Here is a 144179-nt window from a genome sequence, read left to right on the forward strand (position 1 = left end):
GGGTCTCACCGAGTTGCAAAGGGCCTCACTAAATAACTGTGTCTGTCCTCGAACTGCGATCCTCCTGTCTCAGCCTCCAGAATGCTGGGATTACAAGTATGCGTCACTACGCCTGTCTAAAAATTATGATTGTAAAGTCTCCCAAGAAGACTTACTGAAAGTATAATAGAACTAATTTGGTTTGTACATTATCCTGAGAAAATCAGATGCTGGAGCAGAGATGGATGAGATTGTAGAGAAGAAACTGAAACAAAGTCAATCTTTCAATACCTTAGACTGAAAGACTGATGTGATTGAACAATAGGCCAAAAGAAAAGTAGGATTGTCCCTACACTTCCAGCCCATTCCTTCGAGCTCCTGACCACTGAGGAGACCGAGGCAGGCAGAGGGCCTGGGAACAGGAAGGGTTAAAAAAGGCCATATGTATCATCTTCTGTAAGGTGGGGAAGGTGAAAGACCAGTAGTCACCAGATCAGGGCCCTTAAATCCACAAGATAACAATTTAAACTTAAGGCTTGAGGCCGGGCGTGGTGGCGCACGCTTGTAATCCCAGCATTTGGGAGGCTGAGACCTGGAGGACCGCGGTTCGCGGACAGCCTCAGCTACTTAGTGAGGCCCTCTGCAACTCAGTGAGACCCTGTTTCAAACATAAAGAATAAAAAATAGGGCAGGGGGTGTAGCTCGGAGGTCAAATGTCCCTGGTTTCCATCCTCAGACCCGCAATAAATAAATAAATAAATAAATAAAGTTAAGGCTTGAGATTGGCCAAAAGACATTGGTCCTACACGACCCAATTCTGACCAATCATAGAAGAGCAGATGGGGAGCCTCAAAAAGGCTTAAAGCACCAGCCTGGCATGGTGGCCCACACTTGTAACTCCAGTCCTTGGAAGGCTGAGACAAGAGGATCACAGATTTATTATTTATTTATTTATTTATTTATTTATTTATTTTGGTGGTACTAGGGGTGGAACCCAGGGGCGTTTCTACCTCCAGGCTACACTCCCAGACCTATTTTATACTTTATTTGGAAACAGGGTATCACTAAGTCGCTGAGAGCCTCACTAAGTAGCTGAGGCTGGCTTTGAACCCGTGGGATCCTCCTGTCTCAGCCTCCCAAATGCTGGGATTACAAGAGTGTGCCACCACTTTCGGTTAGGATCACAGATTTTAAGCCAGCCTCAGCAACTTAGTAAAACCCTGTTTAAAAATAAAAAATAAGCCAGACGTGGTAGCACATACTTGTAATCCCAGCATTTGGGAGGCTGAGACAGGAAGATCTTGGTTCAGGGACAGCCTTAGTTACTTAGAGAGGCTCTCTGCAACTCAGTGAGATCCTGCTTCAAAAAAAAATAGGGCTGGGGGTGTCACTTGGAGGTAGAATGTCCCTGGGTTCCATCTCCAGTAATGCAAAATAAATAAATAATAAAAAATAACCAGGCGTGATGGTATGCACTTGTAATCCCAGTCCTTGGGAGGCTGAGACAGGAGGATTACAGATTCTAAGTCAGCCTCAGCAATTGAGTAAGACTCTCCGCAATTTAGCAAAACTCTTTAAAAATAAAATAGCCAGGAGTGGTGGTTCATGCTTGTAATCTCAGTGCTTGGAAGGCTGAGACAGGAGGATCGCAGGTTCATGGCCAGCCTCAGCTATTTAGTGAAGCCCTCTGTAATTTAGTGAGACTCTGTTTCAAATTTATTTATTTATTTGGTGGTACTGGAAGCTTTTCTACCTCTGGGCTACACTCCCAGACCTATTTTATACCTTATTTGGAAACAGGGTCTCACTAAATTGTAGAGACTCTCACTCAGTAACTGAGGCTGGCTGTGAACCTGTGCGATCCTCCTGTCTCAGCCTTCCAACCATTGGGATTATAAGCATGTGCCATCACACCCGGCTCTGTTTCAAATTAAAAAGGATAAAAATATAGGGCTGGGAGTGTAGCTTGGAGGTAGAATGCCCCTGTTTCAATCCCTAGTACCGAAAAAAAAAAAAGTGTCTTTGCGTATTTCTTTGTGTATCCCAACACAAAGAACTGGCAAATGTTTAGGAAGAAAAAAAACCTGGGAGCCTTGATACATGCCTGTAATCCCAGTACTTGAGAGGCTAAGACAGGAGGATTGCAGGTTTGAGGCCAGTCTCAGAAATTTAGCAACAATTTCATCAATTTAGGGAGACCTTGTTTCAAAATAAAAAACTAGCCAGGCTTTGTGGTGCATGCTTATAATCCCAGTACTTGAAAAGCTGAGACAGGAGGATCACAGGTTTGAAGCCAGCTTCAGCAATTTAGTGAGGCCCTCCGCAACTTAATGAGACCCTGTTTCAAAAGAAAGACTAAAATAGGACTGGGGGTAGGTAGCCCAGAGGTTGAATGCCCCTGGGTTCATACCCCAGTACCACAATATACACATACATATGTATGTACATGCACACAAGCAAAATAAAAAAAAGTAAAACGGGCTGGAGGTGTAGGTCAAAGGTAGAATGACTCTGATTTCAATCCCCAATAGCAAAAACAACAGATTCTCTGTCTCTCTCTCTCTCTCTCTCTCTCTCTCTCTCTCTCCTCTCTCTCGGTGGTACTGGAGGTGGAACCCAGAGGCTTTCTACCTCCGGGCTATACTCCCAGACCCATTTTATATTTTATTTGGAAACAGGGTCTCGCTAAGTTGCTGAGAGCCTCACTAAGTAGCTGAGGCTGGCTTCGAACCTGCGCGATCCTCCTGTCTCAGCCTCCCAAGCGCGGGAATCACAAGCGTGCGCCACCAAGCCCGGCAGATTCTCTTTTTTTTTTACAGGGCTCAGTTACGGGGCTTCTGCATGTGTAAAGCTAAACACAGTCATCACGTCCTCTAAGGTTGCCCCAGAGCCTGTCTGAGCGCGATGCAAGGGCAGTTTACAGGCTCCACAGTCCAGGGTCTCCTCCAGAGCAGAGCACGCGCGAATATCTGCAGGCAGAATTTCCCAAAATCTTCCTGGCTGCTTTGCACCAATTTCTTACAAATCCCACTTTTGGGATTAAAAGACATTATTTTTCAGAGCAGCTTTAGGGTCACAGCAGAATTGAATGGAAAGTACAGAAGGTTCCTGTCTTTCCTCTCCTATGCAGCCTCCTCCTACATCCGTGTGTGTGGTTCATTTGTTAAAAGCAGCACACTAGCAACACATTGTTCTCAGCCATTGTCAAAGATGATGGCATTAATGTGATGCAAAAGTGTTCTTTGTTGTTGTTGTTGTTTTGTACTAGGGATTGCACAAGAGGTATTCTACTTCTAAGCTACATCCCCAGCCTGATTTTATTTCTTGTTTGAAAACAGAATCACACTAAGTTGCTGAAAGCCTAAGTTGCCAACACTGGGTTTGAACCTGCGATCCTCCTACTTCAACCTCCCAAATATTGGAATTACAAGCAGGCACCACCATGCCTGGCAGAATTGTTTTTCTGTGTGTGTAGTATTGGGGATTGAACCCAGAGATACTCTACCTCTGAGCTACATCCCCAAGCTCCATTTTATCATCATCATCATCATCATCATTGCCATACTGGAGATGAAACCCAGGGGCATTCTACCTCCGAGCTACACCCCAGCCCTATTTTTTATTTGTGAAACAGGGTCTCACTGAGTTGCAAAGGACCTCACTAAGTAGCTGAGGCTGTCCACGAACCGCGATCCTCCTGTCTCATCTACCCAAATGCTGGGATTACAAGTGTGCTCCACCATGCCTGGCTATCCCTCTTTTATTTTAAAACAGGGTTTCATAAAGTTGCAGAGGTTGGCCTCTAACCTTCTTTCCTCCTGCCTCAGCCTCCCAAATACTGGGATTACAGGCATGTACCACTGCACCTGGCTTAGTATTGTTCTTTTAAGAACTAGTGTATGGCCGGGCATGGTGGTGCACGATTGTAATCCCCGCGCTTGGGAGGCGGAGACAGGAGGATCGCGCAGGTTGGAAGGCAGCCTTGCTGGCTTAAGAGACCCTGTTTCCAAATAAATATAAAAAATAGGTCTGGGAGTGTAGCCTGGAGGTAGAAGGGCTTCCAGGAAGCCCAGTGCCACCAAACAAACAAACAAACAAACAAAATAAAGAATAAAATTTGGGCGTGGTGGTGTACGCTTGTAATTCCCGTGCTTGGGAGGCTGAGACAGGAGGATCGCAAAGGTTCGAAGCCAGCCTCAGCTACTTAGTGAGGCTCTCAGCAACTTAGTGAGACCCTGTTTCCAAATAAAGTATAAAAAAGGTCTGGGAGTGTAGCCCGGAGGTAGAAAGCCTCTGGGTTCCACGCCCAGTACCAAAAAAAAAAAAAAAAAAAGAATAAAAATATGACTGAGGTTGTAGTAGAATGCCCCTGGGTTCTATTCCCAGTACTGAAAAAAAAGTTAAACATTACTAATAAGGCCCAATCATATCTGTATGAATGTATGTATGTATGTATGTATGTATGTATGTATGTATTTATTTATTTATTTATTTATTTTTGGTGGTACTGGGGTTCCTGGAAGCCCTTCTACCTCCGGACTACACTCCCAGACCTATTTTTATTTTTACATTTTTATTTGGAAACAGGGTCTCCTAAGCCAGTGCGCGCGGCTGGCTTCGAACCTGTGCGATCCTCCTGTCTCTGCCTCCCAAGCGCGGGGATTACAAGCGTGCACCAGCTCGCCTGGCTCCAATCATATCTTTAGAAAGTGAAAACACTGGCAGCATTTGCTGAATTGGAATTACTATCAAATTGGAAAAAATACACATTAACTTAAGCCAAGCCAATTTTACTTAAATCAGGACTGTTGAACAAAGATATTCTGCCAGCCATTCATGACCTGAATTCTAGTGTATACAATTAAGTTATAGTGCACATATAAAAGCCATGCAAGCTGGGCGTGGTGGCGCACGCTTGTAATCCCAAGCACTTGGGAGGCTGAGACCCGAGGATCGCAGTTGGCGGACAACCTCAGCTGCTTAGTGAGGCCCTTTGCAACTCAGTGAGACCCGGTTTCAAAATAAAAATTGTCTATAGAGTGTAGCTTGGAGGTAGAATGCCCCTGGGTTCCATCCCCAATACAAAAAAAAAAAAAAAAAAAAAAAAAAAAGACAGTGGCTATTATTGAGTAGTAGATTTTTTGAGGTAAGCTATTAAGTCTGCCCTCCTCCTTCTTCTTTTTCTTCTTTCTGGCACTAGGGATTGAACACAGGGGCATTCTGCTTCTGAGCTGTACCCTCAGCCCTATTACATATATATATATATATATATATATATATATATATATATATATATATTTAAACAGGGTCTCCCTAGGTTGCCGAGAGCCTTGCTGAGTTCCTGAGGCTAGTCCTAACCTACTATACTCCTGTCTCAGCCTCCCAAGTACTGGGATTACTGGCATGTGCCACCACACCTGGCTTCTCGCTTCTTAATGCCAAAGAAGATCATTTTTGTTCCGGGGATGTACTTTTGGGCCTCTCCAAATACCCCACCAGTGTAGCCTCCTCCCAGGCGATGCCTTGGTTCCTGTCGCTTTGGTGTCTGTGTCAGAGAATCCGGCAGCCCGCCCTGGCTCTGCCCAAGCCGACCATGGAGATTTGGCCGGTGTTGTGGTTCCCTCCCCTTCCCACAGTGTGGCACTGGACACACTTCTGAACAAAATAGTCTTGCCTTTCTCAACATCACCCGAATTTAATTTGCTCCCTCGTTGCTACTGCAACGAAGGTGGCTTCTCAGAAGCCGGACGTCCCCATCTGTTTTTGTTTTTTAAATTTTGAAACAGGGTTTTGCTAAGTTTCTAAGGGTCTCACTAAATTGCTGAGGTTGGCCTCACCCCTGCAATCCTCCTGCAATGGAAAATGCTTAAAAAGAAAAAACTGGGCGTCTCCTGTCTCAGTCTCAAGTATTGGAATTACAGGTGTATGCCACCATGCTCTGCCGGCAATAACTTTTTTTTTTTTTTTTTGTGGTGGTACTGGAAGCCCTTCTACCTCCGGGCTACACTCCCAGACCTATTTTTACATTTTTATTTGGAAACAGGGTCTCCTAAGCCAGCGCATGTGGCTGGCTTCGAACCTGCGCGATCCTCCTGTCTCTGCCTTCCAAGCGCGGGGATTACAAGCGTGCACCACCACGCCCAGCTGGCAAGAACTATTTTTAAGAACCTTTTTTATAAGGGAAAAGTTGAAATAGACACAGAAGAGAGAAAAATTCATGGCCATCCTTGTTTAATCTGTGTTCTCCCTTCTCCTCCAGTGTCATTTGCCCACACCACCCCATCTCTGATGATGATGATGATGATGATGATTTTTTTTTTTTTGCAGTACTGGGATGGAACCCAGGGGCATTCTACCTCTGAGCTACACCCCCAGCCCTATTTTTTATTTGGAAGGGTTTCACTGAGTTGCAAAGGGCCTCACTAAGTAGCTGAGGCTGGTCGCAAACCGTGATCCTCCTGTCTCAGCCTCCGGAATGCTGGGATTACAAGCGTGCGCCACCACGCCCGGCTCTGATTATTTTGAAGTGTATCCTAGACAGCATAGTTTTTTATGTATAAGTACTTCAGTGTATTTCTCTAAATAAAAAGAACTCGGCTTTGCCGGGCGTGGTGGCGCACGCTTGTAATCCCTGAGCTTGGGAGGCGGAGACAGGAGGATCGTGCAGGTTAGAAGCCAGCCGTGCTGGCTTAAGAGACCCTGTTTCCAAATTTAAAAAGAATAAAAAAAATAGGTCTGGGAGTGTAACCTGAGGCAGAAGTATTTCCAGGAGCCCCAGTACCGCACGCATACACACACACACACACACACACACACACACACACACACACACACGAACTTGCTTTTAAAGAAAATGTATGCAAAATTTCTAATAAAAAAATGGTTACCCAATAGAATCCATAATCCAATCCCTCCCCAAGTAGTCAACGATGGTTGTGGTGGTACATGCTTGTAATTCCAGAATTTGGGAGGCTGAGATAGGAGGCTCACAGGTTCATGGCCAGCCTCAGCAACATTGTGAGATCCTGTTTCAAAGTAAAATAATAAAATAGGACCGAGGGATGTAGCTCAAAGATACAATGGTCATTGGTTCCATTCCCAACCACCTACCCTCAGGCTTATTCTAATCAGTAAATACAAAAACAAGGCCTCCACATTGCATTAACTGATATGTCTCTAAAAACCCTAGCTGTAGTTCTCATTTCCTCTTTATTTTCCTTGCAAAGTAATAGTAAAGAAAACAGTTTGTTCTGTAGTTTTCTACATTTTTGTCTTGACAATTTTTATTTTGATTTTGAAACAGGGTGTCACTAAGTTGCTGAAAGTCTCCTCAGTTGCTGAGGCTGGCTTTGAATCTGGGATCCTCCTGTCTCGGCCTTCCAGGTACTGGGACTACAGGTGTGTAACACCATAATCGCTCTTTTCTCTTTCTTTCTCTCTTTCTCTCTCTCTCTCTCTCTCTCTCTCTCTCTCTCTCTCTCTCTCTCTTTCTTTCTTTTTCTCTCTTTCTTTCTTTTTCTCTCTCTCTTTCTTTCTTTCTTTCTCTCTCTCTTTCCCTTTCTTTCTTTCTTTCTTTCTTTCTTTCTTTCTTTCTTTCTTTCTTTCTTTCTTTCTTTCTTTCTCTCTCTCTCTCTTTCTTACCAGGAGTGGAACCCCATGCCCGGCTCCAGCCTCAGCTACTTAGTGAGGCCCTCTGCAACTTAGTGAGACCCTGTTTCAAAATAAAGAATAAAAAATCGGGCTGGGGGTGTAGCTCGGAGGTAGAATACCCCGGGTTTCAATTCCCAGCACTACAAAAAAAAAAAATTAAAAATAGGGCTGAGGGTGTAGCTCAGAGGTAGAATGCCCCTACGTTCAATCTCTGTACTGCAATAAATGCATAAATAAATATATAAATAAATACAATTCGGTGATATTTGACATATTTACCAGTTTTGAACCATCACAATTAAATGATTTTTAGCATATTCACAGAGTTGTACAACTATAACAGGTTCTTTTTTCAGTAGTGGTACTGGGATTGAACCCAGAGGTGTTCTACCTCTGAGCTATAGCCCAGCTCTACTTTATTTTGAAATATGACCTCAGAAAATTGCTGAGGCTGGCCTTGAACTTGTGATCCTCCTGTTTCAGTCTCCCAAGTACTGAGATTAGAGGTATGTGCCACCGTGTTCAGCTAAATCTTTATTTATTTATTTATTTTTTGGTGGTACTGGCAGCTAAATCTTTTTTTTAAAAAATTATCAATGTCCCTTCCAAATCTCCCTTTATCCTTTCCACTTATTTATTTATTTTAATTTTTTATTGGTGCATTGTATTTATACATCATATTGGGGTAAAAAAAATTTGTGTGGACATACATGTACACATCACCCATTTAGCCCCTACCCAGTTCCCACCCCATTCCCTCCCCATCCCTTATTCCCATGGTTGGCTTAGTGGTTGACTTCAATATGTTTAAGTATTTATTTATTTATTTATTTATTTATTTATTTATTTATTTATATTTGTGGTGCTGGGATTGAACCCAGGGGTATTCTACCTCTGAGCTATACCCCCAGCCTGATTTTTTATTCTTTTTCTTGAAACAGGGTCTCAGAGCACCTCGCTAAGTACCTGAGGCTGGCTGCCAACCCGGATCCTCCTGTATCAGCCTCCCAAGTACTAGGGTCACAAGCATGTGCCGCCACACCAGGCTTCCACTTATTTGTTGAAGAAAATTGCTTGTTTGTTCTGTAGAATTTCCAAAATCAATAAGTGCGTAGCATTTATTGTGTTTTTCTCTGTTTTTCCTATAAACTGGTAATTGAATAGCTATTTGATGAGATTCAGGGTTTTTTTTCATATTTATTTTTAATTGGTGCACTGTATTCATACATCATAGTGGGATACATACTTTTGTAGACATACATGTACACATTGCCCAGTCAGCCCCCACCCGATCCCCACCCCGTTCTCTCCCTATCCCCCCCTCCTATGCTTGGCTTAGTAGTTGACATCTAGTATTATAGCAATTTATCCAAAATTAAAAATGATAATCTCATATAACAGTTTCATTTGTCTGATACCAAGCTTTTGATGACTTAAAGATAACATTTCAATATTTCTTTTTGCTTTCTTTCTTACCAGAGAATCTATTTTTTTCCATTTTTTAGGTGAAACTATCATATATTTATATATTTATTTTTCAGAAAAAAAAATCTATCCTAATATGGAATATGGACTCTAGGTACCCACATCGATCTTGAAAAAGAACAAAGCTAGAAGATATATATTTTCTGATTTCAAACCATATAAAGCTACAATAATTGAAACAGTGTAGTACTATTCTAAAGGCAGATATATAAACCATTGGAGTTAAATAAAAGCCTAGAGCTAAATTCTTCCCTATATTGTCAAGTTATTTTTGACAAGGTTTCCACGAACATTTGGTGGTGGAAATAATAATCTTTTAACTAAATATTGTTGAAACATAATAATTACATGGAAAAGAATAAAATTGGACCCTTACCTAATCCCATATACAAGTATTAACTCAAAATAGATAAAAGACCTAAATATAAATCTTAAGACTATAAACTTTTAGGAGAAAATCTGGGTCATAAAACCTCACAACATTGAAATTGGCAGTGATTTCTTGGTTATGATTTCAATGGCACAGGCAACAGAAGAGTATACAAACTCCCTAAAAAATAAAAAACATATTGTATATCCAAAGACAATGTAACCAGAGTTAAGAGTTACTAATAGAATGGGATAAAATATTTCCAAATGCTATATCTGAAGGTATATTAATATTCCAACTAGAAAACCTAAAAATTAACAACAATAAAGGCAAACAATACCCTTTAGAGATAGGTAACAGACTAACATAAATAATGAATCTCCACAGATAACCAATCTTAGTTGTCTGTTGGATGGAAAATCTTGTTTCTCTAGTTCTGATGTGTGTTACCTATTTCTTCTTTGTAGTTAATCCTCTTTGAGTATTTTCTCTAGTGCTGGTTTTGAAGACATAAATGCCTTCAGTTTCTGTTTGTCATGGAAGCTTCTTATTTCTCCATCTAATTTGATAGAGAGTTTTGCTGGGTAGGAAATTTTTGGCTGGAAGTTGTTTTCTTTCAAAATTGGGAATATGTTACTCCAAGCCCTTCTGGCTCTCATAACTTGGTTTGGGAAGTCTGGAGTGATTCTAATTGGTTTGCCTCTGAATGTCACTTGGCACTTTGCTTTTGTTGCCTTTAAGATTCTCTGCTTGGCTTCCACATTGGTCATTTTGACAATTATGTGGCGTGGGGATCCTCTTCTCCGATCCTGTCTAAAGGGAGTTCTATACGTTTCCTGGACCTGCGTATCGACCTCTTGCTCTATGTCTGGAAAATTTTCTGCTATTACTTCCTTGAAGAGATTGTTGATCCCTTTAGTTTCACTTTCTTTTCCCTCCTCTATTCCAATTATTCTTAGGTTAGCTCTCTTAAAATGGGCCCATATTTCTTCAATATCAGATTCCTGCTGTCGGATATTTTTTCCTAGATTAGAAACTATGCGTTCATTTTTGGAATGATCATCTTCTAAGAGCGAGATTCTGTTCTCCATGTGTTCTAATCGGTTGTTTGTGCTTTGAATTGAGGCCTTTACTTCATTAATTGCATCCTTTATCTCTTTTTGGCTCTCTCTGAGTTCTTTTCGAAGCACCTCTATTATTTCTACAGTTATTTTCCTGATTTGATCTTCTAGAAATCTCTGATTTTCTGTTTTATCGGGTTCTGATGTTGTGGGGTTGTGAGCATTCATTGCTCCAGTATTATTCCTCTTTCCCATGATTTCGTAAGTTTGTGCCTTCTCTGGGTTTTTCCCTTGGGTCACTATGACTTCACTTAAGGTGCTCTGGATCTCGAGTCAGTAGTATCTCAGACCCCACTACTCCTTTACTGGGTTTTATCACAGAGTCTCCGACCCAGAGAGTCGACAGAGGCTGCTTTAGACTGTGGGGGGTGCCAGGTTGCACGTTCTCCTATGGTGTGATATCACTGCCACAGCCCCTCTCCCACTGGGTCAAGTCCCAGTGAGTACAGTACTGGGATTTCTCCGCTGTGGCCCGCAATTTGACTCACTGTTCTTGAGTACGCAGATGTAGCTGTAGTGAGTTCCGTGCTGCTGCTGCCGGTGGCAATATGGCGCCGCTGCTACGCCCTCGGCTGTTGGGCTGGCGTTTTTTTTTTTTGTTTTTTTTTTTCTTGGTTTTGATTTCCACTCTGAATCCCTGCAGCGTGTGCTGAGCTCAGACACTGGGAGCTTTAGATGTCCTCTGCGCCGAGAAATCCCGCCTGGCTGTTCCGCAGCGGCTCCCCTCGGCTTGCTGTGGCCGTCCCGTGAATTCGCCGTTGCCGCCGGCAGTATGGCGCTGCTGCCGCGTCTGCCGCGTCCTCGGGCGTGAGGATATCCTCTGTGGCTCTGTTCTCAGTCCGCTTTCTCTCTGGAGCCTGGTGATTTTTTTTTGTTTCTCTGGCGATGTTGTTTTCTGGCTTTGAAAGGCACTGATTTTGTGGTAATGGATATTTGTTGTTAGCGGGGCTCTTAAGCCGCACTTTTCTCGGTCACCATCTTCCCGGAAGTCTCGAGATTCAGGTTTAATTCTGCCTTTCTTTTGTTCCTTTTAGTACTGGTAATTGAATCAATGGACATTCTATCTCTGAACTATATCTTTTTTATTTTTTATTTTGAAACAGGGTCTCATTAAATTGCTGAAACTGGCCTCAGAATGAACATGTGTTGTGATCCTACTGTTTCAGCCTACTAGGATTACAGGCCAAGAGGTACCCTACCCGGCTCTTGTTTATTATTGGACTATTCCTAAATTTCTTAGTTACTATTTGGTTAATCACTGGTACTGTTTCTTTAGGAAAAATAATACATTGTTTATTTTGTTCATATTTTAGAGCCATACAGCTCCCCCCCCCCACCAGGTCTCAAATGTTTTCAGAAGCACGTCATTATAGTGCTTAATGGCTAAAATACCTCTTTTCTTGCAGAAACTGGACGTGTAAGAAAATAACGAGGCAGGACCAGGGGAGACTTGAAATTTGCATGCCAGGATCGAACGTGTTTGCTGTGGACTCCAGCAGCCCACCTCCGTTTTTTTTCTTTCCTCTCTGCCACTCATGAGGCTCTTCTATATGAAACATCATGGGTAAAAATCCACCCGATTTAAGAACCTTGAAAAGTTTTGTTTCCCTTGAGGAATTTACATGTTTTTTTTCTTTATCATTCAAAAGCACTAATGAGTAGGCAGTGCTTTCCCACTTAGAAATGAGCCCCCTGAATTCAAAGTCAATTTTTCTGTTTAATTTGGAACAATAAGGGAATTTCTAACCTGCACACCTACATCTTTCTCCGATATCGATCTTCCGTGCCTGTTTCTGTCATTAATTTTACACTTGCCTTTCACTGTATATATTCTAAGCCGATTAAAAATTTTCTCCTAGCAAAAAGGGGATTGAACAAAAACATTGACATAGCCGCCAGTCATTTATGAGAGTATCTTTTTATTTTTCTTGGCGCTCTGCACACTGTCGGGTGTTAATATTATTATTTTTAATCTTTACTGATGTACCAAGCCAGAAATGGTTTCTCATTGGGGTTTTATGTTTCTATGATTACTGGTAAGATTGAACATTTTCCTATATTTGCTAAATAGGTTTAACACTATTTGCTTGGGAAGTAGCTGATATGGGGAGTTTAGCCAATCCGAATGAAAGACAAATGATGAAACCCAGGAATCTCTCATTTTAACATTCAAGCTTTAACTCCGCCCCTGGGTTTTCTTCCCATCCGCCAGCGAGCCCTTTGTGTGTGCCAACGGTTAGGGGATGGGATCTTAGTCTGCAAAACTGGTAGAAAACTGTATCGCCCTCAAATATGTGTACACTGTGCATAGCCCGCTTCCGACTGCAGTGTTTATGGGAAAGAGTTCCTGAGTCCCAACCAGGTCTGGAGTACCGGGTGGCCGGGCGTCCTGCTGCAGGCGTGGTCTCTCTCACTCGGGCTTCGATTGGCCCGCCTGATCCGCAGGAGTCGCGGAGGCACCGGCTTGCTCAGTGCGGTTGATGCGCTCGATGAGTGGCTGCTTCTGCCTTTCTCTCCCCCCACCTTTTTTTTAGCCATAGCTATGGTTACCACGTCTCTCTCCGCCTCCCTCCACCTATCAAGGAGACGACTGCTCATTGGCTGTCTGTCACCAAGGCGGTTTGTTATTGGTCACTGGTGAGACCGGGCGCTCCCCCTTCCCCTGTCTCCCGGGTCTCTTGAGGAGCCCAGGAAAGAGGCTCCACTGGTGCCGCCGGGTCAGGGACTGCCGGGACCGGGCTGCGGCTGTCGTTAGCGGGTCATGTCGGCCGCCCAGGGCTGGGACCGGAACCGCCGGAGGGGAGGAGGCGCCGGCGGTGGCGGCGGAGGTAGCGGGGCCAGCGGGGGCAGTGGGGGCAGCGGGGGTCGGGGGACTGGCCAGCTGAACCGCTTCGTGCAACTCTCCGGGCGGCCGCACCTGCCAGGTGAGTCGTGGGGCAGGGTCCCGGCAGCGGGCGGGCGGGCGCGGGGCTGCCACTTGTCCTTTCTCCCCGGCTTTCTGTTCCTTGGGGGAGGAAAGGCCGGCCCCCTACATAGGAATCGGAGAGGAGAAAAGGTGTCTTCGAGGTCAGGGAGGCACACCGAAGAAAAGTGGTTTTGCTCTGTTGAAAAGCTCTGTGCGAAGAGTTGTGTTTTCCTTCCAAAAGAGAAGCTGCTGTCTCGTTGACATTCCCAAATGTTTCCCTGACTCGGTTCCCAGGCTCTTCCCCTTCCGCAGTTTGGTCTTGTGAAAGAAAGACATTGGCGCCTAGCTGTGGACAACTCTTTCAAAAAGAGTGCTAAATTAAGGAAAGAAGACGCAGAGCATCCCAAGGAATGATTTTGTTAAAAACAAAACCCAAAAGCATCCGAGTGTGTTAGAGTTAGACCTCCTGAAGCAGAAGAATGGAGTGTGTGTGTGCGTGTGTGCGTGCGTGTGCATGTATGTATATGTATGTGCGTGTTGGGTTTGTTCGCTAGGGAGTGTATGGGAAAGAGAATCAAGAGAATTAGGAAAAACTAGCTGAATTATTAATATTTTTAAATGTCTGGAGAGAATGGATAATGGTGTGTAGGTTTTAAGGGGAAGAAAACGAAAATCAAAAATGTATTTAGTGAAAAAATTATGCTGTTGTATCTGCTATAAAAACAACTGATTGAACATTGGAAAAATTTACCCAATGCAGTAATTTCTCCTTTTGGCCCACAGTGAGCTCAGATGTCTTAAAAAACAAAATCAAATCAAGTTGTTGCGTGTGCGTAGACATTTTATGGAGGCACATGTGTAAGTGAATATTTGGCGTAATAGAAGGAAGGTAGGGATTAAATAATTCACAGAATGACCAATATTATATTGGGCAAGCTTATTTTATTTTATTTTATTGCCATGAAAGAACTACCAGGAATGATGCGTAAATCATTCACCGTGTTTTTTGTGAATCATGTTGAAGTCGATTTATATCAGTGGTTTATTTGTTTTGCTGACGAGTTTTGAGAATATGATGGTTTTTCAATTGTGTTTGCTCCTGTGTCTTGTACTTCTATGTAGACAAAAATTATTTGATTAATTCCAAGATAACAAAGGGAATTTTGCACATTCAATGATACACTTGCTTATGTTTGTGATGAGGTTATTAGTGTGTGCTAGGAATGTACATTAAACCATTTATTTGTGCCATTAAAATGAAATTGAGGTATATGCAAATAGTAAAATATATAATATGCCAGGAGTAAGGTTTGAAATGCTGTTATCAGACTGGATATCCTAGAATTACGAGATGCGTGATCTTCAACGTGAAAAAAGAAAAGAGGAGAAATCTTTTCTCTTACCCCAAATTAATAACAAAAACTTAGATTTTTAAAGTATTAACAGCTTAGAAGAGAATCTCTTGGCAAGAACTGTTACCAGCTTGCTCTCTATTACTGCAATCTTTAATTCTTGGTCATGGATTAATTATTATACCATGGCCTTAACGTGGGCATCCCGGCTCCAAGAACCTTGTTGGTGCACTTCTCCACTGCCACCACATGAGGGCAGTGGAAGCCATGATTTCAGATAAGGGACTTAGGTGTGGAGCTATTTCTGCATTCCCTTAGCACCCAAGGCCAAGAACAGCCATTTGTCCAGAGGTAGAGAAAAAAACGTGTCTAAACTGTGAAAATTTGTAAAGTGAGGCCATCAGTCTCTTCTTGCTGCTTGCTTTATTTCTGGCTGACACTTCATTCCTCCTTCCCTATGTGGGTATCCTCTGTCTTTTCCTCTTTTTCAAAATTGGGAAATATCTGATATCTCAATATGTATTTTGAAATTCTTTCATATATGATTATTTTCCCAAGTACTGCATTTTAATTCTTCCCTCCTTATCTTCCTATTCTGTTTTTAAGATACTTAAAAAGGCTTTAAGGGATGGGGAGAAATAGAAACATCTAGGCCTGCTTTATGGCTGACCCTGGAGATACACAGTCTCTTTTCCTCCCCCTTTAGACATACTGTAGCAAACTCTCTGATCTCCGGTCCCATTTTCCATTTCTCATCTTTCTCTTTCAAGACTTCTAGCAGGGCTGGTGGCATATGCCTATAATTCTGGTATTTGGGAGGCTAAGACAGGAGGATTGCAGGTTGGAGGGAAACCTCAGAAACTTAGCAAGAGCCTGTTTCAAAATAAAAAATTGAAAGGGCAGGGGGTGTTTCTTGGAGGCAGGAAGTCCCTGGGTTCAATCCCAGTATATATTTTAAAAACCCTAAAACAGAAGATTTATACACATTGGAAGAATCTTTTCCTTTCTGCGTCTTTCCACTGCATCCAGCTCCCCATGGAGGGGGGAGGGACAACAACAACCTGGTCTTTCCAGAGCTTTCTCTTTCCCTTACAGAGATGACATCTTTATCCATCCAGTTATGCAAACCTGAAACTTGGTCATCCTTTAGATTTTCCTCTTGTGTGCACATCACCAAGTCCTATTTATTTACTTATTTATTTATGCTGGGGATTGAACCCAGGGGCATTCTACCTCTGAGCTCTACTTCCAAATTTTTTTTTATTTTTTTATTCAGATACAGGGTCTTGCTAGGTTGCTGAGAGTCTTATTACGGCGCTGAAGCTATCTTTGAACCTGCAATCCTCCTGTCTCAGCCTTCCAAGTCCTGGGATTACAGACATGCTCCACTGTGCCCAGCCCTCAAGTCCTATTTATTTTTCTTCAGCCTAAACCCCAGTCTGTGCTGCCGTCATCCCTCACTTAGGTCTTCTTAGCTGATTTCTGAGCAATTCCCTGCTTCTGTTCTTGCCTTCGAGTTCATATAGCACACTAGTGTTCTGCCAGCACGAATCTATCCCCATCCCTGCTCACAGTCCTTTCGTAGCTCTTCATTGCTCTTAGAACAGGCAGAAATCCTTAACCTGGCCTGAAAGGCACCAGAGGATCTGACTCCTCTTATTCTTCCATTCTGTTCTCTTAACTCTGCTCTTTTTCTACCTCTTCAGACACACTGCTCCTCCTGGCCACAGGCCCTCTATTTCTGTTATTCCACCACCCAGGAACCCTCTTACTTTTCTCTTTCCACTCTCTCTCTTTGACTTTTCTTCCATTGGATCCCAGCTCAGCTCTTTTTATTTATGTTTTTCAAGGGAAGCCTTCTCTGACCTTTCTGACTTGGGCTCTTCTTCCTTTTTACCCTTTAGCACCATGTGGTTCTCCTTGGGCACACTGAGTATCTGTGTGTGATTCCCTGACATGCATGATTTGTCTTTATACTCTTGATATCAGCTACATGTATACATACAGACTTCTATGCACCCACATGTATCACACATGTATACATACATGTTTTAAAATTTTAAATAAATTGGCATTGTGTATAAGACATTAGTGTCTAGTTAATTTGAGTAGTGTGGTTCAAACGCTTATAGCCCACTGACTCTGGACAAATGGATAAAATTAATTTCTTTAATATCTAAAGTAGTGGACTAGACTCAGAATCCATTGTGACAGCACACAAGTGATGTTTTGTGAAACTTTCAGCACCATCTTGCTTTTCTGTTCTTACCTAAAATATAATGGTGAGTATGTGTTTTCCCCACGAGCTAAGTAATTCATAATTTATAATCTCTACATGCACCTAGGAAAGAACGGGGAACAGTGCTTTTTATAAAATAGTTGCAGATATAGAGCTCAGGAGAAAAGGAATCATGGGGTAATGGAATCCAAGTTCCTGTTTGTATTTGATTAGTGAAGTGTAATAGATAAAGGCATAGAGGTGCATTCTTGTAATCCCGGTGCTTGAAAGGCTGAAAGAGGAGGATAACAGCTTTGCGGCCAGTCTCAGAAACTTAGTGAGATTCTGAGCAACTCAGTGAGACCCTGTTTCAAAATAAAAAATAAAACAGGGCTGTGGGTTTAGTTCAGAGGTAGAGTGCACCTGAATTCAATTCCCCGCATCACCCCTGCGCGCGCACACACATGGAATAACGTTATTTGGGAAAACGTTGTTGATAACAAAGGGACTGGAATACTCACGGCAAAATATAACAATTGGTAAAGCTGGATGAAAATAATACTAAGCCGTAAGTAATGTATAAAATTCAAATGGTACAAGAAAATACATGGTAAAAGGCAAGGTTTTCTTCTGCCTTTTACCCTATAGCTGATTGGGTCCCTTCTCTAGAAGCAAGCAATGATATTTTTTGTGTCTGTTTTTTTTTTTTTTTGGTGGTGGTACTGGGGTTCCTGGAAGCCCTTCTATCTCCGGACTACACTCCCAGACCTATTTTTACATTTTTTTTTTTTTTTTTGGAAACAGGGTCTCCTAAGCCAGCGCGCGTGCGGCTGGCTTTGAACCTGCGCGATCCTCCTGTCTCTGCCTCCCAAGCGCGGGGATTACAAGCCTGCGCCACCACGCCCGGCTTTTTTGTGTGTTTTTTCCATAATAATTGTGCGTGTAAGCTGGGCTTGGTGGCGCACGCTTGTAATCCCAGCATTTGGGAGGCCAAGACAGTAGGATCACAATTTGTAGTCCGCCTCAGCTACTTAGGCCTTTGCAACTCAGTGAGACCCTGTTTCAAAATCAAGAATAAAAAAAAAAAAAAAAAAAAAAATAGGGCTGGGGATGTAGCTCAGAGGTAGAATGCCCCTGGGTACCATCCCCAGTACAGGGGGGAAAAAAAATGTGTGTGTGTGTGTGTGTGTGTGTGTGTATGGAGAGGGAAAGGGAGCTGGGAGAATGATAGATATTGAGATTTCTTTGTTTGAATGGGCATTTAAAATGTTTACTGTTTTGTTAATACAAATAGTGATACAATGAATATAACACTAAGTCTGTTTTTATGATAAATTTCTAAAAGTACAATTGCTGGGTCAAAGGGCAGTGTACTATTTAGACTTTGATAAGATACTGTCAAATTGCTTTCTTAGAGGTCGAGCCAGTTTATGTCCCTGATGTGAATGCTCGTGGCTTCCTTGTTCTCTTGGAATTGGAATGGATTATTAAACTTTTTTTTTAAATGCCAGTTTAATAGAAATATTTTTTTAACTTTCTTTCAGCAAGTATAATGGCCTCGTTTGTTTCCTTTATTTATAGTATCTGTTTATATTGTTGTCCATTTTCTTCTTAATGGAAATTTTACTTGTTTATTGTGTATTTATTTATTTATTCATTTCAGATGAGGTCTAAATATGTTGCCTGGGCTGGTCATGAACTGCTCTTTCTGCCTCAGGCTCATGCATACGACTGTGCCCAGCAATTTGTTTTATTGTTGAGATGTTTCATGTGGTTTATAGGAACTCTTATGTTTTGAGGATCCTTTGTTTGTTAATGTGTGTGCGGTATGTATGTGTATGTGTTAGTGGTATTGGGGATTGAACTCAAGGATGTTCCACCACTGAGCTACACCACCAGCCTCTTAACATTTTTATTTTGAAACTGGATCTTGGTAAGTTGCTAAGGCTGGCCTCCAAACTGTGATTGTCCTGTCTCAGCGTCCCAAGTACTGGGATTATAGTACGAACTCAGCAGGAATTTAAAAATGTTTTGTAGTTAAAGTTTTGTGTCATAAGAAAGGCCTTCCCTACCTCAATATTATTTCTGAAAATTGAATATTCTCATGTTTTTTTGATACCTATAGAATTTTATTTTTAAGTTAGATGCACTTATCCATACAAATAGAAATTGAGAACTAGACGTGGTGGCGCATGCTTGTCATCCCAGTACTTGGGAGACTGAGACAGGAGGATCAGAGATTCAAAGCCAGTCTCAGCAACTTAGCAGGCTCTCAACAACCTAGCGAGACACTGTTTCCAAATAAAATTGGACTGAGAGTGTAGCTTGGAAGGTAGAATGTCTCTGGGTTCAATCCTCAGTACCACAAAAAAATTTTTTTTGAGTAATATATTAGAATAGGAATCCAACTTTATGTTTCTTCCAGGTAAATTACCCAGTTATCTTAATATCCTTTTTAAAGTAGTTTTTTTCTACTGATTTGAAATCTGGTCTATAGGTGTACTTTGTTCCTACGTAAAATTTGAAGCCATTATTGGATTTATTTCCCAGAATTTTTCTTATTTATCTTTTTTTTTTTTTTTTGGTGGTTCTGTCTATTAAACCCTGGGGCATTCTACCTCTCAGCTACTCCCCCGGCCCTATTTTATTTTATCTTATCTATTTATTTTGGTGGTACTGGGATTGAGCCCAGGGGCATTCTACCTTGAGCTGTATCCCCAGCGTTTTCTTTTGTTTTGGTTTGAAACAGGGTCTTGCTCGATCATTGCGCATCTGGCTGTATTGCTGAGGCGGTCTTCAAACCTGTGATCCTCCTCTCTCAGCCTTCCAAGTGCCAGGATTACAGGTGTGTGTCACCATGCTTGGTTTATTTTATTTTATTTTATTTTATTTTCGTGATACTGGGGATTAAACCCAGGAGCATTCTACCTCTGAGCTATACCCATGCCCTATTTTTATTTTGAAACATGGTCTTGCTAGGTTGATGAGAGTTTAACTACTTGGTGAGGCTGTTTTGTCTCCGCCTTCCAAGTACTGGGATTACAGGACTTCAGCTACTTAGTGATGCACTTTACAATTTAGTGAGACCCCATTTCAAAATAAAGAATAACAAATAGGGCTAAAGGTGTAGCTTGGGGGTAGAATGCCCCTGGGTTCAATCCCCAGTTCTGCCAAAAAAAAAAAAAATGTATATACATATACATATATATGTATATGTATGTATATATTTATTTTTTTTTTAGCTAGGGGCTGTAACTCAGTGGCAGACTGCTTGCCTATCATTTGCATGGCCTTGGGTTCAATCCCTACTACGCTAAAAAAAGAAATGGTTCCCAAGTACAGTGTTGCCCTCCTGTAATCCCAGTACTTGGGAAACTAAGGAGGATTCTTGGTTCAAGGCCAGCCACACCGATATACCAAGACCCTGTTTCAAAATAGAAAATAGAAACTGGGCATGGTGGCTCACACTTGTAATCCCAGTACTTGGGAGGCTGAGAGGAGAGGATGGGAGGTTAGAGACCAGCCTCAGCTACTCAGCTATTTAGTGAGGTCTTCTGTAACTTAGTGAGACTTTGTTTCAAAAAATAGGGCTGGGGGAGTAGTCAAGAAGTAGAATGCCCCTGGTTTCAATCTCCAGTACCAAAAAAAGTATTCTGCTAACAGGAGGTTCTTTAGCTAGGGGATGAACCCTCTTTCAAAATAAAAATAAATAGCCCGGCGTGGTGGCTTGTAATCCCCGTGCTTGGGAGGCGGAGACAGGAGGATCGGGCAAGTTCGAAGCCAGCTGCCTGCGCTGGTTTAGGACCCTGTTTCCAAATAAAAATGTAAAAATAGGTCTGGGAGTGTAGCCTGGAGGCAGAAGGGCTTCCAGGAACCCCAATACCACCAAAAATAAATAAATAAATAAATAAATATAAAAAAGGAGGTAGGTATGGTTGTGCATGCCTATAATCCCATACTTGGGAGGCTGAGTTAGGAGAATTGCAGGTTCAAGGACAGTTTCAGCAAGTAGCAAGACTTTTAGCAACCTAGTGAGACCCTGTTTCAAAGCAAATATTTTATTATTATTATTGTTATTGTTATTGTTATTATTATTTGCGGGTCTGGGGACAGAACCCAGGGGCATTCAACCTCCAAGCTATACCCTCTGCCCTATTTTTAAATTCTTTATATTTATTTATTTATTTATTTTTTGCGGGTCTGGGAATGAAACCTAGGGGCATTCGACCTCTGAGCTACAACCCCTGCCCTATTTTTTATTCTTTATTTTTGAAACAGGGTCTCACTAAGTTGCAGAGGGCCTCACTAAGTAGCTGAGGCTGTCTGGAAACCCCAATGCTCTGGTCTCAGCCTCCCGAATGCTGGGATTACAAGCATGCACCACCATGCCCGGCTTTAATACTTTATTTTGAAACAGGGTCTCACTGGAGGGCCTCACTAAGTAGCTGAGGCTGTCCGCGCACCGTGATCCTCCGGTCTCAGCCTCCCAAATTCTGGGATTACAAGCGTGCACCACCACGCCCGGCTTTGCCAATATCTTTTTGGTATTTTGGCAATGGTTATGTAATTTTCCCTTCAGTTTACATATTTACTTTAACTGGAAAATTTTTCTAATAGATTTACTGTTATTGAACTATCCTTGCATTCCTGAATCAACCAATTTGTCATGGTATATTGCTATAGGAAATGTGTTGCTGAAGCTGGGCGTGAGTGGAATATGCAGTATTGGGGACTGAATTTGGAGGCGTTCTATCTATGAGCTATAACTTCAGCCCTTTTTATTTTTTGTTTTGAAATTGAGTCTTGCTAGGTTGCTGAGAATCTCATTATTTGCTGAGGCTGTCCTCAAACCTGTGATCTCTGTGCAGACTCCCTAGGACTGGGATACAGGCATAGGCCACCATGCCTGACTGGATTATACCATTTTCATAAAAAATATTTCAAGGTTTTCTTTCTTTTTCTATGTAGTTTTTTCCCCACTCGAGTTAGATGACATTAAAGTTAAAAATTTCTGTGAATTCATTCAAGCCTTGTGTGTGTGTTGTTGTTGTCACTGTTGTTGTTTTGCAGATGAACAACTATTGGATAGTTATAACTACTTCTGTGATAATTTGGTTACTTACCATATATAACCTTTGTGGGAAATTGATAATTTATATTAATCTAGAATGTTATTCACTTTATACAGATTTTCAAAATTGTGTGAAGTTGACAAGATATCATATGATTTTTAATTTTTTTTTCTGTCTCTATTATTACTTATTATTTATTTATTTATTAGTGATACTAGGAAATCAGGGCCATTGTACCAGCCCTATATTTTAGTTTCTTTATTATTGAAACAGGGTCCCACCGAGTGACGAAGGGCTTCACTAAGTAGCTGAGGCTGTCAGTGAACCGTGATCCTCCAGTCTCAGCCTCTGAGTGCTGGGGATTGCAAGCGTGCCACCATGCCTGGCTACTTCTTATTTTGTACATGTGAGGCCTGGCTCTTTTTTCTTGTTTATAACCAGGTCTTGGAATTTTAAGATTTAGTTCTATTATTTTTCTCTTATTTATTAACTTTTTTCTCTTGTTTTAAATCATGGATTCAAGCCAGGCATAGTGGCGCATGCTTGTAATTCCCAGTACTTGGGATGCTGAGACAGGAGGATTACAAGCATGTGCCCAGCTCTTTGTTCAATTTTTAATTGGTTTATGTGTCTTTTGTGTTGTTGGGAGAGTTCTTTATATATTCTGAGTATAGCAGGGCTTGGTAGTGCATGTTTATAATCCCAGTACTTGGGAGGCTGAGACAGGAGGATTTTGGATCCCTGCCAACCTCAGCTACTTAGTGAGGCCCTCCGAAACTTAGTGAGACTCTTTTTCAAAATAAAGAATAAAAAATAGGTCTGGGGGTCTATCTTGGATGTAGAATGCCTCTGGGTTTGCCGGGCGTGGTGTCGCACGCTTGTGATCCCCGCACTTGGGAGGCTGAGACAGGAGGATCGCTCGGGTTCGAAGCCAGCCTCAGCTACTCAGTGAGGCTTCCAGCAACTTAGTGAGACCCTGTTTCCAAATAAAATATAAAAAAGATCTGGGAGTATAGCCCAGAGGTAGAAAGCCTCTGGGTTCCACCCCAAGTACCACCCAAAAAAAAAAAAAAAAAAAGGAATGCCTCTGGGTTCAATCCCTAGTACTGAAAAATAAAAAAATAAAAAATATATATTCTAGGTACAAGTTCCTTTTCATATATATGATTTGCAAATATTTCTCCTGTTCTAAGGTTGTCCTTTAAATTGAGTCCTTGAAGCACATGGTATTTTAATTTTGATAAAATCTAATGTACCTTTTTTCTTTTTTTTTTTTTGTTCGTGTTTTTGATGTTATATTGAAGAATTCTTTGCCAAATATAAGGTCATGAAGACTTCTCCCTATATCTTGAGAGTTTTATAGTTTTATGTTTATGTGTCTGGGATTCCAAGTGTGCGCCACCAGGCCAGGGTTTGAGTTAGCTTTTATATTTGGTGTGATGTGTAAGACTCACCTCAACTGCCTATTCAGTTATCCCAGGACCATTTGTTTAAAAGATCTTTCTCCTTTGAACACCTTTGTAAAAACATCAGTTGACTCTGCAGCCTGTGTTCAGTGCTGAGCTCTCGGTTCTGTTCCATTGATCTGTACATGTCTTCATATGCCACCACCACACTCCCTCAGTGATCTGTACATGTCTTCATATGCCACCATCACACTCCCTCAATGATCTGTACATGTCTTCATATGCCACCACCACACTCCCTCAATGATCTGTACGTGTCTTCATGTGCCACCACCACACTCCCTCAATGATCTGTACATGTCTTCATATGCCACCACCACACTCCCTCAGTGATCTGTACATGTCTTCATATGCCACCACCACACTCCCTCAATGATCTGTACGTGTCTTCATATGCCACCACCACACTCCCTCAATGATCTGTACGTGTCTTCATGTGCCACCACCACACTCCCTCATTGATCTGTACATGTCTTCATATGCCACCACCACACTCCCTCAATGATCTGTACATGTCTTCATATGCCACCACCACACTCCCTCAATGATCTGTATGTGTCTTCATGTGCCACCACCACACTCCCTCATTGATCTGTACATGTCTTCATATGCCACCACCACACTCCCTCAATGATCTGTACGTGTCTTCATATGCCACCACCACACTCCCTCAATGATCTGTACATGTCTTCATGTGCCACCACCACACTCCCTCAATGATCTGTACATGTCTTCATATGCTACCACCACACTCCCTCAATGATCTGTACGTGTCTTCATGTGCCACCACCACACTCCCTCAATGATCTGTACATGTCTTCATGTGCCACCACCACACTCCCTCAATGATCTGTACGTGTCTTCATATGCCACCACCACACTCCCTCAGTGATCTGTACATGTCTTCATGTGCCACCACCACACTCCCTCAGTGATCTGTACGTGTCTCCATGTGCCACCACCACACTCCCTCAATGATCTGTACATGTCTTCATGTGCCACCACCACACTCCCTCAATGATCTGTACGTGTCTTCATATGCCACCACCACACTCCCTCAGTGATCTGTACATGTCTTCATGTGCCACCACCACACTCCCTCAGTGATCTGTACATGTCACCACACTCCCTCAGTGATCTGTACATGTCTTCATATGCCACCACCACACTCCCTCAATGATCTGTACATGTCTTCATGTGCCACCACCACACTCCCTCAATGATCTGTACATGTCTTCATGTGCCACCACCACACTCCCTCAGTGATCTGTACGTGTCTTCATATGCCACCACCACACTCCCTCAGTGATCTGTACGTGTCACCACACTCCCTCAATGATCTGTACGTGTCACCACACTCCCTCATTGATCTGTACATGTCTTCATGTGCCACCACCACACTCCCTCAATGATCTGTACGTGTCTTCATATGCCACCACCACACTCCCTCAGTGATCTGTACATGTCTTCATGTGCCACCACCACACTCCCTCAGTGATCTGTACATGTCACCACACTCCCTCAGTGATCTGTACATGTCTTCATGTGCCACCACCACACTCCCTCAATGATCTGTACATGTCTTCATGTGCCACCACCACACTCCCTCAATGATCTGTACGTGTCTTCATGTGCCACCACCACACTCCCTCAATGATCTGTACGTGTCTTCATGTGCCACCACCACACTCCCTCAATGATCTGTACATGTCTTCATGTGCCACCACCACACTCCCTCAGTGATTTGTACATGTCTTCATGTGCCACCACCACACTCCCTCAATGATCTGTACGTGTCACCACACTCCCTCAGTGATCTGTACGTGTCACCACACTCCCTCAGTGATCTGTACATGTCTTCATGTGCCACCACCACACTCCCTCAGTGATCAGTACATGTCTTCATGTGCCACCACCACACTCCCTCAGTGATCTGTACATGTCTTCATGTGCCACCACCACACTCCCTCAGTGATCTGTACATGTCTTCATGTGCCACCACCACACTCCCTCAATGATCTGTACGTGTCACCACACTCCCTCAGTGATCTGTACATGTCTTCATGTGCCACCACCACACTCCCTCAATGATCTGTACGTGTCACCACACTCCCTCAGTGATCTGTACGTGTCACCACACTCCCTCAGTGATCTGTACATGTCTTCATGTGCCACCACCACACTCCCTCAATGATCTGTACGTGTCACCACACTCCCTCAGTGATCTGTACGTGTCACCACACTCCCTCAGTGATCTGTACGTGTCACCACACTCCCTCATTGATCTGTACATGTCTTCATGTGCCACCACCACACTCCCTCAATGATCTGTACGTGTCTTCATATGCCACCACCACACTCCCTCAGTGATCTGTACATGTCTTCATGTGCCACCACCACACTCCCTCAGTGATCTGTACATGTCACCACACTCCCTCAGTGATCTGTACATGTCTTCATGTGCCACCACCACACTCCCTCAATGATCTGTACATGTCTTCATGTGCCACCACCACACTCCCTCAATGATCTGTACGTGTCTTCATGTGCCACCACCACACTCCCTCAATGATCTGTACGTGTCTTCATGTGCCACCACCACACTCCCTCAATGATCTGTACATGTCTTCATGTGCCACCACCACACTCCCTCAGTGATTTGTACATGTCTTCATGTGCCACCACCACACTCCCTCAATGATCTGTACGTGTCACCACACTCCCTCAGTGATCTGTACGTGTCACCACACTCCCTCAGTGATCTGTACATGTCTTCATGTGCCACCACCACACTCCCTCAGTGATCAGTACATGTCTTCATGTGCCACCACCACACTCCCTCAGTGATCTGTACATGTCTTCATGTGCCACCACCACACTCCCTCAGTGATCTGTACATGTCTTCATGTGCCACCACCACACTCCCTCAATGATCTGTACGTGTCACCACACTCCCTCAGTGATTTGTACATGTCTTCATGTGCCACCACCACACTCCCTCAATGATCTGTACGTGTCACCACACTCCCTCAGTGATCTGTACGTGTCACCACACTCCCTCAGTGATCTGTACATGTCTTCATGTGCCACCACCACACTCCCTCAGTGATCAGTACATGTCTTCATGTGCCACCACCACACTCCCTCAGTGATCTGTACATGTCTTCATGTGCCACCACCACACTCCCTCAGTGATCTGTACATGTCTTCATGTGCCACCACCACACTCCCTCAATGATCTGTACGTGTCACCACACTCCCTCAGTGATCTGTACATGTCTTCATGTGCCACCACCACACTCCCTCAATGATCTGTACGTGTCACCACACTCCCTCAGTGATCTGTACGTGTCACCACACTCCCTCAGTGATCTGTACATGTCTTCATGTGCCACCACCACACTCCCTCAATGATCTGTACGTGTCTTCATATGCCACCACCACACTCCCTCAGTGATCTGTACATGTCTTCATGTGCCACCACCACACTCCCTCAGTGATCTGTACATGTCACCACACTCCCTCAGTGATCTGTACATGTCTTCATGTGCCACCACCACACTCCCTCAATGATCTGTACATGTCTTCATGTGCCACCACCACACTCCCTCAATGATCTGTACGTGTCTTCATGTGCCACCACCACACTCCCTCAATGATCTGTACGTGTCTTCATGTGCCACCACCACACTCCCTCAATGATCTGTACATGTCTTCATGTGCCACCACCACACTCCCTCAGTGATTTGTACATGTCTTCATGTGCCACCACCACACTCCCTCAATGATCTGTACGTGTCACCACACTCCCTCAGTGATCTGTACGTGTCACCACACTCCCTCAGTGATCTGTACATGTCTTCATGTGCCACCACCACACTCCCTCAGTGATCAGTACATGTCTTCATGTGCCACCACCACACTCCCTCAGTGATCTGTACATGTCTTCATGTGCCACCACCACACTCCCTCAGTGATCTGTACATGTCTTCATGTGCCACCACCACACTCCCTCAATGATCTGTACGTGTCACCACACTCCCTCAGTGATCTGTACATGTCTTCATGTGCCACCACCACACTCCCTCAATGATCTGTACGTGTCACCACACTCCCTCAGTGATCTGTACGTGTCACCACACTCCCTCAGTGATCTGTACATGTCTTCATGTGCCACCACCACACTCCCTCAATGATCTGTACGTGTCACCACACTCCCTCAGTGATCTGTACGTGTCACCACACTCCCTCAGTGATCTGTACGTGTCACCACACTCCCTCATTGATCTGTACATGTCTTCATGTGCCACCACCACACTCCCTCAATGATCTGTACGTGTCTTCATATGCCACCACCACACTCCCTCAGTGATCTGTACATGTCTTCATGTGCCACCACCACACTCCCTCAGTGATCTGTACATGTCACCACACTCCCTCAGTGATCTGTACATGTCTTCATGTGCCACCACCACACTCCCTCAATGATCTGTACATGTCTTCATGTGCCACCACCACACTCCCTCAATGATCTGTACGTGTCTTCATGTGCCACCACCACACTCCCTCAATGATCTGTACGTGTCTTCATGTGCCACCACCACACTCCCTCAATGATCTGTACATGTCTTCATGTGCCACCACCACACTCCCTCAGTGATTTGTACATGTCTTCATGTGCCACCACCACACTCCCTCAATGATCTGTACGTGTCACCACACTCCCTCAGTGATCTGTACGTGTCACCACACTCCCTCAGTGATCTGTACATGTCTTCATGTGCCACCACCACACTCCCTCAGTGATCAGTACATGTCTTCATGTGCCACCACCACACTCCCTCAGTGATCTGTACATGTCTTCATGTGCCACCACCACACTCCCTCAGTGATCTGTACATGTCTTCATGTGCCACCACCACACTCCCTCAATGATCTGTACGTGTCACCACACTCCCTCAGTGATTTGTACATGTCTTCATGTGCCACCACCACACTCCCTCAATGATCTGTACGTGTCACCACACTCCCTCAGTGATCTGTACGTGTCACCACACTCCCTCAGTGATCTGTACATGTCTTCATGTGCCACCACCACACTCCCTCAGTGATCAGTACATGTCTTCATGTGCCACCACCACACTCCCTCAGTGATCTGTACATGTCTTCATGTGCCACCACCACACTCCCTCAGTGATCTGTACATGTCTTCATGTGCCACCACCACACTCCCTCAATGATCTGTACGTGTCACCACACTCCCTCAGTGATCTGTACATGTCTTCATGTGCCACCACCACACTCCCTCAATGATCTGTACGTGTCACCACACTCCCTCAGTGATCTGTACGTGTCACCACACTCCCTCAGTGATCTGTACATGTCTTCATGTGCCACCACCACACTCCCTCAATGATCTGTACGTGTCACCACACTCCCTCAGTGATCTGTACGTGTCACCACACTCCCTCAGTGATCTGTACGTGTCACCACACTCCCTCATTGATCTGTACATGTCTTCATGTGCCACCACCACACTCCCTCAATGATCTGTACGTGTCTTCATATGCCACCACCACACTCCCTCAGTGATCTGTACATGTCTTCATGTGCCACCACCACACTCCCTCAGTGATCTGTACATGTCACCACACTCCCTCAGTGATCTGTACATGTCTTCATGTGCCACCACCACACTCCCTCAATGATCTGTACATGTCTTCATGTGCCACCACCACACTCCCTCAATGATCTGTACGTGTCTTCATGTGCCACCACCACACTCCCTCAATGATCTGTACGTGTCTTCATGTGCCACCACCACACTCCCTCAATGATCTGTACATGTCTTCATGTGCCACCACCACACTCCCTCAGTGATTTGTACATGTCTTCATGTGCCACCACCACACTCCCTCAATGATCTGTACGTGTCACCACACTCCCTCAGTGATCTGTACGTGTCACCACACTCCCTCAGTGATCTGTACATGTCTTCATGTGCCACCACCACACTCCCTCAGTGATCAGTACATGTCTTCATGTGCCACCACCACACTCCCTCAGTGATCTGTACATGTCTTCATGTGCCACCACCACACTCCCTCAGTGATCTGTACATGTCTTCATGTGCCACCACCACACTCCCTCAATGATCTGTACGTGTCACCACACTCCCTCAGTGATTTGTACATGTCTTCATGTGCCACCACCACACTCCCTCAATGATCTGTACGTGTCACCACACTCCCTCAGTGATCTGTACGTGTCACCACACTCCCTCAGTGATCTGTACATGTCTTCATGTGCCACCACCACACTCCCTCAGTGATCAGTACATGTCTTCATGTGCCACCACCACACTCCCTCAGTGATCTGTACATGTCTTCATGTGCCACCACCACACTCCCTCAGTGATCTGTACATGTCTTCATGTGCCACCACCACACTCCCTCAATGATCTGTACGTGTCACCACACTCCCTCAGTGATCTGTACATGTCTTCATGTGCCACCACCACACTCCCTCAATGATCTGTACGTGTCACCACACTCCCTCAGTGATCTGTACGTGTCACCACACTCCCTCAGTGATCTGTACGTGTCACCACACTCCCTCATTGATCTGTACATGTCTTCATGTGCCACCACCACACTCCCTCAATGATCTGTACGTGTCTTCATATGCCACCACCACACTCCCTCAGTGATCTGTACATGTCTTCATGTGCCACCACCACACTCCCTCAGTGATCTGTACATGTCACCACACTCCCTCAGTGATCTGTACATGTCTTCATGTGCCACCACCACACTCCCTCAATGATCTGTACATGTCTTCATGTGCCACCACCACACTCCCTCAATGATCTGTACGTGTCTTCATGTGCCACCACCACACTCCCTCAATGATCTGTACGTGTCTTCATGTGCCACCACCACACTCCCTCAATGATCTGTACATGTCTTCATGTGCCACCACCACACTCCCTCAGTGATTTGTACATGTCTTCATGTGCCACCACCACACTCCCTCAATGATCTGTACGTGTCACCACACTCCCTCAGTGATCTGTACGTGTCACCACACTCCCTCAGTGATCTGTACATGTCTTCATGTGCCACCACCACACTCCCTCAGTGATCAGTACATGTCTTCATGTGCCACCACCACACTCCCTCAGTGATCTGTACATGTCTTCATGTGCCACCACCACACTCCCTCAGTGATCTGTACATGTCTTCATGTGCCACCACCACACTCCCTCAATGATCTGTACGTGTCACCACACTCCCTCAGTGATCTGTACATGTCTTCATGTGCCACCACCACACTCCCTCAATGATCTGTACGTGTCACCACACTCCCTCAGTGATCTGTACGTGTCACCACACTCCCTCAGTGATCTGTACATGTCTTCATGTGCCACCACCACACTCCCTCAATGATCTGTACGTGTCACCACACTCCCTCAGTGATCTGTACGTGTCACCACACTCCCTCAGTGATCTGTACGTGTCTTCATGTGCCACCACCACACTCCCTCAATGATCTGTACGTGTCACCACACTCCCTCAGTGATCTGTACATGTCTTCATGTGCCACCACCACACTCCCTCAGTTATTGTTGCTTTGTAGTAAAATTTGGAATCAGAAATTGTGAGTTGCCTATCCTATTTATTTATTTATTTTTGTGGTACTGGGGGTGGAACCCAGGGGCTTTTCTACCTCTGGGCTATACTCCCAGACCTATTTATACTTTATTTGGAAACAGGGTCTCACTGAGTTGCTGAGAGCCTCACTCAGTAGCTGAGGCTGGCTTTGAACCTGTGCGATCCTCCTGTCTCAGCCTCCCAAGCGCAGGGATTGGATCATTTTGCTATTCTGGGTCCCTTGAAATTCCATATTGATTCCATGTAGATTTCAGTTTGTACACAGAAGTCAACTGGAATCTTGTCAGGGATTGTATTGCGTCTGTAGATCAGTCTGGAGAATGCTGCTGTTTTGACAATATTGTCTTCCAAACCATGAACATGAGATGTTTTCCCATGTACTTAGCCGTTCAGTTTCTTTCAGTGGTGTTTTGGGGTTTCAGGGTGCATTGTACCTTGTTTGCCTTCCTCATCTTCATAGTGTTCCTCACTGTGTCTCCAGGGGTGTCTTTTGTGTTACTTCCAATAAAGCGTTCATTTCTATATTGATTTTATTTTGCTCTTTCATTCCTTTTCTGTTCTCTGCCTGTTTCTATTTAATTTCTTTCTGTTGGCTATCTTCCCTGAATTAGAACATCTTTATGTTGTTTCTGTACTTGAGGTATAATTAATTTCAATAAAATTTATTGTCTCCTACTCCTGCCACTATGATAAAAGGAACACAAGCTTATTACTAAGTCTGGAAAACACAGGGAAAAAAATTTTTTTTATACTGAGGATAAACCCAGAGGCATTCTACCTCCGAGCTACCCCAGCCCTATTTTTTACTCTTTATTTTGAAACAGGGTCTCACTGAGTTGCAAAGGGCCTCACTAAGTAGCTGAGGCTGTCTGCGAACCACGATCCTCCTGTCTCAGCCTCCCAAATGCTGGGATTACAAGTATGCACCAGCACGCCCATTTTATTCTTTATTTTGAAACAGGGTCTCACTGAGTTGCAAAGAGCCCCACTAAGTAGCTGAGGCTGTCGGCAAACTGTGATCCTCTTGTCTTAGCCTCCGAATGCTGGGATTCCAAGCTTGTGCCACTATGCCCAGCTAATACAGAAAAATGTAAATCAAAGGGAAATTATCCATAATAATTCCACTTAAGATAATCATATCAGCATTTTTAGTTTACATTCCTCTTAGTTCTTTATCAACAAATTTTGTTTTACTTAATACTATATAAATAATTGCATATCACAGTAGGAGCTTGAGATTCTCTTAAAACTATTCAACATATAAATATTTTGCTTTCAAGGCTTCATGTTTTTATTTTTCCTTGTGAGTGACCTTTTATTTTTATTCATTCATTCTTTCATTTCCTATTTCTGTGGTACTTGGGATTTAACCCGGAGGCATTCCACCTCTGATCTGTACCCCAGTCCAATTTTATTCCTTATTTGGAAACAAGGTCTTGTTAGGATGATGAGTCTTACTCTTTGCTAAGACTGTCCTTGGACCCATGCTCCTCCTGTCTCAGCCCCAAGTACAGAGTGCAGGTGCACACCACCACTCCTGGCCCATGAGTCACCTTTTAGAGTCTTTCTTCTAGCTGATGTTCTTTTCTCTCCTTCATAGCCAAGCTTTCAGAAAGAGTGGACTTTGTGTATTTTAATTTCTTTTTTCCTTCTCTTCAATATATTGAATCTTACTTATACCTCTGTCTTTCTAGTCAAGTGTTCTTGCTAAATCCAGTATATACCTCTTAGTCTTCATCTTAACCAGGTTCTCTAGAATTTAATTTTTTTTTTTTTTTTTTTTTTTTTACTGGTCTAGGGATGGAACTCAGGGGCATTTGGCCCTCTGCCTGATTTTTATTCTTTATTTTGAAACAGGGTCTCACTAAGTTGCAAAGGGCCTCACTAAGTAGCTGAGGATTTCGCGAACCGCGATCCTCCAGTCTCGGCCTCCCGAATGCTGGGATTACAAGCGTGCGCCACCACGCCCGGCTTCTAGAATTTAATTTTAACTACTTTCTGTTCTAGACCCTGGGAAGACATCATAATTGGACCAAATCCCTACTCATAAAGAGCTTAACGATCCCTTTTCCTCTTTGACATCTCATTAGTTTTACTTACTCCTTCATAATGGTATCTGAGAGTGTATCTTTTTCATTTGTTTTCCCTTCTTACTCTTATATTTTCCCTGAGTGGCGTTGTTAATATCCGGATAATGCCCACATCTGTCTTCAACCCAGATTTCTCTCCTGGCCTGTTGGCCAGTGTCCACCAGACATTTCCACTAAGTGACTGATAAGTAACTTAAATCCAACATGTCCAGAAAAGTTTTGTCATGTTCCCTGTTAAACCTGTTCTTCCTCCTGTATTTGGGAGGCTGAGACAATTTAATGAGTCCAGCCAGAAACCTGGGAATCATATTTCTTTATTTTAGTTACCCCTCATCAATCAGCCAAAAAGGCTTGATTTTTTTTCCTGACCTCTTTGTGTCTTTCTGCTTTCTAACCTTACCGTGTCTGTATGCATGTATTGTCTCATTGGAGATTGAACCCAGGAACATTTTAGGTCTGAGCTATTTTATTTTTTATTTTTATTTTATTTTATTTTTTGGTGGTACTGGGGTGGAACCCAGAGGCTTTCTACCTTCGGCTATACTCCCAGACCCATTTTTAAAATATTTTTTTGGAAACAGGGTCTCACTAAGTTACTGAGAGCCTCACTAAGCAGCTGAGGCTGGCTTCGAACCTGCGCGATCCTCCTGTCTCAGCCTCCCAAGCGCGGGGATTACAAGCGTGCGCCACCATGCCCAGCTTATTTTTTATTTTGAAACAGGGTCTTGATAAGTTACTACAAACCTACAAACTGCTGGCCTGGAACCCACGATCCTCCTGTATCACCTTCTCAAGTATTGGGATTACAGGTGTATGCAAGGGAGCCTGGCTCCATTTACGTCTTTTTTTTTTTTTTTTCAGTACTGGGGATTGAATCTAGGGGACTTCTACCTCTGAGCTATACCCTCAGACTCATTTTATTCTTTATTTTGAGAATCTCACTAAGTTGCAGAGGGCTTCACTAAGGCTGACTGCAAATTTACAATCCTCTTGTCTCAGCCTCCCAAGTACTGGGATTACAAGTGTGTGTCACCACGCCCAGCTTCTATTTATATCTTCAAAATAACCCTTTTTTTTTTTTTTTTTTTTTTTTTTTTTAGTATTACTGGGAATTGAACCCAGGATCTCACATGTGCTAGACAAACTCTCTACCACTGAACTAGAACCCCTGCTATCTTTCTTTCTTTCTCTTTCGTCTCCTTTCCTTCCTTCCTTCCACCCTTCCTTCCTTTCTCCCTTTTTTGTGGTACTGGGGATGGGACCCAGGGGCATTCTACCTCCGAGCTACACCCCCAGTCCTATTTTTTATTCTTTTTTTATTTCTTGAAACAGGATCTCACTGAGTTATGAAGGGCCTTGCTAAGTAGCTGAGGCTGTCCACGAACTGCGAACTGCGATCCTCCTGTCTCAGCCTCCTGAATGCTGAGGTCACAAGCATGCGCCACCACACCCAGCTTTTTATTTCATTTTGAGACAGGGTCTTACTAAGTTGCCTAGGCTGGCTTTGGAATTTGGATTTTCCTTCTTGGCCTCTTAAGTAACTGGTATTAGAGATGTGTATGATGTCTGGTTTATGTCCTTCCTTTTATATTTAATCTATAAAGAAGTATTTACAATGACCTGTCTTATAGTCTTTTTGGTTGAAAGGAAGGAATTAAAAAAAAAAAGCATAAATCCCCTGCTTGGGAGGCGGAAACAGGAGGCTGGTTCGAAACCAACCGAGCTGGCTTAAGAGACCCTCTTTCCAAATAAAAATATAAAAAATAGGTCTGGGAATGTAGCCCGGAGGTAGAAGGGCTTTCAGGAACCCCAGTACCACACACGCACACAAAGCATAAATAATAAAAATACTTAAAATTCCTGTAGTACTACAATGAAACAGGATTCTACACACGTAATTTCTTTTTCCTAGGGTGCCATCCTCCTAATTGTCTTTAAAGACCCACCCCAATGTCTTTCATTTAGGGAGTAATCTTTGTCATTTCTCTTTTAATACAAATATACTTATTGAGTAGTTATTCTATATCTGGCTCTGCTTTAACATATCTCATAAGCATTAACTTATTTAATCTTCACTACCTGATGAGGTAAACATCTTTTTTACCCCCTTTTGGGAAGAGGAACTGGAGACTTAGAGCCTTAATAACTTGCTCAAAGTCTATATAGCTGATAGATGTTGGAGTTAGGATTCAGACATGGTCTACTAAACTTTAAAGCGCGTGCCATTCTGCCTTTTATTTAGGCTTTGTTTATATAAATGATCACAGTAAATATCCTGAGTTAAAATTATTTATTTTAGAGCTTATCTGCTTACTAGCTATAGGATTCTTAAAGGCAAAAATAATGTCCTATTTCCTGTCATTGTCTATAGAGACCAGAATACTGCCTGGCTCATGGTAGGCTTTCAGTGTTCACTGGATGAGTTAGTAATTGACAGTGTTTATAGTTATTATTGTAAGAAAGTAGGGTTTACGATATTTTACATTATATAAATCTAAATACATTTTATTTTTTAGTTAAGAATCTAGCCATACAGTTTTTTAATGAATTTTCCAAATACTCTTTCTTAAAGTACTATTTCAGAGGCTGAGAGTGTAGCTTAGTGGTAGAGCATATGCTTAGCATGTATGAGATCCTTGGTTCTATTTCCAGCACACACACAAAAAAAGAGAAAAAGTCTGACTTTATATTGACCATTAACAGAAATAGTGGTAGCATCCTTTCCTGCTTTTTCAGAAAATTTACATTACTACTTTTCTGTTTTTTGTTTTTTTGGTGGGTTTTTTCCCCCCTAGTATTGGGGATTGAACCCAGAGGCATTCTACCTCTGAGCTACACCCCCAACCCTATTTTTTATTCTCTATTTTGAAACAGGATCTCACTAAGTTGTGAAGGGCCTCACTAAGTAGCTGCAGCTGGCTGTGAACCTGCGCCCCTCTTGTCTCAGCCTCCTAAATATTGGGATTACAGGCATGCGCCATCATGCCTGGCTGCCCAGTTTGTTTTTTAAGGGTGATATACTTGTTTTGTCCATGTCTCTGCTTACCTACCTTATAGCCTTTATTTTCAGCATGTCTAAAAGTGAATTTGTGATTTTTCTTTATTGTAATGGGTTATGGTTCTCAGAGTCCATTGGTATCTTGCTTGCCTTTTTCAGTACTGTCGTCCATTTCCCTTACTATGTTTTCAACAGTGTCTGCATCTCCTTTGTATTACTGATAATTTTGGGTAGGGAAACGGGGTAATATGATTTACATTTTTAAAAACTCCCACTGGCTGCTGGATGGAGAACTGATTGTGGCAAATGGTGAAAATGAAGCAGGTCTCATTGAGAAGACTGTTGAGTGTTCTGAAAGGGCGGTGGCTCAGACTGGGGTGTAGTGGTGGTAGGAAGTGGTTGAATCAGAGATATATGTTTTGTTTTGTTTTGGTGGAAGTAGGGTAGAACCCAGGGGCTTTTCTACCTCCGGGCTATACTTCTAGACCTATTTTTATACTTTATTTGGAAACAGGTCTAAGTTTGAGAGCCTCACTAAGAAGCTGAGGCTGGCTTCGAACCTGTGCGATCCTCCTGTCTCAGCCTCCCAAGAACAGGGATCACAAGTGTGTGCCACCACGCCCGGCCAGAGATATATTTTGAAAGTAGTATTAACAGGATTCCCTGAGATGAGAATGAACGAGAGGAATCATGAAGACTTCCGAGATTTTGCTTGGGGCACTTGCATGGGTGAGGGTGTCATTGTATGAGATGGAACTGACAAAATGGAGCAGGATTGTGGGACTAAATCAAGACTTTTGCTTTGGTTTTGTTAAGCTTGAGATTCCTACCTGACCTTTAAGGAGAGGATAACAGGTGGGTAATTTTCATATAACTTGATCTCAGGGGAGATATGAAGACTTAAGATGTAAATCTTGAAATTTTCAGCATACAGGTAATTTTTAAAACCATTGAACTGAATAAAATCACCAAGAATGATTTTTTTTTTAAATTGGGCAGAAGGGCTGAGTGTGGTGGCATGGGCCATTAATCCCAATGCTTGGGAGGCTGAAACAGAAGGATTACGTAATTTTTATTTTTTATTTGGTACTGGGAATGGAACCCAGGGGCCTTCTTCTACCTCTGGGCTACACTCCCAGACCTATTTTTTTATTTTTTTTTTATTTTTTGGTGGTACTGGGGGTGGAACCCAGAGGCTTTCTACCTCTAGGCTATACTCCCAGACCTATTTTATATTTTTATTTGGAAACAGAGTCTCACTAAGTTGCTGAGAGCCTCACTAAGTAGCTGAGGCTGGCTTCTAACCTGCGTGATCCTTCTGTTTCAGTCTCCCAAGCGCGGGGATTACAAGCGTGCGCCACCACGCCCGGCTGCTCCCAGACCTATTTTATATTTTATTTGGAAACAGGGTCTCTTAAGCCAGTGCGGCTGGCTTCGAACCTGCGGGATCCTCCTGTCTTAGCCTCCCAAGCACGGGGTTTACAAGCGTGCGCCACCACACCCAGCAAGGATTGCATAATTTAGGCCAGCGTTAGCAATTTAGTGAAACCCTGTATCAAAAATTTTACTTTATTTATTATTTATTTTTGAGTGTGGTGCTGGGGACTGAACCCAGTGGCATTCTACCTTCAAACTATACCCCCAGTTTAATTTTTTTTTTTATTCTTTATTTTGAAACAGGGTCCCACTAAGTTGTGAAAGAGCCTCACTAAGTAGCTGAGGCTGGCTGTGAACCCGGATCCTCCTGTCTCAGCCTTCCAAGTCCCGGGATTACAAGCGTGTACCACCATACCCAGCTTACCAAAAATTACATTATTTATTTATTTATTTATTTATTTATTTATTTATTTATTTATGTGGTACTAGGGGTAGAACCCAGGGGCTTTTTCTACCTCCAGCCTATACCTCCCAGCCCTATTTTATCCTTTATTTGGGAACAGGGTCTAAGTTGCTGAGAGCCTCACTCAGTAGCTGGGGCTGGCTTAAAACCTGTGTGATCTTCCTGTCTTAACCTCCCAAGCGCTGCGTGCGCCAACATGCCCGGCTCCCAAAAATTGTATTTTAAAAGGGTTGGTATGTATCTCAGAGATAGAATGTCCTGAGTTTAAACCCCACTCCCCCACCAACACAATAATTAAGCAGAAGACTGTAACTCTTGAAATGAAGAAAGGAGGGAGAATAAAGCAATAGAAATGAGTAAGAAAGGAGGCAGGCCAGAACTTGTTGGTTTCCTAGATGCCGAGAGAAGAAAGTGTTCCAGAAGGGGGGAGAGGCCATTTTGTAAGGTGTGCATGAGAGCTAGAATAAGGTTCTGAAATGGTGGACTCCATTGCTGTTAGCATGATGTTAGAGGATATTACTGAGTAGAGTAGGCTGCTTTTGTGGACTGAATCAGACATAGAAACATTTGCAGCATGGGGAAATAAATTCAGAATTTCAGATCAACAACTAATATAACTTATAATTTAGGAATGTGCCCTATTTTTAATAGCTTATATATATTTTTATATTTCTTTTGGCTAGGGTCTTGTGTATGCTAAGACAAGAACTCTGCCACCGAGCTATACCTCCAGTCCTTTCTATTTTTTTATTTTGAAACAGGGTCTTGCTAAGTTGCCCAGGCTGGCCTTGAACTTGAGATGCTGCCGTCTCATAACCTAAGTACTAGGATTACAGGTATGTGCTGTCATGCCTGGCTGATTTTAGTGTTTTTGTTTTGTTTTGTTTTTATTTTTTGGGTACTGGGGATTGAACCCAAGGCTGTTCTACCTCTGAGCAACACCCCCAGATTTTTAAACTGTTAATTTTTTTATTTATTTAAATTTATTTATTTATTTGCAGTCTGGTGCTAGAACCCAGGGGCATTCTAACCTCCAAGCTATACCCCCAGCCCTATTTGTTATTCTTTGTTTTGAAACAGGGTCGCACTAAGTTGTGGAGGGCCTCACTAAGTACCTTACTGAGAATCTGCGATCCTCCTGTCTCAGTCTCCCAAATGCTGGGATTACAAGCGTGTGCCACCATGCCAGGCTTACTTTTTATTTTGAAATGGGGTCCCACTAAATTTTAGAGATCCTTGTTAAGTTGCCGAGGCTGGCCATAAGCCTTTGACCCTCCTGTCACAGCCTCCCAAGTACTAGGATAACTGGTGTCCGCCTCCACTCCTGATGGGACTTTGGTGGTTTTGAACCCTTCCTATCATTAGACTTTTACTTCATACTGGGCAGACTTATTGGACACATAAAGGTTTACTCTCTTAAGTATGTAATACAATGTGATTTCCTGTTATTGAACTCATCCTGCTTGCCCTTAGACACTTTTTCATTAATTTATAAACTGAAAAATACTGTATAAACATGGTAAAATCAGATAATATGTTTGTGTGGAGGGAGATCTCTGTTCCACCCAAGATCCCTTGTTCTCTAGTCTGTTTCCTCAGATAATTTGTTGGGGTTTCTATTTTGTCCCTCTCAAAATGCAATTTGCAAACATATACATATGGACATATAGTATTTTTATTTATTTATTTATTTATTTATTTATTTATTTATTTATTTATTTATTTATTTATTGTGGCACTGGAGGTGGAACCCAGCAGCTTTTCTACCTCCAGGCTATATTCCCAGACCTATTTTATACTTTATTTGGAAACAGGGTCTCACTAAGTTGCTGAGAGCCTCACTAAGCTGAGGCTAGCTTCGAACCTGCGCAATCCTCCTGTCTCAGCCTCCCAAGCGCTGGGATTACAAGCGTGTGCCACTACGCCTAACTAGAACTCTTATTTTAAAATAGTGTAAGGTAGTCTTTCCACATCTGCCTTTTTTTTTTTTTGTGGTTCTGGGGATGGAAAGCAGGGACATTCTACCTCTGAGGTACACCCCCTGCCCCCCATTTTTTATTCTTTATTTTGTTTTTATTTATTTATTTATTTTTGGTGGTACTGGGGTTCCTGGAAGCCCTTCTAGAACCTCCGGGCTACACTCCCACCACTACACTCCCAGACCTATTTTTTAACATTTTTATGTGGAAACAGGGTCTCCTAAGCCAGCGCGTGCGGCTGGCTTTGAACCTGCGCGATCCTCCTGTCTCCGCCTCCCAAGCGTGGGGATTACAAGCGTGCGCCACCACACCCGGCTATTCTTTATTTTGAAACAGGGTCTCACTGAGTTACAAAGGGCCTCACTAAATTGCTGAGGCTGTCTGCAAACTGTGATCATCCTTTCTCAGCCTCCCAAATGCTGAGATTACAAGCATGCGCCACCATGCCAGCTTCACATCTTTTTTTTTTTTTTTTTGGTGGTACTGGGGTTCCTGGAAGCCCTTCTATCTCTGGGCTACACTCCCAGACCTATTTTTACATTTTTATTTGGAAACAGGGTCTCCTAAGCCAGCGCGTGCGGCTGGCTTTGAACCTGCGCGATCCTCCTGTCTCTGCCTCCCAAGCGCGGGGATTACAAGCGTGCGCCACCATGCCCTGTGACATCTATTTTTATAAACGCAATGTATTTTGAAAATATGGTGTGGTGGTACAGTCCTGCAATCCCAGTATGTGGGAGACTGAGACAAGAGGATCACAGGTTCAAGAACAGGGGTATGGTTTAGAGGCATAATGCCCCTGCCTTTAATTCCCAATAACACACACACACACACACACACACACACACACACACACACACACAAGATTGTTTTGTCTTAGCACAGATTTATCATTCTTCATGGCTGAAAGTATTGTGTTATATGGATGTATTGTGATTTACATCCAATTAAAAGATATTTAGATTGTTTCTTGTTTCTTTTTTTATATTTTTGTGAGTGCATTGTAATTATACTAGTTTCTGTTATTTAAAAACATTGCTCCAATATATGGTGATAAATATTGCCAATTTGCTTTTACTACTTTTAGAGTTTTCTTCAAATTATAGAACTTTAATGTTTATGTTTATCCTGGTTTTTGTGTGTGTGTGTGGTACTGGGCATGGAACCCAGGGGCTTTCTACCTCTGGGCTATACTCCCAGACCCATTTTATATTTTATTTGGAAACAGGGTCTCATTAAGTTGCTGAAAGCCTCACTAAGTAGCTGAGGCTGGCTTCGAACCCGAGCGATCCTCCTGTCTCAGCCTCCCAAGCGTGGGGATTACAAGCATGTGCCACCACGCCCGGCTCTGTGTTTATCCTATTTTTACTCAGCTTTCCCATCCAGATTGTCTTTTAAGTCCTTATGTTTTATTCCTATAATAATTAGCGAGTTACTTTTACAAACATTCACAATTCAATGAGGGGTCGATACTGCCTCCTTGCTTATAGATAAGGAAGTTGAAGCAGAGCCTAAGATTTTGTCCAACAACGTGTAGATAGCAAAGGACAGAACCAGAACTTGAACCCAGGCAGTGTGCACCTAAAGTCCTTGCGCTTCCCCGCTCTGCTGCCTGCCCTTCCCAGTTCTGTTACTGCCCTAATTCAGGCCTTTATTGCCTTAAACAGAACTATACTAATTATGGCTTTGTTTTTGCCAATCTCAGCCTTCCTTTTCTAATCCATCCTATATATTGAAACAAGATTAGTCTACTTAAAATACAACTATGGTTTTGTTGCTTCCTAGATCAAGATTCCGCAGTGGCTTCTTGCTGCATTGAGAGTCTAGCTGGGCGGGCGTGGTGGTGCCTGCCTGCAATCCCAGTACTTGGGAACTGAGACAGGAGGATCACAGGGTTGAAGCCAGCCTCAGCTACTTAATAGGATGCTGTTTCCAAAGAAAAAAATAAAACAGGGCTGGGGATGTATCTCAGAGGTAGAGTGCCCCTGGGTTCACTCTCCAGAAGGGCGTGTTCACACGCGCAGCGTGTACACACACACACACACACACACACACACACACACACGTCCAGCCAGATCTCATGCTCTTTCCTTTTGTATTTGTTATGCTGCAGTAAATTTGTTTCAAGGTTTATCTAAGACACAACATTTAATTGTCTGTAAGACTAGATAGGGAAAGGATAATTATGATGACTAGCAAGAAAATGAGAAAATAAATAATCTTTGCACTTGAATGATGCTTTTTCATTGAGTTGTTTCCCTTTTTACCCACAGCAGCTCCTTGCCATATGGTTTCATCAAGGAACTGTCAACTCAATTAATTTGAATCAGATGTGCAATTGATCAAATGCTAACCACAAATATCTTGGTGTCACATAAAACAGACCTTAAAAATACACACAAACCTGATGTAGACATATGAAATTTCAGCCGGGTGTGGTGGCGCACGCTTGTAATCCCAGTATTTGGGAGGCTGAGACAGGAGGATCACAGTTTGAGGACAGTCTCAGCTACTTAGTGAGGCCCTTTGCAACTCAGTGAGACCCGGTTGCAAAATCAAGAATAAAAAATAGGGCTGGAGGTGTGGCTTGGAGGTTGAGTGTCCCTGGGTTCCATCCCCAGTACCTCACATACACAAAAAACCCCAAAACAAAACCAAAAAAAACCCCAAAAACCTATCAACTCATGAGCCTTTGTTCTTCAGGGGATTATATTATATGTAAAAATCTGTAAGTATATGTGCATTTTCTGAGAAGAGAGCCAATAAATGCCATTCCTACTGGGTGAGCACTTTTTTTTGTTTTTACTTATTTATTTTTTAATAAGCCCAAAGAAGCCACCTAGTCTAGTCTTAGCAACCTTTGTAAATAGGTAATTATAAGGATTTTGGAATATTTGTGCTTCTTTTGAGAATTGTAGAATTTTTAGAGCTCTAGAGACCATCTAGTTTACATATGGTTCATGAAGTATTTATGGTTAGTTCTTCCTATCCAAAGATAAAACTGGGCCAAAAGGGTGGATTTTTTATTTCAAAGTCTTGGCAGCCAATCATGAACATCAAGAATGTGATGACACTTTAAATCAGAGTGTTCCTAGGAATTTTATTAGATTCAGATTTAATACTTTAATCCAACAGGTTTATGAATCATACTACTTTTTGATTAACAAATGTAAATATATAAAAGTTTCTTCTCTGAGAATTGAGTCATTTGTAAAGATGAGTGGTTTCAATATCATACCCGCCTGTGCTCCTTTGCTTTCCCAAAGACAAAAACTCCTCAACTACTGAGCCTTCTTTTGGTTTTTTTCAGTAAAGGGATACTTGAATAACAAGAATTATAAACCAAAATGATAAGGAATATTTTAAGGTTTGAAGATGCCTCAGTGCACTACAGGCGCTTCATGTTTATAGGAAGGTGGAAGTGCTGTGTTGGCCTGCCTTTCCCTACACACACTGAGTAATGTTGGGGAGACAAAGACGTGAAGGAGAACGAGGTTGCAGATGGCAGGCAGGCCCAGGGTAAGCTGGGCCGCGAACAGCAGAAGATCAAGCAGCAGCGGTGTCATGGCGCACACCGGTAATCTCAGGGCTCGGGAGGCTCCACAGGAGGACCACAGGTCCAAGGACAGCTTCAGAAACTTAATGAGATCCTATTTTAAAATAAAAAAATAAACCGGGTATCGTGGTTCATCTGGTAATCCCAGTACTCAGGAGGCTGAGACAGGAGGAACTGGGTTTGTCGCCAGCCGCAGCTACTTAGTGAGGCCCACCTCAATTTAGTGAGACCCTGTTTCAAAATAAAGAATACAAAATCAGGCTGGGGGTGTAGCTTGGAGGTAGAATGTCCCTGGGTTCCATCCCCAGCACCATACTCAAATACACTAAATAAATAATTAATTAATTAATAGGGTGGAGGTTATAGTTCGGAGTCATAGAATACCCCTGGGTTCAATCCCTAGTAACACACACACACACACACACACACACACACACACACACACACCACCCCTGTTATTTTTGTAGTAAGCTTTGGAATCAGGAGATGTCTCTTTTTCAAGACTGTCTTAGTTTTCTGGGTTCTTTGCATTTCTGTATGAAGATAGGATTAGTTTGTCTATTTTCGGGGATGGGAGGAAAGTGGTTGGAATTTTGATAGAGATTGCGCTGCTCTCTTTAGTATCTTAACCCTTTTTTTTATACTTTGCGTTTTTTTTTTTTTTATTGGATCTTGGTTTGACGCCTTCCTATGAGTGTCACTTGATTTATTGTAGTGGGTCTCTACAGATTGTGGTAGAGATGAGTCAGGACACTGAGTGTGCAGTGAGGTGAAGGATACCAGATGCCAGTCTTTTTGAACATACTGTCCCTTACTCTGCCTGAGTGTTAATACCCTCACAGGGCTCTCTTCTGCCTCTTTGATCCAAGTGTTTATTAAAATTGTCTCTATCTGGGCTGTCCACCCTTATGTGTGTGACCACTGCTCCCACCTGGGAGCAGATCCGCCTACTCTGCGACACTTAAATGGGTAAATTGGGGTGGGGCTGATCTGTCCTGTGACTTCTGTGTTGCCCCCAACTAGTCATGCTGTGGATTCTGTAAATCGCTCCATTTCTTCCTGCTGTCTTCCATCTGGTCTTGGTTTTCCCTGAGGACTTCTGCTTGCCCTAGCCCTTTACTCCAGGTGTGTAGGTCTCGCTTTCCTCCTTCAGTCTGATTCTATCAGCCTTTTTTTTTTTTTTTTTTTTTTTTTTTTTGGTGGTACTGCGGTTCCTGGAAGCCCTTCTACCTCCAGGCTACACTCCCAGTCCTATTTTATATTTTATTTGGAAACAGGGTCTCTTAAGCCAGCGCGGCTGGCTTCGAACCTGCACGATCCTCCTGTCTCCGCCTCCCAAGCTTGGGGATTACAAGCACCACGCCCGGCCACTATCAGCCTTTTATCTTTCAGTGATCCCTCATGGTTTTAGTGCACTAAGGACATTTTTTGCTTTCTTTTGTCTATGATTTTTTTGGTGTGTGTATGTGGTACTGGGGGTGGAACCCAGGGGCTTTTCTACCTCCGGGCTATACTCCCAGACCTATTTTATACTTTATTTGGAAACAGGGTCTCACTAAGTTGCTGAGAGCCTCACTCAGTAGCCAAGACTGGCTTCAAACCTGTGTGATCCTCCTTTCTCAGCCTCCCAGGAGCTGCGATTATAAGCATGCGCCACCACGCCCGGCTGGTCTATGATTTTTTAAAACAATGGCTTATGTGTTACTTATGTGACTTTTGGAGAGACAAATTTGTTTGCATTGTGCTTAACTACCGTCTTGATTCAGTTATTGACTATGTATGTCATATTTATGGTGAAGTAAACTTTCTGAAAAGAAGAAAAAATGTAAAAGTTACCAAAATAATAAAGCACTGATGAGATATTTGAAGAAATTATGGTTTTCTTTCTTTTTTTTTTAAATGTTACTGGAGATGGAACCCACGGGCATTCTACCTTCTGAGCTACACCTCCAGCCCTATATTTTTATTCTTTATTTTGAAACCGGGTCTCACTGAGTTGCAAAGGGCCTCACTAAGTAGCTGAGGCTGTCCGTGAACTGGAATCCTCCTGTCTTAGCCTCCTAATTGCTGGGATTACAAGAGTGCCACCACGCCCGGCTTCCATTTTAAAGATTTAAGCATTCATTAATGAGAGCAAGATGCAGTGGCACACACTTGTAATCCCAGTAATTGAACCAGGAGGGTCACAGGTTCAAAACCAGCCTCAGCAACTGAGTGAACCCGTTTCAAAAAAAAAAAAAAAAAAAAGGCATAAGGGTATGGCTCACAGGTAGAATATCTTTGGGTTCAATCCCCAGTACTACAGACTTACTAAAATGATTGGCAATTTGAATATATAAGAATGAAAACTTTAACCTGGGAGTGGTTGTACATGCTTGTCATCCTACTTGGGAGGCTGAGACAACAGGCTCACTGCCAGCCTCAGTGAGTTAGTGAGGCCCTCCACAACTTAGTGAGATCCTGTTTCAAAATAAAAATCAAATAGGGTTGGGGTAGCTCAGAGGTAGAATGCCCCTGGGTTCAATCCCCAGTAAAACACACACACACACACACACACACACACACACACCCCACAAAACTTTAATAAATAAAATTCAGACCAAGAACATATTTATATGAAATTGAAAAGCACGTGTTTCTTTAAAAATAAAAATAGTAGCCGGGCATGGTGCTGCACGTTTGTAATCCCAGCATTCGGGAGGCTGAAATAGAAGGATGTCCGTTTGCAGACAGCCTCAGCTACTTAGTGAGGCCCTTTGCAACTTAGCAAGACCCTGTTTCAAAATAAAGAATAAAAAATAGGGCTGGACCGGGCGTGGTGGTGCACGCTTGTAATCCCCACTCTTGGGAGGCAGAGACAGGAGGATCGCGCAGGTTCAAAGCCAGCCACGCTGGCTTAAGAGACCCTGTTTCCAAATAAAAAGTATAAAATAGGTCTGGGAGTGTAGCCCGGAGGTAGAAGGGTTTCTAGGAACCCCAGTACCACACACACACAAAATAAAAAATAAAAAAAAATAGGGCTGGGGGTGTAGCTTGGAGGTAGGACAGCCCTGGGTTCCATCCCCAGCACCGCAAAAAATAAATAAATAAAAAATAAAAATAGCAAATGCACATTTGTTAACACTGCTGTTTTACTTGTTTCTTTTCTTTTTTTCCCCCTCTGCTCTTTGGGTGAAGGAAGAAACCATGGGTTCTAAAATCAGTTCTCACCTTGCCTGAATAACCTCCACAGAGTCAACATAGTTAGTCCATGCCTATGACAGTAATCATGGTTATAGAGGGAAACATGCAATGATGTTTGACAGAACCTCTGAAACTTTTTTCTTTGCAGAAGTGGAGACTGAACCCAGGGTCTTATGTGAATTAGTCAAGAGCGCTACCACTAAGCTATACCCCAGCCTCAAAAGGATCTTTGATTAATAGCTTTGGTTCAATAATTTTTAGCGTTAATCTAAAGTAGTTTTAGAGTCCATATGGCATATAAAGTAATATACTATAGAATATTAGGGTAACAGAGAAGGGGATGAGTACTCCAACCTCCATCATAACCACCGTTAACACTTTGGTATGTTTCTTTCCAGCATTTTTAAAATCATACTTTCAAAAAAAAATCACAGTATTATGTTATTGTTTTTCTTCCAGTCCAAAGTGATGCCTATTCAATGAGAGAGCTTGGAAAATAGACTAGCACAAAGGGGAAAACCAAAAATCACTCATAATAAGCACCCAAAGATAACCACAATTAAAATTGTATATATCTTTTCTGTATTTTTCACAAATATATACAAACTTTTTAAATTGAAATATCATACTCTAATACTATTTTGTAATTTGTTCATTTGTAATATGTTGTGGATATTTCATCATGTTAATAAATAGTCTTGCATGTATTTAAGTGGTACATAGACTATGAACATATTTAAGTATGTTTATTTAGCATATGTATCCATCTCCTTATCATTGGACATTGGAAGTGTTTCTAATTTTTTACCATTATAAATAATACCATAGTTAATATCTTTGTCCAAACATCTTTCCATGCATCTATGATTGTTTCTTTAGGACTAGATTCCTAGAAGTGGAATAGCTTGGTCAAAGGGTATGTACATTTTAATGCTTTTGATACATGAAAATGTCAGATTTTAAGCTAATCATTGGTATATTCTGTCTTGTATTGCTATCTAAATGTTCTATGTGTCTGTTCTGTTTCCTTAATTAGAATATAAGCATCTTGAGGGTAAGGGAAGTTTCTTACACATCTTGAGTACCCTTTGACATTGTGACTTCCCATGCTGGACTCAAGAGTCATCAGCACATATTGTACTGATTAAAAGCAGTGGTTCTCCAGACTTCTTGACATCATAAACTTGTAAATTAAACATAAACTTGTAAATTAGGCACGTACAACACATATTTATTGTAGGGTAGGCATAAGCTCACAAATTTTCTATTTTTCTAAAAAAGGATATTAAAAAGCAAAGCCAACTCCCATTTTCTATCAACATCATAAAAATAAAGAATATTTAATACTAAGAAGGTTCTAATCTGTGAAAAAAGGGTAGGCTTTTGAAGGAAACATTTTAGCTTTTTGAAAAGCCTACTAACTTGTGCATATTTTCCCATTTTGTGTTGGGCTGGGGATTTGCATCAGAGTGTAGCAGTTGACTATAAACCGACATTTGACAACCACTGATTAAAAGATTAACGCCTTTACAAGATGAATGCTTCTCCCCCCATCTACGAGTCTGTCTTCTCCAAAATATTAGTGCACGTGTGCAGGTAATGTCGTCTCATTACACAGAATTTGTGTATCTCCATGTGCAATTTCTACAGTAAACAAATTGGACTTCACTGATGAGCATCTGAATATATTTCCAGTTGTCTAGTATAATTCCTTTCTAGGGGATCTGAAGCAGGGCAAGTGTGATATGCTAGAAAGAAGGCAGGTTTTAGATTCACAATACCTAGGCTTGAGTCATGCGCTAGCATTCAGTCACTGGATTTTCCTTAGCTTTCTTATAAAATGATTATATCCTTTTCAGAATGGTTTTGTAGCCTCCTGTTGCCGCAGCCGCTTCACTATATGTAATTATTTGTTTACACATCTGCCTTCATCAGCAGTGTGAGCTCTGAAGTTAGGGGTCATATGCTTCTTGTGCAACCTAGATCCCAGTGTAGGCTCCTGGTGAAGCAGGTGCTCAATAAAATGACTGTTGAGTCAATCCAGGGCTGTTGTGTGAATTATAGGAGGTAATCTATGTGGAAGCTCTTTGTAAATTTTATATGCTACACAAAAACATTAATCATTTTTATTGTCAATAAGAGCCATCTTTGGGACTATTAAAACACTGAGCAGAGAGAAAAGCATCCGATTTAATATTTTCATAAGTATATTTTTTCTATTTTATAAGAGACCAAGTTTTTAATTTGGGTAAATATGGAGCTCATTTGCTTCCTGGGAAGGCAGATGAACTTCCTTCTCCTTCATGAAGTGCCAGGATGGTAAAAGTTTGTTTTACTTGGTTGCTATCATATAATAAGATCAGCTTATTTTATACTTCAAAGATGGTGCCCATTGCTTTATAATTAATAAGGGTAGGATGCCAACCCTTGAAGAGAACAGGAGCCTATGTTATGCTCAATTAGTTTGAGGTAAAGCTCCTTTTTGATATTCGCTGACTTTGAAAATATCGTTTCTAATTTGTTTGTAAAGCTCCTGGTGAATTTTTGCCACAAGATGGCATTGGTGATTATTGAGTGCACGTACCACTGAACCAGAATCTCCAATAAAGGTGCACACAGTGGTTTATATTATTTTAGGGTTAAGAGTTGAAAACCTTCATCACTGCTTAGATATGAATTTTGACCTCCAAAACAGTTAAATGCTGCTTTACATCGCTTTCTTTCTGTATTCAAGTATTGTTTTGTTTTCTGTTTTTCTGTCTTTATAACTACAATAACTATGTATTATTTGCCATGTGTTGTATGTGTCTGACTTATTGCTGATAATTGTGGTGACAGGTAAGAAGAAAATACGATGGGACCCAGTTAGGAGGCGCTTCATTCAGTCCTGTCCCATCATAAGGATCCCTAACAGGTTTTTGCGAGGTGGGTGATAACTAGCAAGAGCTCTGTGCTTCGTATGGTTTAAAGGGGACTCGCCATGACTTTCTAAACTCAAAACTCTGGGGTTTTATTGTCTTAGCTAAATTGGAGTAAGAAAAGTCTAGAACTCAGTTTTAAGCCTATGTTTCATACTGACCACTGTTGGAATTGTAATTATAAATTTGGAGGAGTTAGAATCTCTTAGTGTGTATTAGATGGTAGAAGTAAATCATCTCATTGATATCAGTGGTGTTCCACTGTAATTATATTAGAAAGAACCTTGAGTAGATAATTAGTAAAATAAGAATGGAAGAATAATTTTCTAGATATGATTCTAAAGAAAAATGAAAGATTCGTTTATGCAATAGTATAAAATTAAAAACCCCTATATCAAATATCATAAATAAAAAGATAAAAGAGGGAAATCCTTGTAACAAATGGTTGATATCATTAATATATAAAGAGCACTTATAAAGCAATAGGTTAAGAGTAAATGTCTAAGCCAGGCATGGTAGCGCATACTTGTAATCCCAGCATTCGGGAGGCTAAGACAGGAGGATCGCGGTTCGCGGACAGCCTCAGCTACTTAGTGAAGTCCTCTGCAACTTATTGAGACCCTGTTTCAAAATGAATAAAAATAAGGCTGGGGGCGTAGCTTTGGAGGTAAAATGCCTCTGGGTTCCATCCCCAGTACCACACACACACAAAAAAAGTAAATGTCCACTAGAAAAATAGGTAAAATGATATAATCTATTTTTTAAAAAGTGTCAATAAATATACACAAATATTTGTTTTCACTGTTACAAACATGACAACTAAAATGATTAGATATTTTCACCTACTTAGGTTGGCATAGACTAAAAATAAGAATACCTACTGGCCAGGGAATGGGAAAGTGAAACTCTAATTTTGAAAAAAGTGTAAAGTTTATGCAGCCTTTCTGGATCCAATTTGGCAAAATGTATCAAGAAACCTTAATAATGTCTATACCCTTTGACCTAGCAAATTCTTACTTTTTAGAAATGTCACATTCCTTCTACTTTTTTATTTTCCACTAAAACATATCCCATCATACTGATGAAAAAAGAAAATCTCACAAGAGGATTGAAAACTCTGGTTTGCACTATTTTTCTATATATAATAAATTTTCAAACAGATATGCTTAGTGTTGTAGTTTAGACTTTTTAAAATTATTCATAAACCAGTGTGTCTAATTTTAACCAAATAAATTAAAGTGAAAACCTAGGAAATAATCCTGTAGTTACTATAGGTGTTTCAGCATCTAGTACCTAACTCATTTTTAGTAGCAAAGATCCAGAGCATGAAAAAAATAAAACCAGACCTAAGTAAGATACTTAGTCCGGGTATGGTGGCACATGCCTGTAATCCCAGTACTTGGGAGGTTGAAACAGGAGGATCACAGGTTCGTGGCTAGCCTGAGCTACTTAGTGAGGCCCTCTGCAACTTAGTGAGACCCTGTTTCAAATAAAAGTAAGCCTGGCGTGGTGACACATGCTTGTAATTCCAGCATTTGGGAGGCTGAGACAGGAGAATCATAGTTTGTAGCCAGCCTCAGCTACTTAATGAGGCCCTTTGCAACCCACGGAGACCCTGTTTCAAAATAATAAAAAGTAGAGAAAGGGGTGTAGCTCAGAGGTCGAATGCCCCTGGGTTCCATCCCCAGTACCGCAAATAAATAAATAAATAAATATAAATATAAAATATAAATATAATAACTATAAATATATAAAAATAATATAAATATAAAAATATAAAAATATAAAAATTAGGGCTGGGAGTGTAGCTGGAGGTAGAATACCCCTGGGGTTAATCCCCAATACCACATAATACACATACAAAAAATAGGATAGTTAGGATAATAGGCCACATTTTAGCATGAATAATATTATTGATAGCTGGGCGTGGTGGTGCACACTTGTAATCCCAGCATTTGGGAGGCTGAGACCTGAGGATCACAGTTTGTGGACAGCCTCAGCTACTTAGTGAGGCCCTCTGCAACTTAGTGAGACCCTGTTTCAAAATAAAAAATAGGGCAGGAGGTATAGCTCGGAGTTTGAATGCCTCTGGGTTCCATCCCCAGACCCACAAAAATAAATAAATAATATTATTGATAAAAATTAAGAAGTAATATTAGTAGTAGGTGACAGAAAAACCATTGTGCACATGCGACAAGCAGACATGTCTAATTTTGTAATTTTTTTATAAATTGGAATGCTAATGTATTAATTTGCAATGAGAAATCTAAGTTGGGCTGAATGAAGCATACATTAAGCTTTATTATTTAATTATATTATTGATGTTTAATCATTTTATTATAATTAGTAATGCTTTCTAAATATAAGTGTAGTTAAATAGCTTAATTAGGGCATAGAATTCAGTATAATGACAATTATATATAACATCAAAAAGTGAAATAGCAAAATAACTGGTTATATCTGGATGATGGGATTTTCTTTTGTATAGTCTGTGTTTAAATTTTTTAACCATGGAAAAAAGATTGCACAGGTAAGTTCCACACCCTTGATTTTTGTAAGAACTCAGTGCACACAGTGGCTGAGCGCTGGTCCGAGTTGTGAGAGAGTGAGAGGGGTACGCTCAGCATCCGCAGCAGCGTCAGGGGGCCAAGAACCGCCTCGCAGCCAGGGCCGCGTCTTAGTTCTTGCCGTCTTTGACCTGTCGTTAGCATTTGACGCTGTTAACCACCTCCACCTTCTTAAGTCTTCCTCTTCCTTGGGTTGGTTACGTATGATCTTAGATGTTTTCTTCTACCGTTCCCTTCACTGGCTTCTTTCTTCCTGCCCACTGAAGGTGGTCCTGTCCTCCTCCATCATCTCCTTTGGTTGTCTCATCAGTTCTCTCAGGTTTAACTCTCTTCGTTTGCTCATTCGTCTGTTCTTCCATTCTTTTAGTATTAATAACTTCCTTTGTATCAGGTCCTGTGCTATAGCTTAATGATGTAGACCAAAGAGAATCACATAAACAGACAATTACAGAGTAATTGGAGCACAATTCTTTGTGGTAAGTGTCTTGATGAAGTAGTGTGGTGTGGGGCACCTAGCATGGGTTCCTGACTTGGCTCCAGGGGAAGAGGATGCGGGGAAGTGGCCTTCTGGACTTCTTCAAGGCTGAGGTAGTGTTAGCAAGGGGAGTTGGAACCTATCAAGGCATGGGTACACAATGGCTTAAGTAAAGGCCTTTAGGCAAAACCTGTGTGTTGCTTTCAGAGAGCTGTAGAAGTTAAGTGTGGTGAGGAAGAGGTAGTCAGAAGCTGGAGAGGGACTGGCTCGTGTGGGCACCAGTCTAGGGTTTTCAGGGCCAAGTATGGTGGCGCATTCCTGTAATCCTAGTACTTGGGAGGCTGGAAATGGGAGGATCACAAGTTCAAGGACAGCTTCAGCAACCTAGCAAACCCTGTTTCAAAACAGTGCTGGGAGTCGGCGTGGTGGCGCACACTTGTAATCCCAACACTTGGGAGGCTGAGACAGGAGGATCCGGGTTCTCAGCCAGCCTCAGCTACTTAGGCCCTTTGCAACTCAGTAAGACCCTGTTTCAAAATAAGGAATAAAAACGGGGCTGGGGGTGTAGCTTGGAGGTAGTATGCCCCTACCAGTACCACAAACAAACAAAACAAAACAGAAAAGGCTGGGGTGTTGCACAATCTTTAGGACACACACACACACACACACACACACACACACACACACACACACACCCAGAGAGAGAGAGAAAGTGTATTTAGGATCAGAAGACTAGTTATCAAGATTATTATAGTTATCAAGGTGAGAAATGATGGAACTTGAAAATAAGGTAGTTGTGATAGGAACGGAGAGTAGGAAATTGATTACTAACTGGAGAGATGGAGGAAGTCAAAGTGACTTCCAGCTTCCCGTGTGGCCCACAGAGCTCTTCACCAGGTGTTATGTAGATGGACAGGGGAATAGGTTTTAGGAAGTAGATGGTAAATTTGGTGTAATCTCTGTAAACAAAGAATAGCTTGTCCTTTAACATTTAGTCTAAAAGGACAACCCCTGGCAGCCTGCTTCTGCTTTGGTTCTTTAGCACTAGTCTAACAGTTATTGCTGGAGATCGTCCCTGGCAGGCCTGCCCCTCCTCTGAAGGCACCCTCCACTCACCTACCTGGACTAGCACTTACTACATGGAATTAGAGTAGCTCTTCTCACGGCTCTGTCTCCTGTTAGACTGCGCCCTGAAGGGCAGGAATGGTGGGCCGTGCCTCTCACTTCTTTATCTTGAGCTTGTAGCACACAGTGAGTGTGGTAGGAGTATGTGTTTGAGGTAAATTGAATTACTTAAAAGGCTGCTGTCAGGGAGGAGGACTCTAGAATTTTAGTATTTTCAGCTTCTCTCTGATGGTGGTGGCAGTGAGTTAATTACTGAGAACAGGAAATGCTATTGTTTGTTTCATTAGGGTTTTTTCTTTTTTAAAAAAGTTATACTTTTTTTTTTTTTTTTTTTTGCGGTACTGAAGATTGAACCCAGGGGCATATTACCTCCGAGCTACACCCACAGCCTGATTTTATTCTTTATTTTGAAACAGGGTCTCACTAAGCTGCAGAGGGCCTCACTAAGTAGCTGAGGCTGTCCACGACCCAGATCCTCCTGTCTCAGCCTCCCAAGTACTGGAATTACAAGTGTGTGCCACCACACCTGGCTTATTTATACTTTTGAAATAGCTATTTGTAAGCATTTTGGGAATTTGTTTTCTTTTCTTTTTTCTTTTGCGGGTCTGGGGATGGAACCCAGAGGCATTTGACCTCTGAGCTACACCCCCTGCCTTACTTTTTATTCTTTATTTTGAAATAGGGTCTCAGTAAGTTGCAAAGGCCCTCACTAAATACCTGAGGCTGTCTATGAACTGTGATCCTCAGGTCTCAGCCTCCCAAATGCTGGGAATACAGCATGTGCCACCATACCTGACTTAATTTGGGAATTTCATACAATACCTTTGTGGATGATTGAAGAGAGTTTTATAGGGCCTGATTTCTGCCACTAGATTCCTTCACTATTTCCTACATCTTCTAAAAAGATATTTCTGCCAATTAAAAATGAAAACAATTTCATCATTTCATGCTTACCATGATATGATGTCTGTCATGAAATGATGAACTGAAAGTACCATTTGCCTTCCTCCGCTTCTCAGATAACATTGAAAATGACAGAACAGACATAGGCCCAGGGAGGACTGAGTTAGATCACCTGCGTCTGGATCCAGGCTCTGCATCTGTCGACTGTGTGGCCTTGGGCAAGTTGCTTACTCTTTTTTTTGCCTCAGTTTTCTTATCTATAAAATTAGAGTGATGATGGTAGCACCTATCAAGAGAAACAATACATTCACATCACTCAGGAGTCTTTTTATACTTAGCAAATGTTGAATTCATGTTAGTTGCTATCAGTATTGTTATTGCTATAATACCAGGAATTTTTTTTTTTTTTTTTTTTTTTTTTTTTGCAGTAGTAGTAGGGATGGAACCCAGGGGCATTCTACCTCTGAGCTACACCTCAAGGTCTATTTTTTTTAATTCTTTATTTTGAAACAAGGCCTCACTAAGTAGCTGAGGCTGTCCATGAACCGAGATCCTCTTGTCTCAGCCTCCCAAATGCTGGGATTACAAGCGTGCACCACCACTCCTGGTTAATACCAGGAATTTTGAGGAGTTTCTGCGTAACCCAAAGCAATTGGAATTATATTAAGAAACCAGCACTCAATAAAATACATTTCAAAATAGGTGCTCCTGCTACATGATAGGAGTTAGAAGATTTCTTGGTAGGGCTCTTTGCTGAAACTCTGAGCTTCCAGTTAGCCAGTGTAAGAAGAGGGAGCAGATCTGGGGAGGGCAGAAAAGCAGGGCGAATAGTAAAGAGCTGCCTGTGCAGCAGGGCCCGTCTCTTCTGCCTTTGTGTAAAGAGCTGTGGCAGTGGCATTCGTTCCCAGCTCTTCAAGCGCAGTAGGCAGTTTGTCTTGAGGAGGGTGAGCAGGCACTGTGAACACGGACTGGAGATAGAGGGGCAGCACAGAGCCCTAGGTAACCAGCCTCCATCACAGAGTGAATGAGAAGGGGAAAGGGCACTCCATCAGAGATTGACATCCATCAAAAGACCAGACCATCAAAAGAAAGCAGTACTTCAGAAGGGAAGCCTGGCTGTCAGTGTACCACACACCTGCAGAGACCCACAGGCAGAACTCCATTGATGATTTGGACATAGATGAACACAGCTGTTGAGAAAATGCCTGTTTCTTGTAAGTAGTAACCAGTGTAGTTCTTCATCTATGAATAAGTGACAGGGCCCACCAGACATTAAAGGAAAACTAGGCTTGGAAGAGGGTGGTAAGATGAACAAATAACTGCCCTTGACAGAAGCAGAGGAAGTAGCAGAATGGAATGTTAGGAAGCTCTAATCACAAGGGGTATCTTCACAGAGTCAAGAGTGAATTGGACCCATAACTTAAAAACCAGAGCTCTGCATGGTGGCGCACACTCGTGATCCCAGTACTGGGGAGGCTGAGTTAGGAGGATTGCTGGTTCACAGCCAGCCTCAGCAATTTAGGGAGGTCCACCACAACTTAGTGATAACCTGTTTCAAACTAAAAAAAAAAAAAAAAAAAAAAAAAGAAAAAAGAAAAAGAACAGCTATTATAAATGAAAAGTAAAAGCTGGATGCAGTGGTGCATGCCTGTGGTCCCAGCTAATTGGGATACTGAGGCAGGAGCATTGCTTGAGCCTAGAAGTTTGAGGACAGCCTGGGCAACATAATGAGACCCCATCTCAAAAAAGAAAAGAAAAAGATTAATTAGTTCTATATTGAAGAATTGTTTAAATCAAAACTCATTTGGAAGTTAAATAATAGGTTAAAGTCATTACTTTCATGAAAATAATGAAGAAATATGCAGACCATGAAGTACAACCAACAGACAGAAGGAGAATTCATGCTTCGAGGATGGCTCTAACTGACCTCATGTCCATTCCAGAGGAACAACAGAAGGAATACTCAGACTGTGGAAGAAGATTAATATTTTTCTATTCTAAATAAAGATTGAGTTTTCAAGTATCAAGTGTATACCAAGGACCATGCAGGGAAAATGCAAAAATATGCCAACAAGTAGTATCTCCCCATATGCTAGTTTTGATTCCAGGGTAGAGAACGAGTTACAAGAAAGACCCAAGACCTGGCCAGGTGTGGCGGTGCACACCTGCTATCCCAGCACTTGGGAGGCAGAGACAGGAGGATCGCTGAGGACAGTCTCCACAACTTAGCAAGACACTGTTTCAAAATAAAATAGGTCTGGCTACAGCGCAGAGGTAGAGTGTCCCTGGGTTCAGTCTCAAGTGACCCCCAGCCCCCCAACAAAGCTTCAGTGTTCTGAGGGGAAATTATTTGAAAAGAGAGAAATCCCTCATTAATGTTTAAGTGTGTGTGTGTGTGTGGTGTCAAGGTAAATAAAAACTTTGAACTTTTATGGTATATTCCCATTTGGGGAAATTAGTTGAAGAGGTACTCCCAATAAAGTGAAAAGTCCAAAAAGGAGGAATTTTTTAAATAAGAAGCAGTAGTGGCTATACCCCTAGCCCTGTTTTTTATTCTTTACTTTAAACAGGGTCTCACTAAGTTGCGGAGAGCCTCACTGAGTTAGCTGTGACTGGCTGTGAACCTGCGATCCTCCTGTCTCAGCCTCCCAGTGCTGGGATTATAAGGTTGCACCACCACACCTGGCAAGTCTTTGGTCTCAGCCTCCCAAACACTAGAACCATAGTCCTGTACCACCATGCTTTGCTGCGAGATCCTTTTTCTTTTTTTCTTTTTATGGTTCTGAGAATTCAATCTAGAGACATTCTACCTCCCAGCTATACCCCCAACTCTATTTTATTCTTTTTTTTTTGTTGGGGGCAGTACTGAGGATGGAACCCAGGGGCATTCTACCTCTGAGCTACACCCCCAGCCCTATTTTTTATTCGAGACAGGGTTTCACTGACTTGCAGAGGGCCTCACTAAGTAGCTGAGGCTGGCCACGGACCTGTGATCCTCCTGTTTCAGCTTCCCAAGTACTGGGATTACAAATGTGCGCTACCACGCCCAGCCCAGAGAAGTATTTTAGACCTAAAACTCAGTTTTGTTTTTGTAAGGTTGAGGAGCCTGTGCTATATTCCTATATCATGAAGATTAACGCTCAGCATCCATGGCCTTCACCCTGACAAATCCCCGTGAGTTATCCAAAATGAAACGGCTCTCTAATATGTTAGCCATTTAGAGAAAATCCTAGAATATATTGCATTTCACATCATCTTAAAAGTAGCTTTAAAAATTCTTTATTGACTGCAGGTAATACAAATACAACAAATAACATTCATTATACTACACGTAACATTGTAGAGTTTCTCAAAGTTCCTGTTTGTTCATTTTGTTTTGTTTGCTTTAAATCTGTCTGGCTGTCTTTGTGTCTGTGTGTGTAGGGGAGGGGGTTGTTACTGTGATCAAGCCCAGGACTGGTCAACCCTGAGCTGTATCTCCAGTCCTTTTATTTATTTTGAGACAGGGTTTCAAGGAAACACCCAGGCTATCTTTGAACTTCTTTCTTTCTTCCTTCCTTCCTTCCTTCCTTCCTTTCTTTCTTTCTTTCTTTCTTTCTTTCTTTCTTTCTCTCTCTCTCTCTCTCTCTCTCTCTTTCTTTCTTTCTTTCTTTCTTTCTTTCTTTCTTTCTTTCTTTCTTTCGTACTGGGGATGGAACCCGGGGGCATTCTATCTCTGAGCTACACCCCCAGCCCTGTTTTATTCTTTATTTTGAAACAGGGTCTTACTAAGTTGCAGAGGGCCTCACTAAGTAGCTAAGGCTCGCCATGAACCTGTGATCTTCCTATCTCCCAAGTACTGAGATTACAAGCGTATGCCACCATGCCAGGCCTTGAACTTTTCTTTCCCTTTTTTTAATCTGTTGTTTTTTTGTTGTTGTTTTTGTTTTTGTTTTTGGCGGTACTGGGGCTGGAACCGAGAGGCCTTCTACTTCCAGGCTACACTGCAAGATATTTTTTTCTTTTCTTTTTAAATTTGGAAACAGGGTCTCACTAAGTTGCTGAGACTGGCTTTGAACCTGGGATCCTTGTGCCTCAGTCTCCCAGATACTGAGGTCAAAGGTATGTGCCACCACACCTGGCCTGCCCACGAACTCTCAAAACTCCTGTCTCAGCTACCCAAGTACTGAGATTACACTGTATGCACCATGCCTGTCTCATATTTGTGTCATTTCTTTACTTATTTTACATGTGTGGTACTGGAGATTGAACCCAGAGCCTCACTTAGTGAGACTGTTTAAAAAAAAAAAAAAGTCAGGCATGGTGGTGCACGCTTGTAATCACAGTACTTGGGAGGCCGAGACAGGAGCATCCCAGGTTCGCAGCAAGCACCGTCCCACTGAGCTGCATCCCCAGCCCTTTATAAAATTTTGTTTTGAGACAGTGTCTCCCAAAATTGCCCAATGGCCATGAATTTATAAACCTCTTGCCTCAGCCTCCTGCATAGGTGGGATTCTAGGCATGCACCACCACGTCTAGATTGCGTCTGTGTTTTAAGAAGGCCATTGCATAATCAACACTTGTCCCTGTCCCCTAGAATATCTCTCCCATCCTCTGTCTGTCTGTCTGTCTCGTGCTGGGGTTGACCACAGGGCCTCATGCATGCTCAACATACACTCTGCCACTGAACTCTCGCCATCGATCTCTTAAGCATAATAGTAGCACAGTCCACAGAGAGTTGGATACTTTGGCTCATCCTTGGTCATTGTTTACTTAAACCTGAAGTTAAAAGTCAACAAAACTCTTCCACCTGTTTCTGTAACCAGCTGTTCTAGGTGCTGTGATGATACAGGATAATTGTTACATAGGTAGGATTTTTGCCCTGGAGGAGCTTATGCTCTGTTTGGAGAGGGAAAACCACTGGTGAAATGAAATTAATTAATTCCCAACTTTGTTCAGTGTTTTTTGTGTACCCTAAATTTGGTTACAGAAAGGTGAATACAAATATATTTCTCTTGCTGAGCATGGTGGCACTTCTTGTAATCCCAGTATTTGGGAGGCTGAGAAAGGAGGTTCGCAGGTTCACAGTTAGCCTCAGCTACTTAGTGAGGCCCTCTGCAATTTAGTGAGACCCTGTTTCAAAATAAAGAATAAAAAATAGACCAGGTGTGGTGGCCCACACTTGTAATCCCAGTATTTGGGAGGCTGAGATAGGAGGATGGCAGTTCCTGGACAGTCTCAGATATTTAGTAAGGCCCTTTGCAACTCAGTGAGACTCTGTTTCAAAATAAAGAATAAAAAACAGGGCTGGGGGTGTGGTTGGTGGTAGAATGCCCCTGGGTTCCATGGTTCCATCCCTAATACCACACACGCACACACACACACACACACACACACACACACACACACACACAAAATAATAATAAAATAAAATAAATTAAGCTGGGAGTGTAGCTCAGAAGTAGAACGTCCCTGGTTTCAATCCTCAGTACCGCAAATACATTTCTCTTCCCTCAAATGTTCACAGCCTCCTGGAAGGATAGATATTTAAACCAGTGAACATTTTAACATAACAAATATAGTAGCTCTGTGAGATACGGTAATGCTGTCATCACATAGCAGTGAGGAAGCGGAGACTAAGTGAAGACCGCAGTGAGAAAGAACCTGCATTCAAACCTAAATATTATGGGAGTGCTGCTCTTTCTTCCACCACACATTCTTCTGTGTGTCCAGCGTCCTAGAAAGAGAAACTGAATTCTTTGTTTAAGGTAAATCACAGTTCATTAGTAAATTTGGCAGTGGATTATAGTTTGCTGGATGTTACATTCACATATTTACGTAATTCTGGTGCAGTCTTCTCTTGTTTGGACACGTACATATTGCATAGGATGTGCTGAGCATGAGTTCTGTGGAGGCTAGACTTGGGGCACTTCCACCACGAGGGTCTGAAGGGTAGGTGGGGCTAAGGGGAGGGAGGGACTCGGGCCTTCTGAGCAGGAAGAACGAACTCATGAGGTGGTAGTGAGAGAGAGCTAAGGTAGCCCAGCAGGGAAGGACTTGTGAGCAGGAAGACCCATCAGAGACCTGGACACTGACTAGACTGGAGTGACCCAGCTGATTCACTGTTGTTCTCTTGTTTTGTGTTTTAGTTGCTGTAGCTCTGAGCAAAATTTCTTTTCAGTTCTTGTTTAAAAGCATACCTGAGCCGGGCGTGGTGGCGCACGCTTGTAATCCCCCCAAGCTTGGGAGGCAGAGACAGGAGGATCGCGCAGGTTCGAAGCCAGCTGTGCTGGCTTAAGAGACCCTGTTTCCAAATAAAAAAGTATAAAGTAGGTGTCTGGGAGTGTAGCCTGGAGGTAGAACTGTTTCCAGGAACCCCAGTACCACAAAAAAAAAAAAAAAATAGAGACCCGAAAAGTCAGATTTTGATTAAAAAATAATATAAAGCCTATATTAGGTTGGCGGTAAATGTTTGCTGGTGTAACTGATGTTTATTAAGTGTCTAGCAGTGCCCTAATAGCGACATTACGCTAGTATCTACTACTAACATGTAAAAGTAGATCAGTAGTAGTGTCTTATTCCATCCTATTATATATTAAAGCATCTTTGGTTCTGTAGCTATATAAAGGTTTGTATAGGCTGGTATAACAATTGTAAGAATAACAGAAATAATATAAAGTTTCTTTTTTGTGTGGTACTGGGGATTAAACCCAGGGGCATTCTACTTTATTTTATATTTTGAAACAGGGTCTCAGTAAGTTGTGAAGGGCCTCGCTAAGTTGCTGAGGCTGTCCTTGAACTTGTGCTCCTCCTCCTATCTCAGCCTCCTAAGTACTAGGATTATAGGCATGTGCCACCACACCTGGCTTGAATTTTTTTTTTTTCTGGTCTAGGGATGGAACCCAGGGGCATTCTACCTCCAAGCTACACCCCCTGCCTTATTTTTTATTCTTTATTTTGAAACAGGGTCTCACTAAGTTGCAGAGGGCCTCACTAAATAGCTGAGGCTGTCTGTGAACCGCGATCCTCCAGTCTCAGCCTCCCGAATGGAATTACAAGCATGTGCCACCACACCCGGCTTTTTTTTTTTTTTTAACTCTAAAATAATCTTGAACTAATTTTTAATGAACTAGTTTATGTAATTTAAACTTCAGAACAGTTTCAAAGATAGCTGGGTGTGGTGGCAAACATATGCAATTCCCATTGGAAGGTTCAAGGCCAGCGTATGGTAAGTTAGCAAGACCTTGTTTCAAAATAAAAAATGAAAAGGGCTGGGAGTATAGCTCAGAGGTAGAACACCCCTGGGTTCTATACCCAGTGTCAAGGTTTCACACACACATACACACACAAAAAAAAAAAAAAAGAAAGAAAAAATATTAAAATCTTTCAAATATAAATTGTAGAATTATCTTTTCTTAGTAATGCTTTTAATGAATGAAAGATATTCTTTGAGACAAATATAAGGATATTCTTTGTTAAATATTTAGAATGGTATTTAAACTCTAGATTTTACTATGATCCCTTGAAAGTCAGTTTTCTTTTAAAGTGATAATTATATTGTAGAAAAAAATGATAGATTTTATGTGTTTTTATTTATACATGACTCATTTACATTTGTGATTATGTAGTTCTCTAATATTCAGTTTGCCTGTGTTTTTTCTCCTCTAAGGAAATAGGAATATTTGTCTGTTGCCTTTTGAATCACTAAACCTCTCTCCTCCTCCTTTTCTTGAAAATTCTAAGTTGTCAGCCATTTTCTTGAGTTTATCGTGCTATGCTGTCTCCCTTTAGAAAAATCTTTCTACAACAATCAAAATTTAAAGGTAGTCATATGAGATAAAAATGGAGTTCCTTAAGATCTTAATTAGTAAGTGGGGATGTGTAAAATAACTTAGGCAGATAAAACATGCATCCATCTGTGAGTCTGCCCTGATTCCCTTTTAGCTCAAATGGTTGTTACCTGGTTTTGTTTGTGCTTTCAAGCTGTTGAGCTGCTTGTGGAAACTGTCTTCTTCTCTCCTAGGCCACAGGCCTCCACCAGCACGCAGTGGACATCGCTGTGTGGCAGATAATACCAATCTCTATGTGTTTGGAGGTTATAACCCAGACTATGATGAGTCGGGAGGGCCAGATAATGAAGACTACCCCCTCTTCAGGGAGCTTTGGAGGTATCATTTTGCAACAGGAGTGTGGCACCAGATGGGCACCGATGGCTACATGCCCCGGGAATTGGCGTCGATGTCACGTGAGTGCAAGCTTTTCTGAACTTTTGACTGTGAAATACCTGCGAGGCCGGGTTCAATGTCACGTGTCCTTGTTAATGACTTACATGTGACTCAACCCTGTTAATAGATAGGCATTTTACTATGATAATCATCTAGCGTGGTAATTCAAAGCCACTTAAGCCCTGAGTTTCTATCCAGCTGTATACCATTTACATGCCAGATGAGCTTTAGTGTTCATTTATTTGTGTGTTTGTGTACTGAGGATGGAACGCAGGGGCCTTCTACCTCTGGCCTACATCCCCGGACCTGTTTTATTGGAAATGGTCTCACTAAGTTGCTAAGAGCCTCACTAAGTTGCTGAGGCTGACTTTGAACCTACAATTCTCCTATCTCAGCCTCCCAAGAGCTTTAATTTCCTTACCTGTAAATAGGATTCATAATATTCCAGAGGGCTTAATATAAAGTATCATATAGATGCCAGGAAAATATGGTCAGAGATCAACAACGGGGTTATGATGCTGTATGAAGTTCTGGACACACATTTTCTGTTTAGTCTTACATCCCTTGATACAGGGGCTGCAGTGGCTGCCTTTTGTACAACTGAAGGAACTGAGGCTTTAGAGAGGCCCGAGGTAGATGGCCAAGAGCGGGCCCTGGCGCCCAGCTGCCCGGGACTGAGTCCTACATTGGCAAGGTTCTTTCTAGAAACCCTCAGCAAGTTACTTAAACTGCGCTCCACCTCTGTTCATCATCAGTAGAAATGGAGAAGACCTGCTAGTTCCTTCCCCATAGGGCTGCTGCGCAGAAGAAGCCAGGGAGGTTAAAGAGTTTTCCTGAGATCACACCAGAATTTCAACAGACTTGTGCCGGCTCTGTTGGCTACCACACTGTTAAACACCTGACCAACACAAAACTGAAATAATACAGTGGCAGTAGTTTTGTTTTGTTTTGTTTTGGTGGTACTGGGGTTCCTGGAAGCCCTTCTACCTCCGGGCTACACTCCCAGACCTATTTTTACATTTTTATTTGGAAACAGGGTCTCCTTCGAACCTGCCCGATCCTCCTTTCTCCGCCTCCCAAGCGCGGGGATTACAAGCGTGCGCCACCACGCCCGGCTAAGTGGCAGTAATTTGAAAGAAAAAATATGCACGAGGACAAGAAGTGGGGGAGAGAGAAAGTGAGAGAATGTGTGTGTGTGTGTTGGTGTATGCACTCAGATGTATGTGTGTGTTGTGGCAAGAACAGAATAGATAAAGGGGAAAAGAACACCAAAGTTACCTAGTCTATATCTGTGTATTTTTTATCTGCTAGGGGATTACAAGGACAGAAACACAATTTAAAATGTAGAGCTCAGCCGGGCGTGGTGGCGCACGCTTGTAATCCTAGCATTTGGGAGGCTGAGACCTGAGGATCGCAGTTCGCGGTCAGCCTCAGCTACTTAGTGAGGCCCTCTGCAACTCAGTGGGACCTGGTTTCAAAATAAAAAAAAATAGGGCAGGGGGTGTAGCTTGGAGGTCGAATACCCCTGGGTTCCATCCCCAGACCCTCAAAAGATAAATAAATAAATAAAATGTCGAGGCCATTCCCCCTGGTAAACACAGAATGGTCCCTTACTCCCTTCATCCCAAGCCCCTGGGGCCTATGGAATTTCATTTTCTTACTTACTGCCCACGTGAACTGTCTTGAGCAGCATCGCTAACATGGGATTGAATGAATCCCACAGACACATACTGACTGGTGTCGTGTGTGAACTACCTGATGTAGCCTCTGCAGTGTGAATTTACATTTTTCTGCAGAACGTTATAGTAGTGAGATGCCCGTGGTTGGCTACAAGATCACTAAGGTAGGTGTTTATAGGTTCTCAGATGTTGTAGGTCTGTGCGGGAGCGCACTGCGGGCAGCTGAGCACTCATGGGCGTGTGCTGCTCCTTCCTAGTGGTGCTGCATGGAAACAACCTCTTAGTGTTTGGAGGCACAGGCATCCCGTTCGGCGAGAGCAACGGCAACGATGTCCACGTCTGTAACGTGAAGTACAAGAGATGGGCTCTGCTCAGCTGTCGGGGGAAGAAACCCAGCCGTATATACGGACAGGTACTAGTCTGTGGCCAGTCATGGGGGATGTATTTATTCATATTTTTATAATCTGGGGGTAATGTCAGAGTATTTATATTGCTGCCAGGTTCCCCCCACCCACCCAATACTGGGGATGGAATCTAGGCGCATTCTACCTCCGAGCTACACCCTCAGCCCTATTTTCTATTCTTTATTTTATTTTATTTTATTTTTTTGTGGGTGGAACCCAGGGGCTTTCTACCTCTGGGCTATACTCCCAGATCTATTTTATACTTTACTTGGAAACAGGTCCCACTGAGTAGCTGAGGCTGGCTTCGAACCTGTGTGATCCTCCTGTCTCAGCCTCCCAAACGCTGGGATTACAAGTGTGCCACCACGCCCAGCCTATTTTCTATTCTTTATTTTGAAACAGGGTCTTACTAAGCAGCTGAGAGCCTCACTAAGCAGCTGAGGCTGTCTGCGAACCGCGATCCTCCTGTCTCAGCCTCCCAAATGCTGGGATTTACAAGCGTGCGCCACCACGCCCAGCTTGCAGTGGTTTTTTTTTTTTTTAATGGAGAATGAATTCAGTTTGGTTAGTATTTAATTTTTTAGTTTTGATAAGAAATTATAATTTGTATATCCTACCAGTTCCCTCATTTCTTCCCATCCTTAGTTTCTCATTCAGTTTGGGGTCATGGCTTAGACCTGTTGGGAAGTTTCTTTAAATGTTAGAGCCTCACCCTTACCCCACCCTAATGAGAGACTCAGTATGGTCTATGTCCTGTCATTTTTAGAGTGATAGGGTTCTATGAAGAGGTTTCTCTCCTGAATAGAGTACATGATTCTTATACTTGGTAAAGAGGTTTTTACATGAATATGAGCTAAAGCATTGTATAGAGATTATGTGGAGATTACTTTGGGTTCCAGTGCTTTAAAAATGATAAGTTTTTTTAAGCCAGGCGTGGTGGCGCACGCTTGTAATCCCTGCACTTGGGAGGCTGAGACAGGAGGATCGCACAGGTTCGAAGCCGGCCTCAGCTACTTAATGAGGCTCTCAGCAACTTAGTGAGACCCTATTTCCAAATAAAATATAAAATAGGTCTGGGAGTATAGCTCGGAGGTAGGAAAGCCCCTGGGTTCCACCCCCAGTACCACCAAAAAAAAAAAAAAGATAATTTTTTTTAAACCCTTAGTTTGTAAAGTTATATCCAGAAAGATAGGGAACTACCCTCCATATATCAGAGATCCTTGAAGAATAATGGACTAAGCTTAAAAATAACTACGCTTTAGATTCTTTCCTGACCAGCTGGCACTGGTACTGATAAATAGCTTCTGAGCTTCAGCTTTTAGCCGGGTGCGTACTGGACCACCCTGTATCCCACCACAGGGATAGTACAGCTGAACTTGTATAAAAACTGTCGAGTACTTGGGGTTACCAGCTCTGGCCTTCCTATGTGTAAGAGTCTCATGGCTTATTTTTCTGTATGCTGCTGCTTGAAAGTCTTTTCTTCAGATTGCTTAGAAACAGAAGCAGCTTTGAGTGGAAACGCTCATGTGCATGACGCGTACATTGTTGGCTAGGACCACTAAGAATCAAAAGCCCCTTCCTTTCTGGGTAGAACTTGCTTTTTTTTTTTTTTTTTTGGTGGTATTGGGGAGCGAACCCAGAGGCATTCTACCTCTGAGCTATACCCCTAGCCTATTTTTTATTCTTTATTTTGAAACAGGGTGTCACTAAGTTGTGGGGTTCCCCACTAAGTAGCTGAGGCTGGCTGCAAACCGGGATCCTCCAGTCTTAGCCTCCCAAGTACTGGGATTATAAGAGTGCACCACCATGCCTAGCTGAGGGTCTGATATTTAAATTATTATTATTTTGGTACTAGGGATTGAACTCAGGAGAATTCTACCTCTGAGCTATACTTCAGGCTTTTTATTTTTTATTTTGAAACAGGGTCATGCTGAGTTGCTGAGGGTCTTGCTAAATTGCTGAATTTGGCTGCAGACTTGGAATCCTCCTGTCTCGGCCTCCCAAGTACTGGGGTTACAGGTGTGCATCACCATGCCAAATTTACTTTTATTTATTTATTTATTTATTTTTTGTTGGTACTGGGGTTCCTGGAAGCCCTTCTACCTCCGGGCTATACTCCCAGACCTATTTTTACATTTTTATTTGGAAACAGGGTCTCCTAAGCCAGCGCGCATGGCTGGCTTCGAACCTGCGCGATCCTCCTGTCTCTGCCTTCCAAGTGCAGGCATTACAAGCATGCGCCACCATGCCCGGCCAAATTTACGTTTTTAAATCAAGTGTTAAACAAGTAATTCTTGCTCACTTTTCCTTGTTACCCAGGCCATGGCCATCATCAATGGCTCCCTTTATGTCTTTGGAGGGACAACCGGCTATATTTATAGCACAGACCTACACAAGTTAGATCTTAATACCAGAGAGTGGACACAACTGAAACCCAACAACCTGTCCTGTGACCTGCCGGAAGAGAGGTGAGCTTCTAGCATTAAGATATAGTTATTTTTCTTGCTAAGACTGGATCTCTTTCAGAACCTTAGTAAAACGGAAAAAAAACCCTTTGTCTCTGGTTAAAATAGGTAATTGGTTGTTTGATCCAAATCAGTAATAACAAAATGTATTCTAGTGAGAAAATGGTATTTTCCCTGCAACTAAAGAAATTTTATCATGTTATTTCTTCTTATACTTTTTGGTCTTTTGTGTGTGGGGGGGGGGTATAGGGGATTGAACCCAGAGGTTCAATCTACCTCTAAGCTACACCCCTAGCCCTATTGTATTTGTTTTGAAACACAGTCTCACTAGGTTGATGAGAGTCTACTACTTGCTGAGACTGTCCTCGAACCTCTGATCCTTCTGTCTCAAGTCTCCCAAAGTCCTGGGGTAGGAGTACAGGCGCCTGCTACCACACCCAGCTTTTAGTCTTTGTATTAGCAATTGAGTAACACTCTGAGGAAGAAATCAACAGTAACAGTTGTAATTAACAGTCATACTGTGATCAGTGAATGTTGGTTGTAAGGAAGGAAAGATAGCTGAAAAGATGGATGGTGAATGGACGGGCGGGCGGGCGAGTGGAAAGGGGCCTGAGTGCTCCGTTAACCCTCCAGCGTCACACGGTTCTCTCTAGCTGTCTTCTACTAGCAGTCCTAGACCTTTCACTTCTCTTTTCCAATAGTAGTTGCCTCTTCTTAGAATTAGACTCACTGAAAAACTGAAATTATTTTCCCTCCAGTTTAAAGGCAAAGACAGTAAATACTTTTTTACTTTTACTTCCGTTGGTGCGTCATAATTATACATCATAATGAGGTTCAGAGCGCTGCAGTCAGCACACACACCCTCCACGCCCTCCGCTCCGCTTCCCCTACCTGTTAGTGAGCTTGGTGCCGGCAGCCCCGTGCACAGGCACCGCCTGGCTTCGCTGCCCCTCATCGCCGCGTTGCCGCTCCCTGCCTCTCTCCTACGCTCGTCCACTCTCCTGCGGCCTCTCTTCATTTGACCGGAGTCCCTTTAGTTTCCTGTTTTCTCTCTGCCTTCCGTATATGAGAGAAAACATACCCCTTGGCCTTCTGAGGCTGGCTGACCTCACTCAGCATAATGTTCTCTAGTTCCATCCATTCTCCTGCAAATGATAATTTTGTTCTTTATGGCTGGGATTCCATTGTGTGTTTACCGCACTTTCATTATCCATTCACTTGTTGATGGACACCTAGGTTAGTTCCATAATTTGGCTATTGTGACTTGTGCTGCCATAAACATGGATATGCATCTATCGTGTATTATGACTTTTAATTCTTTTGGAAAGGTACCAAGGAGTGATATAACTGGGTCATATGGTAGTTTCTTTTCTAGGCTTTTGAGGAACCTCCATACTGACTCCATAGTGGGTTATACTATCGTATAATCCCACCAGTATATGAGTGTATAATATTCTCTTTCCCCATATCCTTGGAGCGTTTACTATTGTCTGTATTCTTTATGATTGCCATTCTAACTGGAGTTAGCTAGAATCTCAGTACAGTTTTGATTTGCATTTCTCTGATTGCTGATGATATTGAACATTTTTTATATATTTATTGACCATTTGTATTTCTTCTCTTGAGAAGTGTCTGTTTAGTTGCCCATTTTTTAATTGGGTTGTTTTGTATTTAGTCTGTTTATACTAAATCAGTTTCTCTTTATTGCCTTTAAACAAAATGGCTACAGGTGCTAAAGAAACCCTATACTGTTTATCTTTATTATAGTGTATTAGTGGGCTTATTATTGTAGAACTACTGTGAGAAGACTTGGGAGACAGACTGTTACTGGAATGATTTTGGTGTAATTTCTTTCATCAGAATTAGCGCCTTCAGGGAGAGAAGGAAAGAGATTAAGTTTTCAAAGCATGTTCACACGGTCATCCTTCACGGACATATTATAAATTGTTTCAGCTTCTAGATAGACTGCCTGGATAAAAGTTCTGGTAGCTGTTTCATATTATATCATAGTTCTGTGTAGCATTGTTTTCTGCCAAGCATTTTGGTAAAAAATTTGAAAAATCACAGTCTAGGGTCTCTAATTAAATATAAGCCAATCACTTTTTAAGACTTGGTAACAATATTCCTCTTACACAAAATAATCACAGAATGTATAGAAAAATCTACAAAATACAAATAAGCAAAATGAAGAAAATAAATAAGATATAAACTCAGAGATAACCAGGGTTGGCATTTTAGATATTCTTATAGCTGTTTTCTGTGTATATTTATAAATAAGGTTTTTGTTTGTTTGTTGGTTGGTTGGTGGTGCTGGGGTTCCTGGAAACCCTTCTACCTCTGGGCTCCACTCACAGACACCTATTTTTTATATATATTTTTATTTGGAAACAGGGTCTCTTAAGCCAGCACGGCTGGCTTCGAACCTGCGCGATCCTCCTGTCTCCACCTCCCAAGTGCGGGGATTACAAGCGTGCTCCACCACGCCCGGCTATCTATAAGTTTTTAATGAGATTACAGCCTCTCTGCTTTTGTATAACTAATTTTTTCCATTAATGACATGAAGTCTTCAAAGTACTAACTTGTCTCAATGCCAGTATTCTTATTGATTATATACTAATACGTTGGTTTATTCTATAATTCATTTAACCAATTCACTATTATAAAATACTTATTTTCAATAATTGGTTATGTATAATTATGTAATACATTATGGCTAAATCTTAGGTAGATAATTTTTACTTAATTATAATATATTTTATTATGTATTTTCAGATACAGACATGAAATTGCTCATGATGGTCAAAGAATTTACATCTTGGGAGGTGGTACTTCCTGGACAGCTTATTCCTTAAACAAGGTACATTATTATTATTATTATTTTCAGTACTGAGAATGGAACTCAAGGGCATTCTACCTCCAAGGTACACCTCCACTCCTATTTTTTATTCTTTATTTTGAAATAAGGTCTCACTAATTAGTAGAGGGGGGCCTCACTAAGTAGCTGAGGCTAAGAACTGCAGTCTTCCTATCTCAGCCTCCCAAGTACTGGGATTACAAGCGTGAGCCACCACACTTGGCTAGGGTACATTATTGTTTTGTTTTGTTTTGTTTTGTTTTGTTTTGTTTTTCGGGTCTGGGGGTTGAACTCAGGGCATTCTACCTCTGAGCCACACCCCCAGCCCTAATTTTTATTCTTAATTTTGAAACAGGGTTTCATTAAGTTGCATAGGGCCTCACTAAGTAGCTGAGCTGGCTCTAAACCTGCGCCTCTAAACGTGTGCCACCATGCCCAGCTGGGCACCTTATTTAAAAAATGAAAAAAAGGGAGCAGGAGAAAGATAGAGGCGTGTATCTTACTAAGCCTAACAATTCTGGTAGTTTGGGTATTTTAATCTTGGACTAGCTTCCTCATCAACAACTGCTTTTCGGTAGATGCTCTTTATAATTTAAGAAAGCACTGTCTTTCCAGGTGACAGTTGTGTTTATCACACACTGAAAGCACATTATGAAATGGTCTCCTTGAAAGGAGGTGAAGGGCTGGAATGGAGCTAGTGATTAGAGTTGGAACCAGGATTCTCAGTATCACATCCCTCTCATCAATGCTGTGTATCTAAAAAACTAAGTAAATAAAAGAATAGGCGTGTTTTGGGCTACACATGGCTAACTTTAGAAAGCTGAGCTCTGGAGAGCTTTTACCCATCCATCCTGGGCATTCCCAAAGCGCCGTGGTTACACCGCCCAGGCCAGGCTAGATCAGGCTACTGACTCCTGGTCTGCTTTGGGACCTAATGGTCTTTTCAAGTTTTATCAAAATTTCATTCCCTTACTCATGCTTGCTTTTTTTTCCATTTTAAAAATGAAACATAATCACTGTAGAAAATGTTAAAGTTGCAGAATAGCGCACAGAAGAAAATGAACAATTGTATGTTCTTCTCATTCCAACGTTGTCATGTTTTCTGTGAATTTTAAAAATTGATGTCTTCCCTGTGCTTAATTTTCACCTGAACTACTGCCTCATTTAATGTTTGCCTTACATTAGAATTTCAAAAGATTAGAGAAGGGCTCGATGTAGCTCAGTGTCAAAGCACTTGACTGGCAAGTACACCGCCCTGGTTGGATCCCCAGTCCAAAAAAAGACTAGAGAAAAGCAAAGGAAACAAAGGGGTTTTCAAGCAAGAATATTTGTTTACCTGGTATGTTGTTAAAAGTTCAGTTTTCTGTATGAGAAATCTCTACCTCCTGCTCAATTTTTCTAAAACTGCTAAAAAAAAAATTAAAGTCCATTTTTTAAAATCAATTTCCAGGCTAACTAAAATTACAGATACAGCTAGGTGTGGTGCACACCTGTAATCCCAGTACTTGGGAGGCTTAGACTGGAGAATCAAAGGTTCAAGGTTCAAAGCCTGAGCAAGCAGTTAGACTCTTATCAACCTGTCGTGACCTTGTTTCAGAATAAAAATAAAATAGGGCTGGGGGTATAGCTTAGAGGTAGGATGCCTCTGGTTCATCCCCAGTATCCCCCCCCAAAATTTTAAAATAAAAATAAAATTAGCTATTTATCTGTGTATATGTTCTCCCCCCCCCCCAAGATTCATGCATACAACCTTGAAACGAATGCATGGGAGGAAATTTCAACAAAGCCTCACGAAAAAATAGGTAAGTTAAAAGTACTGATTCATTTGTCTTTAACAAATGTATTTTATACTTGTACGGGGAGGGGAAAAGTAATTGTTTTGAATTATATGGCAAGTAAAATATCTGCCGAATTGATGATAGAAATTACGTGTGTTCCTTAATCCAGTTGTTATTCTTTCTTAGCAATTGAGCCGAGAGAATTTTAGCAGGGATTACTGAATTCTGTGGCAGAAGTGAGAAAATAAAGGTGGGATGAGAAATAGGAGCTTAAGTCAAGATCTCCCTACCTCTTTATGGGTAGAGGACTTGGTTACCCCTGGCAACCCCAGGCCCTCACTACACTTGGCTCCCTGGCATCTCAGCGTGGACCCTAGAGATGACTGAAGATGGCTTTTGAAATGAGGAAGGATCGGAAGGACGAGTCATTGTCTGCTTAATGCAACAAAGGGATTGTTCCGAAATACTTAGAGTCCTTGATGTCACATAAGCGGGCATTTATCATCCTGTGAATAATTGAATTTCTGTGCCTATGTGTTTGGCAGGTTTTCCCGCAGCCCGAAGATGCCACAGTTGTGTTCAAATAAAAAATGGTAAGGATTTGGATTTAGTTCTCATAGTTGTATCTAAGGAGACTGACTTATTCCCTAACGATAGCCTCTCAAAAGAGGCTTGGAACTTTGGAGGAATCTGTTTCTTGCAGTTTAAAGTTAAAGGGAAAAAGTGAAAGAGTTGTACCTCTCTTAGCAATTTTCATAATATAAACTAGCACCTGGATTCTCTCAGTTTTCAGAGAAGTTAGAAACCATCAAAGCTCACATTGTGCACTCGGTCTTGTAGCACCTGACCTCAGCGTCGTCTGTGGCTGTGGTTCTTAGCACGTGTAGTGGTGCTTGCTTATACCACAGAGGCCGTGGTGGACATTGTATTCATGGTGTAGTGACTCCCTCAGAGTGTCACTGCATGAAATTTATTCTGTTTTCTGGTGTCAAATAGAACTGAGTTCATTCTTGTCCATATTACAACAAAGGCATCTACTTTATTTAAATGTGACTCTTCTTAGATAACCTTCATGTCTTTTAATTCACAGCTCGTTTTTAGTTTGATAGACCTCCTGAGGTTTTTTGGGGGAGGGTAAATGTGTACAAATGGCTTTGATGCCCCGAGTCATTTCAGAACACAGTTCAGATTTAGCTAGAATGATTCTGCCATCTCTACTACGGAGGAACTTTTCATTTTGCTTTTGCTTTTTCTGCTTCTTCCTGGTACTGGGGATTGAACTCAGGGGCATTCTACCTCTGAGCCACCCCCCAGCCCAATTTGGTTTTTTAAGTTGAAACAAGGTCTCACTAAGTTGCCAAGGCTGGTCTCAAACCTGCGATCCTCCTGTCTCAGTCTTCCAAGAGCTAGGATTACAAGAGTGTGCCACCGTGCCCCGCTGTGCTTCTGCGTTTTGGGTAGGATTTATAGGTGGTGGCATTGATCTGCTTTGCTCCTCTGAGAATAGAGCGGTACTTAAAAGTTTTCCTTGAATCCCAGATGACAGAGTTTCTGCTGTATTTTCTAGTGTAATTAAGTGTTGGCTTAAATTTTATCTAGACCTGAATCAAGGCAGTTCCTCCTTGAATTCTTTGAGGCCAAGCACTGCGCTAATGGAATTCAGCCTTACTTCTGGTCACTTAGTTTGAAGGATTGCATTGCCTTTGTTACAACTTGTCTCATTGCTCACATCAACTGATTTTACAAAATGAAAATAAAATCAAACTGGGCTTGGTGGCACATCACTGTAATCCGAGTACTTGGGAAGACTGAGAGAGGAGGTTCACTGGTTTGAGGCCAGCCTTAGCAACTTAGAGAGACTTTTAGCAACCTAGTGAGACCCTCTTTCTTTTTTTTCTTTCTCTTTTTTGTGGTGCTGGGGGTGGAACCAGGGGCATTCTACCTCGGAGCTACACCCCCAGCCCTATCTTCTAGTGTTTTTATTTTTGAAACAGGGTCTCACTGAGTTGCAAAGGGCCTCGCTAAGTAGCTGAGGCTGTCCACCAACCGCAATCCTCTGGTCTCCGCCTCCCAAATTACAAGTGTGCGCCACCACGCCCGGCTATAGTGAGACCCTTTCTCAAAACAAAAAATAATAAAGGTCTGAGTGTGTAGCTCAGAGATAGAATACTTCTGGGTTCAATCTCCACTACTACTACTACTACTACTACTACTACTACTACTACTATTACTACTACTATTATTAATTATTATTATTATTATTATTATTATTATTGTTGTTGTTGTTGTTGTTGTTGTTGTTGTTCCACTTTTCCTTTGGGGAAAATTATGTTCCCAACAAAGACTATACACATGGAGCTTTAGAATGTCTTCTTTTAACTGAAGAAAGACTGGAAGAACCTCTTTTGTCCCCCCCCCCCCAAACTGCATATTGCAGCAAGTGTTTCTCTGCAGGTTAAATGTCCACATGGAGGACATTTGTCTCTGTGGGCAAATAAATGTAATTCTATTTTTAGGACATTATTTAAAAGGAGAGTTTGCAAAGTGGTCACCAGTTAGATGTATTTGTTTTAGATTCTATGTGCATTAAGTTTTTTTGAATTAGTGGCACTTAAAATATGTCATTTTTTTTTAATTCAGATTTTCAGCTTCTTGAAAAAATAGAACATCTGGCCCTTTCTAAGCTGAACCCGCCATGATATCACTGATATGCTGGGGACTTCATCGCCGTCCCTTCTTTTAGAGAATGAGCATTCCTCTTTGTTTTGCCGGGACCACCTATTTATTTCCCCTAGACCTCTTTGCCTGGAACCTAGCAGTATTTGAATTTGAGAAACCTGCCCTGAAGCCTCCTGAGAGGCTTGCATCCTTAGCCCCGGTGGACCCTAGACCCTGACATAGTGCCCAGATCTGCTGAGCGATGAGTCGGCAGCGGGAGGCCGCACAGCGAGGCCTCTCCATGGGGCTGAACGTGCTGTGGCTTCGGCCCTTCTCCTTGTGTGATCCTGGCTCTTTTCTTGTAGATGTGTTTATCTGCGGGGGCTATAATGGAGAAGTGATCCTGGGAGATATCTGGAAGTTGAATCTGCAAACTTTCCAGTGGGTGAAACTCCCCGCCACCATGCCAGAGCCCGTTTATTTCCACTGTGCCGCTGTTACCCCGGTAAGTTTGTATTTTCATATCTTTCTTGCATACTTGTAGATGATAAGGAAATCTTTTTATTTACTAGCAAGAAAAAAAAATGCTGATCCGTATTGGCAAACTTTGGGTTTAAGAATGTGTTTTCAAAACTTGCTAGCTCTTCCTCTGAGACTAGAGGAGGAAAATACTATTATGCTCAAGTTTAAAAGAATATAACTGTAAAGGAAACACTAAATGTGGCCTTTGAGGCCCCGACAGTGATATCAAAGTTATTTCCTGAGAGGGCAGAATAGCTTTATCCTCTGATACCATATTATTAAAGATACCACTACAAAGACCTTCATATTCATTTTTATATTTCCAGCATTTGGTACTTTGGATACTTAGTGTAGTCTAAATTTAATGTTGGTTAACAGACAGTGCAGCTGTTTGTTGTTGAAGTAAAGAAGTTTTTCCCTTAGAAACAATTCTAATTATTTAAAACATTTAAACCGTATACATATGTTGGGATCAGTTGTAATCGTGTGTGTGTGTGTGTGTGTGTGTGTGTGTGTGTGTGTGTGTGTACGTGCATGTGTGTATGTTTTGCTGGGCTTGGACCTGGGGCCTCTTGCATGCTAGGCTGGCGCTCTAGCGCCGAGCTACATCCCCAACCCAAGAGACTCTGTTGCACCCAGCTTGGATTCGACCTGCTGAGCTATTGTTTTCTCTCTTGCTGAGCCTTCCACCTTGGGTCTATTTCTTTCCTGTTTGAATTTGTCCTCTGACCACCATTGTTCATAGGCCGGTTGCATGTACATTCACGGAGGAGTGGTGAACATCCACGAAAACAAGCGGACTGGGTCCCTCTTTAAGATCTGGCTGGTGGTGCCCAGCCTGCTGGAACTGGCCTGGGAGAAGCTGCTCGCGGCCTTCCCCAACCTCGCAAATCTCTCCCGAACCCAGCTTCTGCACCTCGGACTCACACAGGGACTCATCGAGCGCTTGAAATGAAGATTTCTGAACTGTTCATTGATACTGGAAATGTTAATTTAAAGAGACTCCTTTATTTATGGGCAGTGTAGAATGTGCTACAAAGTGAACTGGTTACCCTGCTCAAGGCCTTACTCAGAAAATACATCAGATGCCTTTCTGTAAACTGGCTTTTAAGTTTATGGACATCTCAGTTTTCCATGTGCTTTCTTCTTTGCTCCTCTCCCTCCTGCCCTAATCCGCACCCACAGACTTCCTCTTTTGTTCATGGAGTTGAGGAAGTCTGAAAGTGTCGTAATAATGTTATGAATCAAATTCAGAGAGAGGAGTTTTGAAAAAGGAATTCTGAACACACTGAAACATACTTACCATGTCAACCAGTGCTTCATAACCAAAATGTCATCAACAAAGACAAACATAAACTTTAAACATGAGAAACAGGAAACAACACGTAGTCTGAGGGACAGAATAAGACCAGCCTTGAGAATCTTGCAGGCCCTGCTTATGCCTGGCTGTTACCTTTGTGTTTTCAAGATGTGTCTGACCAAGGCGCGGGGCCTAGTGCAGCAGTGGCGGACACTTGGTGCCTGTGGATTCCTCACCCTAACCTCTGGCTTGGGAGGAGCTGGGCGGCTCCGCACCCCTGGGTCAGTGATGTCTCTTCTCGTCCTCGTGGAGCCAGCAGTGCTTAGAGTTGCTCTGTCCAGGGACGTGTGGTTGTGGTCATGCTCTTCGTTGTTGCTCTTAGAAATTATGGCACCAAAAATATTTCAAATTGAGAAACTCACAGTCATCAGAGTTCTTTCTGAGCAGTTTTGAAATTCTCTCGTGCTTATTAATAGTTTTAAATATCTCTTTGACTTCTTGGTGAACTGTAGACCCTAAACATGAGGTGTAAATGCCATGGATGGGAGCGCAGGGCAGAGAGTGTCCGCGTCTTCAGATTTGTTAACTTGGTTTCCACGTGGGTGACAGGCTTTAGCTGTCATATTGGGCCGTTTCCCTTTCAGATCTCTGGACCACGCACCTGCCATTTTCTTGGGCAGTTGGTCCTCGGTTTTCTGCTCATCTTGTTGCGTCTTTTTCTGTCTTCATCAGTGTGCCTGGTGCTGTAATTGTCTAGCAATTGGATAAAAGGTCTCGAGGGAAAAGCCACAGGTCATCCTTCCTGAAACCCAAATATCATTTAAAAACTAGACCAAGGAAGGAATGAAACTATCATTTGCCTTCTCTCTTTTCTTTGTGTTTGTGTGTGTGTTTGTGTGTAAAATTTTAGTTATGGTTTGCTTTGTTGATTCTAAGAATAAAATGCCCTAAGTTTTCGCTCGCTTTGCTATCAGGCTGCTCGAGGGGCAGCTCGCCTTGCTCACTGAGAGCCCCGACGTGCACAAGTGCACTCGAGGCGTAGGCGTGCTGGAGCGCACCGTGCTGACCCTCCACGGTCCCCCACCTTGGGAGATTTGGGACACATTTTTTTTCTTTTAAGTGCCTCATTTTCACCTAGCTTTTAAAGATACTTTTTTCTTTTACCCCAGAAAGGAATCTCTTTAGCTTATGTGTGGATTTAAACTCACCTTTAAGTTATGACTAAAAAGTTACTCTCTGGTGTTCAGTTCTGGGAAAGAGAAAACATGCCTCTAGACATGGACTCCTAACTTCTAGGCCTTATTATATCCCATCCCATCCATGTTGGGCTGAATTCATGGAGCCTCTATTCTGCAAAGTCTTGTAATAAGCACCTGTCTGTGAGTCTCCATTCTCTCTGGGGCTGGAGGAGTGTGAGAGGGAGGCAGGAAAAGGAGCAGCTCCTCTAGGGGTCCCCTGCCCCACCTCTTGCCATTCCCAGTCTGCGTGGCACTTAACCTTTACCACCCACTGCCCGGCTCGCTCTACAGAGGCGCTCTGTCAGGAGCAGGTCCGGCTGAGCTTTGCTGCATGGCTGCTGCGTTACAAACAAAACAAGTCATGCTGTCTAGGGTGGCAAAAGGGTTTTGTCATTGATTTATACAGGGACCAAAGACTGAAAGCTCAGCCGCCATGCTTAGACTTCATGGTCCTTGGAATACCAGCAGGGCTCTGCTCTGTTGCACCAGGAGGCCGGGGAGGGTCTGAGTCAACCCACGCTTGCTGGCATCCTTTTTAAGCCTTCTGATGGCAGTCTTCTTTGGGATAGATCTTAGAGGCCTGATGTCAAAAACCTTGTGTGACATTTTCATGAAATCGTACGTCCTTGGTCTAGAGTGTCTTCTTTTAGTGTAACACTAGTGAAAATGCTGTGGAATGACCAGCTCCGAGAGCTGTAGGGCCACTTCCGTGCACGTGTTCTGGGTGCCAAACGAGACGGGGTGTGTGGTGACTGCGGTGACGATGATGGGACTTTTATATGAGGGCCACCAGGCGTTTTAGTGTATTGATAACCAGCTTTCGGAGGTCCCAACACTCGCCTCATGTGGGAACGGGTGCGCCTGCTGCTCCACTGCCTCTCAGAGGTGCTCCCAGCCATCGTCTGCAGTCCTGGAGACTGAAGTGCAATATGTAGGAACATACGGATATATACAGATTATATAGAGGGTGTGATTATAAAGCAGCTATACTACTTTTTTGTATCTGTCTTGGTGAAGCCAGCTGGTTACTTTAGAGTAAAATTATGTCTAGGGTTCTCAATGTGATTAGCTGGCTCAAGCCAAGTCTTGGTAAAGCTGGATTTTCAAGTCCATATTTTCTTACTCCAGGTTATAGAGACTGACAGTTTGTTAGAGCTGAGATTTCCCCCCGTCACCTTTGTACTATCTCATGTTTGCATGTCTTACCTTGGGACAAGGAAGCCCACTGGCAAGGTGTTTGTTAAGTGAAAATTAAAGCCTAATATTTAGTACTGTCGGTTTTCCCACGTAGACACTAACGTGTCTGGGAATATAATACCTTATTAAATTATGAAAGTGATGTTTTCTTCATTTAATAGTATTTTTCCTTACCTTGGAAAAATTACAAAGTGATACAGAATAAGTAGAAATTTTGGCTGTTCTTCAGGGGCCAAATGAAACCCTTTCCACTGGCAGAATCTTTTTTTTTTCAGGGCCCCAATGACATGATGTAAAAATTTGCTCTATACCATTCATATTCATTATATAGCTAGATTTTAAAATATATTCATAAACATATTAACATCTCTAAGCAAAAGGTATGTTGACAGTGACCTTTGCTTACCCAGAGTAGCAAGAGTAAAGCACAGATAATTAAAATCCATTGATAATCAGTGTTCCAACTTTCCTCTCAAACAACTGATTCATTTATATTTCTCCCTTCCTGTCCCTTCCCCACAAGCGCCTCCTTTTCAGTGGAGGATTAGAAAAGGAGAAGGAAGAACCCCAGAGGGGCTGGCGGCAGCAGGCGCACCAGAGCCTGACTGGCGGAGCCGGGCCAGTCTGGCAGCGGCTGAGCTCTGGCAGGAGCAGCCACGGTGGTAATCCTGAGTGGACCCGTCACTCTGCTATGATCCCCTGCCCTGAGTTCCAGGCGGTCTCCTAAACACCACAGACCTCTGCACTGTGGGGAGGAGGAAGCGGTGGGTGCCGGGGGCATCCCAGCCTGTGCACACACTTCTCTGGCTCTGAAACCCTTGCTTTATTGTTGTCCTTTCTTCTTTGGAGATAACTTTTCCAGGTGGATAGCCTGGCATATAGGAAAGGTTAGACTATCCTCTCTGACTACACTGGTCTTTATATCCTGAAAATCCAGTTTGTTCTTATATGGTCTTAGTTGTTTAGAAAGTAGCACAGGTTACCAAACCGTTTACTTGCCAGCTTTCTGATGTAGCACAAAAGCCATTTCCTTTTTTTTCTTTTTCTTTTCTCATTCTTCTGGCATTGAGCTCCAGGGTGTATGAGGGTTTATAGTCTTGTGACCACGAGTTCCCCAAACTGGTCACTGTGAGTTTAAAGCGCTTTGGTTCCCCAAATACCTGGAACTCTAGGAGTGCTGGCGGGGTCTGAAGTAGGCTCGGTAGAGTTCTGGAACCTCCTTGTGTCACCACCAGATTATACCCAGCAGTGATACTTCCCTTCTACCCTTGTGCAGTTTGGTGGAAAGTGACCTCTTCCCTTGTTTGGTGTTATAAACAAAAGTTCTAAGTTGTGCTTCAAAAGTGATATCCTCTTTTTGGTGTAATTTTCATGTTTAAAAAAATGTTTTTCAATTTTGAGAAGTTTTTTAAAGGCCCTGTTTAGTTAGTATACAGGGTGAGTCAGAGAAGGTTTTCAGAGGAAAAGCCAATTTCACCAGGCAGTGGTAACTGCTATCTTACTGGTTACACATTTAGAATACAAAGGAGGCACCAGAAAACATACTGACTCTCCCTAAAGCCGCTTCCTGGGCACAGAGCCAACGCAGGGAGACCAGACACCTCCCTGGAGAGGCGCTGCCAGTGACAGGTCACCGGCAGAACCGGGCAAGAAGGAGCGCCTTGGTCCTCCCGCTCTGAGCCGGGCCGAGGAGCCACTGGGCTCCTCCCGCAGGTGTGCTTGGGCCGCGCAGTGCTTGCCTTACCTTGATGCTATTGCCACAGTCCTGTTAAATAGTGTGGATGTCCTTGTGCAGTCTGGTGTGCATGCCATATGATCAGGACAGCTTCTCCACCTCCCCTGGTTTCCTGCAATCAAGTGGGAACTATAGTGAATTTACCCTGAAATGTCCAATCTGTATTTATGTACCTTGTCAGTGTTTTGCTGTTGGTTTTCTAAAACAATCTGATCAATAAATCTTATCAAAATCTGTTTGGTTCAAGCCCACCTTGATTTCTTGATTTGTCTGATAGTTATTTTTATGTCTTTGCGCTCACCTGTTTGACATAAGCATCAGTCCCAACCACCTCCACCACGCCCTTTGCCTTCACCACAGGGTCAGCTCTTCTCTGCCATATCTGAGTCACCCACCTTCTAACCCCATACCCACCCTGCTGGGGAGCCTTCTGTCTACTTACCATCTGGAACTTGTGGGCATGAGATAGTTCCCTCAGGAGGAAGCTGCCCCCCCCCCCAGCCCGACATCAGCAAGGGATCAACTATGGGCAGGCCACACCCCCTTATCACCCCATCCCAGAGTCCCCAGACTAATGCGGGGCAAGTTTGTTTGGGTGCATATAAACTTTTGAAGCATGGAGGAGATACAGGGAAATCGAAGGGAAAATGGATCTATACATAGAGTCATAGGACTTTACCATCCCAGGGGCAGGGCACTATAGGAACGGAGCCCTGTGTAGGGTCCTTGGGGGAGGACCTGCCTCAGTCCTGCAGGTGCTATCTTCTCCAGAGCTTCTGCTCTGTGACATTTCACCTCTAACCCTTCTCCCAGTAGCGTGTCTTCCCACATCTGGTAAGTCCAGAGTAGGCAAGGACATTCTAAGTCTGGTGGGGGAGTGGGGGGGGATTGCATGTGTGTATGCATGCGTGCCCGTGTGTGTGTGTGTGTGTGTGTGTGTGTGTGTGTGTGTGTGTGTGTGTGAGAGAGAGAGGGAGGGTGGGTTGGATCCAGGGGCGTTGAATCTCTGAGCTATACCCCTAGACCTTTGGTATTTTTAGTTTTTTTGTGGAGGGGGTCTGGGGATGGAACCCAGGGCATTCGACCTCCGAGCTACACCCCCTGCCCTATTTTTTATTCTTTATTTTGAAACCGGGTCTCACTGAGTTGCAGAGGGCCTCACTAAGTAGCTGAGGCTGTCCGTGAACCGCCATCCTCCGGTCTCAGCCTCCCGAATGCTGGGATTTTAAGCGTGTGCCACCACGCCTGGCTGGTATTTTTAGTTTTGAAACAGGATTTTGCCAGGTGGCTGAGAGTTTCTCTATGTTGCTGAGGCTGTCCTCAACCTGTGATCCTCCTGTCTCAGCCATCCAAGTACTGGGACCACCGGTTGTGCCACCATGCGTGCCTAGTATAGGTGTACTATTTTAATAAGTTCAGACATTTGAGCATCCTTGTCCCCCAGCTGGGCTAACTGGCCAGTCCTGGCTGAGAGACCTCACTACCTCACTTGTTACTGTCATAATTGTCCAGCGGGGAACTGGCAGAATGAACAGAGCCAGAATGAACATTACCCACCCTCCTTAGAACTCAGCGTCAAGATGACAGGCTGCCCACACAAGTCTCTCTCTTCCCCTTGACACTCTCCTGTGGCTTGGGTGAGCAGCAGTACGTAAAGTGCTTTGAAGGACGCCTGGTGCAGTAAGGACTGCCTTGGCATCAAGTGTGGCCGTGCTCTGTAGCTGATGGGCTAAGAAGTAAAAGTGAATCACTAGGAAGAGCACAAAGTTAACCAATAAAGAAACCAAACATAAGATGGGGGGGAGGTGGTGCTGTGAGCTCATTCTTCCACGCCATATCAGAAAGGTAATGTGCAGACTATGTCAGGGAAGCATGCTTGTTAGACTTGTAAAGCTAGGTATCAAAACACCCAGCTGAAAGAGCTTAATGCTGTGGCAATAAGGCTGGTATAGAGCTGGGTGCAGTGGTGCATGCCTGTAATCCCATTCCTTGGGAGGCTGAGACAGGAGGATTGCTGGTTTGAGGCCAGCCTCAACAATTTAGACCCTGTCTCAAAATAAAAAACAGGCCAGGCATAGTGGTACACGCCTATAGTCCCAGTACTCGGGAAGCTGAGACAGGAGGATCACAGGTTCCAGAACAGCCTCAGCAAAGTAGTGAAACTAGTAACCTAGTGGGATCCTGTTTCAAAACAAAACATTAAAAAGGTCTGGGGATAAGCTGGGTGTGGTGACGCACGCAAGCTTGTAATCCCAGCATTCAGGAGGCAAAGACAGGAGGATCACAGTTCGAGGACAGCCTCCGCCACTTAGTGAGGCCTTTCGCAACTCAGTGAGACCCGGTTTCAAAAATAAAAACACTGAAATATAGGGCTGGGGTATACCTCGGAGGTACAGTGCCCCTGGGTTCCATCTCCAGTACTACAAAAGATAAAAAATCTGGGGATGTAGGTCAGAAGCAGAATGCCCCTGGGTTCAATCCCAAGTACCACAAAAAAGAAAGAAAGAAAGAAAGAAAGAAAGAAAGAAAGAAAGAAAGAGAAAGAAAGAAAGAGAAGGAGGGAGAAGAAGAGAGAGAGAGAGAGAGATAGATAGATAGATAGATAGATAGATAGATAGATAGATAGATACTGGGCTATAGCTTGGAGGTAGATTGTCCCAGGGTTCCCCAGTAACAAAAAGAAAAGGCCGGTAGTAGTGCAGTGGTAGAACAGCGCCTAAGTGTATGCAACGATGCAAGGCCCTGGGTCCGATCTCCAGCAAGAACAAACACAACTCTCCAGAATACTGTGGAAAGAGATGAGCTCTTCAGAAGACTGTGGGTGTGGTTCTCTTCTGATTAAGTCAGACTGCTTGGGGTTGGTGAGTCAGCGGACATGGCTAGAGTCTCGGCAGATCTCCTCATTGATCCAGACGCAGCCTGGCTGGCATTCGGGAATCTAACTTAAAAGCCAATCCTAGAAGAGAGTGGGAGAAAAAATGCAGGGGCTTCAAAAGTCACACACACACACACACACACACACACACACACACACACACACTGTCAAGTTTTAAGTTTTATCCTAAGGTCCAAAACCTGTTCCTCACCATCCTGTCCATTCTTAAATCAACCAGGAACATGACTCTAGGGCAGAAGTTTTTGCTTTGACACATTTATGGCAGGGCGAGAGGAGGTCCAGGGCTCCCGAGTGGCGGCCAAAGAGACCCAGCAGATGTGCTTCTCCGGCCTGGCTTTGGTCCCTCCAAGGCAAAAGTGAGCCCCACTCTGGGCTACTCCAGCAGCCGCTCAACAGGAGGGCCTCAGGGGCCCGGCAGGGAGGAAGGGCAGGATGCACCTCTAACATGAGGGGACAGGGAGGGCCAGAGAGAGCTGGATGCTCTGGCCACTTATGTTTGGAGGCCCCACACCAGCCGAATTGCACACGGCATCTGTTTGAGCCAGGGATCCCTCACTCCGTCACCTAGGAGAAGACTGTCCCACCCACAACCCGCTTGGGGAGCTGAGGCCGCTCTCACCAGCGCGGCCAAGGGCATCCCGAATCGAACCCACCCTTCGTGCTTACTGCACAACCCCCAAGAAATCCAGGCCAGGCCCGGCAGGCATCCGCTCACCCCCAGATACCCACCAGCAGAGCGTGGTTCAAGGTGTCCACATCGGCCCCCTGCTCACCCTGCCATGGCAGCCCGCCATTTTCACCGTGCATTTTCTCCTCAGGAAATCTGTACTGCAATGTCAGCCTGGAGGTCTTAGGCCCCTTTCACAGACTGGCAGGCCAGGGCCAGCAGCGGCAAAGGCCCCGTGGTAGCCTCTCCTCCGCCCTGGCGGATCGGGCGGGGCTTGGGCCGGGCAGCCTCGGCGCTGGGGCAGAGCCGCGGACCTAAAGCTGTAGCCAGGCCCCAAAGCTGTAGCCAGGCCCCGGGTGCTGGGCTAGGGTGTCGCCCAGAAGCCCAGAAGCCGGCCCCGCGCCCCCTGGCGGCAGCGGGCCGGCCGGCGCCCCCCAGGAGGCGAGTTCGTTGAGCATCCCTGCCGAGCATCCCTGCCCAGCATCCCTGCCGAGCATCCTTGCCCAGCATCCCTGCGGAGCATTCCTGCGGAGCATCCCAGCGCCTGGCCGGGCCGCCCTGCCTGCAGGAAGCTTCCATCACCTCACACTAGCGAGGGGCAGAAGGGTGGGCCCAAGCCTCAGGCCGCAGCCAGTGTGCGGGGAGCTAGTCTGTGTCCAGGGACAACGCTCAGTTTCTGGGGCCTTCTGTAAGGGGAGGAAGCCAGGAGGCCTGAGCCCGGGGAAGCCCAGGAGAGAGGACCGGGAAGCCTGGCGCGGGGAGCTGCAAGGTCTTAGGGGCAGGCCCTTCTGCGGGGAGACACGCCGCCTAGGGCCAGGGAACCCGGGCGCCCCCATCACGGTCTGACTTCAGCTCCCGTCGCCGCCACCCGGAGAGGGGTCCCCTGAGTAGTGACACCCGCAGCACACTGGGGAGCCCCGCAACCTCAACCTGGCAGCTCCCCCACCAGCTGTCCCCGCGCCCACCCTGCAGGGAGGGAGCTGGGGCGGAGGCGCGGGCCACCGCAGTCTCCGATGCGGCACTGCCCAGCGCTGCGCTGCGGGAGGGGCGCTCGGAACCGGAATGATCCGGTTGAGGCGGGCTGGCTCTCCCTCCCGTTCTCCAGTTCTCCCTCCCCCCCCACCTCTCCTTCAGCGACAGGCTGGTTTCTGCCGCAGTCCCTGACCAAGGTAAACAGGAGGGAGGAGGGACCGCTCTGTTTCCATGGCAACCCAGAGGGCGGTCGGTGTGGCTCTCGGCTGAGTGTGACTCCTGGGGAAGGAAAAACTGGAAAAGCAGCCGGGAGGAAGGGCCGTGGCCGTGCACGCCGTGGGGAGCGTTCTAGAGCTCTGCGAGGGGCCTGGTGGGGCGGGGAGAGGTGTCGGGCACCCTTGGGGGAGTAGCAGATGAGCCGGGGCATGGGGACACAGAGGCACCTCGGCTGGAGTTGCCCCCAAAATGCAGTCATCAAGTCAGGAAGCAGCAAACAGGTGTCAGAGCTACCAGGTCCCACCACCACCAGTCCACACCTGGCCAGCCATTTCCAGAAAGCCCTGCCATGGGACCGCTCAACCAAGGGGCACCCCAGAGGTGCAGGCCCAAAGACAAGATGTTGTCTGAAAGCAACTAGGATGAGCCAGGAGACCTAGGACGGTCACCATGTCACTCCAGTGGCTGACCAAAGGCCCACCAGACACCGCGCCTACCAGGCTTCTCTTAATATGAGCCCTCAGATGCTTGTGGCTGGTTGAGAGACAGAACGGAGGGGAAAGACAAGAAAGCAAACAGACCTGGTTTTCCCTTGCAAAACACCCAGAAATGCCATGTCTTCTCGGCTCTTTCCATGGCCAGCAAATTCCAAATTGCCCTAACCCTCTTTTTCTTTCATTCCATATATATATATATATATATATATATATATATATATATATATATATACTGGGGATTAAACTCAGGGGCTTTCTACCTCCAAGCTACACCCCCAGGGCTGGCTATTTATTTATTTATTTATTTATTTATTTATTTATTTATTTTAGTGTGTGTGGTACTGGGGGTGGGATCTAGGGGTTTTTCTGCCTTTGGGCTATACTCACAGACCTTTTTTTTAGTACTTTATTTGGAAACAGGATCTCACTAAGTTGCTGAGAGCCTGAGTAGCTGAGGCTGGCTTTGAACCTGTGCGATCCTCCTGTCTCAGCCTCCCAAGCGCGGGGATTACAAGCGTGCGCCACCACGCCCGGCCTTCTTTATTTATTTTGAAGCAGGGTCTCGCTAACTTGCTGAGTCTGGCCTCCAGCCTGCAATCGTCCTGTCCCAGCCTCCCAAGTACTGGGATTACAGGCAGGTGGCACCACGCCCAGCAGAACTTGCCTGACTTTATGGCTCCCTCGGTTCCTTTGCTCAGTCGGCTGCAGCCACCGCAGCCTCCCCGGTCCTCCTTCCACAGGCGGGCATGCTCCATCTGCGGGCCTTGGCACTGCTGCCTGGCTCTGCCTGGAGTGCTCTCCCTCCCCTGCCCAGATGGCTCCATCTCTCACCTTCAGCTCTTTATTCAAATGCCACTTCAGTGAGGCAGAGTCAGGGCTGGGGGCCTAGGGGGTGCCCCGTGCAGCAGCAGGCCCTCTCCAGTGCCTCCCCCCGAGGCTGGTCTGCCCTGCGCACGTGCTGTCTGCATCCCCAGAGCGGGCACGTAAGAGGGCTCAGTCTACACTGCTGGGTGGATGGATAAATGAGGCTATGGGTTCGGCAGGTTGTGTCCTTCACCTCTTGTCCAAACGGTAAACAGGTGCTGTTGCCTTAGGTAAAGCCAAATTATGATGTGACACTCCTGGTCAGACACACATAGGGTGCATCGGGTCTACTGCTAAACAAAATCAGTGGTAAAGGGCTCACCTTGCATGTGCAAAGGCTTGGGTTTGAACGCACTAGCAAAAAATCAAAGACAAGAGAGAGGCACACCCAAAATATCAAGCTTAAACAAAATAAATAAGATGTGGGTTGGGCACATAGTTCAGTGGTAGAGTGCTTGCCTAGCAAGGGTACTTGCTATGAGGCCCTGAGTTCAATCCCCAGCACTACAGAGAAAATAAAAGAGAATCTCCCAGCTGGGCATGGTGGCACACCTGAATCCCAGTACTTGGGAGGCTGAGACAAGAAGATGGCAGATTCGAGGCCAGCCTTAGCAGCTTAGCGAGAATCTCAACAAACTTAGCAAGATGCTGTTTCAAAATAAAAAATAAGCCAGGTGTGGTGGTGCATACTTGTAATCCCAGTACTCGGGAGGCTGAGACAGGAGGATCATACGTTTTCAGCCAGTCTCAGATACTTGGTGAAGTCGTCCACAATTTAGTGAGACCCTGTTTCAAAATAAAGAATAAAAAATAGGGCTGGGGGTGTAGCTTAGAGGTAGAATGCCCCTGCGTTCAATACCCAGTATGACAGAAACAAAACAAAATAAAAAATAAAATAGGGTTAAGGATATGGGTTGGAGGTACAATGGTCTCTGGGTTCAACCTCCAGTACTGGGAGGGGAGAAGAAGCAGGAAAGGAAGAGAAAAAGCAAACTACATTTAACCAAAAGAGCAAGCCCCACCATCAGGGCCCCAGCTACGCCACAGGCTGAGACAAGAGGATCACAAGTTCCAAACCAGCCTGGGCAATCTGGGGAGACTCTGACTCACAATAAAAAGTCAAAGGGAATGGGGATGCAGCTGAGTGGTAGAGGAGCAGAGCTAGGGTTGGGGGGCTCCTCTGCAACAGTCTGTGGCGTGGTTGGAGTGCCAGGACCCTGGCTGTTGGGCATAGCAGGATGGGGGCACACAGCTTAGGTGGGCTCCCTGCCCTATACTCAGGATTTGGGGGCACTGTGCAGAGTGGGTGGCAATGAGGCCCCTCTTCAAGGCTTTAAGCCCAGGAGAGACCGGGGAGCAGGAGGGGAGGGGGCCACTTCTCAGACCCTGCTGGCCCTTCTCAGGCTGGGAATCTAGACATGGGGACCCAGGGGCTCGGGCGCCCTCCGCTTCCTGAGGCTGCTGCCCCATCTAGCCAGCAGCAGCAGGTTCTAACAGCTCCATCAGTCCAACTCCCACCAGCAGTGTGAGTCACCTTCAATTTCCTGCCTGCCTGCCTCTTTCCTGATTGACCTGATAAATTCAGGACAGCTTTTATTGCTTTTGGCAAAAAACTGCCATTAAGATTTACGGAGCCCAAAGCTGGTACAATGTAATCTTCAGAGTAATTTACACAGTGAGTTTCAAAAGATGGAAAGTTAGCGTTTCAGAGGTAATTTCATAAAAAGGATTATCAGATTAATCACTATGTCAATTTAATGGTGGTGTCTACAGTAATTAATTAGCTTTCTTGAAGTCAGCAATGCAAAAAGGGACTTAGAAGGAATACAAATGGCTGTGCCAGACGTAAGTCTGTTTTGGGCAATAGATCTTGGAAGAAGTCTTGCTGGAATTATCTCGGTGGAGTGTCTGGCGTGGGCGTACTGACAGAGACAGAGTAAGAGAGTGGGAACTGCTGGACCCACACCTCCAGTACAGCCTCCCAGGTGCCCCGGCGCTGTCTGGGCAGAGCCAAGGCTCGCTTGCCCCGTGTTGAATTGTCCTGCGACACCTGGAAATAGTGTCTAATCAAGTCATACAGGTGTGCTAACAGGATGCGGCGATGGAAGATCCAGGTGTGAATTGCAGCCGGCTTCTGCGATTACCTGAGTGTTCCAAGATGGTGCGTAGTCAACGCGGTCCGTGCTGGTTATAAACATGGTCCTCACGCTTCCATGGCAACACAGCACCAGATGGGCTGCCACGTGTCCGGGCAGTGTGGACCGGTGTCCCTGCCAAAGAAAGATGAGTTGGTGTCCTGTAGCACCTCAGAATGTGACCTATTTGGAAACATGTCTCTACAGAGGTTATCAAGTTAAAATGAGGTCCTTAAGCAAGGAGTGGTGGCCCACGCTTGTAATCCCTGTACTTGGGAGGTGCAGACAAGAGGATCACAGGTTAGAGACCAGCCATGGCAACTTAGCAAGACCCTGTTTCAAATAAAAAATAAAATTGGGCTAGGGGGTACTTCAGAGGTAGAATGCCCCTGAGTTCAGTCTCTAGTAACACACACACACACACACACACACACACACACACACACACACACGTCATTAGGATACACCTGAATTCATTATGACTGGTGTCCTTCTGAAAAGGGGAAATTGCCAGGTGTACTTGAGAGGCTGAGACAGGAGGATTGCCGGTTTGAGAACAGGCCTAGCAACTCCTTGAGGCCCTCTGCAACTTAGTGAGACCTTGTTTCAAAATAAATAACTGCAGGGGCGTGGTGGCACACACTTGTAATCCCAGCATTTGGGAGGCTGAGACAAGAGGATCATGGTTCGTGGCCAGCCTCTGCTACTTAGTGAGGCCCTCTGCAACGTAGTAGACCCTGTTTCAAAATAAAGAATAAAAAACAGGGCTGGAGGTGTAGCTTGGAGATAGAATGCCCCCGGGGTTCCATCCCCAGTACAAAAAAAAAAGGGCTGGAGGTGTAGTTCATAAGTAGAATTCTCCTGGATTCAACCTCCAGCACCAAAATAAATATATAACAAGGAAATTTGGCCAGGCATGGTGGCACATGCCTGTAATCCCAATATTTAGGAAGCTGAGACAGGTGGATCGCAGATTCCAGGCCAGCCTCAGCAACTGAGCAGCGCCCTCAGCAATTTAGCGAGACCCTGTTTCAAAATAAAAAATAGGGCGGGGGTGTGATTCAGAGGTAGAATGCCTCTAGGTTCCATCCTCGGCATTTCAAAGGGGTGGGGAGAGTGCACATGCGCACACACAGAAGGGGTGGAGAGATTGCACATGCGCACACGAGTTCACAGAACACCCTGTGAACTTGAAGGCAGTTCAGGGCCAGCCGTGCTGGCTTAAGAGACCCTGTTCCCAAATAAAAAGTATACTATAGGTCTGGGAGTGTAGCCTGGAGGTAGAAGGGTTTCCAGGAGCCCCAGTACCAACAAAAAAAAAAAAAAAAAAAAAGGAAGAAGAAGGAGGAGGAGGAGGAGGAGGAGGAGGAGGAGGAGGAGGAGGAGGAGGAGAAGCCGGGCGTGGTGGTGGCGCACACTTGTAATCCCAGCATTTGCGGAGGCTGAGACCAGAGGATCGTGGTTCACAGACAGCCTCAGCTACTTAGTGAGGACCTCTGCAACTTAGTGAGACCCTATCTCAAAATAAAGAATTAGAAATAGGGCAGGGGGTGCAGCTCGGAGATCGAGTGTCCCTGGGTTTCATCCCCAGGCCCGCAAAAAAAAAAAAAAAAAAAAAAAAAGACTTGGGGTGTAGCTTGGAGGTGGAATGTCCCTGGGCTCAATCCCCAGTACACACACACACACACACACACACACACACACACACACACACACACACGACCTGAGCCTGATCTGATGGTGCACATTGGTAATCCCAGTACTCAGTACTTGTTATGCTGGGTCAGGAGGATCATAGGTTCAAGGCCATCCCCTGGAACTTGGATAGACCCTCAACAAGTTAGCAAGAGCCTGTTTCAGAATGGAGAAAAAAAAAAAAGAGTCAGCCTGGTGGTATATGCCTGTAATCCCAATTTGGGAGGATGAGACAGCAGGATTACAGGTTTGAGACCAGCCTAAGCAATTTAGTGAGTCTCTGTTTCAAAATTTAAAAAAAAAAGGGCTGGGGGTGTCACTCAATGGTAGAATGCCCCTGGGTTCCATCCCCAGTACTGCCAAAAAAAAATAAAAAATAAAAAAAAATAAAAATAGAGCTGGGGCCATAGCTCAGAGTTAGAATGTCCCTGGGTTAAATCTCAGTACCACACAATAAAATAAAATAAAATAAAATAAAGTAAAATAAAAACCTGGGTGTAATCCTAGTACTTGAGAGGCTGACATAGGAGAATCATAAGTTCAAGGCCAGGCTCAGCAATTTAGTAAGGCTCTGTTTCAAAATAAAAATGAAAGGGGCTGGAGAGCTGGGCATGGTGGTGCACAACTATAATCCCAGTACTTAAAACCGGAAGATCACAGGTTCTCAGCAATTTAGCGAGGCCCCCAGCAACTTAGTGAGACCTGTTTCAAAAAGTAAATATAGATAGATAGATAGATAGATAGATAGATAGACAGATAGATAGAATAGGGCTGAGGGTATATCTCAGAGGTAGAAGGCCCCTGGCTTCAATCCATAGTACCAAAACAAACAAACAAACAAACAAACAAACAAACAAACAGGCTGCCAAGATATTTGATCCTGAACCCCTCCAAGACCTCTCCTGCACCAAGGGGCAGGGCGGCGGGACACTGAGGCCATGCTGTCCTCCCCCTAGGTCCACTCTCGGGGGACTCCTGGCCGGTGAGGAGCAGGTCAGGGCCTCTTCCTGGGCTGGGGCTGGGAGGCGGGGCACTGAGGCCAGGTCAAATGACCAGGCTCGTGAGCCGCTGCCTGCCCAGCCTAACAGACAGGGCTGGTGCTGTGCCAGCCGCAGCCGCAGCCGCAGCCGCAGCCCGGGTCTGGTCCCCAGCCTCACGGGCCCCTGGTGGTGGGGAGCGGGCAGGTGGGCCAGGCCATTGCGCATCCCACAGGGCTCTGCAGAGCCGCCCCGGGCTCCGAGGTTCTCGTGGGCTCTCTCTCATTGGACAGCGTTTTATTTCAGCAAGCAGGGCAGCGCGGGCCGGGAGTGTCGCTCAGTGGTAGCACACCGCCTGCACTCCCTGCCTTCAATCCACGGCACCAAAAAGAAAGGATCCCACACTGTATGCTGGGGGGCAAAATGGAAACAAGAAAAAAAAAAAAGCAGGAAACGTGTCTACTCTTGAGGATATTATAAACGGGTTAGGAGACACAAATCACCCACAAAATGGCCCGAGAATAAAACAAATGAAGTCTGTATGCCTGCAAACCACAGGCTTCAGAAGGGCGCAGCGGTACAGGCTCATCAGAGGTGACATTAGAAGCTCAAGAACCGGGCTGTGCGTGGTGGCGCAGGCCTGTGAGCTCAGTCCTTGGGAGGCCGGACAGGAGGACCACAAGTTCAAAGTCAGCCGCAGCAACTTAGCGAGACCCTGTTTTCAAATAAAAACATAAAATAGGGCTGGGGGTGGAGCCTGGAGGTAGAAGGCCCTGGGTTCCACCCCCATTAATACACACACACACACACACACACACACACACACACACACACACAAAGTGCTGACAGTGACCCAGAAGCCTGCAGCCCAGTGAAGTGGCGGGCCCACCCCAGGGTGCCCACCACAGGGGCTCCTGGGAAGGCAGTTGGCCAAGAGCGCCGCCTAGCTCTCTGGGACCTGGTGGGAAAGGGCAGGTGTCTAGACCCCACCCTACAGGTTCTCCCCGAGGCCACAGGGTTGTTGTGCTGGAAGGGGGCTCAAAACGCACTGGAGACTCCCAGTCAGAGACTGAGACCCAGGTCCTTCCCTAGAACCGTCACAGGCAAAAGAATGGGAGATTTCCTACTGCCCCACTCTTGCCACAAGGGCGCCCCAGCATGGCCCCAAACCACACACGAATGTCACACCTACCACAAGTTGCATATGCAACACACCGCACACCCCACAAACCACATGTGCTATAAACCACCTCTGCCTCACCACCACACATCAGACCACACACCTTCCCACACGCCCCAACCTAACACACACCTTCTACGCACCATACAGCCCCCGCACACTCCCCCACACAAATACACCAGTATATACCAAACACACACACCATGACACCTAACACCCCAAATATACCAGGAGCCCTTCACCCCTGGCCTGGGGTGAGTCTGTGACAGGGATTCATAATCTGTGATATGAGGTGGGCCAAGTTTGCCATGACGCAGCGAGCTGGTGAGGGGCGCCGACCCGGCTGGCCCCGCGCGTCTCTGCCATCAGACAGGCGCGCCACTGGCGCGGCCACGGCTGTGCAGGGAAGGCCCCGGCTCTTGTTCTTTCACCGGTGCGGCTGGTAAAGGCCTCATACCTCAGCGCTGAGATTTATTGATCTCATTTTGCAGACTGGGAAAGTGGATACAGGGAAGCAAAGCGATGGAGGAAGGGTGAAAGAAGGCCTGAGCAGATGAAGGGCCTGTAAATACAATGGACACAGAGGCAGGGAGGGGCACCTGGTGCTGGCTACCTCTGCAGTGGGAGCGGGGAGGGGCAGCCTCACTCCCCACCCTGGCTGCTCTGGGCAGGCAGGGGTGGACTGACCACCACAGGGCCCTGAAAACCCCCTGGCCCCTGGGGCTGCCGGCTACACGGAAAGGCTACACCGGGCACGCGGTCCCTGGAAAACCAGCGTGGAGTGGCCAGTGGGCCTCCCTTTCCCCCTGTCCAGCCAGAGGTCGTCATGGCCCTTGATGGGTTCAGTTAGGAGCAGAAGCTCCACCCAGGGTATGGTGAGTCTTGTACCGCTTCAGAGAAATGCTAGCATGTCCTGCAGCCCCTCTCCCCACAACTACTTTCTCTCTGCCCACGGCCACCCTGTCCCCACCCCACCCCTTTCCCCAGGGCCCTCTGCCCAGAGTGCAATGAAGTGCCAACCTTGGTCCCATGGGCGAGGAAGAGCGCAGGGCTGTCAGCTCTGAGCTGGGCCTGCAGGACTAGGGTCCCTGGTCATTGGGTAAACTACAGCGGCTCTCTGCCCACGGCTCTCCATGTCACAGAAAGCTAGTGGTCATGAACCTAGATGTCACTGAGGCAGGGGCAGCTGTGCTGGTGTGGCCTCGGTGCGTGGGGGCCGTCCTGGCCAGGGCTGCAGAGTTGGAAGCGTGTCTCCCTGTCCTGGTTGAGGGCTGGGCCCGTTCTGTCTTGTTTCTGGGCTGCCAGAGTCTCCCTGGGGTGATAATTGGGCCTGGGCTTTGTCCTCCTCCAGTGAATGAGAGGACCCTGGGGCCTGGCTGATTCCACTTCCCTCCTAGCTCAAAACCCCTAGAAAGAAGAGTCTTTAGCCAAGCATGGTGGTGCACACTTGTAATCCCAGTACTTGGGAGGCTGAGACAGGAGGATTGATTGCAGGTTCGAAGCCAGCCTCAGCTACTTAATGAGGCTCTCAGCAACTTAGTGAGACTGTTTCCAAATAAAAGTTTCCAAATAAAGTAGGTCTGGAGATGTAGCTTGGAGATAGAAAGTCCCTGGGTTCCATTCCCAGTAACACACACACACACACACACACACACACACACACACACACACACACACAGTCTTCAGTGTGTGGTAGTGGGCTGGCGGTGGGGGCAGTGGGGAGCCTGCTAAGTCAGGGCCTGTTCAGAAGCCACAGGAGGTGGGCGAGGCCCAGAGGCAGAGGTACCAGGCAGCTCTGGACACGAGCCAGGAGCAGGTGGCCATTAGAAGCCAGGCTCCCGGCCCATCCTTGAGAGGCCCCGCGGGAGCCCTGGCCCCTTTCCCACACCAGCTGTGCAGCCTGGCACGGAGCCGCACCCGGGAGGGCCCGCAGTCCTGGGGGGCTGCATGCGTGACTCACTCGCCGCGTGCTGATCACTCCCCTCTCCTGCGTCTCACTTCTCATATGGCCGGCCTCCCCGGGAGAAAAGCGTGCCCATCTGACGCCAGCCCGCCCTGGCTCCCTGGGCGCGTTCATCTGTCCTGGCCGCTGTCTCCGCTACATGTCGTCCCCACGCGCAGCCTGTCCGCTCCTGCTCCCACCTCCTGCAGGACGGGTGTGTGCCGGCCCCTGGCTCTGTCCAGGCGAGTCCTGCCCTGCGCGGGCGGCTGTGTCCGGCTGGGGGCCCTCCCGGAGCTTCTCCAGATTCAACACCCAGGGTGGGGGTGACCAGCTGCTGGAAGGGGCTCTTGGGGAGTGAGTATCGAATAGTGGTCAAGCTGTCCTTCTCTCGTCTCTGCTTTGACCGGAAGCCAGAGGAACAATGTCGCCAATGGGAGGCCCGGAAGTGGGGTTGGTGGCCTGGCACTGTGGTGAGACTGTTATGGGGGCCCTGGTGGGCTCCCAAACCGTAATAGTGAGAGATTAACTGCGGGTTCTTGTTCTGGGCCATCTTAGAAAATAGCCTGAACTCTGTTTGCTGTAAGCTTAAGAGATTTTATTATTACAAAGATGGAAAGATGGCACATAACTTAAAGCACTACTCCATAGAGGGTGACACAGTGCAGTGACTTGAAGAGAAGTCACCGAAGGTTTGTGGATACAGAACAGCTTTTATAGATACATGGTCCTTCATCTTGCTCTACCAATTAATCTTCTGACCTGACTAGATCCGCCCCTTCTCTGGGGCAGGTCTTTTGATGTGGGGATTCCTTCCTGTAGGCCTGCCCTGTCTCTGGTACAGACCTCAGCCTTTTGTTACACCCCAAAATGTGTTAATTGATCATTGGAGTCTGGGATCTCTTGAAGGTTTATGGCATCCTCCCATGATTATTGGAGTCTGGGATCTCTTGAAGGCTTATGGCATCCTCCCACATCCTTGAGAAATTTTGCTTGTCTTTAAAATATAAGACTCTGGGCTCACTGGGCGTGACGGCACACGCTTATAATCCCCGTGCTTGGGAGGCTGAGACAGGAAGATCGCACAGGTTCAAAGCCAGCCTCAGTTACTTAGTGAGGCTCTCAGCAACTTAGTGAGACCCTGTTTCCAAATAAAATATAAAATAGGGCTGGGAGATAGCCTGGAGGTAGAAAGCTCCTGGGTTCCACCCCTAATAACACACACACACACACACACACACACACCCTGGGCTCCCTCTGTGTTCTTGCTAATCACCCTTGGTGCCTGGAGCTCTGCAGGGTCCCTTCCCTGTCTGAATTTCTGCCCGCACCCAAGCTTCTGGCTTTCTAATACCAAAATTATTTTCAAAAACATTTTGAAGCCATTTTCCAATGCTGGTGCAGCACCATGAGGCCAGCCTGAGGGGAAAAGTAAAGGAGATGACGACCACGCCTGCAGCGCATCTGGTGGCATCCCGACGCCAGGACCAAGCAGGGCTCAGCATTCCACAGCTTCTCTGGGCTCCCAGGCCTTCTGTAAAGCCAGACAGTCCAACTGCTTGAGCTCCAAGGCCACTGCTAAGCTTTTCTGAGCCAGGACGAGCAGGAATAACATCTCAATTAAAAGCTAAAGAAGCCAGGCATGGTGGCACACACTTGTAATCCCAGCATTCAGGAGGCTGAGACCGGAGGAACATGGTTCAAGGACAGCCTCAGCTACTTAGTGAGGCCCCTCCGCAACTTAGACCCTGTTTCACAATAAAGAATAAAAAATAGGTCTGGGGGTGTAGCTCAGAGGTCAAATGCCCCTGGGGTCCATCCCCAGACCCACACAAAAAAAGGGGGGGGACTCCAACTTCAAGGTTCAGACTTATACTGCCAACGACCTGGGCTCATCTCCTTGTGGGTGTCCAGCAGCAGCTCAAACTCAAGACGCTTAACATTTTCTTGGCTCCACCCGGTTCCGCCTCCTCCTGGTTACTTGTGCCGCCATCTTCCCAGTCACCGAGATGAAAACCTTGAGTTGCGCACAGATGCTCTCCCATCTTCCCTGCCCCCTTGGGAGGCGGGGCCCCCATCACTGCGGTGGCCTCCTCAAGGGCGTCCCTGCGCCGCTGGCCGCTCTGTCAGTACTGCTTCCAGTCTCTGCGCTACAAGCTTCAGATCTGAGCCCAGCACCTGGGAACCGCCTGTCCCTGCAGTCCGGCTCCTCGCGCTCCCCAAGCCCAGCCCTTCCCTGAATTCACTGCTCCTCAGCTTTCTTTACTGAAGTTCAGATGCCACCGCTGGCTCCGGGAGCTCTCTCCCAACACCTTCCCACTCCCCAGAGCTTTCTCTTCTCTTGACCTATAGTTTTATTTGTACGATTTTTTTGGGAGGTGGTGGTACTGGGGGTGGAACCCAGAGGCCTTTTACCTCTGGGCTATACTCCCAGACCTATTTTATATTTTTATTTGGAAACAGGGTCTCACTAAGTTGCGGAGAGCCTCACTAAGTAGCTGAGGCTGACTTCGAACCTGCGCGATCCTCCTGTCTCAGCCCCAGGCACTGGGATTACAAGCGTTCATCACCATGCCCGGCTACTATTTTTCTTTTCATTATTTTCTTTCAGTTTTAAAAGCAACATGACATTGAGAAATACCCTGAAAATGGGGAACAATCATCTACATTCCCACTTCAACAGTGAATTTGTGTTTGGGTACTCTCTACTTGTCCTTGACCATATGCACGCACATTTTTACGTAACTGTAATCACAACGGACATACAACCTTGATTTGTTTTCACATCTATCCAACATTTCCCCCATCATTTTAGTCTTTGAAAGTTGTAGAAGTTTTTGTGTGTGTGTGGGGGGATAGAACCCAGGGGCATTCGACCTCTGAGCTATACCCCCTACCCTGTTTTTTATTCTTTATTTTGAAACAGGGTCTCACCTGAGTTGCAGAGGGCCTCACTAAGTAGCTGAACCATGATCCTCCGGTCTCAACCTCTTGAATGCTGGGATTACAAGCGTGTGCCACCACGCCTGGCTGTAAGAGTTTTAAAGAGGTCAGAATAAAAGTCTATTAGTTTTTCTTTATGATGTCTCCAGGTTGTGTCTCACAGATGATATGCTATAATTATTTTTGTGGTACTCAAGACTGAAGGCAGGGATGTTCTATCTCTAAGCCACCTCCCTGCAGACTTATTTTTTTTACTTTGAAAAAGGGTCTTGCTAAGTTTCTGAGGCTGGTCTTGAACCTTCACTCCTCCTGTCTCAACCTCCCAAGAATTGGGATTATAGGTGTATGCCACCCTAGCTGCCTGATGTACTATTTTTATTAAATCATTTTATTACTTGACCAGTACTTTATTTTGCAGTACTGGGGATGGAACCCAAGGATATTCTACCTCCAAGCTATACCCCCAGCCCTATTTTTTATTCTTTATTTTGAAACAGGGTCTCACTAAGTTGTGGAGGGTCTCACAAAATTGCTGAGGCTGGTGGTGAACCTGCGATCCTCCTGTCTCAGCCTCCCAAGTACTGGGATTACAAATATGCACCACCACGCTGGCTCATAGGTTTTGCTAATTGTTATTACACATTAGAAGCTATTTGAGGGAAAAAAAGGATATCTTACGTCTTCTTTGTATTCCTTGCATCTCAATACATCAATAGTTATTAGGTAGATAGATAATGAATACCTTTAGGCACTATTGTTTTTCTGTTGAATATTTTCCTACAATAAATTTTCCGAGGAATGAGTCAGAGTATTTATAATTTTTGACATTGCATATTATGGCAAATTGTACTTTCCAAAGATGGTCACATTAATATATATATGACCCATGGTACCCCCATGCTATGATGTGGGACATTCCTCCAATCAGTGGTGGTGGTCTATGTTCCCTTGAAATGGACAGTTCTTTGTAGGTGCCTTCATTGACAGAGACAATGGAAGAAACATTGTGGAATCTCCGAGACTGCCATTCCCTCCCTCCTTTCTCTCAAGACAGTTGCCCTTGGAACTCAGCCACCACGTGGTACGGAAGCCCAGGCCATGTGTGGAGGCTGAGTGCGGGTGCTCAGCCGACATCCCCAGCTGGGATTCTCATCAGTAGCAATAGCAAAGCGTCAGTGCTGAAGATGACTGTCTTCTAGCCCGACTGTGGAACAGAAAGGAATCCCCTTTGTGGTCTGTCTGAACTCCTGACCCATGGAGAGAGAGGCTCAATGGTTATTGCTGTTTTGGAATAACCTGTGCTGCAGCTGGAACGGGCACACACATGTAGCTCCAGCTGCGTTCCTAATGGGTTGCACCGCTAGGCAGAGGGCGTGGCCGACTAGCTATGGCCGTGAGCGAGGCGTTGGCGGCACTCACCTCTCCAGAGCTCATCTCGCTTCTAAACTGCCAACTCCTGGAAGAGCTCCATCATGTATTTTTTTGGGGGTGGTGCTGGGGGCTGAACTCACAAATGCATATACCCTCAGGATTTGGTTGAATTCAGGGGCACTCTCCCTGCAAGCCACACCCCCAGACCATTTTTTGTTTTGAAACAGGGTCTTGCTAGATTGTTGTTAATTAATTTGCTGAGCCTCAAGCCCGTGACCCTCTCTCTCAGCTCCCAGTACTGGGATTAACAGAGGCGTACCACCACACCCCGCTCCATCTTTGTATTCTTGCTCACGATTCTTTTTCTTTTTTTCTACCTTTGACCTTCAGCCCTATTTTTTAGTCTTTTTTTTTAAACAGGGTCTCACTGAGTTGTGAAGGGCCTAAGTAGCTGAGGCTGCCTGCGAACAGCGATCCTCCTGTCTCAGTCTCCCGAATGCTGGGATTACAAGCGTGCGCCACCACGCCCGGCTTGTTCGAGACTCTTAATGTTCACCGTTGGATTTGGTCCATGCTTCTATGTTTGATATAAGCACAGATGACAAGGTATGTATTTACGAGATTATCCTGGGCCAGGGACATCCAGCCTATGACTGGATCAAACTGAAGCTCTCTTGAGTTCCTCCTCATAGAGAGCAGATTCCAGATAAGCAGCTCAGCAAAACACATCCTCTAGCCCAATTAGACCCATACTTGGAACTCTCCAGTGTTTCAGGGAACAGAATCAGGGTGTCTTGGGACTGGGCCGCACATTCCCAGCCATCATGCATTGCATCCACCCCCATACAGTTACCGCTGGGAGGGACCGCAAGATGCCACCAGCTTGCATCCTGCAGAAAAGATACTGGTGGATATACCTTTTAGAAGGCCTTTTCTTCCTTGCTGAGTCAGTTATCAGCCTCATGAAGAGGAGGACATGGAACTGAAGAGAGAGCCTCCTGGCCTTTCTTTCTGCAAGTTTAGATTCAAGGGCCAACTATGGGCTCCTTACTTCTGCTCTTCTCTGCCACCCCTCAACCCAGCAGCCAGAGAACTCTCCATGGTCTTCAGCATGGAAGGCACATTCACCCAAATTCCAGTCCAAGAAAAATAAAGGGCTTAACCCATTTACCAACTCAACATTTACTGAGCCCGTCACACTCGCTTGCCCTCAAAAACCTCAGGGATCCCACAGTCTAACAGGAGTTGCAGCCCTACACTTCTTTCTTCCTCCTTCCTTCCTCTTCTTGTTTTTCTCCTCTTTCTCCTTCTTCTTTTGGGGTACTGGGGATGGAGCCCAGGAGCATTCTACCTCTGAGCTATACCCCCAGCCCTATTTTTCATTTTTTAAAATTTTGAAACAGGGTCTGAATTGCGGAGGGCCTAAGTAGCTGAGGCTGTCTGTGAGCCGCTATCCTCCTGTCTCAGCCTCCCAAATGCTGGGATTACAAGTGTGCACCACCACACCCGCCCTACACTTCTCAGGGCTTTTTCTTAGCAGTGCCCCAGCGCTGAGCCTGCAGTGGAGGGCGGAGGGTAGGGTGCTCCAGTGACACACGCACACCCCTCACCACAGGAACTCCTGGCAGTGCCGAGTGGAGAGTATGTGAGGAAACGGAGACGGGTTGGGGCAACTTACTCAGATACAGCAAGCAGTTCAAGTAAAAGATAATTTCTCTGCCTACACAAAAAACATCTGGCATCTTGTTTTATTTAGGAGACACCATATTGTAGGATACAGATCTGCCTCCAAGTTTGATCCAAACCACTTGAGCTAAGTGGAGTCCAACCACTACTTTAAGGGACTTAACTCCAGGAATACTCAAGATGGGCATAAAAAAAAAAAAAATCTAAAGAACTCATGCAGAACATGGACTGGCAGCAGGGCATTGCGGCGAGCCAATGTCTAAGGATGGCCAGTTAGCTTGAGGCGGACGCCATGCCGCACCCTCTCAGGCTCTGGGGCTCATGTCTTCGGGCACTTCCTTCTCCAAGTCCTTTCACAGCAGTCAGCAGGACTCCTCCAGCTGCAGGCTGTCCCAGCACAGCGTCCCTCCCTGTCAGAGACACAGGGCCTTTCTCTGGAGCTGGGGCTTAGTAAGCTGGTGCTTGTATTCTAGGCCAAAACCATCACCGAGCTGCCCGATTCCAGTCTCCACACCACCATGTGTTGGAGGAAGAGTCATGCCTGGCTGCTGCTCCTAGAAAAACAAGTTCTGCCCCCAACAGAGCAGATCACCACCTTCTGACTTTCCCCCTGTGGGATGCAGTTCATGAAAGCAGAGTCTGATTCAGGGTTGTTATTTTTTCCTTCTAGTTCAGAAATGGCAAAGGAAGGCGGCAGTGTTTTCTTGGTAGACTAGAAAGCCCGGTCTCCGGGACACAAGGGCCGTACTGTCCAGCCTGGCCAGGTCTGGGGCGGGGAAGGAGAGGGGGCAGGAGCAGCTGGGTGGGATGGCTGGGCCTGGGTGTGAGTTGTCAGGGCCAGGAAGATCTATAGCCCAGCTTGATCCAAGAATGAGATAAGCTGCCTTCCAATGCCAAAGGGGCCACTTCCTAGTTTTACACTAATTTGTTTTAAAAGGTCTTTTTTCCTTTTCCTTTTTGTGGTACTAGGGATGGAACCCAGGGACATGCTACCTCAGAGCTACATGCCCAGCCCTATTTTTTATTATTTATTTTGAAACAGGGTCTAAGTTGCAGAGGGCCTAAGTAGTTGAGGCTGGCCGAAAACCTGCTATCCTCGTCTCAGCCTCCCAAGTACTGAAATTACAAGAATGTGCCACCATGCCCTGCTTTAACTTTTTAAAATCATTTATTTGGCTGGGTGTGGTGGTGCATGTCTGTAACCCAGCACTTGGGAAGCTGAGACAGGAGGGTCACACAGGCTCAAAGTCAGCCTCAGCAACTTAGTGAGGCCCTATTTCAAAATAAAGCATAAAATAGGTCTGGGAGTATAGACCGGAAGTAGAAAAGCCCCTGGGTCCCACCCCCAGTAGCACCAAAAATTAAAAAATAAAAATATTTTAAAAACCATGTTTTACACCTGCTTTTAAGCACTGTCATTCGTTATTTTCCCTTTTTGCTTCCAGTTACCTTGGGTATGAGTATATGCATTTTCAGTCAGAAATCCTTCGTGAAAGGCCAATCGCCCTGACCCAATCAGTGACAGAGCTGGTGTGTAGCATTGGCCTGTGGCTGTTAGCCACACTGATTTGGGAATATTCACTTTAGTTTGGAGGCAGGAAAGGATTTCCTTACGTGTTTAAACTTCATCCACAGCAGTGCCTGGAGTTGTTACCGTCACTCTTGCCTTCGACGGCACACAGGGCCTTCTCTATGCTGTGTGGAACCCCTAGTTCCTGACCCCACCAGGGTGCAGCTTTCCGTGGCATCCATCACCTGTCCCAGCCAGGTTGGCTCAGTTGACTCTGGAAATGGAATCACTGGTGACTGCCCTGAACAGATGAATGGCGTGGCTTCGAGGTGCTGCTAGCGACCCCGCAGGCTGGCGGAAAGCTGCCGGTGCGCCCAGTGACTGTGGCAGCGTCAACAGAACCCACGAAGCACAGGTGCTGCTTGTGCAGACCGCTCTCATTTTAAGTGGGCCAGCAGCCTACACGATCCATCTCCAAAGCTCTTCTGTCAGAGAGCCTGCTTACGCAGACTCCTGCCCTGACCCACAGTGCAGGGCAGCCATGGCGGAAGGCACTGGGAAGGCCGGGTAGGAGCCCGCCTCTCCTGGGTCCTCAGTGATCCCCACAGCATCGGGAACAACATAATGCATAAGTGCAGAGGCTTCACCTCAAAGGCCACTGAAGAAGACTGCCAAGAATGGATTCAGGTGCCTCAATTTCCTCAACCTTTACATCTCAAGAGTGCCGCAGCGTCCAGCATTCAGGCCAGGAACGCGCCTTCCTTAGGCCTAGCCTTGTCACTGAAGGAGAGCCGGTGTCCTTGGCTGGCTCCCAAGGATATGCTGTAGAGAAGAGTACGCGCCATTCCCCAAAGGTAGCTCTAGTCCTTAAGTATTCCTGAGAGGCTGCATTACAGCTCATACTGTTAATAAGCGCAGTTCTTGTGTGAAGAGGTGACAAGATATGATGCCGACTGTCAGACAAAAGTCATCTCCAAGTCCATTCGTGTGGCTGCTGAGTGCCAAAGGGGCACTGATCTCACTGCTCGCGGGGAGAATGCCTGCCATCTGGCGTGATCAGGACCAGGTCCAAACAGCAGGTTTAATCAGAGCAGTCTCCAGGCAGGGGCGAGTGCGCAGTGGGAAGGGCATCCCCAGGGAGTGAGGAGGATGCGCGGGAGGCAGCGCACAGAGGGGCCGGTAGCGGTGAGCAGCCTGCGCTGGCCGGAGCCAAGGATTCGGCGCAGAAGGCCAGGTTGGGGCCAGATTGTGCAGGGCTTTAAATGTCAGGCTAAGGAATTTATCAGGGGAATGAAATGATCAAACAGGTGTTTCAGGAAGATAAATTTGAAGAGAATGTGCAGGATAAATTGGAAAATCTGGAAGCATGGTAACAATTAGGAGGCTGTGAGATTAATTAGGCTGTTGCAGTAGTCCTGTGTGAGTTGATAAGGGTGGAAATGAGCGGAGTGGTGGCAGAAATGGAAAGGGACAGCTGCACGAGACATTGTTAAGGAAGAATGGATGAGTTTTGCTGCCTGATTGGATTGGGGACCCAGGGAGCTCAAGGCATCAGAGATGACACCAGAGTTTCGAATGTGAGCAACTGGTACAACAATGAGCAGAGAAAGGGGCGATAGAAGGGGGAGCTGGTGTGAGCAGATGTGACTCTAACAGTTCCAGATGTAGAGCCTGCAAGACATCCGACTGGAAATGTCTGACAGGTAACTAAAGTGTCACGCCAGAGCCCAGGAGAGATGTGGTACTTGGTGATGAACTCAAGAATTAGAAAGAGAAGTGATAAATGAAGCTGTGGAATGAATGCGATCACTAAGGTGAAACAGAGGACTGAAGACTCCCTTTGAGCAATGTCCATATACGAAGGATAAGTATTAGGAAGCCAAGTTTAGAAGGCAGCTCCCTACAAGCTGCACATATTCACCATTAAAACATTGGCTTAAAGAATATCAGTTTGACAAAGCCAAGCAACATAGTATCTTTATGACTCAGAATTATAAATGCAGTATGCCCTAAAACAAATCTGGTTTAGGCGAATGCTAGTATTGATGGAGGAATAAAAAGATAAATGATGCAGTGAACATAATCTAGATTAGTGAATCTAACAGAAATCAAGCAATTAAAAAAAAACACTTGCAACAAATACCCTAGAAAAGACATCTAATTAGAGATAGTGTAGATATTGACTCATTTTAACACAAGCACCAAAAATATTGCTGCATTTGGACTGAGGCTGTAGCTCAGTGGTAGAGTATATGATTAGCATGTATGAGACCCTGGGTTCAATCCCCAGCTGCAAGAAAAAGCAATGCAAAGCTAAACAACAAAAAACCCACCTACCCACCCAACAACAACAAAACCCTCAAAACTGGCTCAAACATTTGTGAAGAAGAGTTAATAAAAAAGCTGGGTGTGGTGGTGCATGCTTGTTATCCCAGTATTGGGGAGGCTGAGACAGGAGGATCACAGGTTCTCAGCCAGCCTCAGCTACCTAGTGAGGCCCTCTGCAACTTAGTGAGACCCTGCTTCAAAACAAAGATAAAAAATAGGGCTGTGGGTAGAGCTCGGAGGTGGAATACCCCTAGGTTCAACCCCCCTGCCCCCCAGTACTGCAAACAACAACAACAACAACAAGTTAATAAAAAAGTTACCTATAAGCTAGGCATTAACAAGCCATACTTGTTAACCCCAGCACGTGGGAGGCTGAGACAGGAGGATTGCAGGTTTGCAGCCAGCCTTAGCTTCTTAGTGGGGCCCTCCGCAACTTAGCGAGACCATTTCAAAATAAAGAACAAAAAAATAGGGCTGGGAGTATAGCTCAAGAGGTAGAATGCTCAGAATTCAATTCCCAGTTTTGCTAAATAAATAAATAATTGCAAATAGCAACCCACACTATATTTAGTATGTTGACAAAGCAGTTTTTCTTTTTTAGTGTGTATCCCTAGTTTTACTTATTATTAAAAATTTCCCCCTTAGTGTTTTCAATATCTAAATAGTCATTTTTGTGTTTATGTGTGTTGCTAGGAATTGGATCTGAGGCCTCCTCTATACTAGGCAAGTGCTCTACCACTGAGCTATATCGCAGCCCCTCCTTAGTGTTTTAAATATACGCAACTGTACAGTTTAATAGCATAGCAATTGTTATTCCATGACATCTTAAGTTTTGAAAAAATTGATTTAAACTTTAACATTATATTTAACGCATCTAAGTGATATTTTTCTTTAAAATGCCAGTATCACAAAAAAAAGTCATATCACAAAAAAATCATCTTCTTTCAGATATCAACTTTTTTTTTTTTTTTGGTACTGGGGATGGAACCCAGGGGCCTTCTACCTCCGGGCTACACTCCCAGACCTATTTTATATTTTTTATTTGGAAACAGGGTCTCTTAAGCCAGTGGAGGCTGGCTTCGAACCTGCACGATCCTCCTGTCTCAGCCTCCCAAGCGCAGGGATTGCAAGCGTGCGCCACCACACCCGGCTCAGACATCAACTTTTAAAAAACAAGAGCAACTTATTGAAAAACAATTTACAAATTATAGAGAATAAATGTATATGTAATACTTTAGAAGATACTAGTATTAGCCATTTCCAGGTTTACACAAGGGGGATGCAAGCAGTCTCTAGTAAGGTATCAGTCGATATACCTGCTGGCTACTTTATACACATGTAGAAAATAAAGGGAATCGAGCAAATCTTACACACACCGGATCTCCTCATTCTCTAGAATTCTGAAAATACTCTATCTAAAAACTTTAGATAACAGATAGACCATCACTATGATCTTAAAGAAGGGAACTTTTAAAATAGCAAAAGATAAGCTGGGCATGGTGGCGCATGCTTGTAATCCCAGCATTCTCGTGGTCCGCGAACAGCCTGAGCTACTAAGTGAGGCCCTCCGCAACTCAGTGAGAGCTGGTTTCAAAATAAAGAATAAAGCCGGGCGTTGTGGCGCACGCTTGCAATCCCCGCGCTTGGGAGGCAGAGACAGGAGGATCGCGCAGGTTCGAAGCCAGCCGCTTGCTCTGGCTTAAGAGACCCTGTTTCCAAATAAAAATATAAAAATATAAAAATAGGTCTGGGAGTGTAGCCCGGAGGTAGAAGGGCTTCCAGGAACCCCAGTACCACCAAATAAATAAATAAATAATAAAAAAATAGGGCTGGGGGTGTAGCTCGAAGGTAGAATGACCCTGGGTTCCATCCCCAGACCTGCAAAAATAAATAAGTAAAGAAAGAAAGAAAGAAAGAAAGAAAGAAAGAAAGAAAGGAAGAAAGAAAATAGCAAAAGATAAGCCAGGCATGGTGGTGCATGCTTATAATCCCAGCATTTGGGAGGCTGAAGCAGGATGATCAAAGTCTGCAGACAGCCCCAGCTACTTAGTGAGGCCCTCTGCAACTCAGTGAGACTCTGGGCGTGGAGCTCAGAGGTAGAATGGCCCTGGGTTCCATCTCCAGTACTGGTAGAAAAAAAAGAAAAAAAAAAAAAAGAAAGCAAGCAAAAGATAAGCCAGGCATGGTGGAGCATGACTGTAATTCAAGTACTTGGGAGGCAGAGACAGGAGGACTGCAGGTCTGAGGCCAGCCTCAGCAACTTAAGGGAGATTTTATTTCAAAATAAAACAGGACTAGGGTGTAGTTCAGAGTAAGATACCCCTGGGTTCAATCCTTAGTACTCCCCCTCCCCAAAATAAAGGACAAAAGATTATGGAACAGTACAACTGAGTTGCTAAACTAAAGCAGCCAAGAAATTTCTTGATTGATTGATCGATTGTGTGTGTGTGTGTGTGTGTGTGTGTGTGTGTGTGTGTGTGTGTTTTCCTGGGGATTGAACCCAGAGGCAATCTACCTTTGAGCTATACCCCAGCCCGATTTTATTTCTTATTTGGAAACAGGGTCTCGCTAGGTTGGTGAGTCTCACTACTTTAGGAGGCTGCCCTCAAACCTGCAATCCTCCTGCTTCAGCCTCCCAAATACTAGCATTACAGGCATAATGTTCTGAGTCTCTTAACTAAAACCCAAATGGTTTAATTCTACCAGCTAAATTTAATCTATGAATTGACATCTTTATACACTAATACTGTCAAATCTCTTGAGGTATTTTGAAAATATACATGGACTATTTAATATATTTTTTAGAAATTAATTTCATTTTATTTAAACCTGGGCTTCAGGTTGACTTACACTACACTGGGGAAATACAGACATAAAACAAACAGCAATTTTCTTTCCTTTTGAGTTCTTATAATACTAAATAAAACTACTAAAGACATTTTTGTGGTGAAAGAACCAGAAGGATAATTCTCAATGGGGTTACAATGCAAACAGACTCTTAAATGTATTAAGTTTGGGCAACTGCACTATTTTGTGTCAAAAAAAATCTGAAGGGCTATAGTTTAGAGTCAAGTGAAGCTTATGAAATGTAATATAAAAATCAAACAATGTTTCTTGGAATAGAAGATGCAGGACATTCACAAGGAAGTCTCATAATAACTAATTTTTTGTTAAATCTAGCAAGTCTGTAGCATACACGTATGTTTCTATTTCAGAAGCTGCGTTCACTCAGAGCTGCTTACATTCAACTTCTTCTGGGTCAATAAAATAAAAGTCCAAATGTTTGGAATTAAATGACCCACTACTCGCCAAAAATCCATAAAATATTCACACCGGATAGACCAAGATTAACTCTCCTATAAGGAGGAAAAAGAAAAAGAAAAAAAAGGTTATAGTAGAATTGCTTGCCAAACACTTAAGGTCATTTTTCTGATAACAAAAACAAGAATCTTTATAAGGACTATATGTTTAATTGATGATTTTTAATGTGATTCTGCAATGAATAATGTTACACAGAGTTTATCAGGTGAACTCTAGTAAAAGTAATTACTTTCTTCGCTGTGCTTAAAACTCTAGAATAAATAGATTTATGGAGCGTTAAAATTAACTTTTAAGTGAAGTTCAAGAAACACACAACTATTACACCAGAGAACAGAGCTAAGAGAATAATTTCAGAAAGATTAAAGTGTCAATTGATTTTTTTTGTTTGTTTGTTTGCAGTCCTGGGGATGGAACCCAGGGGCATTCTACCTCCAAGCTACATCCCCAGCCCTATTTTTTATTCTTTATTTTGAAACAGGGTCTCACTGAGTTGCAAAGGACCTCACTAAGTAGCTGAGGCTGGCCTCAAACTGCAATCCTCCTGTCTCAGCCTCCAAATGCTGGGATTACAAGCGTGCGCCACCATGCCTGGCTAAAGTTTCAATTAAATTAAAAAAAAAAATAGAGTATGTAGAAATGCTAGGCCGCTTAAAGAACTTTACCTGCCTGACTTGAATTAGGAATTTGTCATGTATTAGGGGTGATTTGGTAAATTTGTGTATGTGTATTATTAATAGATCAGAAACTAAATGATACTGCAAATGACAAAAAGACCAAGCTACTTCTACCTTAGAGCAATGCAACTATATTCAAAGTGTAAAGGGAGCCGGTGTGGTGTACACACCTCCCAGTAGTTGAGGGTGCAACTTGAAGGCATCATGGTGCCACCAAGAAAATAGATAAAAGAACAAAGTCGGAGCTGGGCGTGGTGGTACATGCTTGTAATCCCAGTCCTTGGAAGGCTGAGACAGGAGGACTGAAGGCAATTTGATTGATTTAGAAAGTATTAAGATTAATCAATCATATTAAGAGGTTAAAAATTTAAAGACCCCCCCCCCGTTTAAAAACAACTCAAATAAATTAAAAAATATTTTAGTCTAAAATGTCCCAATTTCCACATTTATGTTGTTTAGTAATATAAGCACTTTCAAGCCCGACAGTGGCAAATGTCATTAATCTAAAAAATTAGGGAGGCAGAGGCAGGAGGATTACAAATTTGAGGCTAGCTTTGGCAACAGTAAGATCTTGTCTCAAAATAAAAATAAAAAGGGATGGGGAAGCCAGGCGTGGTGGCGCACGCTTGTAATCCCCGCACTTGGGAGGCAGAGACAGGAGGATCGCGCAGGTTCGAAGCCAGCCATGCGCTGGCTTAGGAGACCCTGTTTCCAAATAAAAATGTAAAAATAGGTCTGGGAGTGTAGCCCGGAGGTAGAAGGGCTTCCAGAACCTCAGTACCACCAAAAAAAAATAAAAAATAAAAAAAAAAGGGATGGGATGTAGTTCAGTGGTAGACTGCTCAAGTACAACCCCCAGAACCATAAAGAAAGATAATTTAAAAAAAGACAAGCACAGCCAGGCGTGGTGGCGCACACTTGTAATCCCCGCGCTTGGGAGGCAGAGACAGGAGGATGGCGCAGGTTTGAAGCCAGCAGCACTGGCTTAAGAGACCCTGTCCCCCCCCCCCCCCAAAAAAAAAAAAAAAGGTCCGGGAGTGTAGCCCGGAGGTGGAAGTACCACACTTTTGTAATTACAGCAATGTTTTGGCCTTTGAGTAAATGACTCTTTTACCAAGCCCTTTTAAAGTTTTTTTCATTTTTATGCATGTGACAATTTGTACCTGGCACTCAACACAATCTTTTTTTTTTTTTTTTTTTTTTGCAGGTCTGGGTGGGGATGGAACCCAGGAGCATTTGACCTCCGAGCTATACCCCCTTTACTTTGAAACAGGGTCTCACTGAGTTGTGGAGGGCCTCACTAGGTAGCTGAGGCTGTCCGCGAACCACAATCCTCCGGTCTCAGCCTCCTAAATGCTTGGGATTACAAGCGTGCGCCACCACGCCCGGCTCAACACAATCTTTATGTTATCATTACAAATCATTTATGCATCAATATATCACTTTGGATAGTTGGGTATGGTGATGCATGCTGTTAATCCCAGTACTTAGGAGAAGAGACAGGATTGCAGGTTCATAGCCAGCCTCAGCAACTCAGGGAGGCATTCAGCAACTTAGGAAAAAAAATCAATTTGGGCTGGGTGCAATGGCACATGCCTATAATTCCAGTACTTGGGAAGCTGGGACTAGAGGATTGCAAGTTTGAGGCCAGTCTCAGCAATTTAGGGAGACCCTTAGCACCTTAATAAGACTCTGTTTATTTTAGGAAAAATAAATAGGGCTTGGGGGGGGGGGTCTTTATTCAAAAGTAGAATGCTCCGAGTTAAATCCCCAGTACCAAAACAAGCAAAGAGACAAACAAATTTCTAATACCCAACAAGCTGCTTTAAGGGTTTAGTCTGTGAAGAAAACCAGTAAATTAAGTAATTATCTTTAATAAAGCATAAACACTTACCCAAGCATTCCCGACTCTTTGGTCTTTATGATGTAGAGGAACATTAACAATGTATGAAACATATTATTTCTGCCCTAGAACCAAGATGTAAAAGATAAGATTAGTCTGGTGATAAATGCAGGTCTTATGCATTCACTTCCTACTCAGAATTCCACATAATTCAGACTTTCATTCCTTCATTAAACAAAATGCCTATATTTTGTGCTAGAAAGTGGGAATACTGTGGAAATACATAGGAAAGGCCGTGGAATCAAGGAGCTTAACGTCTAATGTGCAGCAGCAGACAGCACACCAAAACGAGGGCAGCGCGTGAGGAAGGTCACGAGGGGGCAGGAAGCCATGGGGAGGGAGGCGCCTCACCCAGACCGCGGCAGTCTAGGTGGGAAGCCCCTCCTGACAGGGAACAGGAAGGTCCCACACTGGGGTCTTCCGCATGGGAGCGCATTTAGCAAGTCCTAGAAGAGAGCTATTCTGACGTTGGTGCTCCTGTCCCCCAAACTAATACATCAACAAGTGTGTTAGGATTAAAACAGCTTTTAGTCATACTTCAAAATATATCAGCCAGGCGTGATAGTGCATGCTCATAATCCCTGCACTTGGGAGGCTGAGACAGGAGGATTGCAGCCTCAGCAATTTAGATTCTCAGCAACCTAGTAAGACTGTTTCCAAATAAGAAATCAGGCGGGGGTGTAGCGTAAAGGTAGAATGCTCCAGTATTCCCCCAAATATATATGTACTTTTGTATATATAAATATATTTAAAAATTATACATATGCCTTAATATCAAGAAATGTTAAATATAAATTTATCTACAAGAGACTACTAGGTAGTATTTTACTAGCTCTAAAATCAAATTTTAATTTTGTGCAAGGTACCTGTATTGAACCCAGGGGTATTCTAACTCCAAGCTATATCCCAACCCTATTTTTTAAATCAATCTATCTATCTATCTATCATCTATCTATTTTGGTACTGGAGCTTGAACCAAGGGGCATTCTACCTCTGAGCTATGCTCCCAACCCTATTTTATATTATTTTATTTATTTATTTTTGTGGGTCTGGGGAAGGAACCCAGGGGCATTTGACCTCCGAGCCACAACCCCTGCCCTATTTTTTATTCTTTTTATTTTGAAACCAGGTCTCACTGAGTTGCAAAGGTCCTCGCTAAGTAGCTGAGGCTGTCTGAGAACCATGACCCTCTGGTCTCAGCCTCCCGAATGCTGAGATTACAAGCGTGCGCCACAACGCCCGATTTTTTTTTTTTTTTTTTTGGTGGTACTAGGGGTGGAACCCAGAGGCCTTCTACCTCTGGGCTATACTCCCAGACCTATTTTATATTTTTATTTGGAAATACGGTCTCACTAAGTTGCTGAGAGCCTCACTAAGTAGCTGAGGCTGGCTTCAAAACTGTGTGATCCTCCTGTCTCAGCTTCCCAAGCGCGGGAATTACAAGTGTGCGCTACCATGCCCGGCTCAATTTTTTAAATTTTATTTTTAAACAGAACAGTCTTGTGAGGTTGATCTCACTACTTGCTGAGGCTATCCTGCCATCCTTCTGTCTCAGCTTCTCAAGCACTGGGATTTCAGGTGTGTACCACTATGCTATACCACCATGCCCAGCTGGGTACTGTACTTTTGAGGTATACCCTCAACCTGATTTTATATATTTATTATTTTAAGTAATTTTTTTTTTTTTGGCATTGAAGATTGAACCTAGAGGCATTCTTTCTCTAAGCTATACCTGATGCCTTTTTTTTTCTTTTTTGTTTTGAAACAGTCTTGCTAGCTTGCTAAGAGTCTTACTAAATTACTAAGGCTAGTCTCAAACCTGTGATCCTCCTGTCTTAGCCTCCCAAATACTGGGATTAAAGATGTATATCACTGTGCCCAGCTAAAATCAAACAATTATATTGTAATTGTTGGTCTATAAAAATAGCTAATTTACATTTTCAAAAGACTGATACACTTTTATCTGCTTATTCTAATTTAGGCTGTTTTTACTCAAGAAACTGAGAGTGGATGATTTTTTAAAAGATGTTTCCTATTATGTGGGACGCAGTGACACATGACTATAATCCGAATACTTAGGAGGCTGATATAAGAGATATGCAGGTTTGAGGCAAGCCTCAGCAACATAGTGAGGCTCTCAGCAATCAAAGCAAAAAGAAAAAGGGCTGGGCGTGTAGCTCAGAGGCAGAATGCTCCTTAGGTTCAATGCCCAGTACACAAAATTATAATTAATAAAAAAGGAAATATCTCAAATGAATAAATGATTAATTTTTTAAAGTGATCACTAAGAAGTGCTTTTATGAATTTTTTTTTGTGTGTGTGTGGTACTGGGGACGGAATTCAGAGGCCTTCTATCTCCAGGCTATATCCCCAGACCTATTTTATTTTTTATTTGGAAACAGGGTCTCACTAAGTTGCTGAGAGCCTCACTAATCTGCTCAGGCTGACTGAACCTGTGATCCTCCTGTCTCAGCCTCCCAAGTACTAGAATTATAAGGGTGTACCACCATGCCCGGCAGCTATGAAGATTTTTTATTTTTATTTTTGGTGGTACTGGGGTTCCTGGAAACCCTTCTACCTCCGAGCTACACTCCCAGACACCTATTTTTTTATATTTTTAATTTGGAAACAGCGTCTCTTAAGCCAGCGAGGCTGGCTTCGAACCCATACTCCTCCTGTTTCTGCCTCCCAAGCGTGGGGATTACAAGCGTGCGCCACCACACCTGGCTGCTATGAAGATTTTTTAATGGAATAGAAAATTATGTAATAAGCTGGGTGTAGTGGCACATGCTTGCAATCCCAGTACTTGGGAGGCTGAGACAGGAGGATCTCAGGTTCGTGGACAGTCTCAGCTACTTAGGCCCTTCAAAACTTAGTGAGACTCTGTTTCAAAATAAAGAATAAAAAACAGGACTGGGAGTATAGCTTAGAGGTAGAATGCCCTTGGGTTCCAGCCTAGTAAAAGTAATAAAGTTAAATTTTAAAAGCAGGATTTAACACTACATATGATTGCAACCCATTAAAGTACAGACAGATAAAAATGAAAAATTTTGAAAGGTAATATGCCAAAATTTTAAAAATGGCTCCCTCTGAAGGACTTTTTCTTTACTTTCCAAAGTTAGACAAATATTTTTATAGTTAAAAGCATATAAGAAAAACACATTTCCCCTAATTTAAGAGGTTTACTACCTATTTTTGTTCAAGAGATTCTCATTTTAAAACATTATCAAAATAAGTCATCTATGATATTGTCTAAAAGCAACTTCTATATATAGAAATACCTTTGGAAGGTTGTAGACGTGTCGCTGGTAGATTAGCTCATAATGCGGGGGATTGATAGCACTCTGATAAATGCAAAAAACATTCTCATTTGTAACATCTGTAATGAAAATATGATACATTAAAAAACTAAGCCACTAGAGATATTTTCTCACAAAATCTCCACATGTTCTTTCAGGAGAGGCTCATACCTGGTTTATTTGGTGTCTGAACAAAGTGTTGAGAAGTAAATGTTTTCCCATCAGGGTACTTAGGATGAGGCGGTAATCTGGAATCAAGGTAGGTGCAAAACACATGCATGATGATCTGAAGAGGAAGAAGCAATTGGTCCGAGTTAACATGGACTCTAGCATGGATGTGGTCCTCAAGAAACATGTGTATTTATAATAATTCCAATTTTAAAAATTTTCCCTAGCTGGGCATGGTGGCGTATGCTTATAATCCCAGGGGTTGTGAGGCTGAGAGAGGAGGATCGCAGGTTCATGGCCAACCTCAGCTACTTAGTGAGGCCCTCTCAGTGAGACCATGTTTCAAAATAAAGAATAACAAATAGGACTGGGGGTTAGCTGGGAGGTAGATTGCCTCGGGTTCAAGCCCCAGAACTAAAAGTAAATAAATAAAGATATAAACAAAAATTTAAAAATTCCCCTAAAGAGAGAATTAGCAAAAGTGCTTTCAAGTAATTTTAAGATAAAATTTATAGAATAAAAAAAATAACTTATCAAAGGCTGAGTGTGGTGGCACATGCTTATAATAGGCTGAAACAGGAGGATCATGGTTTCACAGACAGCCTCAGTTACTTAGTAAGGCCCTCTGCAACTCTGTGAGACCCTGTTTCAAAATAAGAGTAAAAAGTAGGGCTGGGGTGTAACTCAGAGGCAGAATGTTCCTGGGTTCAATCCTCAGTAACAAAAACCAAAAAACAACAACAACAAAAAACATAATCTAGGCTACAAAGTTCCCACCATCTGCAGGGGAAGAGGGTCATGTAGGGTGATTTAAACATCAAACTTTTCTTCCCAGCGGCGCATGGTGGTTCATGCTTGTAATCCCAATACTTGGGAGGCTGAGACAGGAGGATCATGCAGGTTCAAAGCCAGCCTCATCTACTTAGTGAGGTTCTCAGCAATTTAGTGAGACCCTGTTTCCAAATAAAATAGAAAATAGGTCTGAGGGTATAACCCGGAGGCAGAAAACCTCTGGGTTCCATCCCCAGGACCATAAAAAAGAAAGAAAAAAAGAAAAAAAACCAACAACAAGAAAACAAAAAGCTTCTCTTCTCTAGTCGGGCTTGGTGCCCTGTGCCTGTAATCCCAGTAATCTCACACTAGTTTTGAACCTGTACAATCCTGTTTTAGCCTCCTAGGTACTGGAATTACAGGTTTGTGCCACTGTGCCTGGCTTAAGTTCATTACTGTATCTTTCAAAATTCTTCTTAGTATCTGTGTGTGTGTGTGTGTGTGTGTGTGTGTGTGTGTGTGTGTGTGGTACTGGGGATGCAACTCAGGGGTATTCTACATCTGAGATACACTCCCAACCCTATTTTTTATTCTTTATTTTAAAACAGGGTCTCACTGAGTTGCAAAGGGCCTTACCAAGTAGTAGTTGAGGCTGCCCGTGAACCATGATCCTCCTGTCTCAGCCTCCCAAATGCTGGGATTACAAGCATGTGCCACCATGCCCAGCTTTCTTAAGTATCTTTTTTTTGTGTGTGTGTGGGTCTGGGTATGGAACCTAGAGGCATTTGAACTCTGAGCTACACTCCCTGACCTATTTTTTATTCTTTATTTTGTAACAGGGTCTCACTCAATTGTGGAGGGCCTCACTGTCTCTGCCTCCTGAATACTGGGATTAGAAGTGTGTGCCACCACGGCCAGCTTAGTAACTATTTTTTAACAGAAAAATAAAAACAGAAATCTAGAAACAGAAATATTAAGCAACAAAAAATACAATTAGGGACTTACAGCAGAATCAGTGGGTAGGTCTGTATCCCATTTTCGTCCTTTGAAGTCTCCACCTCTGTTCCACCGGAAGGAGCTCATACAGCCTCCCTGGGAAAGTTCTGTGCAACAAAGGTGAGATAAAAAAAGCTAAAAAGGACCGGAGATGTAGCTTAGAGGTACAGTGCTTGCCTAACATGCCCAATACTACAAGAAAGAAAATAAAAAAGCTAAAGATTAAAAGAAAAGGCTAAGGTATTGTAATAAGAGAACACATCATAAACATCTGACCAAAACACCACAAACAAAGAAATACAAGGTATAGAAGATCACTATGAACAAAGACTCATATAAATCCAAAATGTGGACAAGGCTATTACTCTGACTTCTTTAAAAATACCACTGGAGCCAGGCGTGGTGACGCACGCTTGTAATCCCAGTACTTGGGAGACTGAGACAGCAGGTTTGAAGCCAGCCTCAGCTACTTAGAGAGGCTCTCAGCAACCTGGTGAGACCCTGTTTCCAAATTTAAAAAAATGTAAAATAGGTCTGGGAGTGTAGGCCGGAAGTAAAAAGCCCCTGGGTTCCATTCCCAGTACAAGAAAAAAAAAAAGTCATTGGATGTTGGGCATGGTGGCACATGCTTGTCTCCTACTACTTAGGATGCTGAGACAGGAGGACTGCAGGTTCAAGGCCAGCCTCTGCAACTTAATGAAACCCTATTTCAAAAAAAAAAACAAGCTGGGTGTGGTGGCGCACGCTTGTAATCCTTGTACATGGGAGGCATACAGCAGGATTGCAGGTTCATAGCTAGACTCAGGTACTTAATGAGGCCCTCCACAACTTAGTGAAACCCCATTTCAAAAATAAAGTTACCCGGGCATGGTACACACACTTGTAATCTCAGCATTTGGGAAGCTAAGACAGGAGGATCACGGTTCGCAGACAGCCTTGGCTACTTAGTGAGGCCCTTTGCAACTCAGTGAGACCCTATTTCAAAATAAAGAATAATAAAAAAAAAAAAAATAGGGGTCAGGGTGTAGCTTGGAGGTAGAATGCCCCTGGGTTCCATCCTCAGTACTGCCAAAAAAAAGAAGAAGAAGAAAAAAAAAGAATAAGATGGGTGTGGTGGTGCATGCTTATAATCCCAGTACTTGGGAGGCTAAGACAGGAAGATCACAGTTCCTGGAAAGCCTCAGCTAATTTGGCCCTCTTCAATTTAGTGAGACTTCGTTTCAAGATAAAGAATAAAAAATGGGCCTGGGTTAAATGCTCCTGGGTTCAATTCTCCATAAAAAAATAATAAAATAAAATAACAAAACAAAACACAACAGGACTGGGGTGTAGTTTAGAGGTAGGATGCCCCTGGATTCAATCCCCAGTGACACACACACCCCATTGGATAATTGGGGAATGTAAATATGGACTTTCGATTAGATGGTGTTATAGAATTATTAATTCTTAGGGTGTGATAAGGACAGCATGGTTAAGTAAAAGCTCCTTCCCTCTCCCATCTCCGTCTTTCCCTTCCTCCCTGTGCTAGGGATTAAACCAAAGGCCTGTACACGTTAGTACTTTCTCTACCACTCAGCTGCATCTCAGCCCTAAAACTATGTTCTTATTTTAGCAACATGCACACTAAAATGATGTTGGCAATGCACTTTCTTTTTTTTTTTAATTTTATTTTTTGATTTTTTGGTGGTACTGGGGTTCCTGGAAGCCCTTCTACCTCCGGGCTACACTCCCAGACCTATTTTATTTTTGGAAACAGGGTCTCCTAAACCAGCGCGGCTGGCTTCGAACCTGCGCGATCCTCCTGTCTCTGCCTCCCAAGCGCGGGGATTACAAGCGTGCGCCACCACGCCCGGCAATGCACTTTCAAATGGTAGAGCAAAAGGTGTGTGTGTATATGAGTAGAGTCACTTATGGCAAAATGAATCTACTCAATGTAGGTGGTGCAGTCACTGTATTCTCTTAAACTTCTTGTATATTTGATATATACTTTGTATATGTAATTTATATGTACACGTGTCTATTTACATACTTTTTTACATATAAAAATATCCTGCCAGCGATCAGGCAATCTTGCCAAAAACTTTGATCTGGAGTTTATAGAAACTACAGAAGACAGAGGGTTATGTAAAATCATACCATGGATATATTCCGGAAAACTGAGACCACGGCAACGCTACAGGACAAATCTAGTCTTTCAACAGATATACTTCAAAGAGGGGGGAAAAAAGAATGGATAGGAAACCTGGAGTGTAAAAGAAACTTCAGCCGGGTCAGCGATGCGCATCTGTGACCTCAGCTAATGGGAGGCAAAGGCAGGGATGGAAAGTTCAAGATCCTCCTGGGAAGCTTAGTGAGACCCTGTCTCAAAGCAGAGAGTTTTTAGGCAGGTGTGGTGACACACACTTGTAATTCCAGCACTTGGGAGGCTGAGACAGAAAGACGGCAGGTTTGTGGCCAGCCTCAGCTACTTAGCAAGATCCTCGGCAACTTAGTGAGGCCATGTTTCAAAATAAAACATGAACGGAGCTGGCGTCTAGCTCAGAGGTAGATCATCCCTGCGTTCAATCCCTGGCACTCCCCTAAATACACATTAAAAAACACAGTTAAGCTTTTAATTTCATTAAAAACAGATTTTCCTAGTTATTCTTCATTTATAACATCCCACGGTTGTAAAAAATTTGTAAAGGGCTCTTTTTTCCCATTTAAATTAATACTTACCTTTGATCCTTTCAAACAAGTACTCCTGATTTGGTGTCAGGTCCAAATACTGCACAATTGTATTCAGAGTCGGAATGAGCGGGGCTTTGACCAGGGCAGCTTGTTTCAAGCTAGTAATACTGGCCTCTGACAGAAATAAAACACAGAGAGCAGAGGTTACTCTTCACGAGGGCGGAAAGTGCTTGGAAGGCTCGTGTGTGGAAGTGCGGCTGCGTGTGGCCTCAGGTCTCAGCAGAGCCCGCAGAGGCCTGCTCCTGGCGCACGGCCCTGGCTCCAGCCCTGGCAGCAAGGAGCAGACCTCCTGTTAATTTTCCTTAGTACTAACCACTTTCTTGTTTGTCTCATTTACTAGAAAAAAAGTTGATGAAGACAGGGATTTGGGTCACATTTTCAGTGCTGTATCCCCAATGTCTAGAACAGCACTCAGCACACAGAAGGTACTCAATGGATGTTGGGGAAAATGAAAAACACTAATAGTTTACATTAACTTTTATTATATACTCTACCTATGATATCATTTCAGGCGCTGTGGCCAGATTTATACCAACAGGCATACCTCCCACCAAAGAAACAGCCAAAATCACTTCAACAAATCTATAAACAGCTAACACACAGAAGTCTTTTATGGATATGTGCATCAAAAGATGCACGATAGCTTTCAAAATAAGTTGAATTAAAAGTTACCCATTCGGCTGGGTGTAGTGGCGCATGCTTGTAAATCTCAGTACTTAGGAGGCTCAGATAGGAGGATCACGGGTTAGTGGCCAGCCTCAGCTACTTAGTGAGGCTCTCTGCAACTCAGTGAGACTTTGTTTAAATAATAAAAAGACTAGCCGGGCGTGGTGGCGCACATTTGTAATCCCCGTGCTTGGGAGGTGGAGACAGGAGGATCTCGCAGGTTCGAAGCCAGCCTCGCTGGCTTATGAGACCCTGTTTCCAAATTAAAAAAAAAGGTCTGGGAGTGTAGTCTGGAGGTAGAAGGGCTTCCAAGAACCCCAGTACCACCAATAAATAAATAAATAAAAATAAAAAATAAAAAGACTAAAAACTAGGGCTGGGGATGTAGCTAGGAGGTATAATGCTCCGAAGTTCCATTCCGGGTACACAATACATACATACATACATACAAAAAGAAACGTTATTTTATCTTATTTTTTGGTACTGGGGATTGAGCCCAGATGCAGTCTACCTCTGAGCTACACCCAAGTCCTTTTTAATTTTTTTTTTTAAACAGGTTCTTACTAAGTTGCTCAAGCTGGGCTTGAACCTGCAATCCTCCTGTCTCAGCCTCCCAAATACTGGGATTACAAGTGTATGACCCATGGTTTAGGAGACCTCCCCCTCCTTTTTTTTGCAGGTCTGGGGATGGAACCCAGGGGCATTCGACTTCTGAGCTACACCCACTGCCCTATTTTTTATTCTTTATTTTGAAACAGGGTCTCACAAAGTTGCAGAGGGTAAATAGCTGAGGCTGTCCGCGAACTGCAATCCTCCGGTCTCAGCCTCCCGAATGCTGGGATTACAAGCATGCACCACCACACCCAGCTTCCCCCCCTTTTTTTTATTGGTACCGGGATTGAACTTAGAGGTATTTTACCTCTGAGCTACACCCTAGCCCTATTTTTTATTGTTTTAATTAATTAATTTATTAATTTATTTTGATACTGGGGCTGGAACCCAGGGGCAGTCTACCTCCGAGCTACACCCCCAGCCCCATTATTATTATTATTAGTTTAAATATGAAAATTTATTGCTACCACATTTTCACCACTGATATTTATGATGTGGGTCTTTCGTTGCCTTTGTGTAAGGCCAAGAGACAAACACTGGCTACTTTAACAACCTTAAATCGGACACCAGGAATGTCACCGACAAGACGAGCTTTCCAAACCCGGCAACCAGAACTTCATCGTTTCCTCAATAAAGTTCAATCAACCACCATTAGGTACACAAGCTGTGATTTTCTTGCCATTCTTGATTAGCTGGACCCTCACACACTTCCTAACAGCAGAATTTGGCTGTTTGGCTTCAACCCCTACTTTTTCCAGCACAATTGCCTTTTGCATAGGGAGCACCTCCAAAAGGGTTGGCCTTCACGGCTGTGCCCAAATGGGCTTTCTTGTACTGTTTATCATGCCGCTGCTGGTCCCGTCGGTTACTACGGAGCTTCCTGGCAGTACGAAGACCGTGACACTTGCCCATCATGCCAGGGCCGCAGTCTTATTCTTTATTTTGAAACAGGGTATCACTTATTTACAAAGGGCCTCACTAAGTAGCTGAGGCTGTACGGGAACCACGACCCACCTGTCTCAGCCTCCCGAATGCGGGGATTACAAGCGTGTGCCACCACATCCGGCCCTCTTATTTTTACTTTAAAACAGTGTCTTAAGCCGGCCATGGTGGCACATGCTTGTAATCCCCGCACTCGGGAGGCTGAGACCAGAGGATTGCAGTTCACAGACAGCCTCAGCTACTTAATGAGGCACTCCGTAACTTAGTGAGACCCTGTTTCAAAATAAAGAATAAAAAATAGGGCAGGGGTGTAGCTTGGAGGTCAAATGCCCTGGGGTTCTATCCCCAGACCCGCAAACAACAACAACAACCACAAAAAAACTCAGCTGGGCATACTAGTGCACACTTGTAATCCTAGTACTTGGGAGGCTGAGACAGGAGGACTGCAGGTTTAAGGACAGCCTCAGCTACTTAGTGAGGCCTTCTACAACTCAGTGAGAATCTGTTTCAAAATGAAGAATACAAGCCGGGCGTGGTGGCGCACGCTTGTAATCTCTGTGCCTGGGAGGCTGAGACTGGAGGATCGCACAGGTTCGAAGCCAGCCTCAGCTACTTAGGTGAGGCTCTCAGCAACTCAGTGAGACCCTGTTTCCAAATGAAATATAAAATAGGTCTGGGAGTATAGCCCGGAGGTAGAAAGCCTCTGGATTCCACCCCCAGTACCACCAAAAAAACAAAACAAAACAAAACAAAAAAAACAAAACAATAAAGCTACGCAAGGTGGCACACGCTCATAATCCTAGCGCTTGGGAGGCTGAGACAGGAGGATCACACAGGTTCGAAGCCAGCTTCAGCTACTTAGCGAGGCTCTCAGAAACTTAGTGAGACCCTGTTTCCAAATAAAGTATAAAATAGGTCTGGGAGCATAGCCCGGAGGTAGAAAGCCCCTGGGTTCCACCCCCAGTACCACCAAAAAAAAAAAAAAAAAAAAAAAAAAAAAAAGGGACTGGGGGCATAGCTTGGAGGTAGAATACCCCTGGGAAAAGAAACCGTGTCTTGCTAGGTTGATGAGAATCTTACTACTTGCTGAAGCTGTGCTGTGACCTGCAGTTCTCCCCAACTCAGCCTCTTAAGTACTGGGATTACAAGCATGCGCCACCATGCCCAACTAAGGAGACCCTATTTTTAAATATAAAATAAAAGAGAGCTGGTGGTGTGGGTCAGAAGTAGAATGTATTCAATCTCTAGTACCCCTCATCTCCTGAAACACACACAGGACACAAATAACTCAGTAATAAAAGACAACCCAATTTAAAAGGTTAGTAAAGATCTAAAAGACATGAAAGATGTTCAGTATCCCCAGCCGTCCAGGAAACGCAAACCCAAACCACAACGAGGTACCATTTTACACCCACTAAGATGACCACAACACATCAAACGTTGGTGAGGACGCGCAGAACTAGAGCCCTCACAGGCTCTGGTGGAGTAGAAGGGGTGGAGCTCTCTACCAGAGTCTGACAGCACCTCAGAAGCTTAAACAGTTCCCACAGGTCCCAGAAATTTCATTCCTAGGTATACACCCTATTCAGAAATGAAAACATGCCCTTATAAACACCGGTATATGAATGTTCATAGTAGCATTTTCCATAACGGCCAAAAAGTAAAAACAAGCTAAATGCCAATCAAACGAATGAATAAACAAAACGTAGAAGATGCTTTTTTTTTGGCGGTACTGCGGTTCCTGGAAGCCCTTCTACCTCTGGGCTACACTCCCAGACCTATTTTATATTTTATTTGGAAACAGGGTCTCTTACGCCAGCGCGGCTGGCTTTGAACCTGCGCGATCCTCCTGTCTCTGCCTCCCAAGCGCAGGGATTACAAGTGTGCGCCACCACGCCCGGCTTAGAAGATGCACTTTGAATATTATTCAGCAATAAAAAGAAATGAAGTACCAATAAATGCATGACACATGAGAGGACCCCAAGAACATTATGTTAGGTGAAAGAAGCCAGTTGTAAAGAAGCACATGATGAATGATACAATTTTTTTTTTTTTTTTGGTGGTACTGGGGTTCCTGGAAGCCCTTGTACCTCCGGGCTACACTCCCAGACCTATTTTTACATTTTTATTTGGAAACAGGGTCTCCTAAGCCAGCGCGCACGGCTGGCTTCGAACCTGCGCGATCCTCCTGTCTCTGCCTCCCAAGCGCGGGGATTACAAGCGTGCGCCACCACGCCCAGCGAATGATACAATTTATATAAAATATCCATAACAGGTCTACCCACAGAGACAAAATATAGACTTGACACTTACATAGGGCTGAAGGGAAATGTATGGAGTGGAGAGTGACAGCCAGGCATGGTGGCGCACACCTTAATTTCAGTACTTGGGAGGCTGAGACAGAAGGATCGCAGGTTTGAAGACAGCCTCAGTAACTTAGCCAGGCTCTCAGTGATTAGGGGGTGTGGCTAGGAGGTAGAATTCCTCTGGGTTCAATCCCCACAATAAATAAATAAGTAAATAAATAAGTAAATAAAAAATAAATGGGTGAATTAGCTAAGTGTGGTGGTAAATACTTGTAATTCCAGTACTTGGGAGACTGAGACAGAAGAATCACAAGTTCGAGGCCAACCTCAGGTGCTTAGTAAGGCCCTCTGCAACTTAGTGAGACCCTGTTTCAAGATAATAAGCCAGGTAGGGTGGCACAGGCTTGTAATCCCAGTACTCGGGAGACTGAGACAGGAGGATCAAGGGTTCTCGGCCAGCCTCAACTACTTAGTGAAGCCCTCTGCAACTTAGTGAGACCCTGTTTCAAAATAAAGAATAAAAATAGAGCTGGGGGTAGGGCTTGAAGGTAGAATACACCTAGTTTCCATCCCTAATACTGAAAGAAAAAAAGAAAGAGAGGAAGGAAGAAAGAAAGAGAGGAAGGAAGAAAGAAAGAAAAAATAGGTCTGGGGGTGGTGTAGCTCAGAGGCAAAATGGCCCTGGGTACAATCTCCAGTAACACACATACATACAAAAGTAAATTGTATGGTAGATAAATTTTATCTCAATAAAATGATTACATTAAAAAAAAAAACTATGTTATAGTCCCTTTTCCTCCTTTGCCTGAAAATAATAAAGATAGTTGTTAAATATTTCATTACAAAAAATATTTTCTTGGTCAATTTTATTGGAAGTAACTCAAATTCTGGGCTTTATTTCACATACCTCCTATTTGCAGCTCTGGACAACCCATTCGTCTCATTTGGGTGCTGACAGACTCAATTTCTTGTACCAGTGGGACTAATATTGTTTCATTGATCCACTAGGAAGAAATGAGGTAAAGATTTTGTATACATAATTTCAAAATATTTATAAAATAATTATTCACATTTTACAAAAACTCTAAGAAATTTTTTTTACTGCCTTGTACTTGATTTTCTTTTTTTTTTTTTTTTTTTTGCGGGTCTGGGGATGGAACCCAGGGGCATTCTACCTCTGAGCTACACCCCCTGCTCTGTTTTTTATTCTTGATTTTGAAACAGGGTCTGAGTTGCAAAGGACCTCACTAAGTAGCTGAGGCTGGCCTCAAACCGCAATCCTTCTGGGTCAGCCTCCCAAATGCTAGGATTACAAGCGTGCGCCACCACGCCTGGCTGTACTTGATTATTAACAGAACCATTTAGTACAGTGAATGAGAATGAAAACTGCCTAAAGTCTAGAGTTAAATAAGTAGGCTACTGGGGTGCTAGATTATATTCTTTTTATGTGTATGTGTGTGTGTGTATGTGTGTGTGTGTGTGTGTGTGTGTGTGTGTGGTACTAGGGAGCAAACCAAGGGGCATTCTATTACCAAGGTACACCCCCAGCCCCATTTTTAAATTTTTATTTTGAAACAAAGTTTTGCTAGGTTGATGAGTCTCACTACTTGTGAGGCTGTCCTCAAACCTGCAATCCTCCTGTCTCAGCCTCCCAAGTATGAGGATTACAGGTGTGCATCACCACACCCAGCCACATTATATTCTTAAATCATATATGCTGGCATTTTTTTCTGAATAAAATAAACTTTCAATGCCAGGTGTGGTGGCGCACGCTAGTAATTCCCGCGCTTGGGAGGCAGAGACAGGAGGATTGCGCAGGTTTGAAGCCAGTCTTGCTGGCTTAAGAGACCCTGTTTCCAAATAAAATTATAAAAATAGGTCTGGGAGTGTAGCCCGGAGGTAGAAGGGTTTCCAGGAACCCCAGTACCACCAAAAAACAAAAAACAAAACAAAAAAACCCTTTCAGTTAAAAATTTCTTCCTTGCTGGGCGTGGTGGCGCACGCTTGTAATCCCCGTGCTTGGGAAGCGGAGAGAGGAGGATTGCGCAGGTTCTAAGCCAGCCGCGCTGGCTTAAGAGACCCTGTTTCCAAAAATAAAAAAGTATAAAATAGGTCTGGGAGTGTAGCCTGGAGGTAGTAGGGCTTCCAGGAACCCCAGTACCACCAAAAAAAAAAAAAAAAAAAAAAATCTTTCTTTTCTTTTTTGGGGTACTGGGATTTATCCTAGGGGTAGTCTACCTCTGAGATACATTCCCAGCCCTATTTTTTATTCTTTATTTTGAAACAGGATCTCACTAAGTTGCAGAGGGCCTCACTACATAGCTGGAGCTGATCACAAACTTTCGTTCCTCCTGTCTAAGCCTCCCAATTACTGGGATTACAAGTGTAAGTAACCATGCCCAGCTAATATAACTATTATTATTAGACAAAGGATAATCTCCAGTTTACATTTCTAGGATAATTATTCACATATTAATCTAGAGTTTACATTGGATTGTAATCAGTAATATAGTTTTTCAAACTAATAATTGATTGACTTACAATCAGCTCAATCTGATTTCCCTAACCACATGGAAAAACAAGGATTTATTATATTTGAAACCAGGTTGTAAATATTGCTTTATTAATTTAAGACTGAGACATTCAAATTCTGTTTTCCACAGCTAGCATCAAACTAATTCTAAGACATGAAGAAACTCTGTTTGATATGTTTGTATGATTTTGTGTATGTGCTTATAGCAACTGTAGGGACCGGGGGGTATAACTTGGAGGTAGAATGCCTCTGTGTTCAATTCTCAGCACCAAAAAAAAAAAAAAAAAAAAAGAGAGCGAAATGAAAACACATTTCAGATGATACCCAAGCCCCAAATCTTTTGTTTTGGTGGTACTGGGGTTCCTGGAAACCCTTCTACCTCAGGGCTACACTCCCAGACCTTATATGTGTATGTATATGTATACATATATATACCTATTTTATATATAATATATATATTTATATATTTATATATTTTTTTTATTTGGAAACAGGGCCACACACCCTGCCCTATTTTTTATTCTTTATTTTGAAACAGGGTCTCACTAAGTAGCTGAGGCTGTCCGCGAACTGTGATCCTCCGGTCTCAGGCTCCCAATTGCTGGAATTACAAGCATGCGCCACCACGCCTGGCTTTTTTACTAACTTTTTTTTGTGTGTGGTGGTGCTGGGAATGGAACCCAGGGTCCTTCTACCTCCGGGCTACACTCTCAGACCTATTTTATATTTTATTTTGGAAACAGGGTCTCTTAAACCAACTGAGGCTGGCTTCGAACCTGTGTGATCCTCCTGTCTCAGCCTCCCAAGTGCTGGGATTACAAGCGTGTGCCACCACGCCCAGCTATTTTACTAACTTTTTTTTTTAAGAACCAGATTATCAGCTGGGCATGGTGGCACAATTTTGTAATCCCAGCATTTGGGAGGCAGAGACAGGAGGATCGCAGGTTCACAGCCAGCCTCAGCTACTCAGCTACTTAGGCCCTGTACAACTTAGAGAGACCCTGTTTCAACATAAAGAATAAAAAATTATAAACATATATAATATATACTAATTTTTATTAAAGAAAATAGGGCTGAGGATGTAGCTCAGAGGTAGAATGATCCTGTGTTCAATCCTCAATATCTGCCCCCCACACACACACAATAAAAATTCTGCCTAGCTGTGAGTATGCCTGTAATCTCAGTATTTGGGAGGCTAAAAAAGGAGGATCACAAGTTGCCAGCCTCAGCAACTTAGCGAGACTCTATTTTAAAATAAATAAAAAGAGCTAAGTGTGTAGCTTGAAGGTAGAATGCCTCTGGGTTCAATCTCCAGTACTTAAAAAAAAAAAGTTACTCTCCAGGTTTATGGTTCAAGAAAGTAGGTTGTAGCCAGGCGTGGTGGTGCACGCTTGTAATCCCAGCATTTGGGAGGCTGCGACAGGAGGATCTGGGTTTGTGGACAGCCTCAGCTACTTAGTGAAGCCCTTTACAACTCAGTGAGACCCTGTTTCAAAATAAAGAATAAAAAATAGGCTGGGGGTATAACTTGGAGGTAGAATGCCCCTGGATTCCATCCCCAGTATTGCAAAAAAAAAAAAAAAAAAAAAAAAAGAAAGTAGGTTGTTAGAGCTGGGTGTGATAACACATGCCTATAATCCCAGGATTTGTGAGGCTGAGACAGGAGGATGACAAGTTCAAAGATAGCCCCAGCAACTTATAGAGGCCCTATTTCAAAATAAAAAGGGCTAGGATGTAGCTCAGTGGTAGAAGATCCCTGGTTTCAATACCCAATAACCCCCTCCACACACACACACACACACACAAAAAAAAAGTTACAATTTTTTACCATTTCCTCTTCACACTCTACTTAAGTTATAATAATAAATGAATAAAAAGACAAGCACAAGTGATTTCAATATAGTTCTAGAAGAGGCAGAGTGGATGGATGGGTGTTGAAGGGTGCAGTAGCAGCACCGGCAGCCTCTACAGAACATAAGCAGAGCTGGCTGTAGAGGAGGGAGCCATCTGCCCACAGAAGCTGGAGCGCACAGGTGCTGCAGAGTGTGGGGGACAGACACAGCTGAGGGACACAGGGACCAATGACCTCTAGGTCAGAGACAGAGATTAGAGGGCTCCTGTCTAGGGAAACTCATCTCCCCCCCCCCACACACACACACGTATACTATAGCATGTCATCTCATCTAAGCGTTAAATTTTCTGAGGCCAAGGATCCTTTTGTGTAATAGACCCCGACAGAAAAGCTCTTTGGAAAATAAAACTGAAATATTGCAAAAGGGGAAAAATAATTCTATTAAGTAATAATAATAAATAACAAGCACATTGCTCCTTTATTTTCTCTAAATACATTGCTTTACTAAACATGGAGAGAAAAGCAATCTCAAAAAAATGGACATGAGCCGGGCGTGGTGGCGCACGCTTGTAATCCCCGCGCTTGGGAGGCAGAAACAGGAGGATCGCGCAGGTTCGAAGCCAGCCCCGCGCGCTGGCTTAGGAGACCCTGTTTCCAAATAAAAATGTAAAAATAGGTCTGGGAGTGTAGCCCGGAGATAGAAGGGCTTCCAGGAACCCCAGTACCACCAAAAAAAAAAAAAAAAAAAAAAAAAAAAAAAAAAAAAAAGGACATGAAATAAATGCCATGTTTATCCTTATAGATTATCATTCATATTGTACTCTTAATAATTATTTCTAACATTCTAATAACTAAATAACTAACAACTCTAGTAGAGTTTAATATTACACTTTACATAGTAAGAGGCACTAATATTATTCAAAGGCTAATGTCAGAACTTACATTTCTAAATTTAGCTGTCCATGAATCCATATGATCAAGAAGTTGTCTATTCATAGTCACTCTTGCCCAAACCTATTAAAAATATGTTTAAAATGAACAATCAGTGAGGGAAAACCTTGTTATAAAATATCTTCAGAAACATCAATATTAATTTAACTGATATTTAGTAATTTTCTTATTACTAACTTGTGCTGGGTGTTCATGCACAGATATACCTTTAAAAGTTCCTTCCACTGGCAGGTTTAAAGAGTGTTTTCTGGGTGTATTCATTTCGAGTTATCCCTCCATGCCAGTTTGGGATGGAGCTGTATTTCTATTTTGTGTATTTCTATCTTTCTAATAAACTTCTTTAAATCTTAAAAAAAAAAAAAAAAAGAGTGCTTTTTTTCTTTTCTTTTTTGTGGTACTGGGGATTGAGCCCAAGGGCATTCTACCTCCCACCTATGCACTGAGCCCTATTTTATTCTTTATATTGCAACTGAGGCCTCACTAAATTGCAGAGGGCCTCATTAAGTAGCTGAAGCTGTCTGTGAACCTGTGATCCTCCTGTCTCTGACTCCAGTACTGAGATTACAAGCAAGCGCCACCATGCTGGCCAAGAGTGCTTTCTTGCTTTTAAGAACAAAATAAAAATCCCATATTTGGTATTAAATTGATGAAGTTATAGACTACCATATGTTCTAAGCCAAATGCATTTTAAAAGTAAGAGTCTGGTATATGTTAAGTACAATTAGATACCTGACAGCCTTTCTATAGTAAATGTAGAAAAATATCGTAGGCAGGGAGGGCACTAGTGTCAGCTACGTGCCATTAAGAGTAAAATGAACAGTATAATTTAAGAGCCAGGTGTGGTGGCGCACGCTTGTAATCCCAGTACTTGGGAGGCTGAGACAGAAGGATCACAGGTTCTCTGCAACTTAGCGATCCTGTTTCCAAGTAAAGAATAAAAAATAGGGCTAGGGGTGTAGCTCTTAGATAGAACGCCCCTGGGTCCCATCCCCAGCACTGTGAAGAAAAAAAAAAAAAAAATAGGGATGGAGGTGTAGCTTGGAGGAAGAATGCCCCTGGGTTCAATCCCCAGTACCAAAATAAATAAATAAATAAAAATAAATAGTTTTAGGTACACAAAGTAAAACAGGAGACTTCCCACTGTTTAATAAATGCCATATTTATACTTCTATCTAGTAAAAGTGGAGATTACAGAAGAAAAAAAAGGATCTATGAATAAAGACTTTCTAGCAGTCTAAAAGCCATAAATATTCAGTCATTTTTATTTTTCACTTACCTCTTCTGCAGCTTGTTTAGAACTGAGATCAGCTTCGTCTTTGTTAGCACTTGGGGCCTGAGATCTACAGGCAAGCTGATACTGAAATTTCTTTAAAGTTTGTGCATAATCCCCCACAGACCGACTGTAGTTCCAGAAAGTAGGGCTTGCGGAAGGGGAGGTAGAATCTGGGCTCCCTACAATTAGTAATCGAAAAAATTTCAGTTGTAATATTTTTATATCTAGCAGTAACTCATGAACAATGGCTAGTTAGGCACCTCAGCAACGGCAATACAGGAATCAGAAGACAAACCCTTGTGAAGCACCCCCCTCTCCCCACAGTATTATTATTCCCTTTAGAGAGCAAGGATTCCTTGTTTTAAAAATTAAGAAGACTAAGCCGGGCGTCGCGCACACTTGTAATCCCAGCATTCTGGAGGTTGAGACCAGAGGATCATAGTTCGCGGACAGCCTCAGCTCCTTAGTGAGGCCCTCCGTACCTTAGTGAGACCCTGTTTCAAAATAAAAGAATAAAAAATAGGGCAGGGGTGTAGCTCGGAGGCGAATGCCCCTGGGTTCTATCCCCAGACCTGCAAAAAAAATTAAAAAGAACATTTTCTGAGCAGTATCAGAAATTAAAAGCCATAAAAAAAGCCGGGCTGAGACAGGAGGATTGCGGTGCAAAGACAGCCTCAGCTACTTGGGCCCCTTTCAACTCAGTGAGACCCTGTTTCCAAATAAAGAATTAAAAAAAAAAAATAGGGCTAGCGGCGTAGCTTGTATGCAGAATGCCCCTGGGTTCCAGCCCCAGCACCGCTTTTTTTTTTTTAAAGCCATAAAAAATGCTTGTTTTGTTCCACATGACTTTTAAATGATTTGGTGAGAACCAATTTCTTCAGTAAACAAATAGGGTAAGCAAGTTCCTTTTCTGAATTTTTAGAAGGTCCTTCTGAATGGAGTCATCATAGCCTCCTATTTATAGACTATTCTCGGGTTATGAACTAAACTTACTTGCCCCTGAACTGGGTTTTATCTACTAGCGTAGAGTAATTCCTGCGTTGATGGAAGACTACCCATGGACTACATTTCTTTTTTGGTACTGGGAACTGAAACCAGAAGCGTTCTACCTCTGAGGATATCCCCAGCTCCCTTTTAAACTGTGTAAACACAGTTTAAACAGTTGGCGGGGAATAGTGGCCCAGTTCTTAGGAGGCTGAGACCAGAGGATCATAGCTCAACTACTTAGTGAGACCTTGTTTCAAAATAGAGAATAAAAAATAGGGCTGGGGTGTAGCTCAGAGGTAGAATGTCCCTGGGTTCCATCCCTAGTACCACAAAAACAAAACACACACACACACACACACACACACACACACACACACACACACGAGTTTTATTTTTATTTTTTATTTTTGGTGGTACTGGGGTTCCTGGAAGCCCTTCTACCTCTGGGCTACACTCCCAACCTATTTTATACTTTTTTATTTGGAAACAGGGTCTCTTAAGCCAGCGAGGCTGGCTTTGAACCTGCGCGATCCTCCTGTCTCCGCCTCCCAAGCGCGGGGATTGCAGGCGTGCCCGGCATAAACAGAGTTTTGGCCAGGCGTGGTGATGCACATTTGTAATCCCAGCAATAGCCAGGCTGAGATGGGAGGACTGCGGGTCTGCCACATGCCTCAGCCACTTAGTGAGGCCCTCTGCAACTTAGTGAGACCCTATTTCAAAATAGAGAATAAAAAACAGGGTTGTGGTACCTCAGAAGAAGAATGCCCCTGGGCTCAAATAAATAAATAAATAAACAAAACAGTCTTGCTAGGTTGCTGAGAGTCTCACTATGTTGCTGAAACAATCTCTGAACCTGTGATCCTCCTGTCTCAGCCTCCCAAATACTGGGATTTTAAGTGTGCACCCCTACACCCATCTTGTGAACTACACTACTAAATTAAATTATTTTAGTTTTTGGTGTTACGAGGGATGGAACCCAGGAGGCTTCTACCTCCAGACTATACTGCCAGACCTATTTCAATTTTTATTTGTTAATAGGATCTTGCTAAATTGCTAAGAGCCTCACTAAGTTGCTTGGGACCTGTGATCCTCCTATTTCAGCCTCCCAAGTACTGGGATTACAGGTGTACAACACTACACCTGGTTCACTTCTAAATTTATAAATTTACTTTTAGGAAGTATAAAAAATTTACATCTAGGAATCAATTCCTACACAGCCCTCTACCAAAGTACTCAGCACACTTAAGGGTTAGTCTCCCTATCTTCCCAAAGAGAAGCTGAGCCCTTTGAGGACAGGGAATATTTTTTCTCCTAGCTTCTAGCACAGTGTCTGAAAAATTTAAAAGTTTTCAATTACAATCATACTTACTCCCCCCACCCTTCAGCACTGGGGATTGAACCCAGGGGCATTCTATCTCTGAGCTATACCCCCCCGCCCTTTATTAAAATTTTTTGTTCAAAAACAGGGTCTCACTAGGTTGTTTAGCGTCTCGTTGTATTGCTGTGGCTGTTCTTGAACCTGCTGTCCCCGTTTCAAGCTCCCAAGTACTGGGATTAAAGGAATGGTGCCACCATGCTTGACTGAAAATTATACTTATGAAGGTCTTGTTTATTTTTAGAGTTTAAAAATATCAGAAATATCAACTGATACTTATACCCATCCACAAAATTCACAGGTAGAAACCATTTTTTTTTTGTCTTAGCAAAAAACTTAAGAGTGACTATAAAATAATAAAATTGCATGGTGGCACATGCCTGTAATCCCAGATTTGAGATGATCACAGGTTCAAAGAAAGTGTTAGCAATTTAATGAGGTTCTCAGAAACATAGTGAGACTGCCTCAAAATAAAAGATAAAATAGGCCAGGCGTGGTGGCACACACTTGTAATCCCAGCATTTGGGAGGCTGAAACTGGAGGATCGCAGTTCAAGGACGGACTCAGCTACTTAGTGAGGTCCTTTGCAACTCAATGAGACCGTGTTTCAAAATAAAGAATAAGAAATAGGGCTGGGGATGTAGCTCAAAGGTAGAATGTCCCGTGTTCCATCCCCAGCACTGCAATAAATAAATAAATAAATAAATAAATAAATAGGAACTGGATATGGTGGTGCATACTTGTAATCCCAGTACTTGGGAGGCTAAGACAGGAGACTGCAGGTTCCAGGTCAGCCTCAGCAATTTAGGAGGCCTTCTGCAATTCAGTAAAACCCTGTCTCAAAATTTAAAAAAATTAATAAATAAAAATAGGGATGTGGTATAGCTAAGAGGTAGAATCCCTATCATCCCAAAAAGGCTGGCGTAAAAGGATGGCAGGTTCAAACCCAGCTTCAGCAATTAAGTGAGACCCTGTTTCAAAATAAAAAATAAAGCCAGGCATGGTGGTGCATGCTTGTAATCCCCGCACTTGGGAGGCTGAGACAGGAGGATCGCACAGGTTCGAAGCCAGCCTCAGCTACTTAGTGAGGCTCTCAGCAACTTAGTGTGACCCTGTTTCCAAATAAAATATAAAATAGGTCTGGGAGTATAGCCTACAGATAGAAAGCCCCTGGGTTCTAACCCCAATACCACAAAAAATAAAATAAAAATAAAAAATAAAAGCCTGGTGCAGTGGCACATGCTTGTAATCTTAGTACTGGCAAGGCTTAAACAGAAGAATTGTAGGTTCAAGGACAGTCTCAGCAAGTAGTGAGACAGACTTGTTAACCTAATGAGGCCCTGTTTCAAAATAAAAATAAAATAGGGCTGGGGTTGTAGCTTGGAGGTAGAATGTTCCTGGGTTCAATTTCCATTAACCCCACCCCCCAAGAATGAGAATCAAACTTTCTGTTAAAAAAAAAAAAAGAATTTGAGAAATTTTCAATGAGGATTGGCTTTAGCTTATGAATAGAAGCCAGGTGCGGTGGCACACACCAGTAATCCCAGTACTTGGGAGCCTGAGTCAGGAGGATCACTGGTTCGAGGCCAGCCTCAGCAAGAAAAAATGTTAAAGGGCTCTGGATGTAGCTTGGAGGTAGAACACCTCTGGGTTCAATCCCCAGTAAACACACACACGTGTGCAGCGTGCGCGCGCACGCAGACACACAGAATAGAGTAGAAACAGGAAGTTTGAAAATCTGGTATGCATTAGCCAAAGTAAATTAAAAAATCCACATAGCAAGCAGTGACAAAATAGGACCTTTGTGTGACTCCCACCCCCACAATAGCACAGATGTATAGCTGGAGAACTTCAAGGACCTAAGGCTCAAAGCACAAAGAAATTTGGAAATTTGGCAACATAGCAAGCCAGATATCTACCTCAAACATCTAAAAAAAATTTATCGAATCAATTCCTTAGATGAATGAATGGTGGAATCTGCAAAAATTAAGGGTATAAATAGCCACTGGCTAAAAATGAAGAGGGAGCTAAAAATGAGAGGAGCATCAATCAGTAAGCGGCCGTTGGCCGCTCTAGGGAACGGTGCTGGCCTGAGGAACCTTGCAGCGAGGGCTGCGGTCTTGCTGCTGGAGCGGAACTGGGGTCAGGATCTGCCCAGGAGAGGTGGGAGTTGACTGAGACCTTTCTCCTCCCTGCGGTATTCTCTGCTCCTAGCACAGGGCCAGGAATTTCAAAGGGGAAAAATAAATCTATACACGGGAACCAGGAAATAAAGAAAGCATATCTGTTTAGGCTGTAGAGATGTTAAAAGTATAAACTCAGCCAGGAGTGGTGGTGCACGCTTGTGATCCCAGCATTCAGAAGGCTGAGACCGGAGGATCGCAGTTACCAGACAGCCTCAGATACCTAAGTGAGGCCCTCCGCAACTTAGTGAGACTGTTTCAAAATAAAGAATAAAAAATAGGGCAGGGGATGTAGCTTGGAGGTCGAATGCCCTGAGTTCCATCCCCAGACCCGCAAAGAAAAAAAAGAAAAGTGTAAGCTCATTTTCACATGGGTTCACAGTGCCCACTGACAATGGGTGTGAGGTGCAGAACCCCCAAGCCTGAAAATTGCTTGTCAGCTCAAGGTCAACAACACTCCTTGGGCACTGACAAAGGTAGATACAAACTGGCTGGGAAGAGGCAGAGCTTCCATCCAGCCTGCTCAGGACAGACAGAGCAGTGACAACTCTCTGAAAATGAAGGTTTTGCTTACCAAAAGAAACGAAAATCATATAAATCACTAGGGAACAACCCCTAAGCAAAATAGTCAACAAGACAAAAATGTCAGTACTGTTAATCCAAGAACTCTGGATAACTGAAATGTTAGATGAACTTTTATTTTTTTGGTACTGAGGATTGAACCCAGGGGCGTTCTACCTTCGAGATACACTTTCAAGCCCAATTTTATTTTTAAGCTGAAGCAGGGTCTTGATAAGCTGATAAAGAATCTCACTAATTGCTGAGGCTGTCTGTCCTCAAACCTTCAATCCTCCTGTCTCAGCCTCCCAAGTATTGGTATTATAAATGTGCACCACACCCCCCAGCTAGACAGACTTTTTATTTTTATTTATTTATTTAGCAGTACTGGGGATTGAACCCAGGGGCAAACCCAGGGGCATTCTACCTCCCTAGCCCTATTCTTTTTTTTTTGGTGGTACTGGGGATGGAACCCAGGGGGCCTTCTACCTCTGGGCTATACTCCCAGACCTATTTTATATTTTATTTGGAAACAGGGTCCCACCAAATTGCTGAGAGTCTCACTAAGTAGCTGAGGCTGGCTTCTAATCTGCGCAATCCTCCTGTCTCAGCTTCCCAAGCACGGGGGATTACAAGCGTGCACCACCACCACACCTGGCTCCCAGCCCTATTCTTTATGCTTTATTTTGAAACACTGTCTCACTAGTTGTGGAGGGCCTCACTAAGTAGCTGAGGCTGGCTGCAAACCTTCCATCCTTCTGTCTCAGCCTCCCAAGTACTGAGATTACAAGTGTGTGTCACCATGCCCATCCAGACAGACTTTTGAGAGAGAGAGAGAGAGAGAGAGAGAGTGTGTGTGTGTGTGTGTGTGTATGCATGTGGTACTGGGGATGGAACCAGGGGCATTCTACCTCTGAGCATACCCCCAGCCCCATTTTTTATTCTTAATTTTGAAACAGGGGCTCACTGAGTTGCTAAGGACCTCACTAATTAGCTGAGGCTGGCCACAAACCTCCATCCTTCTGTCTGAGGATTACAAGCGTGCGCCACCACACCTGGCTGGACAGACTTTTTTTTTTTGTATTGGAGTTCCTGGAAACCCTTCTACCTCTGGGCTACACTCCCAGACCTATTTTATATTTTTTATTTGGAAATAGGGTCTCTTAATCCAGTGAGGCTGGCTTCGAACCAGCGCGATCCTCCTGTCTCCGCCTCCTAAGCGTGGGGATTACAAGCGTGTACCACCAGGCCTGGCTGGACAGACTTTTAAAAAGTAGGTTTAAAGAGGTTAAGATAGAAAAAGAAAGCTGGGCATGGTGGCACATGCTTATTATCCCAGCATTTGGGATGTTGAAACAGGAGTATCATGGTTTGTGGATTTTAAACAATTTTAACAATTTAAAACATTGTTAGTGATATAAAGAATTTAAGAACATTGTCAAGAATTTCAACTCGGTGAATAAACCTAGTGATCCAAATTTAGAGATTTACATTCTTTTCCACACACCAAAAGCCATCTACAAAAAGTGACCACAGAGCAACGTGAAGCCGAGTCCAAGACAAACAAAAATTCCACAATAAACGAATAAAGAAAACCCCAAACACCAGATACAGATCAGACTCTCTAACCACAGTGCAATTAACTTAGGGGAAATAAAGGTAACCGGGCCGCTTCAGGCTTGAAAATTACAAGCAACACCAGTTACACTTCCAAACAAGAACAATACTTCTAAATAAACGTCCATGCTTCAAAGTAAAAAAATTAAAGTCAGAAAACATCTGAAAAGCACGTGAGAAGTTGTTCTTTGTGTAAAAGCTATATAATTTTCAGGAGATATGAAGTACTTCAAAATTTATAAAAGAAAAAAGCATGTATCAGAAGTAATAAGACAGTATTGATTTGTTTCTTTGACATTTGTGGCAGTTCCCGGCAGAATTAAATTAAAAGCCCCTGGAGAGATTCCAAGCAACACAAACAGCCATGGTCCAATAACCTGGCTTCTTCACCGAGGCTGCACTTCAGCACCTAATGTGCTTTCCATGAAAGTTCCTGAGGGGGAAAAATCATTACTCAGTTCAATAACCTAATTTGGTTTCAAATAATTGACTTTGTAATAATCAAATCCACCCCAAATAGATTAAGATTCGCTCACATTGCTTCCCAAGGTAAACTATAGCCTTCACGAAAAGACACATTTTAAGAATGAAAAACAGCAGCCTTTTGAGGGTAAATACATGCTCCCTCCTTTCTGTCCTGCCACATCAGCCTCCCAAAGGACCATCTGAAGAGACAACTATCATCTGAATAAACTCTGCTCAGCTGTACTTCAGAAACTTGATTTTATAGCCTCAACCAAATAACTAACTAAACTTTCTTATTTATTTTTTGCATACTTAGCAATTAAACTCAGGGCCTTGCACATGCTAGGCAAGTCCACTAAGAGACATTCCAGCCCCCTTTAAAAAAAAAATATTTTAAAGAAGGCTCTTGCTAAGTTTCCCAGGCTAGTCTCACATTGGTAATCCTCCTGCCTCAGCCTCCTGGCTGGTGTGCCACCAAGCCCTACTTAGACTTGGTCTTTGTTTTTTTTAACAGTAGTGGGGATGGAATCCAGGTGTATTCTACCTCCGAGCTACACCCCTAGCCCTATTTTTTATTCTTTGTTTTGAAACAGGGGTTTTCTCACTGAGTTGCGAAGGGTTTCACTATGTAGCTGAGGCTGTCCGTGAAACGCAATCCTCCTCTCTCAGCCTCCCAAATGCTGGGATTACAAGTGTGTGCCACCACGCCTGGCTGACTCAGTCTTTTTTTATTTATTTATTTATTTTGAGGTACTGGAGATGGTGGAACCCAGGGGCATTCTACACTCACAGTCCTATTTTTTCTTCTTTATTTTTGAAACAGGGTCTCACTGAGCTGCAAAGGGACTCATTAAGTAGCTGAGGCTCTCTGTGAACCACGATCCTCCGGTCTCAGCCTCCCGAATGCTCGAATTACAAGCGTGCGCCACCACGCCTGGCTAACTCAGTCTTTAATAGAAATTTTAGCTTACATTAATGAAAAGACTTTCAAACAGGGCATAGTGGTGCGTGCCTGTAATCCCTGAACTTAGGAAGTTGAGGCAGGAGGATCACAGGTTTGAGGTCAGCCTTAGCAATTTAGCGAAACTCTCAGAAACTTACACCCTTTTTCAAAAAAACAATTAAGGATCATATAAAGTGACAACAAAAAGATATGCATTAGATATAAATAGAACATGTACCCAGTTTAACTCTATGCTGTTTCTCTTCTTCGCTTCTAAGGAAAGTGTCTAACGTGCGCAGGTCTGTCATGTAGTCCTCCTTGTCAGTAGGTGAGCTGTACACGGTGGGTGAAGAACGGTAGCGCGATCTTAACCCGCTGCTCTCCACTGGGCCCACGGTGGTAGGGTACGAAGAAGGAGAGGGACTGAAGCTCGCCAGCTGCACAAACCAAAGAACTTGATTTTATTTTTCTAACTGAAAATATTTTTTACTTTTTTAATTTTTTGGTGGTATTGGAGATCGAGTCCAGAGGCATTCTGGCTATGAGTTACACCCCAGCCCTACTTTATTTTTATTTTTGAAACATAGTCTCACCAGGTTGATGAGAGTCTTATTACTTGCTGAGGCTGTCCTCAAGCCTGTGATCCTAGCCTCCCAAGTACGAGGATTACAGGCATGCACCACCATGCCCAGCCTTTTAAAAATATTTATTTATTTATTTATTATGTATTTATTGCAGTACTGGAGATTTAACCCAGGGGCATTCTACCCCTGAGCTACACCCCCAGCCCTATTTTTTATTTTGAAGCACGATCTCATTAAGTTGTGCAGGGCCTCACTAGGTAGTTGAGGCTGGCCACGAAACTGCGATCCTGTCTCAGCCTCCCAAGTACTAGTATTACAAAGTGTGTACCAGCACACTTGGCTTTTTTTTTTTTTTTTTTAACCTTTTAAAAGTAAAACACCAGTGGACGTGGTGATGCATGCTTGTAATCCCAGCATTCGGGAGGCTGAGACCGGAGAATCACAGTTCACATACAGCCTCAGCTACTTAGGCCCTTTGCAACTTAGTGAGACCCTGTTTCAAAATAAAGAATAAAAAATAGGGCTGGGGGGGTAGCTCAGAGGTCTAATGCTCCTGGGTTCCATCCCCAGTCCTGCCAAAAAAAAAAAAAAAAAAAAAAAAAGTAACACACCTAGCCAGGTGTGGTGGTGCACGCTTGTAATCCCAGTACTTGGGAGGCTGAGATAGGAGGATCCAGGCTTGTGGCCAGCCTCAGCTACTTACTGAGGACTTTTGCAACTTAGTAAGACCCTGTTTCAAAATAAAGAATAAAAAATCAGGCTGGGGGAGTAGTTCAGAGGTAGAATGCCCCTGGGTTCAATCCCCAGAAACACACACACACACACACACACACACACACACACACACACACACACACACAAAAAAAAAAAAAAAAAAAAAAAAAAAAAGAAAGAAAGAAAGAAAGAAAGAAAGAAAAGAAAAAGAAAAAATAACACACCTGCTGGGTGTGGGGGCACCCCCCCCCCCAAATCCCAGTACTTGGGAGGCTGGGAGGAGAGGAATGAAAGTCTGAGGACAACTCAGCAATGTAGTGAGATTCTCGGCAACCTAATCAGACCCCATATCCAAAAAAACCAAAAGAGGGTTGAGGGTACAATTTGGAAGTTGCCCCTGGGTTCAATCCCCAGGACCACAAAGAAAAAAGCAAGCATGCTGTTGAGGTTTTGGAAAAGAAACTCTCATTCATTGCTGGTGGGGATGCAAAATGGTACACTTTGCAAAAGTTGGGTGGTTTCTTAAAAAATTCAAAATTCTCTTAGCATATCGTCTAGCAACTGCACTCTTCCATATTTATCCAACGGTTGTTGAAAACTTATATCAACACAAAATCTTATACCCAGAAACAAGTTTTTTAAAAGGTTCTACTTTTTTTTTTTTTTTTTTTTTGGTGGTACTGGGGTTCCTAGAAACCCTTCTACCTCCGGGCTACACTCCCAGACCTATTTTTTATACTTTTTTAAATTTGGAAACAGGGTCTCTTAAGCCAGCGGCTGGCTTCGAACCTGCGCGATCCTCCTGTCTCCGCCTCCCAAGCGCGGGGATTACAAGCGTGCACCACCACGCCCGGCGAAACAAGTTTTTAAAAAAATGAAAATAAAGGGCTAGAAATGTGATGTAGCTCAGTTCATGGGGAAAGCAGCTGCCTAGTCCGTGTTTTTTTTTGTTTGTTTGTTTTTCTTTTGTGTGTGTGTGTGGTACTGGGCATTGAACCCAGGGACATTCTACCTCTGAACTACACCCTTGGCCCTATTTTATTTATTTATTTATTTATTTATTTATTTATTTATTTATTTATTTATTTATTTTTGTGTGGTACTGGGGATGGAACCCAGGGGCTTTCTACTTCCGGGCTACACTCCCAAATCTATTTTATAGTTTACTTGGAAACAGGGTCTCACTAAGCTGCTTCGAGACACACTAAGTAGCTGAGGCTGGCTTTGAACCTACGTGATCCTCCTGTACTCTCAAGTACTGGGATTTCAAGTGTGCGCCACAATGCCTGGCTTTATTTTTTATTTTGAAACAAGGTCTAAGTTGCTAAGGCTGGCCTTGAACCTGTGATCCTCCAGTCTCAGCCTCCCAAGTCCTGGGATTACTAGTGTGTACCACTACACTCATCTCAAGATCCTGATTCTAAATAGGGCTGGAGGTGTAGTTCAGCTGTGTTCAATCCATAACACCACATAAACAGCCAAAAAGTCATTATTTAGATTTGAGGGCAGTAGGACCATGAGTAATTTCCCTTTTATTTTTCTAATTTTCTATACTGATCATATGTTATTTTCCTTGTGAAAACAAAGTACTTTAATAAGTTGTACTTACTTGAGGGTTATAAATTATCACCACACATATACTTACTCATAATATATACAACCACTCATATAATATGTGTACAAAGTTTTAAAAAAATGCCTTTTTGGTATTGGGGACTGAACTGAAGGGTGTTCCACCTCTTAGCTACACATCCCAGAGCTATTTTATTTTTTATTTTGAAAAAGGGTCTCACTAAATTGCTGAGGGCCTTTGGTGAAGCTGCTCAGTTTAGCTGCAAACCTGCAACTCTCCTGTCTCAGCTACTCAAGTACTGGTATTACAAATGTGTACTACCGTGCCTAGCTTAAAATTTTATTAGCCGCCAAAATTAATTTTAATATTGGGTGACCAGTGGTACAGAATTTCATTATGAAGAAACAATATGTAAATTTAGGACCATGTATTGATTTCATTTCAAGACCTTCTCCTAACACTACAGTAGCTAGTGTTGCTAGTCTACATTAAGAGCAACAGCCTCTGAACTGAGTCCCTTCCCCCCTTAGCATTCCTCTTATGCTTCAGGGAGTTAAAATTTTAGCCTGGAATTTCAGCTTCTTTTAAGCCTAAAAACCTCACATTATTGTGAGATTTGAAATAAAGGTTTTTACCCTTGCCATGGAAAGTATCCATACTTCTGAGTATGGATACACACCAATCTCAGGTTTCAGCGCAGAAGATAATACAACATGATAAAAAGCATTACAATTCCACAGGGGTAAACAAAGGCTGTGCATGAAGATGCAGAGGGAAACTGTGAGTAAAGGAAACAAAAGTAAAGAAATCATCGTTTCAACTTGTTTTGAAGACTGCTGAAAGGCATTAGACAATGAACGTCAAGTCACACTTACACTATCTTTGTGATTCCAATTTTTTTCCTTTTGGTGGTGCTTGCTGGCAAGCACTCTCCCTCCCACCAAGCTATGCCCGGCTCTTTTTGGGAAGGTGGTGTGCTGGGTCAAGGAAGGACTTCACACATCCTAGGTAACTTCTGCTGCTGAGCTACATTCCCGTCCTCTTTCATGTTAAGATGTTGTTTAAAGGACTTCGACACAATACCAGGTAATTTTAGTTCTATTCTTGGCTCTTAAATGGGTGATTTGGGCAAGTTAATCATCTACCATTTCCCAGTTTCCTCATCAATTAAATGAGTTTTAACACACAAGATGTTTTAATTATTTTTCCTTTTTTTAATGGTGCTAGAAGCCAGGCATGGTGCACACTCGTAATCTCAGTACTTGGGAGACTGAGACAGGAGGATTACAGGTTCAAAGGCAGCCTCAGAAACTCAGTGAGACCCTATTTCCAAATAAAAAGCAAAATAGGTCTAGAGGTAGCCCAGAGGTAGAAGGCCCCTAAGTTCAATCCCAGTACCGGACAAAAACAAAAACAGGGTCTCAATAAATTGCTGAGGGTCTTAATAAGTAGTTGAGACTATCTTTCATGATCCTCCTGTCTCAGCCTCCCAAGCACTGGGATAATAGGTGTGCTACCACACCTGGCTCCAACCCTTTTCAAATTTCATTTGAAGCTGAGCATGGTAGTACATGATTATAATCCTAGTACTTGGGAAGCTGAAACAAAAGGGTTACAGGTTTGTGGCCAGCCTCAGCAACTTAAGGAGGCCTTCCATAATTTTGGGGGGGGGGGCGGTACTGGGGATGGTACCCAGGGTTATTCTACCTCCAATACACACCCCCAGCCCTACTTTTTTATTCTGTATTTTGAAATAGGGTCTTACTGAGTTGCAAAGGGCTTCACTAAGTAGCTGAGGCTGTTCGCAAACCAGGATCCTCCAGTCTCAGCCTCCCCGATACTGGGATTACAAGCGTGCGCTGCCACCACACCCAGCTGGCCCTCTACAATTTAATGAGATTCTGTTTCAAAATAAAAATGAAATAGGGCTGGGAGGAGGGAGGTATCTCAGAGATAGAAAAAAAATTTTTTTTGGTGGTACTGGGGTTCCTGGAAACCCTTCTACCTCTGGGCTACACTCCCAGACCTATTTGTGTGTGTGTGTGTGTGTGTGTGTGTGTGTGTGTGTGTGTGTGTGTGTGTATCTCCAAATAAAATAATAAAATAGCCGAGGTGTGGTGGCACATGCTCCTAATCCCCTTAATCCCTGCGCTTGAGAGGCTTGGGAGGCGGAGACAAGAGGTATGACAGGAGTGCAGGTTTGAAGCCAGCCTCGCTGGCTTAAGAGACCCTGTTTAAAAAAAAAAAAAAAAAAATATATATATATATATATATATACATATATATATATATTGGGAACAGGGTGGCTTTGAACCTGCGCCATCCTCCTTTCTCCACCTCCCAAGCACGGAAATTACAAGTGTGCGACACCACCCCTGGCACAAAATAAAAATTTTAAGAAAGTAAATTTTATTTGGCACAGTTTCTTCCTAAATTGCCCAAGCTGGCCTTGAACTTAAAATCTTCCTGCCTCAGTCTCAAGAGTAGCTGGGATTCCAAGCATAGGCCATCATCCCTGCAGGACTAGATGATATATCCTCTCTCTTTGTGGTACTGGGAATGGAACCCAGGGGCATTCTACCGCAGATCTACACCCCAGCCCTATTTTTTATTCGTTACTTTCAAACAGGGTCTCACTGAGTTGCAAAGAACCTCACTAAGTAGCCGACAGGAGGCTTACGGTTCACATAATCCTCCTGTCTCAGCCTCCCAAATGCTGGGGTTACAAGCGTGCGCCCCCACACCGGCTTAGATGATTCTCAATATGACTCTCAATTCTAAAAGAAATTAGAAAGCATCATTATTACCTTATTATAACCACTGACAGGCGAGTAGGTCACTCCGGGGCTGTACGAACCACTGCCACCCGAAGACAGACCTTGCAGCTGAGGGCTGTAGCCACAGCTAGTGGCAAATTTGGGACTGGTGCTAGGTGAACGAGATGGGCTGTAACTCAGCACACTCTGACCCTGGATTGAAGGGGAAGGCGGAGAAGGAGGGGTCTGGGTGGCTGCCAAATCATGTGGAGGAGTAGTCTGTACAACTAGAAGGGAAAGAAAAATAAATGACACGTATGTACATGCATGTACACACAGAGATACACACATGTATGCACAGTTAAAATTCTTCTAAAAATTTGTAAGAAACTCAATCTTTTTCATAAGGAAAAGAGAAAGTAACAGAAAGATTCAGTTGCTAAATTACATAAAATATCATTACTAAAAGACATAAATTAGCCCTTTGTGATGGGGCATGCCTATAATCCCAGCAGTTTAGAGGCTGAAATGGGAGGATTGCAGGTTTAAGACCCACCTCAGAACTGGGCATGGTAGCGCAAGCTTGCAATCCCAG

The 144179-nt window shown here is 43.8% G+C and overlaps 2 protein-coding genes and 1 pseudogene across 5 annotated transcripts in view; 1 reads left to right on the forward strand and 2 right to left on the reverse strand.

Annotated features, from left to right (window-relative positions):
- Positions 1–13366: 13366 nt before the first annotated feature.
- On the forward strand, positions 13367–76441 carry KLHDC10 (kelch domain containing 10; the record flags this gene model as incomplete). Of its 2 annotated transcripts, XM_080701730.1 has the most annotated exons (10): positions 13367–13529; positions 49773–49859; positions 62925–63146; positions 65063–65217; positions 67529–67677; positions 70447–70531; positions 72264–72330; positions 72852–72899; positions 75330–75469; positions 76232–76441. In XM_080701730.1, 10 exons carry the CDS (start codon positions 13367–13369, stop codon positions 76439–76441), a joined length of 1326 nt encoding a protein of 441 aa, XP_080557856.1. The 2 variants fall into 2 exon arrangements, with proteins under 2 accessions (XP_080557856.1, XP_080557857.1); XM_080701731.1 differs by lacking the exon at positions 49773–49859.
- A 31692-nt stretch (positions 76442–108133) lies between these two features.
- TMEM209 (transmembrane protein 209) overlaps positions 108134–144179 on the reverse strand; it is a gene marked incomplete at both ends in the record, with an annotated part of 40139 nt that continues 4093 nt past the window's right edge. The window contains 11 exons of one of the 2 annotated variants that reach the window (XM_080701960.1): positions 108134–108188; positions 110722–110795; positions 114012–114109; positions 114201–114315; positions 115974–116071; positions 118683–118808; positions 124128–124224; positions 128548–128619; positions 129833–130008; positions 138196–138394; positions 143636–143871. In XM_080701960.1, the coding sequence (XP_080558086.1) occupies positions 108134–108188; positions 110722–110795; positions 114012–114109; positions 114201–114315; positions 115974–116071; positions 118683–118808; positions 124128–124224; positions 128548–128619; positions 129833–130008; positions 138196–138394; positions 143636–143871 (1346 nt within the window). The remainder of the gene's footprint in view (positions 108189–110721; positions 110796–114011; positions 114110–114200; positions 114316–115973; positions 116072–118682; positions 118809–124127; positions 124225–128547; positions 128620–129832; positions 130009–138195; positions 138395–143635; positions 143872–144179) is intronic. The other variant, XM_080701959.1, reaches the window with a different exon arrangement.
- On the reverse strand, positions 120460–120884 carry LOC308266955 (small ribosomal subunit protein uS12-like; annotated as a pseudogene). The gene has a single exon. The product of its transcript is annotated as a small ribosomal subunit protein uS12-like (transcript).

This window comes from Muscardinus avellanarius (genome assembly GCF_963383645.1).
Source record: "Muscardinus avellanarius genome assembly, chromosome: 9".
Classification (NCBI taxonomy): Eukaryota; Metazoa; Chordata; class Mammalia; order Rodentia; family Gliridae; genus Muscardinus; species Muscardinus avellanarius.